Consider the following 141620-nt stretch of genomic DNA (forward strand, 5'->3'; position numbering starts at 1 on the left):
TGTTCCATGCCACCAACGTCATGTCCAGCATGTATGGGGGATAGTGGACTGACTGGTCGCAGAGAGGGGCAAGATTCACAGTTCAGTATCATGCTGGGATCACAGGTCATGACCACACACAGGCATTTTTTTATCTCCAGGCAGTGAGCAGTTGATTACTTACTTTGTTCATGCTTCTCTTGTTGTTATTATTGTTGTTGTTATTTCCCCCTTGCTTTGCTGTTGTTTATCCCAACCCAAGCATTTTGCCTTTTCTTCTCAATTCCCCTCCTGACCCCACCATAGGGAGGAGGGGTGAGCAAGTAGCTGCCATGGTTCTTTGTTTGCCGGCTGAGGCTAAACCATGACAGTCCTTTTTTGTGCCCAACATAGGGCACAAAGTGTTGGGATAATGACAGATCTGACCATAGCATGTTTTGTGTATATATGTGTGTATATATTTATAAAACCACATTTATTATATCAGTTAAATAGCCTCTGTTTTGTTTGTTCACATGATTGCATCATGTAAATCCTTACATGCAGTGTATATTCCTTGCAATGTTGCTTATCACCTCTAAGAAGTGGATCAAGATTATCGTATTGCTGCGCTGTGCAATATCAACTTACACGATAATATCACTAATCATGAGGTTAAACTGGTATCTGTATGAGGCATTGCTGTAATTTCCATACCTTGGGCACTGTCTCTTGGAACAGGTTGATAATCACACCTAATCTATGAGGAAGACAGCAGAGGTTGAGGGTCCTTTCCCTCACTCTTTCACTTCCCCTTTTTCCCTCAAGCAAGTTACAACAGCTTTTGTGAATTTTGAATATCTTTAGAGTGTTCAAGCCAGCATGCTCTTACTGCTATGTCTCTGAACATGTTTTTGGTCTTGTATGGGATTATAAAAAAATTTTTAAGACTACCACCCAGAGATCTTCCCCAGGACTGGATAATCATGGGTGGCATTGTATGTGGGAGAATAATAGGCAGGTATCTAGACAACTTCTCACTTCCAATGGCTTGGAACTTCTCTCTGAAACAACTTCAGGACTCTGATGAAAGTGATAGAATATTTCAAAGGAAAATGCTTACACATGTTACCACAATGCTTACACATATAATCACAACTTACTGCACTGTGCTGGGCCCTGGCCAGTATCTACTAAACACTGCTCAATGTTATGCAGCACCCTCAAGGGGAATGAGATAGAAAACAGATAGGCAGGAACTGCAGCTACTCCAGCCTTCACAACAAACAATGCAGCTACTCCAGCCCTGGCTACAGACACCGGGGCTACTCCAACCCCCGTGACAGGAACTGCAGCAGAACCAGAGAACCAACCCATGCCAGTATCAGTCACCCCTATATAAAAGAAGAAATACACAAAAAAATCTGATCCCTTAGTAAGGATGAAGACGAAGTAGGGAGGAAAAGGCAGACCCAGGGACAACCACACAATCCCTATCCCTGAGTGAGCTGCAGGATTTGCAAAACGATTTCAGCCACGATCCAGGTGAGCACATTGTTACCTGGCTGCTCTGATGTTGGGGCCCAGCAGCTTAGAAATAGTAGGGAGGGAAGCCAAGCATCTGGGATCCCTATCTGGGGATGGGGGCACTGACAAGGAAATTGGCAAAAAGACACAAGCCTCTGGAGGAAAGTTCTACCAGATTCTCTTTCAAGGACAATGTTACATGTCACCCAGGGAAGTTGACTGCCATGGATAGAGGCATCCAGTACCTGAGGGAATTACCCATGCTGGAGGTGATCTATAATGATCCAGAAAATGAGCAGTTGCCCACAGGTCCAGATGTGCCTAATGCACACAACCCATGTGGCAGAATTTTCTACAGGGGGCACCATCATTGTATATCAATTCATTGGCAGTAATGTTCTGGAAAGGTGGTGATGAACAATGAATGAACTAGCTGGCCAACTCCAGCAATATGATGGAAGTCTCTCTCCCTCCCTATGGACCTGCATTTCGGCTATGGAAAGACTGTCTGAAAAATCTGAAAATATGTTAGAAAAACTCTCCCAGGAAGTTCACCAAGCCAAAGAGAAGGATGTGGAGAAACTGTTCCAGGAGATCTGGCAACTCAAACAGGGTATATCCAACTCCCCACCTCTACTCTCTGCTATTAGGAGTAAGCATTCCTTAGCTCAAGAGAGTAGTTATGAAGCGTACAGGCCATGAAGTACTCTGTGGTTTTACCTGTGTGACCACAGAGAGGACATGAGGAAGTGAGGTGGGAAGCCCACTTCGATGCTACAGACACAAGTAATTGAGTTGCAAGGGAAAACAACCATAGAAAGGGATTCTTCTGGGAAAAATGCCACTCCAGATTCCAGTGGACAGTTCTCCAGTCAGAGAAGAAAGGTTGATCTTGCATCTGATAATCTTGAAGGGACTTCTACCTCATATTTACAAGAAGTGAGTAAAAAAATACTATGACCAGGATTAGCAAGGCCCTGCCTCCAACCAGGGAAAGGAGAGGAACAACTGCGCTTATTGAACTTTGTGGATTAGGTGGCCTGGAACATGGGAACCACAAGGGTATAAGGCTGTAATGAACATCAGTGCACAATGTACCCCAATATCATCAAGCTTTAATGGGGCAGAGACTAACAGTAGAACCCATCCATATTTCTGAATTGACAAGGGGACCCCAAGAGCTAACTGTATTGAATGAAAGCCAAAGTGAGCCTGACTGGAAACAAGTGGCAAAAGCACTCCATTGGGACTAGCTCAGAGGCCTTGGGCATCCTTGTCATAGACCACCAGGAGAGGGTATTTCAAGGATCCAAAAGCGTGCCAGTGGGCTTTTGATATAGCCGCCATGGACACTGGGGAAATTAAACAGCTGTCTACCTTGCCAGCTCTCTTAGAAGATCCTTCCATCACGAGACTACAGAGGGTCAAAGAACAACAGGTGCTGGTTGCTACCACAATGGTGCGCTAGCAGCAATATCACACCAAACAAGACACCCTGATTCACATGCATAAATTGATTCGTCAAGTGGAGAGCCAACAAGTGTTCTGCAAGACTCTCACTATCTAATAGTGGCACATGGCCATTGCACAGTCTAATGAAGAGCAAAGACTGACAGTAGACTATTGCAGGCTGAATGAAGTCACACCACTGCTGAGTGTTGCTGTGCCAGTCATGCTAGATCTTCAGTAAGAACTGGATTCAAAGGCATCCAAGTAGTATGCAACAACTGATATTGCTGATGCGTTTTTCTCAATCCCTTTGGCAGCGGAGTGCAGGCTAGAGTTTGCTTTTTCTTGGAGGGACACCCAGTACACCTGGAATCGACTGCCCCAGGGGTCAAAACGCAACCCTACTATTTGTCATGGGCTGATCCAGACTGCAGTGGAACAGGGTGAAGTTCTGGAATATCTGCAATACAGTAATGGCATTGTTGTATGAAGCAACACATCAAAAGGATTTTTTGAGAAAGAGGAGAAAATAATCCAAATCCTTTTGAAACCCAGTTGCCGTAAAACAAAGTAAGGTCAAAGGACCTGCACAGGAGATCCAGTTTTTAGGAATAAAATGGGAAGATAGGTGTCATCAGATCTCAGTGGATGTGATCAACAAAATAGGAGATATGTCTCTACTGAATAGCAAAAAGGAACCATGAAATATCTCAGGCATTTTGGGGCTTTGGAGGATGCTTATTCCAAATTACAGTCTAATTGTAAAACCTCTTTATCAAGTGGCCCAGGAGAAGAATGATTTTGAACTGGGCCCTGAGCAACAAAAAGTCTTTCAACAAATTAAACAGGAAATCATCCATGCAGTAGCCTTTGGGCCAGTCCAGACAGGTCAAGGAGTTAAAAATATGTTCTACGCTACAGCCAAGGAGAATGGCCCTAGCTGGAGTCTGGCAGAAGCATCAGGGGAGACTGGAGGTCAACCATTAGGGTTTTGGAATCAGGGATATAGAGGGTCTAGGCCTGCTATACTTCAACTGAATAGGAGATGCTGGCAACACATGAAGGAATTTAAGCATTCTGGAAGTGGTGGATGCTGAAGCACAGCTCCTCTTAGCACCCCAACTGCCAGTGCTGGGCTGAATATTCAAAGAGAGGGTCCCCTCTACACATCATACAGTTGATGCTGCATGGAGTAAGTGGATCACACTGATCACACAACAGGCTTGAATGGGAAACTCCAGTTGCCCGGGAATTTTGGAAGTGATTATGAACTGGACAGAAGAAAAAAAATTTGAAATGTCACTGAAGGAGGAGGTGACGCATGCTGAGGAAGCCCCAGTGCATTAAGCAAAGATCACCTAGTTAGTTAACTCTGGGGGATCTACCAATCTGGCTATGCCTGCCCAATCCAAACTTCCATATACTATAGAAGTGAATAAAGTCCCCATAGTGCACATGAAGAATATGTTAGGGAAAACAGTCTGTGTTAGTCCTGCCTTGGGCAAAGGCAAACACATTCCTGGGACTGCTTTTTCTCAAGGACCTGGGTGCATTTGGTGGGTGATGGGGCAATCTGATGTGTACCTCAAGAGAATTTGATTTTGGTTAAGAATAGCCAATAATATTAACTGTATAACATTAATCTCTATATAATATTGTATGCCAGTTCTTCTATGATTACTATGTGTATCAAAGGCATTACAGTAAGGATCACCAAGATCAATGAAAAATGAACTTTGATGAAACTGAGCAAACTGCAGTGGTAATGAAACCAGAACTGGTTTCAGCAGCTGGCATCTAGCAACTTTCCTGAGACGGACATCTTTAGCTCAGGTTATGGGCCATGTCAGATACATCAGCTGTGAACTCCAGATGCACCATGTGACAATCCAACACCGCACACCATCTATCCCACCCTAAAAGACTGCTATGACAGGTGAATTCAATGGTCATTTTGAAGGGATGGCCCATGGACTAAGGGAGTGATATCTCTGTATGTGTATGTAAATATATATAAACCAAAAGACGGGGAAAGTAGTGGTGCTCAATTGGAAATTGCAAGATCTGGGCATGATGTAGATTGTGTAGAATGATGGGTGGATAATATCCTGGCTCCATCTGGGAAGAGGCTCATTCATTTCCTGGGTTTGGCAGTGAAAGAATTAATTTTCACAAGAAGCTGGGAAGGGATACAGCCAGGACAGCTGATTAAACTAGCCAATGAGCTATTCCATGCCATCAACATCAAGTCTAGTGTATAGTGGAGGGGGTGGTTGGTCAGGTGGGGTGGTCTTGAGTATAGCTGGGTTTGCAGTTCAGCAGCGTGCCAGGATCACGTCTCAGGAGTGCATGCAGGCATTTTTTTTTCTCCAGGACGTAAGCAGTTGATTACTTCCTTCGTATGTTCTGTTATTGTTGTTAGTTTCCTCCTCCTTTGCTGTTCTATTAAACTGTCTTTATCCCAGCACACAAGTTTTACCTTTTCTTCCCAATTGCCCTCCCGATCCCACCAGATGGACAGGGGTGAGCGAGTGTCTGCTGTGGTTTGTTGTTTGCTGGCTGAGGCTAAACCACAACACTTCTTCTTGCCATGGGCAAGACAGATAATAGATATACAATCATGTTAATTAACCAGGAGTGACTTACAGTCTGATATATTACGTGCTTCGAATTCTGATCACAGATAAGGAAGGGAACAAATTCAGATATGTTCTTAAGTGGCCTGTACAATCAAATATGTCTCTATCTGGGCCCTAAAATAGGAGGATTTGTCTCCCTTTTAAAAATCAAGGTCCAAAGCACATAATATTGAAGGAGAGAAAATATTTCCCTCTAAAAGTCTTTTAGCAAAATAACGTGACACAATGATATACAGCAGGTAGGACAAGAGAACAAATCTGATAGAACAAAAATACTGAATAAAGATTATTTTTAAGGACACTGCCCCACAATATTTTTGGTCATGATGCAAAAGCATATGTTTGATTTGCACAATATGAGTCTTTCCAAAAATACTGCATTATTTGTAAAATGCTGTGTAGTAAAGCAGAGTCATCCATCAAAAAGCAGAACAAGCAGTTTTCTTATTTAGAGAGGGAAAGAGTTCACCAAATCTATGAGGTCAGATGAAATAAATAAGCAAAATTCTCTTTCTGAACTCCTTCTGTTTATGTGCCTGTTATGTACCCACATAGCTCAAAGTTTCCCGTACACAGAAAGAAGGATACATTAATCATGAGCAACAGAGGGCTTGGAGCTGCAGTGTGCCACTCTATGTGAAAAACCTCAAAAATATGCTGATGCCACATCTGCTTGGGCTGAAAATTATGTACCGTTCATAACATTGCAACTGAAAAGTAAAATTACTTGTAAGCTCTTGGAAAATTTGCTGCACATCTACTCCCAATTTCTTTCCATTTCTGCTGTACTAAAGCACTGTAACTTTGATCTCTGTCTTAAGCATACTCCTCCTGTACCTTTCACCAGGCCTACACAGCTCCTGTCTGCCTTTTCTCATGCAAGTTCACTTCAGTGAAATTACCAAGGTGAATAAGACAAGCAAAATTTTCCCATTACCTCATGGGGAATTCATCTGCTGAGGCTTTGCTCTCCAAAACGTACAACTTCTGTTTCTGGCCTCTTCCACATGGTTACACACCTAGGCACAATGATACTCTAACTTTTTGATGCGTTGCCTTCTTTTCATGAACACTCGCCAGATCATGATGCGTATTAGCTCCAAAGGCAAGCAATAAGCAATAAAGCCTGCTTGTTGTTATATTGGAGCAGGAAAAGCCTCGGCCACTTTCCCAAGCATTTACTTTCTGTCTGGTGTTCCTTGGATACTTTGGTGCCAGCCATACATCACAGCTTTAAGAGTTGAGGTGACAATTCAAAATATGAAAATCATTGCAGAGTAAATGAAGCAAATGATCATTTTTGACAAATACACATGAGTATGGCACTCAGAAATCTGGCTTGAATGTCTCTAAATAATTAAATTTATCTACCTCAGTAACTACATTTGAATTGCAAATTAATTCTCCAACTCAGCCCTGCCACATATGTGCGTACCTACTGGCTTCCTGAGCTCTCAGTGACTGCTCTCTCTAAGGTGTATGAGCACATTTGAGCAAATATGTTTCAGTTCAGAGAGCACCCAAGAGCAAGGATACCTGGTACTGCTTGATAGAAGCAAGTGAGCACCACTACACGGTGTTTTGTCAGTCGCTCTCCTTAAGCTTTCTTCCAGTGCCTTTAACTCGGTGCTGTGTTATGCAACGCACAACACAAGGAGCAGCCAAGCACAGAGCTCCCAAGGCAAGGCTGCAGATGGAAACCTAGCTCAGCTCCATCACATGTGTGTTGTGGTACTTTTGAACTACCTGGTCATACAGTATCCTCTCCACAACACTGTTATCATTCATCTTTTTACATAGACTAGAAGGAGCATAACTGCTCACCTGATATTCCTCTCTGCTATTCTGATATATGGGGAAAGGGCGTTCAGTGCTGTTAGAGTTAATTCCCTATATTGTTTCCACCTGTGTTCTGTGCTCCACCAATGCATCCTTTATTACAAGTTACTCAAATTCCATTGTAGGGACAGGATTATCCATCTCCCTACATAATCCTCAGAATATGAGCATTTTCACAAAAATGATGACTTTGTTCTTCCAAATGGACTTCCTTTGTCCACTTTACAAATTGAGCCTTGAGGCACAGAGATATTAATGTCAACAGGGCTAACTTGTTTGAAATGTTTAGAGTTTGACTTTTTTAGGGAACTTGGCATTTTATTGCACTATATTTCTCCAGAGCAAAGCAAAGCTCTCCTGGTCTCCATGGGAAATTCCAAGTGTTCTTCATTTCATTTCAACAAGTCAGACTGAAGGGCTCAGATAAAATCCAGAAACTGAAAAACACACAAGCATCACCTGTGGAAAAATGTCAGTAAAGTGATGTGATTTCAATCCCTGTGGAATTCTGCCAGCATCAGGAAGAAAATCAAGTTCTCCAAGGCACTATTTAACATCCCCTCTCAGAAGACTTCCCCTGGCTCCATCTTATTCACTGCTCACTTTCCCAGTTCCTGCAGCAAATAATGCAGAGGTCCTGGAGGCGACAGCCTCTTTTTTTCCCATAGTTGTGATACATACCCTGGCCCATATACCCTGAACTATTTACAAGGCTATGGAAAATGCTGTGTTTGAGCAAGTAATCCAAGACTGCACTTGTTACCATTCAGGATAGAGAAGTCAAGTTTGCACAGGCAACTTGAAAACTGATTTTTTCCTTGTCCCGTGTCTCCCTCTGGTGCTGTAAGCAACTTCATACAACAAGTCAGGAAGGGACTGTGAAGTTCTCAGTTTGCATGTTTGTGGCCACAAACTGGCCAATGAACCGGGAATAATCTCCTACTCAAGTGTCCCAAAAATGCCAACAGGGAAGGGCCACTCAGATTTCTTGTCTGAAGGAGCTATGAATTTTTACCTTTGCAACCTTTACCCTGACCTCTTCTATTACTCAGGCCAAGTTCAACCCTCCTGGCAGCTTGTGAGTCCTGGTGCCTCAAGCTTGGTCCCGCCTGAGCCCCCTCCACAGCTTGTAGGGCTCAATCCTCAGTCCTGGCTCCTGCTCCTGCCTTTTCATTTCTACCCACCCCTTGCTCCCGCATAATCACAGAACCATTTAGGTTGGAAAAGACCATTGAGTCCAACAGTAAACCTAACACTGCCAAGTCCACCACTAAACCACGTCCCTATATATCTTTTAAACACTCCCACGGTTGTTGACTTAAGCCACATCCCTCACCACCACAGAAACATACACACAGTGAGCATGCAGAGCTCGATGCATGCACAATGAAATAAGACAGCAGAAACCATTGCATTATGGTGTTATTTTCACAGGAAGAATATAGGACAAACTCTGACACCAGCCCAGTTGCTCACCCAGCTTTCCAGCCCTGCTCTAGACCTTTGCCTGTACTAAAATGTTAGGAGATTTTTTCACTTGTGCAACAGCAGTTCTCTCTTTCTTGCAAACAGCCAAATTGTTTCATAGAGTAGAAATTGTGCACGCATTTTGACAGTCAAAGTTTTAAATATAGACTCTTAAATTTTGGAGAAGTTATTAAATATAGAAAAATAATGTTATGAATCTTGCTCTATCCTAGACTGAGGCTTGATTACCTAGCTGCATTATATAAGGAAAGCTTCTACAAACAGAAAGAATATGCACATGGACGCGGGATAACCAGATGACCTCAGCTGACTAAACAGGAACTAAACTATTGCACTGCTTAGTGTCATTATCTCCGTTGGGTGGACAATTTTCTGCTAGTCAGAGCAAATTGACTCCATAGCTGCCCTTTTTTGTATTCAAAAGTAAACACCAAAGCTTTTTAGCAGCACTTCCAAATTATCCTTTTCACTAACAGGCAGCACCCTCTCCAAAATCCTTGCATCTCTCTCTACGATAGTAAATAACATGGACCTAATCCCAACTGAATCAGATTATTCTGTCCATTGGTATTGTCAAGGGACTTACAGACAGCTTCATTCAACATAAACAGCATCTGTTTTGCAAACATTATACCTGCTATTCACACCTAAAAGTGGTTATGGTTGACTGACAAATGTTATTGTTATTATGTTAGCCCAACTGTACACTTTATTTACATAATCTTTTTCCTATGTATGTATTTATTTATTTATAATTTTAAAATAATACATGAGAATAATATAATATAGTACATCGTGTTTGTATTTATTTGTGTATGTAATCGAACTATAATCTGTTAGCCCTAACAGATTATATATATAAACTACAGATGTATACAGATGTGTTGGGCAACCATAGGCTACCCTGTCATACTTACTGATACCACAAGCGCTACAGAGATTATGGATAGCCTCGGGGAGGCATGAGATACATGTAGGAGTGCTCCGTGTATTTTTAGAAGGAGTTTTGTCAAATCTGTCAAATCTATCAAATGAAGAAAGGATGTTATACCAAGTGACTCCATTACTGTGGCTGGATACAAAATGCTGGGTAGCCGTGCTGCCTGATCACAGCTCACAGTCCTACACTAACTGAGTGCAGCATCACACATTTAGATCACCATTTAACCCCAAGACTGAGGTCTGGGACCAGAAACCAGCTTAGCAATGCTCCCGACCCCCCTCACTGCTGTGACAACCAAACTAATCAGCATCCTCTTGGCTTAAGATGAGCTGATATTCTGGTTGGACCCTACACACCCGCAACTTCAGCTTGCCTCCAGCAGCACCAGGGGAGCTTTGGAAAATGGTTGAAGCTGGGCAGATGTTCATTCGCAAAATAACATGTAAGAAGTTGAAGGAGCTTCTGTCTCAAGAGGGAGCTCCCTCTCACTCAGCTGGGATGCCACAACCTTTGCTGAAACTGTTCAAACTTCTTAAATATCTTCAAGCTCTTTCAAATGCCAGTGCCTGTGCCCTAGATCCATTCACGGCTGGTGGTTAGCACCCCAGCACTACAAGTACAACATTTAAGAAGAGATTTCAAACTCCCCGTGTGTCACCAGCGGGGTCAGGTCCAGCAGGAGCTTGAAGGCTTCACTCATCCAGAAAAGACCCTCAGGCTTGGGTTGATAGTCTCAAGAGGAAACCAGATGTGGAGTCTGGAGTTTACTCCTGTATTGAGGGCAAAATTACAGTGTAGAGGGACTCCCCTGAATGATTAATGTAGCAGGCACAGAACTAACCAATAATAGAAATCAAGGTGCCTTGTCTCTGTTTGCAGTATGCAACAAATACCAGTCTCTTAAGGCAAGTCAGCCCTGGCTCTGCCACATTTTTGAGGATGGAGGGAGGAGGACTTTGTTGCAATTGTGGCAAAGCCCAAGACAATACATGGCAGCAGGAGAACCTTCCATGTACCATGTCTTTCAGTGCAGACAGCCTCTCTCAGCCCCAACAGTGGTGGGCAAGAGCAGGCATCAGGAGTTGCTGGTGCTCTCCCAAGATTTATGATTGCCTGCTCAGCTCAGGAAAACCGTCCCCACAGCCCTGTACTCACAGAAATCACACATTGACCCACATGAGACTGTCGTTCAGAATTACAGGATTTTTTAAATAGAATACATTCATCTTCTTTATGCTTTGATTTCTGAGTCTTTGGAGTCCCCCATCCAAGTTGGTCTCTTTGACTATGAAAGCTTCCTACTAACACGATATAATAACTTGGCTTTGAATAGGCAATCTACTAGGAAAATCCCAAAAGCTGCAACTCTCACAGTAAAGATCCCAGAGCTGGTGGCACCAGGAGGGCATCACAGGCAGATTCTCATCACGCTGTTCACCAAGGGCTACCGCCTTGCTGGCTGCCAGGCCTTTTGCTTTTCTTTCATTTCCACTCCACCATCTCTCATAAAAGTGACAAGTGTGAGACCATGGATCTCAACTAATGTCTATTAACGGCTTGGATGGAAGTTGACAGAATATGAAATGCTATTATTAAATTCACCAAAATTACTAAGGAGAGGCTGAAGTGCATATTTATATAAAATTATATTTTTATATATATAAATGTTTTTTAATCAAGAATCCAATGAAAAATTATTTGCTTTTATTGCCTTCTGAGATAGTTACTTTCTGATTAGGTACAGCATTGGCAATGTTTCCACTGTTTGTTACAAGTAGCACTAGAGTGTTTCCTATGTAAGTGATGCCTTTCTAGAAATAATTATCTTTTTGACATAATGTTATATATATGCTTCTTTGTTTAGGCATCCTGCGGACTAGTAAAATCAAAAGCTAGATGCCATGAGACAAGTTAACTATATCCTGTCAATAAAATGTAATGTTGCACACTTAATTTACAGAAAACGCTGATGCCATTAAATACTTGGGGCTGCCTGTGCTACTCAGCCCTGTGGAAGCACTGTTATTATTGCAGCCCTACTACCACATGGTGGTAGTCCATAAGCATAGGAGAGTTTACCTGAAAAAGAGCCATGAGCAATATAAGATAGTTCTACATCAAAAAGATACATCTGGCTTTGAATTTGTTTAGTCACTCTCCAATTCATTTTTCATCTACAGGATTCACTATATTCACTTATAAAACCAGGATGCTTTTACAAGCATTGGAAAAATGGAAGAGCTCTGTGGTTGTCGGTACTGCTTGGAAACTGGCATTCATGTTGGTAAAGTTCCTTCTGACAAGACTAAATGCTCCTCCAAGCAGTCACACAGTTGTTAATAGAAAAACTTGAGAAAAGGAAAAACGTGAAAAAGTAAAAACAAAAAACCAACACACTCTTAGCATCCTGTATTTTTCTTGCATATTTATAATTCATATAAGAGTCATTTTCTTCTTTGGTTAAGAAATCTTTGTACTCCAGCCTACTCTGAAATAAATGAGTGAGATTCATGTGCAACTAGCACAGTTAATTATGGAAGACCTGTTGCCATACCACAGTTAAGCTGCATTATGTTTTATCATGTTGTTTAACGTATGAAACACTCAGTGTCACTCTCAAATGTTTACCACATATCATTTTAAAACTTGAGATTATGAAGTGTTTCAAGAAAAACAGTAATTTAGGCTCTAAGTGCAAAGTAATTAAAAGTTAGTAAAAAAAATCCCGTGTTTTGAGTTTCGCAATTTTTTGAAGCCCTTCCATATTGCCAAGGACAAAACAAAAAAAGAGAAGTTATGCAAATAATGAGTATTTAGTGGCTCCTCAGTGACACTGAGCTTATTTTGCTCACTAATAGCAATCTTCAAAATTCAGACTTTCAGTAGTCAACCAACAGAAAACAAAATTTCTGACAATTTCTCCCATTCTTCAACATGAGAAACCATCTTAACCAGGTCAAGATATAATTATAATGGGACCCACTCATACAGGACCCACACAAAGGCTCTCTGCCTCCAAAGCCAAGGAGATGAAAATAGCTTCTACTGACCTTTTTCTTTTTTTAATGTCAAGAAATATTTTGAGGGCATTCACTGCTAATTTGTTGAAGACAAGATGCAAGTCCTGAACTGGCTAACAAGTGGTTTAATGGAAACCAAGTAATCTGTCTATTCACCAAAGTTTACAACTCCTGTGGAGTGCCCAGCTCGTTTCCTATATCCCTTTGATTTATAGCACCTCAACTCGTGCCTTGAAACAGCTGGTTCTTTGTACTCTCCTCCTGAAATAACTGAATAAAATGAGCCAATAAAAACAAACAAAAAAATTCCCATTTTTAAACAATAGTGACCTTTTCTCGAGAAAATAAGCATTTTGATAAAAGTTTATTGTTTTTCCAGGACTCCTGGTGACCAGGGAATAAAAGGTCAAGTTCCCAGTAAAGCATTTGTCATCTGAGAACTCTGGAAAGGACAGAGAGCTCAGGTCACTGAAGGCGAAGTCCCAGAGGTGACCACATCAACCCAGGTGCTGGCTGCCTCTGGCATTCCAGCTTTCTCCCTCCAGCCCCAGTGACCACCACTGCCATTCCCCCAGGGTACCTCCCTTCCTGCCACAACACAAAGCAAACCCACCAAAACACAACCCTGCCCGTATCACCCTGCCAGAAAGTTGAAGGAGCAGGAGAGGTTCTAACAAAGTGAAAGGCATTTTTGTACACAAAACTGTTTGGCTCTATGAGGAAAATTGGATGTTAGTCAATTTTTTTATTAGTCTTATTTTTTCTGCCTGACTAAATGACAGATTGGATGAACCCACTTGGAAAATTGAGGTAAGTAGCAAGGATACCGTACTCCTCTCAAAAATACTACTGGTCCCAGCACGGACCACACACACTCCCTCTCTGAAGGCCCAGTTGACACTCCCTCATCTTCCCAGTTCTGCTCTGTCCTCTTTACCCTTCCCCACATTGGGACCCCAGCATACACCATTCCTTTCCAATGTAAAGCTCTACTACACCTTGCACCAGAAATAGCAACAGCAGGAGGCTTCACAGCTCACCAGCCTGAGCCCTGCAGCTGGAAAACAAGGAAGAAATGCAAGGGCAAAGAATACAGCAGCTTTGATGGAGCAGGAGAACATGGCTGTCAAATTGCAGCAAAATACAGATTAAAAGTGGTTGAAGCTGTTTTGGCACAGAAACTCATCCACAGATATTTCTTCTGCAAAGTGATCTTTGGCCAATCTACTAGGAGCTTCTGATAAAGTTTATTTGTAGACTATGCTTTCATTTTTTTAATGCACAGTTATGAAGTGCTGAGGGCTAATGAGTTGCAGCAAAAGGAATTCAAATTGAAAGGGAAAATGCCTCCTAATATCTTGTGGAAAATCAGTTCCAGTTGTCTACTGCAGTAATCATCTGTTCAGCACCTCTGGATTATGCATGAGTTACAGATGGATACGCTTTGGCTGATAGAGGAGCACTTTCTACTGTTATACATCTGCCTTTTAGGCTTATTATGTGAAGCTTTCTGCTTACCAGGACATTGTACAAAATAACTGGAATTTGTTTATAGAACTTGCTGGCACCACTCAAATCTCAGTATAAAGAATAAGTACGCAAACCTACAGGTTGATTTCAAAATCACAGAAGTATACAAGATCTGAATGGAAAAAATATGTATATTTGCTGCATGTTGTCACAGCGTTCAGCTTGCTTGTTTTAAGGAAAATTGGAATCGGGTTTTAATTCAACACCGTTTCTGGAAAATTATGTATATCCTTCATAGCTTCATGTTTATAATGTCAATGGGTAAATCTAAATGAGCATTGGCACATTCTGTCACTAAATAAAATGTCATGAAAATCAAATGACACATTTAGAGTTTACAGGTTTTTGTACCAGGAGAGAGATAAACTGTTAAATGCAGTTAAGAAAAAAGCAAATCAATCAAAACTATGAAATGGAGGAATTTTTTTAGCTTTATTACCTTTAGAATTCCTACCTCTTCCATTTAATAGTCAGGAAAACAAGGACCTGTCACCCAGTATCTTCATAAATTACAGTCCGACCTGTAAATACAACCTGAGCACTTGATGTGACATTGAGGTGTTTCTGGTTTTTACTTATTATGGTTTCATGCATTCATGTGCTAATAACAGTTAAACTAGATGACTCTTCAAGCTACCCTCTACACTTTATCTGCCAGAGCTATAAAAGCCAGAGAAAATTGGTGCATTTATATTGCAAAAAGAGAAAGACTCCAAACATTGTAATGAAGTAGGATATCTCTTCTTGTGTATCATTGCAGCAGTAGTTGTTTACAACAAAAATATTTAGTCAGAGCTGGATTTTTATGAGAAATCCTCATGTGTTACTAATCTTCTGCTGACATCAGACCGATTCCCTTGGATCTTTCATTTGCTCCTGGTGAATCACCCTGCTCATAAAGGAAATTGCCTTGTCCTGATTTTGATTTCCACGTTGATTTTCAGTGTGACTTCAGGTAGAGTAAATGCAGCAGTTTACCCTTGAGAAAATTCAGCATAGTAATACTAGTACAGTCTTCATCCTAAATTAACACACACAACCACTGTACAATGAACAAATAAAATAAAAAAAGTGGGACGAATTAATTCTTAAACACTTCCACTCTAGAACAGCCTTTTTATCTTAGACTCCAAAACCAGAATCAGATGCAAAATCAAGCATAAACCAGACCATGTAACCACGGATAAAAAGTAGACAGAACATTTTGTCAAACTATCTACTTATCCCCTTGACCCTCTAGCCTTCGCTTCAGCCTCCCTAAAAGACCAATCAGTCCTCCTTCATAATACAAATGCACCAGCTTCTTTTTAACCCTCTCAGTAATGTGATATACATACCGAAAAACCCTCTGTAGAGTCTCACAGAGAACCTGTAGGAAAAAAAGCAGCTGACTAAAGTCACCTCTTCATATCTCCACATCCTTCACGAAAACGAGGTCATGAACATAAGTGGTTGGTTTGACTGAGAAGTGACAGATTTGGATTAGAAGTGTTATAACAAAAAGATTTAATGAAAACCTGTATAATACATAGAAAAAAAATCATCTTGCCCTATGGAGAGAAAGATAGTGAAAAATATGAATAGAAAAGCTGGGTTTAGCAAAAGTGTTTCACTGAATCATGTTTAGCTGAGATAAAAATGATCTACAAAATCTTGATATGTCCACTGATCAGGTTAGTGAAAGAGTTATCTTTGTTAAATAAATGGTTTTCTCCTTTGGATACTGTTGGTAAGCAGCAGTCTACAGGGAAGCAGCAAAAAGCAAGCACGTGCATTGCAAAGGAAATAAAACTCCATGTGTTACTATGATGTTTTATGATCACATAGGATGAGCCAATGAAAGGCCAGATTCTGCTTTGAAAGTACAAGCTGGCCTTCCAGTTACTGCAACAGCAATAGAAGAGGCAAATTTCAGCCATGACCTTGTCTTGTATTAAAATGCTAAGCACAATAACCCAGATTTACAAAGGCATTTTTTGAGCTAAAACTGCATATGGGCCCATTGACACAAACACAGGCATTTGCAGAAAATCCTCACAGGATGCCTGAAGTGGCTTTTTAAATTTTTAACCACAAACAAATGAGTTATGTTAGAAGGAGTACACAGAAAAAGAACTACTATCACCACCACCAGCACTGATAGTTTGAAAAAAAAGCCTAAACTAAACTTGACACTTCTAGGCACTAGAATTCCCTTCTCTCTGTCATTTGTACGGAGACACACAGTCTGACAAAGCACCCCCAAAACTAAAGCATAGATTTTAAAAAATAATATAATAAAACCATGCTATGCTGATTTTTTTAAAAAATCCATCATAGTATGGTCAAATTTATCATTATTTTCTCATTTTCCTAATTTAATCTAAAAAATGTACATCACGTCAAGCCCTTCTCTCAATAAGTTTTCTACACATGTAATGTACAGTAGGACTACTCCTGTTTAGACATTTTAAGATGTCTAATCAAGCCAAATCTGAGTTTTTCCAACATAATTATTCCAAACTACTCCCTACTTTTTCTGTATGCATATATTGAATTAAGTTGCTTTTTGCATTGGAATTGAGCAAAGCATTTAATTTTCTTAATCAACAGGTTTTTTACACTTTCCAAATATGCTTCCATTATTTGAGGGGAACAGTGTGAGCTATCCTTACAAACTCAGACTGGGTCTGGTGATTTCTCTGCACGGTGGGCTAACCAGTGTCTCTTTAGTCTAGAAAACAGCTCCTCTTTTGAAATAATGAGTTGTGTTCTTTGAATGATATATTCCATCACATTACACTGGGTTGGTTATCCGGACTTTTTTTTGCAGAAATATATTTCTTGAATGCTATTTTGTTCCAATATGGTAAAGCGTCAATTATCTAAGTATCTGCATCATCCTTCTGTTTATTTACTGTAGTCTACTGACCTTGAGAATCTGCATTTGACAACAAAGCCATCATCCAAGCCACTCATAGAAAAATAAACACTGTGGCAAGAGCAAGATCTTGAACTCATGCGTAAGAGGGGTTTTGCATTTCATGATTACTGTTCTTTGTTTTGAGGTGATGCCTGTAGTTCCCAACAACAACTGATCCCTCCTAGGTGTCAGGTGATGTGTAATGAAAACTGAAAAGGAAGCTGAGAATAATAACTTTTTGACTAGTATTTTTCCTCCCAGTTGACATTTATGCCCACACCCATGCTTTCTTTTCTGTTTCCAAGTTAAACATTTTAATTTTAACCAACCTCATGCTGAAATTCAGCTGAAAGCTATTTAAAATATTTAGGGTCCAATCTAACTCCTATTCAAGTAGGTGGAAGGAAAGATTGATTTCATTTCTCTAAGAGCTCGGTTCAGAATAGAAAATGTTCCTGTATTTCTGCTAAGACAAAGGCCAGAGCAATATGTCAAACTGCTACATGCAGTCCTGTCAGGTGCATTCCCCATGAGTGTCTTAATAATGCAGCATACTGACGATTCCAAAAGCCTTTTCCCAAGAAACCGTATCACATTAGTCCCACCCCAAGTTCCTCCTCACACTTTCCTGACCCTATTCAATTCCTCGGGTCCACATTTTTTTTCCATTTACTTTCCTTACACTTACTGCCCAATTTATACTAGTCTTGCAATGAATGACAAAAGTTGTTCCCCTTTGTCTTAAGAAGAACAAGGAAGGGTTTTTTTTCCAAAATAATTTTTGCATGCACAGAAATGACAGCCCTAGAGATGAACTGAGACATCTACTGTAACAACTGAGCAGCTGTTCTTAAATGAACTTGCTTGCTTTTATGGCTGGTGCTTTCTTTTTCCTTTCTCGCTCCTCTCTCACTGTCTCTGGGACCAACACCAACCATTTTCACTCCTGACATTGTACTGTAATTTAAGAAAGCTCTTGTTCTATAGTTTAAAAAACTATTTTTAAGACTGCAGCTAATAAGATGTATCTTCTTTGAGTTTTTTGTGCTACAGCTATTGAAGCAAGCAGGAGTCTCAAAATGTCTGTGAAAAGTGCTTATTAAAATAGTTATATCCAGAAAAGACTCGCTAAGAAGTCTTTTCACAGGCTTTGATGTAACCATGTTCTTCTTCCAAAATGTGCTGATCAGGCAGAAAAAAAATAACTTGAGACTAACCAACAACAAAAAAAGATTAAAAAATACAATATTAAAAAACATTACTCTGAAAGGGACTTTACACCCTAACAAAGAAAAAACTCCAAGGACTGCATAAAATTTACTAACATATTTATTGTTGGTATTGCTATAAAAAAGCACATATTTGATGAGATGAAGGATAGTAATGCAGACCTTTGAGAGAGAAATGGTGCAAGACCTGAGCCCTTTATTTTAAGCACAGACTTAAGGATTGCCCAGAACCAGACCCTAAGCCACTAGGGCAGGTCGGTTCTCACCACGCTGCAGCAGGGGTGCTTTACACAGAGTCTGCAAGAAAAGTGTTCTTCAGCAATGACCCTGTCACACATTGCGAGGTTTCAAATCATGTAGCCCTACATGTCAAGAATAATACAGAGCCAGAGTCCTGCACAGTAGGAGCAAGAAGCCCATGGCACAAGAGTTCCTTAGCTGTGGTCCCCCTGTATCACCAGAGCAGCTTCATCTGGCTCCTATCCCAAAAAAAAATCAGGATTCCAGAAAGGGAACCAAGAAATAGGAAGCAAGATCTTGAAGAAGTTCTGCTCACACAGCAAACCAAAGCATCTGGGGAGGTCAGAGACAGGAGATCAGGCAGGTCCAAATCTCCTGCTCTGTTATTCCTGCATGCACACTGAAGGAAATCCAGTGCTCACATTTACCTGCAGTACAGTGTCCCCTGGGGTCTCACTGCAGCGGAACAGCTTTGCTCTGCCGCTTGCACAGGTCTGCAAAGCCAGACTGCGCTGATCTGAAACAGTTAAGTACAATGAAGTGTAATTTTAAGTTCCATCTGCAACTTACACTGGACTGTTATTAATTACTCAGTAAAGGGGGAACATTATCCATATTATAAATGTTACATGAGTAAATGAGGAATATGAATGAGTGCGATCTATTCATCTCAACGAGTACATCTCTCCCAGAGAGTGTCACAAAGCCACAGGATGTCCTTAAGTTTCACATTTGCATTCCCACCTCTGAGTTAGATGAAAGACTTGCAAAAACGTATGTATCTAGATAACTCCTTAGTAACTCTGCCTCTCAGGGGAATTTTGTGCACAACTTATTCAGGAGAAAGGCAGCAATAGGTTGTACCGTGCACACTTACCAGTAATAATTGTTATTTAAGCAGCTATTTTCTTCTACAAAAAAAAAAGAAAAAAGAAAAACATTACAGGCACTTACTAACAATCCTCAGAATGAGGGAAAGCTACAGATCTTCCCAAGATGCAGACAGGGAGCTGTGGGGTAGCAACTGAAGCCATCTCCATAGCCCAAGGCTATGTCTACATTGCAATTAGAAGGCACATACAGAGACAAGCAGTTGGTGCTGAGGACCTAATACCCATGTTATTAAAAAAATGAGGTGGGGAAGGTGAAGGGGTTTACTTCAGATGAGCTCTAGTCTGGTCTGATGAACTGAATTGCCATTAGTGGTGGGAGCGCTTGTCTCATTTTCATCCAGGCGGAACTGAGTTCATGAGCTCCGAGATCACCCTGTAATGCAAACCAAATGACGTTAGTGCACACAACTGGAAGAGATGTTTCAAAATGCATGACTGATCTGAACAAAACCACTAATGCAAATACACACCTCTTCATCCATTCATCCCTCAATACCTTTGAAAACAGTGAAATAGGTAATGCACAAGGGCACAACTCAAGGAAGAGAGTGGTTGCACAGTCATTTCTCTTTTGCCCAAGATCTTACACCTTTCATGTTGATTCGATAATAAAGAGAATGAAAGTCTGAGGCAGAGGTATTCAACTAAACTACACTGCATTGCCTGGTTCTGAAGAAAGAAATTTCAAGCTTTTCTCCCTTACCTATTGAGTTATTCTAATACAGAAATTTTCTATCATTTTAAAGGGTTTTTTTAAAAGAAGTCTGTATTAATGAGATTCTTTTCATTTTATTTCTGTCTGAGAATTCAGCAGTTTTCTCAAGATAACCATTCCATCTCCAATTTCTTTAGCACACCTATTTCTGCACTGCACACAAGACTGAGCTGCTTTTTGGTAGGAAGATTCCTTCCAGCAGATGACGCAATGCTGAGCACCTCTTGCAGCAACACCAAAATGTTCTTCATGGACCTTCAGTGCCAAAGTTGCACATCGATTTTTCTGCACCAGAATTAATGCTCCTGAAGAATCCTCCCTGCAGCATGAACAGAGGAAGCCCTTTCCTGGGACGGGAGCCATAACAAGAATGGGCAGAATTGTAGCCTCTCTCTCTCTCTCTCTCTCTCTCTCTCGTGGTTACTTCCATCTCTTCGTTTTGCAATTATTTATTAAAAAAAAAAAAATTAAAAAGCAAAAACCTGACTAGTTCTGTTTTCCCAGGAGGGGAACAAGCAAAGCTCAAGCTGGTTACAGACCATGCCCACACTACAAGCACCCTCAGCCACTTCTGCTTCCCCTGGGTCCACCCGAAGGCATATGCAGCAAGTGGCTGGCTCTTCTCCTATGAACTGCAGTTTGTTTCCAAAGATGCTGTGGCCTCAACCTCAACTCCTCCTTCGATGTGAGCAATTCTTTCCTCCTGGAGTGGGGATAAGGCTCAATTCTGGTTTAAACATTAAAATGCCTATCTAACCAGTCTCCAGGGGACTGGGGACCATCACAAATTGCCCTGGCCACGTGACCAAATTTTTTACACCTAGATAGATTAGAAAGTTAGCTGGAGACCAAAGTGGCATTTTCATGTAGGAATCAAAAGGAAAGGACATGTTTGGCCCCACCACGAAAGCAAAGGAATTGCACTGCCCTGTGAGCAGGTCTTTCTGTGATGCTAATCTGAATTTTGCGAAGAAGTGGGAAACATCTCCACTGGCTTCACACGATCTCAACTCAGGGTCTTAGATCTAGGTTTACTATGCTTTATAAAAGAGAAAAATTGGTCTGTTTCTCCAGTTTCGTGGTATGCATGATAGCAACACAGCAGAAGTATAGTATGTGCCTTTAATTTAGTCTCTGTGAAGCTCTCATGTTACTGCTTAATGTAATCAATTACTGAGTAACCTAAACTGTGCCCACAAAATGAGCATAAATTGGCATCAAAGCTAGGACAATGCAAGCGGCATTGTTAATTTCTAACCATCTATCATAATCCCATATTCACAGGAATGTCTCTTGTGGTAAAATTTAGAAGCTCTTTACACAAATGACTGCTTTTCTTTGATGTGGAACAATAGAAAACATCTTTATAGCATTAAAATTATACAAAATATACTATGCATATATGTACAAAAGCAGAACAGAACAAAGTATTTATATAGATTCTGGGCTCAATTACTTTAGTGAATAAATACTATTGTTTTTCAGGTAAAGTCCGTATAAAAAAGTACACGATGTCCATACATAAATACACATTGTTTCAATACAGAAACACCCCTTAAGAATTATTTAGAACCGCAATTTGCATTAATTACAAAATTAGACACATCTACTCTTGCAGATGACAAACAGCAAAGGAGGACTGAACTGCATTATTCCAGAGCAAGATAAGACAAGCAGCCTGGGAGCCCTGCCCTCTGCTTAGCTTCCTCTTCTCTGGGGAAAGGAAGGAGCCAGTGACGTGTGGAAGATTACATGGCCACATTCACACGTTCCCTTGCTCCCTCTTCCTCTCATTCTCTCTGGTCTTTTCCTTCTCACACTGCCGCAGAGCTTTCCAAATGAAGAAGCTGTTTCCATGACACCAAACCCTTAATTTGAAGTCTACATATAAACAGCCTTGGATTGTGATCATAATGCACTATTTCATATTTATTTTATTCTTATTTGGTTCTGCTTTGGACAGAAAAAGTCAATCCTTATAAAAAATATTAAAATTACTTATTATAGCCTGCAAGCAGTTTCTCCTTTACTGTTTTACAAATACCTTGATTTTTATTTCTATTAAATTTCTTGTCATGTTTAATAAACCTGAGAAGCAGACTACTTGATTAATCAGACTGCTTTATGCTTGTGCTTTGGACTTGTAGCCAGACCCATCTCCCCAGTGGTTTTGTCTTCGGTGAGGTCTTAACTCAGCACATCCTTTCTCCTCACTGTTTACTTTTCTTCAAAAGCTATTCTTTGGTTACGCTCTTCTTTTCTCCAGAAAGGTGCTTTATTGTCTTCTGTCATGGCAAGCATGCAGTAAGAACCTACAAATATAAATATTCTCTTTTTTCCTTTATCTAAATATTTATTTATTGACCTAAAAGAGTAACAAAAGAACATTTTTCTTGCACATATAAAAGCTGTAAGAAAATGCAAGCCACATTAAGAAAGACATAATCTTGAACTAATGAACAGCACTACCATCAATGGAACATACCCCAAAAAGGCATTTTATTTCTTAATTCCTTAATTGTGTCTACTTAATCACACAGATTTCTTTGTTTCTTAAACAAAGACTTTAGTCAAAATATCCTCTGATTAACACGCTGTAATGGAATGGAAGTAGTATGGAAGTAGAAAGTAAAGATGGCAGAAGGATGAGGGTTTGGTGCGTCTATAGCATCCCTTCTCTCACTCAATTACTGCTACACGTGAACTGCAGTGGTAGAAGGGTTGTTTGTAGTAGTTAAGTATTATTCATATCGTTAGCTTTATTAACAAACCTGAGACACCTACAGCATATACACCCACACACGTGTGAGGGAAAGCATGCATTTGCTGAACACATTATTTCCCATTGCTCAGCAACTGCCTCACAGGATGCAATACCCTCAGCTCACTTCTCAAACACAGCAGCTCACGTCCCCGCTGGAGAGTATGAATTGCACTGTAGCTGCAATTCATGCGGCATTCCTAAGAGTGCAGGGGAAAATGAGAAGGTGGCATATTTCCACCTGGCCTTCATTGGTATGCTCACTATGGAGCAGCAACTTGTACCTTTGGGCCAGATATTTTGCTGTCCTGGAAGACAGGAAGCAACAAAGAACAAAAATGTTGGGAGCAGCATTTTAATATGGAGGCCTGGAGACTGTTCCCAAATTCAGCACACAACGAATAGCACTAAATAAATCAAGCAACTCCACGTATAAGTAAAATCAGCACTGTCTTTTTTCTTTTCCCAGATTATCATAGAATCATTTATGTGAGAAACGACCTTTAAGATCATTGAGTCCAACCATAAACCCAATACCCAGAAATTACTGTGCACAAAGAAAAGGAGCAAATTGCATGGCTTTATGGGACAAGACAGCCACTGACACACTTGTGAGCAGAATGATCTATGAGGGCACAGGATGCAGGGGGAATTCAGAACAGGATCAATTAATTGTTTTATTGACATCTTTTCCCTGACCATGGGGGCTTCCTTACAATACAGACTTTGCCCCCAAGATCACCCTGTTCAAAAGGCCAAGGGGGGCAGCAAGACTCCCTGTACTGATGACACCAGGCATCCCACCAGGTAAAAAGTGCTGTGTGTAATGTGGGCAGGTGGCTGTATCACCGCCAAGACACATTCACAAAGCCTCACAGGAAGCAACAGGATGAGTAAAGCCTGAATTCCCCTAAACAGCAGAAAACACTCAGGAGGTAGAAATGCAAAACATGAGCCACCAGCAATGCCTGGGGGATGGCATCCAGAGCTGAAAGGATAAGATTGCTAGGTGACCGCTGGGCTACCTTCACACCTGTGCTTCTCCCTTCTTCCATGTGCCTACTTCAGCCAGGCATGATCTCCCCTCCAGCCTAGCCCTGGCATTGATATGGTGAGCCTGGCACTCACCAGCAAGCGTCACTTCTAATTTCATAACCTCTTTCCTAACACAGCACCTGCTTCCCTCTCCAAATGAGGTCCCTTTGACCCTAGGAAAGAAAGCTCAGCAGGGTAGAGTTGTCTTGGGATGGCAGCAGTGCATCATCAGCCTCATCTCACCATTCCCTCACATGCAGCTCATTGTGTGAGGGGATGGTGAGATGGGACTGACAGTGGTCACCAGAAGCTGTTATGGAAAAGGATTAGTTGTGTACAATCTGCTGAGTCTTGACCAGGAGAGGCATCATCTCCAGGCTATTCATGCCAAGCTAAAGGCTGATGGAGCCACTGAGCCATTATACACCAGTTTCTAACCCCGGCGAGTTTTGGGACACAATTGCATGTATTTCTAGGCATTGCTACCTTATATATATTGACAACTGCAGGATTATTTAGCTACCACTTTGTGGGAAGGCTAAAGGAGAGGAAGTAGGTTGCAGTATTTAGGACACTCACATAAGACATAGAAGAGACAGGTTCAAGCCTGCTTCGCTAAAACTCAAGCAAGTTTTTTGGTCACTTGTCAGAGAGAGACAACACTGGGGCCACACATCACAGGGTTGGGGTGAAGAAAAATGCATGGCAGCACACATGAGCCTGAAGCTGCAGGTACTAGGTGATACAAAAACCCTGAGAGAGCAGAGGATTTGTAGTTTGCAGCATACTCATCCCTGTCTTACAAAAGGGCTACCTTACTATTGGGAAAACGTCAAGCGATAATAGCACCAACCCGAGCCCTGCTGAGGACTCTGGGCCTTAGAGCATGTGCTCAGGGCTTCTTCACCACTTGCAGAGAGCAGGACAGTCCCCAAAGGTAATTTAGGATGTGACAAGGAAAGGAGGCAATGACGCATTCGAAAGACAGCTGTAGGAAAGATATGGGGTGACTAAGGAATGGCAGAGTTACTTAGGGGATCACACAGACAGGACAACATCAGAGATAAGCAATTTGAACTGCAGAAAAGGTCTTTTCAATTATGGGGCAGAGTTTATACCATTAGGATGCTGCCATTCTGTGTGTTATTCTGAGGGCTATTCATGCATCTCTATCTTTTAGTTGAATTATATATTTTCCCTTTAATAAACTTGCTTATTATGTCTAACCATCACACTAAAGGAGTAATTTGGATTTAATTTATCTCTCTCTGTGTGCTTTCTGTAGCCATTGCTCCTTTTACTTTTCTCCTCTATCTGCCAGTCTTTTTAATTCTCTGTCTTTTGTGTGAGCCTTGTAGGGCAAGGATCATACCTACTTCTATTTTTGGAAACCACCTACAGGGAATAAATTATGGTAATTAAATCCAGCAGAATTAGATTGTAGTGACTGCCAGACATGAAATAGTCATTGTCAGATATCCTCAGAACAAGGTAATCTGGTTTTTGCCCCCAAGGAAGAAAGAAACAAGGAAGATGCATCAAGTCAGTATTATGAAAGTGCCACTATCTCCAGTCTCTGGAAAGGTATGTGGCAGATGCTGCCTACAGCCAGGGAATCGCAGGGAGAGCACCAGGCATTTGAGCTTTACCACAGAAAGGATATAATAACATTAGTGACTGCTGAATTTAGAATTGAATTCTACTAAAGTTCCCATTTGAAGCTACATCTATTGCTTTGCGCTCAAGACTTTGGGCATGGAGGGGCAAATAGTTTAAAAAAGCTTTGAATCCAATTTTGCACATTTCTGATATTTGAAACATTTCAGAATTATTAAGGCCCTACATTTGGCCTCAGTTCAAGGGGTTACTTGTCTAATACTATTTTTATGAAAAATCTGAAAAGAAGAAAATACTATTTCCCATATATTCCAGCTAAAGTCTGTCCACTTATGTAACGGAATAAATGGCTGAGTGTCCCAATATCAAAGTAAGTGTGTGGCATAGGCCTCCCAAAGGAAATAAAATAGATTCCCATGTGAAGGTGCTCAGTGCAGTAGTTTTAAGGTGGAGGATGCTGAAGTAGCCACATATTTGACTCAGACATTTCAGGCTGCATCAGCATGATTCTCCAGAGGTAAGGCAGTTTAAGAAGACAAGGTGCACACTGAATTGCCCTAGCTTGTTCTTGACTGCTTTAAGCACTTTCCCTCTACTGGTGCCTCTAAATGCTTGAAGATGTGAGGAAGAAAAAAAAAACCATCTTGAAAAAGTGCTTGTGGCATTTCCTTGCTGCTTCTTCGTGTATTAGACAGCTTCAAGAGCTGGCAGTCTGGCTTGTTTGCTTTCTGCTGGCTTTTTGTATCAAGAATTCAGGTTTTATTTCTTGTATGAGTGGCAGTCATTTGTAACCAGGGCCATAAAAGTCCTACCAACTCCCCTGGAGCCTGGCTTTCACAGACGCAGAGTGCACTGTTAATGTAGCACCCAGAGCAGGTCTGGGGACCTGCACGGATGAAAATTAGTTTATTCCTAATATGTTTTGCCTTTTTGTCTGACTGATGCAATTGAGATAATGTAGATTAACATATCTGTATTTGTTTTCCTGTCAAAAGTATCAGTATAAATTGCAGAGCTTCATAGACTTTTACCATGGTGGGTCTGTTTCTGTGGCTTCTCTTCCTAGATGGGTGCTCCTGAGTTGAGTAACTGGTACCCTTTTCTTTCTAGTGACAAACCACTCTGCCAGTGTAAAAGGAAACTGGAATACTCCAAATATTTTTCTCCAAGCCAAGAATCACTTTACACAGGTGACATGATTGATGAAGCATCAGGAAAGCTGAAGGAAAAAGACATTTAGGGTACATGCCAGATCTTCCTTTAGGCTGTTGCATTGTAAGCTTGCCTAGGGCAGTTTTTCTTCTTCCCCAGCAGCAGAGCTCTGGTGCTCTGAATGAACACAGGACAGAGTGGCAGCCACCTGGAGTTCTCCCAGCTGAAAGATGCTGTCAATATCTGCCTAAAACTTGAATGTTTCTATAAACATTGGAACAGAAGGGGAGAGGCATCCCTTTTTAACCAGCATTTACATTCTCTTCATTCACGTTGCAAATGTTTTCTTGCAATTAACCTGTTTGAGACTTCCATGATGGCTAAAATAAAAAGAGAGGATTTAAGGCAACACCTGACTGTTGAAATCAGAGGCCCAAGCCCCACAGTCTCCAAAAGGTCACTACATTCCGTTGTGAATCTGTGACTGATTGCAGATATTAACATCTCCTCAACCACACACAATAGCCTTAAGTGAGAAAGCATGTAAGGACATTAACCTTAGTGTTTACTCTCCTATATCACCTCCTTTAAAGGGCATATACTAAGAAGAAGGCAATAAAGAAGTTCAAAGAAGTTAGCCCTTTTTCCTATACTTGTTTCCAGAGACTGGCCCCAAGGAAGAGAGAAATTTCACATTGATGATTCATAACTCTCTGATGGTTGAGCCTTTGGTCATTTAGTCTTCTCCCTTTTTTAAGGAAGAGCTAGGTTTTGACACTTGTGTAAGATGGTGTGTTGTAGATGTTTCTTTCCAGATCTCTTGGCTGAAATAGCCCCTCAATATTTTCTTTCTTTATTCCAAAATGCTTTCAGAATAGCTTTGTGTACACCTGGAGAAGCAATGTGTACAGCCAAGCAGTTTGGATGGCTCTCCCCAGCAGCCCTCTCTTCTGCACTACTTAGTATGGGGAAGTCTCCATGACATCTACAAGATAACAATTACAAAGATTTTTTTCTTTGTTACTGTCAGGATTGGTGAGTAGTTTGGAGGAAGGCAATAAAGGCTGCAGATTCCAATAAAAATTCCCACATTTGATGACAACAATTTACTGTTCACAAATTTCAGGATCATTCAGTTTGTTCTGTCTTAATTCACTTTATGGCTCCACACCAGCCCAGCTAGAAAAGCCCATACTGGAAATGAACAATGTATATAAGCGACCAACACATTTAACTGTTATGTCATATTTGCACATGTTTGGAGATAAGGAGCTGCAAGAAGCATAACATATAACTGACAAGAAAACAGCACATTCCCCACATTTTGCACACAAATGCGCTCCCATCAGAAACAGGAATTCCTAAGATGTCATCATGTGAGGTACCTACAGTTCAGGCTCTGTAAGAAAAAGGTGGGAAAAACCTTTCTCCAAGAAGGTGATATGGTGCTACTCCCATATGGAGCTATTGAGTGGCAGCCACCTATATGGTGAGCAGCACCAACTACATTTTTACTCTATGAAACCATATGTCTTTTTAATTAAAAAAGGTTACCTGCTTGAGGCTATTTATATTTGTATCTCCCATGCAAATTTTAATTGCTGAACAGCAAACCTCTAGATAAAGAGAATTATAATAAAAATGTTGACAGACCTCTGACTACAATGTGGGATTATAGCAATCTGGGTAGAAGTTTCTGAACCCACAGAATTTCAGTCCTAGCCCAGCTCTTTGGACTGCTGTATTCCACCTTTCAAAGCAAACATTACAATTATCAAGAAACTGAAGGATAAATCTGGACAAGTTACGCGAATATTTTAATGAAAGGACATCTTCACGAAAGATCAAGAAGAGAATAGTGAGGTAACATCCATTAAAAAAGTGTGGAGACAGCGCTAATGTATTTTCCAGTTGTAGAAAAGGTAATTGGATAAAGTGAAGGGGAAACAAATTCAATGTGATAAATGTAATAGATATTTATTGCTACAAAGGATTAACTGAATTACATTCAAGCACAAGCTTGACGCTAGATATGATAATTTGATAAGTGGAAACTGCCTTTGCCTTTCATATTACATCAACTTCTTTCATTATGATACACCATAAAGGCAAAAAAGTCACATTATGGATTTGCTGGCTTGTGGGATAACCTTGAAATTGTGCCACTGAATTTCCACACCTTTTTTTAGACCTCCAGAGTAAGACCAAAATAGTGTTGGAAGTACGTGGAAGAAGAAAGTGAGGAAGAATGTGGATAAATACAGAATGTGACGTTTTGATTGAGCAGAGAAAGCCCCAGCAACCTCCACTCACTGGGAGTCAAGGCAAAAATGAAAGACCCTAAAGGAAGGAGCAAAAAGTGTACTCAGAAAGACAGCAAAGCTATCTTGTCACTGAGCATTCTTTATTGAATGAGAATGTGTTACTTTATCTCTCTATATGTATCATCTGCATGTAAATACGGGTGACACATTCATTTCACATCTATACTAGTTCCTTGTCACAGGTTGTAATGAAGCACATTGCATTTGCCATTGTAAATAATGACTCATGTGCTATCCATAGTAAACTAAACAGAGAGGGGTGGCACAATAACTACAAACACGGATCAAATGTGTGGGGTTTATAATTTCTGTCTCCTTGTAACTAGCCTCTTCTGCTCTCCTTCAAGCAAAAACCATGAGTAGCAGTCTTGTCAGAACAAGGAGTGTTATAAATAAAGAGTGTTATAAAGATTGAGAACATATATTTTATCTTCAAAACAGACAATGACATCTATACCATTGTAAAGTATTGGATTCTTTCTAGACTGCAAGTTGTGCAGAGGTGGGACCTGTGACTGTAAGACTGTTCCAAGCACAGGGGGGTTGCTACTACAATATTAATAACAAATTAGATGCATAGCCCGAAGGTTGGGACCTTTTGCTTAAAGTGAAAAAAAGCCACTGAACAAGTGTATGACACCATCAGACACACTCACTCCAATTTGTTCTAACTCAGTATTGACATTTTTCTCCATTATCCATCACATACATGAGTTTTTAATATAATTATTTCAGAACATCACTAAGCTCTTGTCTGCTCTTGGAAATATACCAAAATAGCTACAATTATTCTAAGATGGTTTATTTCAATATAAATCCCAAAGTGGGCATTCTTGTTCCAAAATAAGAGTTCCTATTTCCAATTTAATTTAATCTAGTTCTAAAGTATCCTCCTGGGAGCTTATTCTGGAATGGCTGTTTTGGTACATTTCCAAATGTAGGCAAGCCCAAAATCAAGGTTTGGAGACTGTAGTATGTGGAAAGGAAAACCCTGTTTCCACTTTAAAAAAAATCCAAATCAAATGAGCTTAAGAAATCCATTGATTTCAGAAATACAAGCCCTTATTCAAAAAGGATAGAATTTATATTTCAATAATAACAGTTGCTTAACGCTGCACATGTTGATATCAATTAATATTTCACATCACAAATCCACATCAAAGGAGCCACTCTCAAACTTTCAACACCCCCTCTTTCCATCTAAACATCTACCATCAAGGCAAAAGCAGAAGAGTTAAAAATAAGAGTCAGAAGCTAAACCAAGAAATAATTCTAATTCAAGCAGCCTTCTGATCCTGAGAAAAGAGAAATGTCAAAATCTCCACTAGCTCAGCAAAGGGCTTCACATCAGCTTTTAAGGGATTCAAATGCTGAACTGCTATACAGTATAAAAAATCTACAACAGACAAACTTAGTGGGGAAAAAAAAAAGGAGGGGCATATTTGTTGTCTTTGAAAACTATCTATACTTTTTACTGCACCAAAGCCTAAAGTTTCTTTAATTTCTAGAATACAAAAAGGAAATTGGAGAAGATCTTGGTCTTCTGTATTTTTCTGTATTTTCTGTATTTTTCTACAGAAAACTTTCGGCTAACTTAGTTTTTCATGCAACCCTCCTAAAGTCTGTGGAAAGCCAGAAGGTATTAACCTAAACAGTTGGTACCCTTCATCTAGCAATATATTGCATACTACAGGCATTTAAACAAGCAAACAAAACAAAACAAAAGAAAATCAACAGAGCTTCCAAATTAACTAAATATAGTCAGTTATCTGTTACATCTGTCCTACAGATGTTACTGACAGCCATGACCTTTTAGGTTCCTGAAAACTGGCAAGAACACACCTTTTCTGTGCATTTTCTACCCATCAGCCTGATAAGGGAATTCACAGCTTTCTTATTTTCTTTAGAGCCCTTTTTGCAGCCTGACCACGCTCAAAACTTGCACAGCAGCATTAACCAACACTGCCACCAACATCTCACAGAGCCACATCTATCTTGCATCCTATGGTCACCTTGGAAATCTGTTCTGGGTACCACTGACACGTGGATCCCCTGTACTCGTGCCTGTGCTCTTCTCCGGGACTTTATTAAGCTAATCCTAACCCAACAGCTCTGCAAAGGCCTGCAAAGGCAGCAGTGCAGTCCTTGTGAGCCAGCCTGCTTGGCAGCCTGGCTTCACCCTGGGTCGTGCACCATGGGCAGCCAAGATTCAAAGAAAGAGTATCCTGCTTTGAGTGGCATTGCCTTGGAAAGACAAACATGGGAGAGAGAAAGGAGTACAAAGAGTAGCTTTGAGTCCCTTTCCTGCCCTCCAAAATCCATCAATGATACCTGCAGCAGCAATGCTTCAGGTCTACAAAGGTAATATGCCATGGCTTTGGGTCTCCCTTTCCACAGGCAAGATTTGTCCCTTTTTCCCTCAGCTGCAAAGAAAAAGCAGAAGAGAGACTTCACCATGTCCAGACCTATACAGGACAGCTCTGTTTGAGATGGAGACCAAAGAGAGAGAAACAGCAACAAAAGGTGCAGTCTGCTCCATGAGTTCCATGTGACCCTCTCTGATCAATCTCTTCCTCGGGATGTCACCATCCCTCCTTGGGATAGCTTCCACCCAGAGTTACCACCACCACTCACGGTATGCTTAACATCTCCACCACTCTGAAGCTGTATGGGGCACGACGAGCTGCAAAGTGAGCAAACATCCCCATCTAGCGTCCCTGAGTACTAAAGAGCTATTCTGCTCTCTTCCATCTCTTTTATCCCTTTCCATTTGTCCTGATTCTTACTGAGAGGGAAGTCAGTGGATTATTCTTCTAATCAAATAAAAGACTAAGAGTTACCACAGCCCACCAGATGGGCATTGTGCAAGCTGCTGGCACGCAAACAGCTCGGCCAATGCGCTACTAATTACATTTCTGCAAGTCTGGTCCAAGTTTTCTCTTGGGCAACAGCTGCTTATTACTCCATCTCGCATGGTCGATCTCTATGACTTTTCTTTCTTGGCTCCATTTTGCTAATCTGACCACAAGGAATTGGCAGATTAGTTCTAGAGGATAAATCAAAGGGGGATTCGTGTGGCTCTTGTTCCCAGTTCTGCAAGCAGTGCTTCCAGTTCATAACTATCTCCTCAGTTCCTCTAGAATAGCTCTCTGGCTACTGTAGCATGTTATTTGAGGGTGAAATGCATTAGCCTCTGTTTGCTCCAAATTTAATTCATCTATTTAAATAATTTAATACAACATCCATCAGTATGAGAGCTGGGCAAATTGAATCCAAAGGATTTGAAGACACATAGATTAAATAAACTACCTTCAAATCCTGGCTCTCAAATTATCACTGTCCCTGGATTAATTCTACCTTAATTAGACGAAATAATCTTCTCAAAATGATTAAATTAGCAAAATAAAGATGAAATAAACATAAGGCAAAAGCAAACAGAATATAAACAGCCAGAAAGCATAAGCCATAATTCAGAGCCTTAAATCATACAGTGAAACTCGTTCAATTTAGGTCCTCATTAGAGTTCTATAAAATCATGAGTGGCATGAAGGAGATGAATAAGGAATTTTGTTTCTCAAAATATAAGAACTAGGGGGGCAGCACATGAAATCTTCAGTCAGGGCTTTAAAATAAAAAGCGAGGACTTTCTGACAAGGGGAATCGTTAAATTGCCAAACTCATTGCCACAAAATGCTGCAGATGCTGAAAGAGTAAGTAGGATTTTACAAAGTAACAGAGAAGTCCACAAAGAGTTACGAAACTCGAAGATCAGAAAATCTTTAAGCCATAAACTGCTGAGGGGCGGGAGAGTATATTGGGGAAATATCACTCAATACTTTCCCTGCCGTTACACCCTTTCCTCAATTATCAGCTACTGTCAGAAACAGGATACTGACCTCAATGGACCTTTGGTCTGGCATAATCGGGCTATTCTTATAATCTGACAAGTCGTGACTTGGATATACTTTGAAATGTTGACATTGGCTTCAGAGTCTTATACCAGGAGGTGACTAAAGAGCATCCAAGTTAAACTCAGTTAATGGAGTTTAGGATAACAAATAGTCTCCCAGGCTTATCTAACTTGCAAGGGTTGCTCATGTTACAGCTCCAGTTAATTGTCAAATCCATTAAGCATCTCTATTGTAGATGCTAAGGCAGACACAACAATGGTTTGTGATGACCGCTAGTCAACAGAAAAGACAATGCTACTCTAGAAAAGGTGCCAGGCAAGCAGCTTCATCACCAACAAGGAGTTTTAGGACCACAAAAAAAGTAATATATTCAAAAAAAGACCCTATAATTCGGGGACAGGATCCAAATCTTTTAAAACTTCTGTCCCATCCAGGGAGCAAGAAACCACAGTCAATACTTCTTTGAAGTTTCTGTATAGTCCTTCAGAAGAAAGCATAGAAGAGCACGTTGTTCTTGCCCCATCCAGGTTGCAATGAGCAGCAACACTTAGAGATCGGGGTAAAAAAGATGTTTGTCCAAGCCAGTCCTCAGAAATGAGAGGCAGAGCAGATCATCTCTTCAGAAGACAGTGTAGCCTCAGTACTAAAATGGAAGAGAGATGAGGAAACATTCCAATTTTTATACCCTTGCAGTAAGAGGTGCAGACCTGTATCCAACACTTAACCACTACCTGGCAGATTGATCTTCCCCTCTTTGACCCCTAGGTCAAAATTTCAGAGCAGTAAAACATCAAGGCAGCTCAGTTTCAAGCCAGCTAGCCTAGACAGCACAAGCAACTGAGTTACTGGGACTCTGGGGACTTTAGCAGTCTGTGCTGAGTTCCTTCTTACCACGTACACTACCAGCTGCACCTGAGCTTGCTGAAGCACTACAACCAGCTCCAGTGTGGACACTTCCCATGACTAAGTTGCAACCAGTTAACCTAATTTGATCAAGGAGAAAAAGATGTTCAATTCAGAGATGCCTCTGAGAGGAAGCAATCCATGGAGTGCTCCCTCAAACTACAAAACAGCCTGAAAACAAATACGGTAGTTAATAATCGATATTTAGGTTGATATAGATCAGACATTAGGAAGAAATTTTTTATGATGAAGGTGGTGATGCACTAGAACAGGTTGTCCAGAAAAGTCATGGAAACCCCATCCCTGGAGATGTTTGAGGCCAGGTTGGATGAGACTTTGAGCAACTTGATCTAGTGGAAGGTGTCCCTGCCATGGCAGGGGAGTAGGAACTGAATGATTTTTGAGTCCCCTTCAACACAAACCATTCTGTGATTCTATTAATACTGTCATAACCCAGGCCTCCCATCAAAGCTGCATCATCACATCAGCTGCATTTTTCAGAAAATCTGATGTTTTGGCTTTAGCTGGTAGACTACTTTGCATATATTAGGGAGAAAAAACCTAGATGGATGCAGCCTGCAGGCCTGATTCAGCTCTCATTGATTTCAACAGTAAGACCCTTGATTCCCCACCAGGACAGGAGTGTAGCCTTCAGAGTTGCCTGGAAACATACAACCCAACAAGACCATTTAGATATCAAAGCTTTTCTTAGAGGCCAGGTGAGGACAGGCCCAGGCCTTCACAAAGCACATGGAGAAAGAACAATTACCAGGAGCACCAGAGCTCGCTCGCTACCTTTTTTATTGACATCAAGAGCCCTCAAAAGCCAGGCAGGTGGGTGTTCCCAAAGGTGGCATCAGGGTGTACAGGCTGATGACTAGTATGGGGTAAGCACCTCATTACTCTGACACATTCTATCGTGGCATCAAAACAGGCTCCTTTCCTAGCTTTTCCGTATTCTTCTTTCCTCTATGCAAGTTTTCTATGCAAGGTCTATGCCCATCTTCTGCCATCATCTTGCCATAGCACTAATGCCAAATACTTTAGCCTGAATTCGGCAAAACATGATGTCTACCCTACTGTCAGTTTAAAGCCAGCTCTCTCTTTGCATCTTCCTTTGGGTAATAATTTGTAGCCATAATCACACATTTCCTACACCAGAATAAACACCACTCTGACTGATACTGACATCTACTCTTGAAACAGCCTTCAAAGCCTTTATAGAAGGCTTCTCTCTACCAGTCACCACCTGACCTATATTCAAACAGCCTTAAAATGACAAAGCCTGGATCCTTGCCAGCTCAAATAATTCAGATCCAAATGACTTTAAATCTCTCTTTTTTTTCCTCCTGTATTTTCCATCCAGGGTGTTAAGACCACAGAAGAAAATTGTGTCTCCTTGCATTTTTCTGTAATTTCCAATGCAACCCACCAAATGATACAAGAGAAATAGTTAATCATATAGGCTTGAGATATGCATAACCTGTACTGTAAAGGTGCTAATAGATATATTTGAATTCAAAAGAGATCTGAGAGGCAGAAAATAATACCTTATTAGTATGCTACACGTGTGTGCAAAGCAGCAGCCTGCTCTCTAAAATGTGTGAATAAATAGTAGAATCAAATCTTCAGCCTCTCTTGTAAGAACTCATTAAAATCGGTAATTTTTATCACTTTTCTCACTATAATTATTAAATCCATTGTTTTCCATATTACAACAGTTTGGACCATTGCAAAAATACTACACATAGTAAATCTGCTTTTTTATATGTTCATATCTATCTCTGGTCATAATCGTTCATATCTATCTCTGGGTCCAGCCTCAGGTATCAGTATCCCAGAGTTTCCACAAAACCAGCATTTAGCGAAATATGTTGACCCTGGATCAGCATAGGAATTGTGTCCTCAAAATGAGCTGTTAGTTCATCTTCTGAAATTGGACTGAAAGAATGCAGCACAGGTTCATATTCAACTTGGTTACCTTTATTTCCAAGAACAGACATTTTCCTCAAATGAGCCTAATTTATGTGAAGTCCTGTTTCTGTCTTCGATATTCTTCTTGTTTATGCATCCTTTTCTCCTGTTCTCATTGCTCATTGTATGAGCAACAGCCTTCATAGGACATATCCAACTGCATGAGTGCCCATTTTAGGGGTTCAGGGACAGAAGATCTCCTTAGAAGTATTGGAGAAAAAGATCAGTGGAACATATGAATTACAGTAAAGCAGGATAATAAGTAAAAAGAATAGACAAAACAAGCTAATCCAAGTTTTGTTATGGCTACTTAGTGTGCTTTTGTTGTTCGACTCAGTACATCCATCCCATTTACATCTCAGCTACAGGATATGGAAATGATTCTGCAAGACTCAACTTTGAAAAAAGTGATGTTTCTTTTTAAATTTTGGTGCCTGAGGGGAAGAATAAATACTAGGCTATTTGAACTTAATGAGAGTGTTTTCATTGACACAGGGAGGCATAGTATTTCAACCTGTTCTCTTTTTAATCTGAATTTCACCATGAAAAATGGATAAAGGGGTTGTGCCACCCACTGTCACACCATGCTCTAGGGACCATGACTGAATTTAAAAAAGCATTAGGCAAGCGCTACCTCAAGATATTCACAACCTCCATTCAATTCTCTAATGTAAAAACTGGTACAAAGAAACACGCCATAGAGATCATATCCCCACAAGCAAGAGTTTACTCTTGCAGTAACTCTTCATGGACTCAGACAGCAAACCCGTGCAAGGTGAAGGTTGCTCCTATGGGCTTCTACATTCATTGTACTTTTGTCCTAAATAAGTAATACAAAATGAAGGAAATCCTTTTTGGTATATTCTACTCTCTTGGCCAAATCCAAGCCCATTTGGATTGTTCATCATCCGATCTCCCAGGATCTTTAACAACATGATTCTGAATAAGCAATTTCTGCTGACCAGGACAGCTGGATTATGTTTTCCTGAGCAAGGCATGTACGCCACGAGGCTGCTGTGCAGCTCTAGGACTTACAGGAGGACATAACTGGCGACTGCCACCTCAGCCACTTTGAGCACAGAGGGCAGATGCATCACTAAGACCACAGTCCAACGTTGGCTTTGCAGTCCCAATCTTTCAACCTGATGTTGTCTTCAACAGCAAGGAGTTTGCATCCACGTTGCATCCAGCACACTAGCTGCCTTGGGAATACCAAAGCAAAAACCAGAAAGGAAAAATATCTGTAACAAACACTTCCACTTTGGCAATTACAAAAGCTGTAGAGAATGCAGAGCTTTATGAAATGGAACTTTCAGTCTATCCTTATTTCCAGGGAACAAGGTGATAATACAGCAAAGCATACAGCACGCTTTATGTGAAAGGTAGAGTCTCACACTAGATAGATAATACAAAGCACATGTACCTAGTCAGTTCTCCAGGGATCAAAACATCCATTCCTTTCTCCACATCCTTTTCATAAGGATGAATCATGCCCATAGCAATTGCATTTTCATTAGTTAATATTGAATCTGTCTTTCCTGAAATAAAAAAACCACAAATATATTTTTTTAAATTATGATGAGAAAAATCACTGAACTTCTGCAGGACATTTAGACCTCGCCTAGTCACGACTAAATCTCTAAAGTTAATATTTGTATAGTGCTTGGCTCATCACTTTCTGAATTATTCACACAATAAAAAATTCTGTTCTTTCTATACCGGATCCTCTGCATCACCTTTGGAAAGCATTCCGCTAAGTATGCCTGTATATTCAAAACATAATTGCATAAAGCCTGTCGTGCAAAACGTAAACCTCTCAGAACTTGTTGTGGTACATATGAGTTTTTGAAGTTGATTTGCATAAAACCCCAGTATAAATGCAAAGCGCTGAAGATTTGATTACCATTTTTGCATTGGTATATTTTTCAGGAAAATGCAATATTTTCTGTTAGTATTCTTCAGCTGAATCTTTATTGACAGTATTGTTATTTTGCTGATAGCGTGTAAGGTTTATCACCTGTCCACAAAAGTTTCAGTTTGGGGTTTGTGATTTTTAATGTTAAAGCTAGAGATTGCCAATGACATAGAAATTACTTGACACTTCGGTGTCCTTCTTCTGTCCCTGGGTTTACAGCACAGGCAACTTGACTGTAGAGTTTTAGATCTCCTAAAAAAAAAAGATATCTCTAGTGAGTTAAAACTATTGTTGCTGGGGGAGCTCAGTGGGTAACAAACACACTAGATGCTGCTAAACATTCAGTTAAGAGCATGCATTGGGCATAACTGGAATTGGAAATAATTAGATGAACATTTTAGTTCTGAACTGTGCCTGTTTCTCTAATCCTCTCTGTTGCAACTGTATTTGCTGCTTAGCGATATCAGTTTTAATACCCAGTTCCTAATTAGTGTTATCAAACACCTCTCCCTCGATTCCATTATGCAGAACTGGATGAAACGTTAGGTCAAGTGTAACCCCCAGGTGAGCTTATATTACAGTTTGCCTCCTGGTTTCTATATGCACTCTTGATTTTCCACCTCAGGCAATGGCCGATTCCTAGTAAGTACTGAAATTGTTCAGCCGGGTCCCCAGGGCACCCCAAAACACAGCAGACATCATACAACAACTGTCACCACCCTGACATGAGGAGGTATTTAGCTATGACAGCACAGATGATAAAAGTGAGTAGTCAGATTATTGGCCAATAGATGCCATCTAGGTTAGCTGGAAGGGGAAATAAAGTTAGGTTAAAAAAAAAAAAAAAAAGGATAAAGCACAAATCATCCTTCAGTTAGTGTTTTCCCATTCTTTCCCTCCTCTTTCCTGACAAACACTTTGAAATAAAAAAAAATAGTTCTCATTTATGCTTCAACTTAGATAAGCAGAAACTGGTAGTTCATGTCTACAGCAAATTATGAGCATGAAATATGTGACAACTTTACATATTTACGAGTCTTGGAGGAGGCATTGAGATCATCAGGAGTCTTAACCACATGGTTTTTAATATGTGTTTCTAACTCTCACAGTTATGATGAAAAGGATTTTACTGCTGGCTGAGTGCTAATGGATTTGGAGGTGGTAGCTGCAGTCCACAGGCAGCCTGAAATGGTAAGCTAATGTGCATTTAATTTTGCTCATTTGGTTTTATCAAAGCCTGGTTTTGTTATAACACCATAGTGTCAGCACTAACGATCTGGGGGTTGAATGCTGCAAGGGAAAGGAGTGCGAGCAGTCAGTGAAACACGCTCAGAAGTGGAAATTTAGAGAAGCAGATGGAAAACAGAAGAGAAACAAGCAGGGTAAAGAAACAGAAAAAAAAAGTTAGAGAAACAACAGCAATAAAAGGCAGTGGCAGAATAGCCCCAAAAGGGAGTGTCTTGAATAAATATCCACACATCTTGCTGTAAAAAAATTGCTGGGTAAAGACTGCTGCTGGGGAGCTTTCTGAAAACAGCTCATTAATATCAGTGAACTGAAGATCCCAGCATTCTCAATTTAGATATCAACCCTCAAATAAGGATTTGGGTACCAGATCCTCTCCTGGAACAAGAGCAATCCCAAAGCCATTAATTTCATCCTGGGAATGCTTAGGAGCTGCATGGCCATTATATTTTAAAACAAAAGAGGAGGAAATACTTTTCAGGGAGGAAATTTAATATTAGCTGTTTTAATATTTTATTGTGGGCTTCCATCTCTAAGTTTTGCAAGTAATAATTGGCTGGCAGAATGTCAGTGTAGGAGCTAAGGGATGACAACCCTGAGCATGTACAGAAAAGCAGGACCATCTAAGGCAGGCAGGAGAGTTGGTACCAGCAGGAAGCGAGTCCAAGGAAGCAAAAGGCTAAAAAGGTGAAAGGAATGAAGACTAGAGGACCTGAGCAGCGGTATCTCTTCTGCAAACCAGTAACACAAACCTCTTCTTCAGCTCCAGTTGTGCGTCTCAGGTACATTCCAGCCTATAATGATCTGAAACCCAGACCTAATTCCCAAGGAGTGGAAGGATCCAGCAGAACACAAGCAGGAAAAGGTGCCTCCCCATCTACTACAAAGTGAAGGAAAAACAAGAGTACATACCATGTCCGAAGCTGAATACACATACCAGCATCCAAGTTTACACTAGTTTGACTGACTGGCACCCACACAGAGCAGCAGCCTGGCAGGTAGACCGTGAACCAGTGACAGCCTGAACAGCTCTTGGCCTTAGCAAATAGACCAAACACAAAAAAAAAATCACAACAGTTCATTTTCATCCTTATAAATTTTATTACTAATGATTTCACAATCAGTTTGAAAGGGCCTTCCATAGCTCAGCCTGGCAGAGCCTGGAGCAGTACCAGCTCTGTGCAGACTGTAGATATATTCCCCTAATTTTAAGACTAACTATGTAATATCATTTTGTCACCACCAGCAACAAGGACTTTCCCAAGAGGCAACCTTGGATAACCTAGCGGGGACTTATAAAATCACTTGAAAATATCCCCTGTATTTACCGCTGGCCAGAACTTCACCATATTTCTTGTAGGAAAGCAACCTGAAGAAAGAGAAAAATCCACCATCTCTGAGTGACTCTCAACAAACATCAGCTTAAACCTTAATGTCAAATGTACAAGTTTTTACCTGGAGTGTAGATTGGGAACCTGCTGGTAAATGAATTTTTGACAGGAATCTCAGGACATTAGAATCACACAGAACACTACAAGGTTTTTTATAGTTAAATAAAAGAGTCTAAATACAGAGATTTAATTATTTGTTCATACATCTACTTATTATGGGACATTTTTGCAACCTACATGCATACCAAAGTACCACAGCAGTTCATATCAGGTATGAGCAGAGTCCACAAGACAGAGTTGCTGCCTGCCATCACGCTACAGTTGCTTTTCAGGTGGGTAAATAACCCTGCCTACACCTGCATGCTGCTAGGGCAAAGCTGTCACCTGTGCCAAATCAGCCTGTTTGGCTTGGGTACCGTGATGGTGTTTTGCAGTTGAAGTCGCAGACAAATCCAGAAGGATTAGTGGCTGGAGAGTAGGAGCTGAACTGAGAAACTTGCTCTTCCTGCCAAGTAAATGTTGCAAACGACTCCTGGGGAATGGAAATGGAGGGTGCTGCGCAAAAGAAATGCATATCACTGTTACCTAAAATGAGGCCCTGAAATGACTGTACCAATTAAGTTAAATCAACTTCATAGCCTATATCTCACTATTGCAGAATCACCCATAGACAGTGTTATTTAAAGTAAGAGCATTTTCTCTCAGTTTAGATGAAGTCAGTTCACAGCAAATTAAAAAAAAAAAAATTATGTAAGCCACTGCCGAGGTGCAATGAGCACCTTGACAGCACACCATGAGCTGATTTCTTGCAAGCCTTGAAAAAAGCAACTTCTCAGCAAGATACATAAAGTTACAAGTAAGGGGTTTGTTTCTTGTGAGAAGACTTATTGTTACCATTATTATTTCTAAAATTAATTTCTAAAAACATTGTAAGATTTTACTTTGGTTTGGCTGGCTTTTTGCTCAAGTGCTGCAAAGAAGTTTGTCCAAATACTGAAAAGTTTTCTGCTGAGAACTTACATACTCTGAAGCTTGGAAGATTAAATGGCCATTGAAGAACTACCAGTTCCCAAGCCTGTTTTTTTAATTAACTTATGAATTCATGTGAGTAATCATTAGATAGCATTTTAAAAACTTATAGGATAAATTATTATTATTGGTATTGGTATTGGTATTGGTATTAGTACAACTATTACAGGAGAAAGAAAATCTTGAACAGTGAAGCCAGAGAAGGGTGTTTATAGGTGAGGACCATCCATCAGAAGCAAAAATGTTCTGAATTAGCATTAAATTGTTCATTCAGACTGACACAGATTTACTGCAAAAAGTGAAAACATATTCATATTTGAGTTAAATTGCCTAGTGGAACTATCTAGTAGAGTTTTCTTTCTTGATAGTGGGGTTTGATTGTCACCTCACCTAAGGTAAGCCCCACCACCAGAATGTTTGCCGGTATAATCATCTCTTAAGTGTATATGGGGAAGGAGGGAGTGAGGAGGAGAGACAGGGGGAAAACAAGGGAGAGGAGAAATGAGATCATATGATATTTTTAGACTTGACAGCATGGATGTATTTCTGCTGAGAAATCGCTTTAGCTAAACTTGTTTGTTTTAATCATATACCTGGTATAAATTACAGTGTCAGATGTGACTTCTCGCTGTTAGAAATCTGAAAAGACTCCAGCTATATTACACAACCGTTAGCAGTGAAATTACTAGTGCTCAGCTAGAAGTTATATGAGATGTAGTGAATGACTTTGCGCATATCCTCAGTCCAGTTAAGTACAAAGTGCAGTGGGTTGGATTATTTGAACTCAGACAGTTTGAGACAGCACTGCTATTGAGGTAAAAATCACCACCCCTACACTCTGAACGGCTTCAATAAATAACTTTCAGTCTGAGAGCAAAGTAAGTAGTCACAGCTTCTGTGCTGAAAACTGTTTGAACAACTTCAACTTAGGATTTTGCATTTGTCTGATGAAAGCAAAAGAGGACTGGGCAGTAAAGCTATTCCACTACACCACGTGTCTTCTAGAGCAAGCCAAGGACATTATCTGAGAAGATACAACCTAGGGCTCCACTTGCAGCATTTTTTCAGGATTTATGGTTACTTCTCCATCCCTCTTATGAACAGGCAGAAATATCACCCACCCAAACCACAGATCAGCAAAGCTTCAGTCCTGCCCCTCCGGCCCTCCTAGTCCTCAGCTCCCTGGCTGCGGGACTTCTTTGAAGCTACCCTGGTACAACTTCTGTTAGCAGCTCCAGCCTCTTAAACTATCCCCTGAGGAGTTTGCCTCACCTAGAGAAGCCGATAATGTTCTTATTTCAGTTGAGTATTCATTAGATTTCTATAAGTATTTCACTGAGTGGGCAGGAAAGAGCGGAAGAAAGGATGTGTGTTGAGAAGACACAATGTTCTTCTCTGTCAATGTGGAAAGACTGGCACATCATAACACTCAGGAATGATAAATGCATCTCTAGTACTTTCACTAGATACTTGAGCAATAGCTTTAGCATACTGATGTATTTGAAAAGTAACCACCAGTCAAGAAATCCGGCTTGTGTAGGTCAGGATGAGGGCAACAGAGAAGATTTCTAAAACTACTTGATAAAAAAATTGATTGAAAACAGAGAGTTGATAACCAGGTTACTATTTCTGATTTTTGCTACAGGAAAAACAAAATCTCAAATAAAAAATAATATCTTTTCATCAAAAACACAGGCAAAGAAGAACTAGTAACAGTGATTTAAGTGACTCGCATTGCCTCTGCTGTAGGTCAAGCTCTGTGGTTTGACTGCGTGTCCTGTCATGCCTCAGGACATCACCCTCCCTTATTCATGTGAAAATCATTGCTTCTGGGAAACCTAGCTCACAGGGCAGAGTGGGTGCACAAGGAAAATAAACAACAACTTTCCTAAAGATTTGGCATAGCACTTCCAAAACCACAGGCATAGGTTTTGGCTGAACCACCTCTGTTTTCAAAGAACAGAAGTACTTATTTGTGCCAAAATACAATCAAAGCCTGAGTGATTATTTTATTACATCACTGAAAATGTTAGCTCCTCAAATTTTGTGAATTACCCTCCTTGAACCATAGGAAACAATGACGCACTAATCTTCCTTCTTACATTAAAAAGGAGAAAATGTGGTGCTATACAACTTGACTGATTCTGCTAGTTCAAATCTAATAATAGCATTCTTCATAATTGATTTAGCCTTTCTCAATTCCACCTAAATTAGCTTTCTGCTTTAATTAAATCGCAACATATTTTATGCCAGGAGAAAATTGGTCATTTTGAACTGCTGATATAATTAGGAAATATCATCGCAATGCACAAGAGGATCCTGAGGTCTATAGTTATAAATAAGCTTAAGAGTTAATTTTATGCTTCTATTTTCCCTATAATATTTACAGCATATTTGCATTGCTGATATTTTACACAGCTGGTTTACAGTGTTTTGCAGACAGTGCTGCAATTCTCAGCATGCAATGATAATAATTAAATATTTATGGTTGTGTATAACTTCAATTCTCTCTGCAGTCCTCAGAGTTCCTCTTAGAAGTGAGCGTTTGTCAGCTTGGAGCCCATGCTAGCACAATCTCTTGCTACAGCAAGGACTTTCTTTAGTCCCAGCTCATCCATAATTTCAGTGCATTTCATCCCATCTTCACAGAAAAAGGTTATCAAAGTCAAAAATGTTGCCCTACTTTTCAAGCCTGAAAATGACACAGCCTGAGAGCTAAAATTTTCCTTTGATTTCCATGCATTTCATGCACACCTCGGAGAAGGAGGTTTGACTCCATGTGGGACAGTTGTAATTCATGCCTTTGATCACGCCAAGACTTTATACTTCTCTTCACAATAGGTGACACCAAACATGCGAGGAATAGACATAACTGCACTCCATGTAATTTGGGTCTGGCTAGAGGCTACAATGAGGGACCGAAGGAGCAAGTTTTCAGGGATGGGTGTTCTTCTTCCATCCTGAGCCACAACAGGACAGGGCCACAAGAGTAACCAACCTCTTAGCAGAGCCAAAGCCGCAGTTGACACATGCAACAGTTAAGACACACTTTTGCCTACTGCTGTCTTCCTCCCTCTTGGGTCTGGGTTTCGTTCTTAAAACTGGTTCTGACAATGTTCCTGAACTTTAAGATCCTTTTTGAGCTAGTAGGCATAAAAGCCACTAAGGAATTTAGATGACATAGGATAAGAAAATGGAGATGGTAGCTTCAAAGAGAGACATCATCTAGACCACTTTAGCTCCAGCCCCCAGGAGTCACAGGTACCATGGAGGACTACTGCTTCCTTCCAGTCACCGCAAGCCACAAAGCACTCTGGCAAGCTACATTGAACTCCAGGTGCATGGCAAAGAAAACCAAAATCAATAAAGGATCATGTGCCTCGAAGCAGTCAGAAAGATCAGGATCATCACGAGCATGAACGACACTGGCAGATGGGCTCTCTGACCTTGCCCTGACAGTGGCAGCCCATCCCACATATTTATTCTAGGAATTCAAAAACTAAATAAGAAACAAAAACTAAATAAGAAACAAAAATCAAGTAAGTGTTGTTAACCTCTGTTAAAAATGTCTAGACTTTTTATTGCTTTCTCCGTTCCTTTATCCGACCATCTGTGCTGCTTTAAAAACAGGAACTTGAGTTGCTGTTATCTCCACTGTACCTGACTGAATGGACCTCAGTACATTTGCAGGCCCCTACCACCAACAAAAGTTTTGTCCTCTGCTACGAAAGTGATGTTATTTTATGAAGTTATTTCAATGATAATGTAACACTCTTACATTAGGCTTAATTTCTTTTCACTGAGGCCTCAAAAGAGGGAGCTTGTTTATGGTATTTGGAAGTACTTTTATATCCATGTTGCCTGAATCTTTCTGAAAAGAATTCTTGCAAGACAGAGAATAACATATATTATCTTGCCTGTATTCACTCATGAGCCTATTTGCATGTATTTCTTTCTTGCTTTTTCTCCTTGTAGGATTTGTTGTTTTCTTCTCAACATAATCTGTTAGGGAACTGGTAAATCATTTTCATCAGTACATGTTGCCATTTTTAACTTCGAATGTAACCACCAGAAAAAAAAAGTCAAGAAAGTAAAATATCCCTGTACTATATCTACTCTTATATATTGTTCCTAAATCTACTTTTGTCTGGCAGAAGGTGGGAAGCGACCACAATGATTTATCTTAAAATGGCAAAAGATTAACAAATTATAGAACAAGTTTTATATCTCCAAATGCCTATTCACTCAAAATGCCCCGTGTATCTCTGTATGAGCAAAATCACATGCCTTCTCATCTGGACATCAGGCTGTTCCCTGAGTGCCCGTTCTGAAAGAACATCCAGTCTGTAACTTGGACACTCTTTAAACAGAAGGGAGGAAATCCTGTTTGCAACTGCGTGCACAGACATAGAGAATTATCCCTTAAGCATAACTGCATATGGCAATTTCAGTTTTTAAACATATGTGTTTTTGTATGTAATACATGCGTGTTTATGTTTCATATAAACATAATAATACAAAGTTATTATCAGTGACTCACAACTAGAGTAGTGCTGCCTATTCTGGTGTTAAACAATTTAATAAATCTCCCAAAGGATGTTGTCATTGCAGTGGAATTGGACAAGTGATGTGAACAATAGCTATTGACAGCTGGCTCTTTATGTGGAGATGTATTGACAATATAGCCGTGGTATCCGTGGCAGACCTCTACCTACAACTGCACCAGCTCTTTACATGAAAACATAGGGAAAGCTTTCAAATCATGAGAAGGCTCACAGCACTAAAGCATCTGAAAATTTTTTATGAAAATATTAAATATTTTATTGAAGTGTATGTGGTAACTGAACTCATTCAAAAGGTGCTTGATATAGTCATGTATGCATGGTTGCATTCTACTACATCTCTCTGGAGATCTTTGTCAGTCCAAAATTAACTTAAATAAACATTGCAAAATGGAAACAACTAATTAAAGGCAAAGGCGAAAAGTAGTAACTTATTAGGTCTTCAGATCTACCACTATAACCACAAAGAAGTAGCAGAATTCAGTCACCGGTCTCATATTTTAAATCAGTTAGATGTCACCCAGGACAGACTGGTGTAATAGCTTAAGACAAAAGAAGATGAAGAAAACAATCAATTCTTAATACATTCCTGCTATACATATACACAAAATACAAGAAAAAGATCACATTAGCAAGAACATATGGAGGAGACCTAGTGCTCTTCCTGAAAAATTGTCTAAATTTCTCCCTGTAAATCTTTTTCGGGAGCACATTTGGTTTTAAGGCCAATGTTTCTCACATATTGATAATGTGGGGACATTGATTTTCTTCATTAAGTCAGAGCTATAATCCATAAGACTGATAACAAAAGAATTCATGGTACTTTGCCCAATTTTCAACTGATTGCTCCAAGCAAAGCTGCAGTAAGCAAAAAATTAACTGACTCATTCGAAATCAGACCAAACTGCTTTTCTATCAAAAACCAAAGTGTTCTTATTTAGGAACATGCTGGCAAATTTAACTAAGAAACTCATTGGTCTATGATCTACTCAGCTATTATTTCATATATTATTATTTACTTGAACTAAATCAAGTCAATCAATTTAAGCACTGCCAATAATCAGGTCTGTACTTATTGACCTCTATTCGGCCTGTACCTTAAAAATTCTAATTTAGTGTGAGAGTCACAACGTTGTTTAAAAACTTGAGCAAGTCTGCCTTGTACTTTTCACAAGAAGGACAACTTTGCTGTAATCATTTAGCATTATTAGGAACTATTCAGGTTTAAAAACTGGGACTGATTTATTTGTACAGGTGATTCTACAACAAGGAGTAAAGTTTCAATAATAAATAAAGACAGAAGGCCCACTGTAAGCTGGAATAGATGTTCTAAGGATTTCAGCCTGTGGTGACACTGTTGATCTGGGTCAGGTCAGTGCCAGTGCAGACCATGCACTTCATTGTGGGGGATGACCACCAGAACAATCGCTCCTCTGCAGCATGGCTTATAGCATTTAACATCTGATCTTCTCTGTCTTGCAGCTCCAATGGCTCCTCCAGTCAAGCTAAGACCAGCATTTCTCATGTAGCTGGAGAACTTCCCTCCACAGGCAGGAGAGGTCTCTGTGTTAGCCCTCGACACACAAGAGGCTTATGTGCTCCTCTCAATTTAGGGCTTATTCTGCAGCAGGTCCAGAGAGACTTTTGGCTTGAGGATACCAAACCTACCCACAGGCTTGGGCAGACTTGCAGTGAGAAAGACCCTGCTCCACAAATCCTTAGCATCTGGGAGAGTATACAGGGAAATACATCTGATGTGTACTTTCTCTGATCTTTCTCTCTCGCTGAAGTATCTTCTTCTGGACAAAAGTCATGATACCTGTTTAGGTCATCCCTGGTCTCACACAGTATGCCTTTGCTTACATTAGACAGGAATACTGGCTATAATTTGATATTCGGATCCCTTTTTTCCTTTTTTTTTCATACTCCAAGCAGTGCAAATAACTCACTATTTTTAAGAAGTCAATAGACTGTCATGTCCCTGCAAGAAAATGAATGACATTTAGACTTTCTGCTACACAAGTTTTAATATCACATTGATTTTATGCTGGAGAATTATGTTGAGGCAAGCAGTACCACTAAAGTCTCATGCATCAAAGCAAGACAGACTTTCATCTGAAATGTCCTGAAAAACAGAGCAAAGCTGTATTTCTAAACTCTTCAAGTACTCTTGGATTGCTCAACTTTCTGGGAAGCATCACCCAATATCACCCAGGGAAGTGCAGCACAGGGTAAGGCTATGCTTCCATCTATGTGGCCTCCTTTTTGCTATACACTTCTATAGGAATGATAAAAATTACCTCAGGGATGAAAGTACAGGTTAAAAACTGGGGCCAAGATGCTCTCAGAACAAGAGCATTAATAGCAGAGCAGCAGCTAGTAAAATTTACGAACAATGCCATCAGAAAAAAAAAGCAGTGCAGAGGCTCTTTAGCTAGAAAATTTACTGGGGAAATAAGATTTTCAGACCTCAGGCACATCTGAACATCAACGGCCCTAGCCGAAACAGTGACCCCAGAATGCCATGGAGAACTACAGCTTCCATCCCAGAACACAACCAACCACAGGTGTCACTCATCCTGGAAAAAGGATGCCTGAAAAAATTCTGCCCGCTGAAGACTAAATCTAAACCCTACATTCGCAAACTACAAAAGGAACTGGACTGTACCCCAGCTTGTAGTAAACACATGCTTAAATCCCTGCGAAGGCAAGAGCTGGTAACCCATTAGGAAGGGACAGACCGACACAGGGCCTGGCTTCATTGCTTCTGAGAGTATGGCTTTGAAACTTGGATTTGAACTAAGATTCTGTTAGGTGTCAATGTGATTGAAAAGGAAAAAAAAAAAAAAACAAGAACCAAATTGACTTCTTATTACAATTTCTAATTAGACTGGAAATAGATAGACAGCTTATTAAGTTGTAAAGCTCAAATTCTGTCCTTTAGCATTCTCACAGTCATTGTCCAGCTACTTTCCCTAGCTGACTAGTCTACAGATAAATAGCACCACCTGATTAATTTCTGAATTTTAGGATTAATTTTATCTTTTCTCAACAATGTTCTGTCATTCGACTGCACTTTTTGACCTTGTTTATTAAGGAGAGACTGCCTTGAGTTTTAAATTATGACAGCTTTCTTTCCTGGGACTATGTGCTGATAAACAATGACATGCAGCTTCTACAACCTTCTGTTTTAGATACTAACCAAAGCAATAACAATTTTATCTGAAGAGCATGAATACATTCGATGTAACCAACAAAGACAAAACAAAATGTTATTAACTTAAATATTCTACAAAGTCAACACAGTAGGAGTGGGTTGACTGAAAAACACATCAGTCAACAAAGCAACAATCATTTCAAATCACTCAGGGAAAAATATGTTTATCTGTGTCTGCTATTAAGAGTGGAAATTATTTTAACCAAGTATCAGAGGGGAACAAATGACCTTTTGCCAGAGGCGCCCTAGCGAAATTATAATTATTTTCTGACTTCTAGCATGATGGCAAAACCCAGAATAACACATAGCATGTGAGTGCAGAGTCCCATCAAAGGGAGATCAAGGAGAGGATCTTGTATACAACCAACGTTAGCCCCTTTCAGACCTATATGTAACTAGTATGATTTGGACTAAAAAAAAAAAGCAGAGCAGGAGGAATGTGCTAACTCAAACCCACAATAAGGTGTACTGCTGCATTATGAATGAATTGCAAGTGGCAGGTCAGTTTTACTAAACAAGAAGGGAGTCACAAGCATTACATCTCAGGAAAGCATGGGTTATTATTGCCAGATCAATACATGATAAATAACAGTGTGTGCCACGCAGACAGTGTATCTTAAATCAGCCCTGCCAAACTATGCCTGTTGAAGCAGAGCTGAAAATGACATTGAAATTCTTCATGCAGCTTGTACTTCAGAGTGAATCCATTCAACCCAAGGAGACATAAAGCAGGAGCAGACACTCTCAGAGAAACTGCTCTTATCTAGCAGCAGCATTCCTGCTTCACCAGGGCTGAGGGCATTTTTAATGCATCTAACCAGCAGTGCCACTCAAGCATCCCTTCCCACAGATCTGAGTCTTAATTTGACGAGTACGTGGAGCATAACATCCAGAAGCAAATCACAACAGCTTTATACTCTGTGCCCAGCTCATCTCTCCGGAAAACTCCTCATTTGCTTACAGTGAATAGTTTCCAGATTTTTCTGATGAATGAGTCACTACTCATCCACCCATGTTTCTTACAGCAGAAAAAAGGCCTTGTGCAATTTCCATCATGCTGAGGGGATACCAACGCAGCTGTGAAAATGGCTATTGCCAGCAGCTTGCTGCAAGAATGGATCCATGCACCAGGATCTTCCAGATAACAGCATCTGCAGAGCACCACACAGAAACTCTCGCCTCAAACAGAGAGGCAGGGCTTGCACCCCAGGACCCACCACATCAGGTTTTTTTGGTGCTAAGGCTCACCCATTGCAACTGGGTGGCCTCACAGAGCCAGAGCTGCAGGAGGCCTGGCCCTGGCACTATGGCTCTCGTTGCTGTGCACAGAACACTTTCAGAAAAGATCTCCAAAAAATGTAATACGACTACTAATAGTTATCTAATTCATTGGGAAAGACAACTTTTAAGTGTTTATCCTGAATTTTTCAAGGAACCATCTCAATACCTTTCCTTCGACCCTCTGAGTTTAGGCAGGTAGCATATCACCCCCTGCCCGACTACAGCTTTCCCTCCTGCATTCCCTCCCCATTTGTTTTCTCTATTAGAAACGTATTTCTGAGTAGGCTCCTTTTAAAATTAAGTTTTCATGTCAGTTCATTAAAGTATCTTGATCTAAACTTGTTCTGCTGAAAAAGAAGCAAATAGCATTGAGCATATTTGCAATTTCTTGCACAAAGTATAATCTAAACTGAAATACACTTCTAAGGATTTCAAAGCCGCTGCAGCTCCTTGTCATATTATACTGACAGTAGCCCTATCGGCTAATTACAGATTTTACCCTCTTCAAAAATGTGTGCCTTTTTTTTTTTCTCTTGGTTTTCTCAGACACGAAGTTCTGATTTTTTTAACACCTGATTTTTTTCTGGAAGACATCTTTTCCAGATAGACTTCCTGGAAACAGCAGCAATAATTTCTAACCTATTACAGGCAAATCAGCAGTATTAAATGATCTTTAGAGCACTTCTGTGGATGGTGCAAAATGTATATAAGCTGCTACAGCCAGTTATTGACAAAATTATCTACCTTCTGGTGCCATTACACAGAACAGCTAATATGCATAATTACAGTAATTACGTGGAGTACAGCATAAACAAAAACAAAATTATATGCTGCATCACACTGGCACTCTTTCAGCCAAATTCATTTTCACATTTACAGTATTGCAAATATGGACAACATTATTAAAGCAGAATTTGAACATAATTATGACTAATGACTCCACATTAAATTGGTGTTTTCCATCTTTAGTAAGTCGTAAGTAGCTGCTGTGATGCCATTTTGATGATACACTAAACCATTTAAAGTCTAACAACCTGTAAGACTATCTCTTCTTTTCTTTCAACAACATTGCTAGGAGTTAAATATTACAGCATCTGTAATCGCCTGCTGCCTTCAAGCTAACAGTCTCTGCTTTACATAGCACAAGGACCTGGTAGGAATTACCATACAAAAAAGCTTGACTTTGGGATCAGACAAGTCCAAATCACATCTTCCGGTAATTCTGAAAAGAAATATAATTTCTGGTTTAGAATTTAAAACATATTTTATAATTTCCCCCACAAGAGGAAGAAGTCTAGAGAAAATATTTTAACACTATCATTTCATTTCAATTATTTTTAAGCAAAATGAAAACTTGGAGTCCAAGCTCTGTGGTTTCCCACACCGCAGAAACAACCTGCATGAGCACAGCTGTTTCCAGAATGCACATCCCTCTGTACCCTCAGATAAACTTTCAAGCTACAGTTATTTAAAGTTATAGAGAAGGAAACCCCTGCTGGGACAAAAGACTGCTCTGACTTTGGGGCTGCCACTTCAGCCAGTGGTTTTCTGGGAGACATACTGCACTTTTTCCTCCTCACAGCCTCAGCAGCTGGGCAACACTGTGAGGCAAGAACAAGAGGGAGCCAAGGTTTGCCCATATTTTAGGAGCAGTAATGAAGGTACTTCGAAAGACTCATCAGGGACTACTGATAAGACACTACTGTGGCTAAAAGAATATAGAGTCCATCTAGACAAGCAGTAAGTGATGATAGCTCTGGCACATGGTTGCAAGTGGTGAGTTATTCCCATCACAATAGTGATGAACACTAGTGCAGAACACCTGCACTAGGAAACTCAGTAACTGGAAGAGGAAGAATAAAGGATGGCCCAATTTCAAGCCTCCAAGGGAAGAAGTTTGATGCCAGCAGCAGTTATGGAAGTCTTTTTCACCTAGGTATCTGAGCACCAACTCTTTCACAAGTGGTTTCATCTATTCAGGATTTTGATATGTAGGAGCTGGAAGGGGTAGAAAGAATGATGATTGCAAGCAAGGTGCTAAGGAAAGAAAAACTCTGAATATTTTGTTAAAGGACTAGATTAGAGAAACATTTTTTTCAACATTGACACGTTAATGACTTCTTCCTTCAGCTTGGAGTGGGTACTCTGACAGACATTAAACTTAAGACTGACAGGAAATGTAAAGCAAGGGAGGGTCAGCAAAGACTGCATATGAGAGAGGAAACCCATGAAGATCTGCCACGGGTCAGCAGTTCATTGGGTGCAGGATGATATTCATACTTGCCCAGACTGATCAAGGATGGGAGAAGAGACCTTGACATCAGCAGCCAGACATCTTCAGCCACTGACCTGCCCTGAAGGTCTGAAGAACCACATAAGCAGAAAAGCATTCTTTCTTTCCAGACGTTCCTTCACTTGACTTTGGATCTCATTTCAAAGTTAAAATGCTAAAATTTCTTAAGAAAATATGGATCTTGGTGTCTGCATCTGTGCCTGTTTGTCATTTGTTTGAGCATCTCTTCCTTAACCTTTTGTAAGGCCTGGCCAATTTTGATCTAATAAGACAGGCAAGAAGTCTTAAAGTCATTAAGTTCCTACACTTTCAGGAAAATAAGGTGTGGGTAGGGGGAGAAAGACCTCATTAATGCTGCCTGGGAGGGAAAGGCTGTCGAATAAACTCCCACCTCTTTAGAAACCAGATTGCATGCAAGAGAGGGAAAGCAAGCGGCTATGAATATCCCAAGTATGGGAAAAGCTACACTGAGCACCCACACGTTGGAAGGCTGCAGAGGACCCAGACACAAAGTCCAAAGCCACAGGAATCCAGACTTTCCTTTTTCATATGTTTTGATATTCGGTCTTATCATTGGGGATAATTCAATCTTTTTTAGCTTTAGGACCTGAAATGAGAAAGGGACCAGATATTGTGTTTGGGGCCTAAGTGTGCACTTCTGTGAGTTCATGTAAGCTTCATGCAGGAAGGAAAATCTCCTCAAATAACACAGGAAATCGCTCCCGTGTTTTTAACTGTCCTGAGAATGGGGAATCACCATCTGTAATTGCTGATAGTTGATGAAGCCCTGCTTGTTGTGTGGACTGTACAGGGAGGGCAACAGAGGGAAGGGAAGGGAAGGGGAAGGGAAGGGAAGGGAAGGGAAGGGAAGGGAAGGGAAGGGAAGGGAAGGGAAGGGAAGGGAAGGGAAGGGAAGGGAAGGGAAGGGAAGGGAAGGGAAGGGAAGGGAAGGGAAGGGAAGGGAAGGGAAGGGAAGGGAAGGGAAGGGAAGGGAAGGGAAGGGAAGGGAAGGGAAGGGAAGGGAAGGGAAGGGAAGGGAAGGGAAGGGAAGGGAAGGGAAGGGTTTGGTTATCACAAAACAACTTAAAACTAAGTTTTATGATTGGAGTTGTGGTTGTGGTTCACATATTAGATAAACATTCCACTTCTGGCGTGGATCAGCTGTTATCCAGTTGATCAGATCAGCTTTGACTCTGCAATAAAATTATCTATTTAGTTAAATTTAGACTCAAATAACAGCCACTTTCTTATGAACTTCTTCACCATTAATATGGGTTTAATTTTTTTTTTTTTTTAGTATATATTAGCATGTTGCATTCTGTGTGGTCTCTGCATCTCCACCAGATGCAGGGACTCAGGTCTTCACTTTTCTTGGCAGAACAATCTCCTACAATTCCCCTAAAGTTCAAGCCTCAATTCTCACACTCCTACAGCACTCTGACTACGTAAAGGTCTTCAAGTTTTCTCTTAGAAGCTGTGGCAACCACTTGGAGATAATGACCAAACATAGCTTTTAAAAAAGCCTACTGTTTTAATCTTACACTTGTCTTAAGATAATCTTAATTGCTACAGAAACAAAACAGAAAAAGATAAAAAGATTTTAAGTAGGGCAGCTGGCATTTAAATTTAATTTCTTTAATCACAAGATTTTTAAAAATATGTCCATTTTGAAAGAAAAATTTCCACTGCAAATACTTGGAAAATAAAATTCATTACATAGAATGTTTTCAGCTTTTGTCTTAGAGTCATGCTTTTAATTTCCATCTTGGATTTATTTTATGAGAGTGTTCTGTCCATTTTACTTTATCCCATGATGTTGCTAGAATGAATTGATTTTATGCCTAGATACAACCACCTTCGTAATAGGTCCATTTATCCTTTTGGCCACACTGCCAGCACCCCAGAACACAGTGCCAGAACTGCTGAGTCAGCACATCCAAGCCAACACACCACCTATCAGCTCTGAAAAAAAATATGCAGCGATGCCAGTACAGCACTGCACCCAAGCAAGGTGAAGTGAGACATGGTGCTCACACTACTGTAACAAATCCCCGTCTGTGGCAAATGTGACAATCACTGACTCAGGCGTTTCTGCACTTACAGATCAGTACACGCAGATATTTGCTTTGGGGGGAAACAACAACAAAACCAAAAACAACCCCCAAAAAAACACACCGAAGTTGTCTGTGATGAGATTAGATGGAAACCAGAAGCTGAGTATGCCCAGGACAAAGGGTGATCACACAGGTGATGCACTACCAAGAGACAGTCATTGGATTTTACATTGGCTAAAAATGAATATTCCCTAATAAGCACTGATTAACAGATGCTGGAAAAGGTTAGCTGTGTCCCTTGTGACATCTGGAGTACAAGTTGTATGAGGAGGGGTTGAGGGAACTGGCGCTGTTTAATCTGGAAAAAAATGATGCTCAAGGGAGACATTATTGCTCTCCACAACTTCCTGAAAGGAAGTTGTACTGAGGTGGGTGTCAATCTCTTTTCTCATGTAACTAGTGACAGGACAAGAGGAAATGGCTTCATGTTGCACTAGGGAAGATTTAGGCTGGATGTTAGGAAAAATTTTGACAGTAGAAGAGTTGTCAAGCACTGGAACATGCTGCCTACGGGAGTGATTGAGTCACCATCCCCGGAGGCATTTAAAAGACAGGTAGATGTGGTGCTCAGGGACATGGTTTAGTGATGGACTTGGCAATGTTAGGTTTACAGTTGGACTCAGTGATCTTAAATATTTTCCAATCTAAATAATTCTATAATTCTATGATTAAGAAGATATGGAGAGTTGGCATTAGTATTCACAAAACTCTGCCACAAATGAAGATCACTCTGAATGCAAGACACTTATGGCCAAAGGCAAATTTTTCGTGGTTGGTTGATAAATCTGAAATCATGGCCAGTCCCCAGGAGGAGCGGTGTCTGAAAGCTGCATGGAGCTTTCTTTGTTTCAGGTAAAGGGCAAAGAGCTAAGGATCTCCAGGAGCCCAGTTTGGTTCAATAAAGAGAATCCGTCTTCAGAGTCATCTAAACAACACCCGGGCTCTGTTCCCACTAGAAGGTCCTATCCACTGATTAAAAATGTATTCTGGGTTCACAAAATCATAGATTGGTCGAAGGTGGAAGGCAGATCATCTAGTCTAATCCTGTGCTCAGAGTAGGGTCAGCAATAGACAGTTGCTCAGGGCTGTGTCCAGTCAGGTTTTGAGTATCTCCAATGATGGAGACTCTACAACCTCTCCGGAAAGCCTGTACCAGTGCTGGATCACTCTCACAGTAAAAAATAATAAAAATAAAAGTCATTATTATGCTTAAATGGAATTTCCTGTATTCCAGTTTGTGCCTCTCATCCTGTCACTGGGCATCAAAGGGAAGAGTTTGGATCCATTTTGCTTATGTCCACATCAGGTTTTTGGACACATTGATGAGGTCCACCTTGAGTCTTGTCTTCTCAAGGCTGAGCATTCCAAGCTCTCTCAGCCTCTCTCCGTGTGTCAGGTGCTCCATCCTCTTAATCATCTTCACAGCCTTTCGTTTAACTCTCAACTGTGTTTCTGTTGAACTGTGGAGCCCACAGCTGGACTAAGAAATCCAGGTGTGGTCTCACTAGTTCTGAGCAGAGAGGAAGGATCATCTTCCTCAAATCACTAGCACTACTTTGTCTAATGCAGCCCATGATATCATTGGCCTTCTTTGCCACATGGGCACTTTGCTGGCTCATGTTCAACTTGGCATTCACAAGCACCCCTAGGTCCTTTACTGCTAGACCTTCTCTCCAGTCAACACGTACTGGTGCCCGAGGTTATTACTCCCCAGGGGCAGGACTTGGCCTTTCTCATTGCTGAATTTCATGAGATTCCTGTCAGCTCATTTCTCCAGTCTGTTGAAGTCCCTCTAAATGGCAGCACAACCATCTGGAACATCAACCACTGTTCCCAATTTTATGTCTGCAAACTGCCTACACTTGGATACGGATGTCCCTTCTTGAAGCAGTTCCAATTTTATTAGTCAGTCACCTGAAGGTACTGAAGAAGTCTCCTCTGGGTGGGATATCAGTATTTACCTGTCTTTTAGCAGAAAGTTATGAGTTTTGCCTAGGGGCACTTTTTCCTATAAAGTTCAACATTAAAAGCACCAATACTACTATAAAACCTATACCAACTGATTTAATAAAATATGCCATTTCTCCCTAAAATGTCACATTTCTTATTGGACCAAAATTGTTGCTGCAAGTACTACTGCTATTGCTACTATAAAATTTCAATCTTGTTATTTGGGGTTTAAGAGTAGGTTTTATGGATTTTTTACCAGTAGTTAAAAAACCCTGCCACTTAACTCTATGTACTTGAATAGGTTGCCTCATGTATTCTGTTCTTAATCACATCTATTACCTGAAGATTTAAGACTTCATTTGAGCGATCCATGTAGAGTAAGGAGGTACACACCACTGGAGAAGCATATTGCTGAGCTGTCTACTTCTTCCATTAATAAAAGTACCAAGGGAAAAATCTCCATCCACACAGCTATACTAGTTCTCAACAGGCAGTGATGTCTCTTTAGCAGCTGAAAAGCATTTCTTATTTAACAATTCCAGATAATTAAATAATCAGGGAAGCATATGTCTATGGAGAATCAGAGAAGTACATGTCTATGGAGATTGTTTAGTCCCAGGCACAAGTGTGAGAATGGGTTTTTTTACCCTCTAATTAGTATTGAAGCTAATTTCCTCCTTAACTCTTTATCTTAATGTTGATTTGCATTTCTCAGAAGCATTCGTTTTGATTCTAAGAAAAGCTGCATTTCAAATACTTGCACCTTTGCTGATGTTCAGATTAGATCTTCTCGCAGAGCAAAGTGTTCCCCAGGATGGCTCTGCTTAGCAGGACACAGAGTTTGGTATCTGAGTAAACCAATCCAGACCATTTCAGGGTCACTTTCAGCAAAGGAAAGCCTGCCTGTTAAGACCAGATAAGAGTGAGGTCATTGATTTATTTTTTTCCTCATTATCTGGCAAGGTTTCAGTTGAAGCCTAAACTCATTATCTCTGTGGAAATACAAACATAAGTTGGTCCCTTGAAGCAAGTTAATTTAGTTTGAAAACAGTTAGGGAGTTACCTTCTGAATTCAATTAGCTAATAACTCCTGATGGGTAAAGGTCACAGAAGATAAAGGCAGTGTGCTGGTTTAAGTTAAATGCAATTCCAGGTAGTATCAGAGCAGTGCTTTTCCCCTTCCTACTGAATCATGGCTGCATCTTCTTCTGGCCACCGTCTCCAAAATCTCCATTAATAAGAGAGACAAATTCATGCCAGAAGAGAACACCTTCAAGGATGACAGCTGTAGCAAGTACCTTTAAGCCACAGTTACTTCAAAGTCTTCTCTTTGTACAGGAAGGAAATTGGCAGGGGAAGAACCTGACCCTTCCAACCACACTGAAAAAAGCCCCTCTACTCACCTATGTTAAGTGGAATAACTTGTACATTAAAATCCAAATCCCTCTGCAGTAAGGTTGCAGCCGAATGTGAGATCCATTTTCTATTCCTAGATGTAGAGACGTTTCTCACAAGGACCCATGACAGAAGAGAGTCTGTTTCTGCAGAAGATATGACACTTCTGGATCAGTCATGGGCCACTAGCAGCAGAGGCTGCCTCAGGATGGGCTGGGAAAACATTCCCAGTTTAGCAGCCAAGTTAGAAAATAACACTACAATAGAAATACTGACAGCCTCAATCACAGTATAATAACTGTTGGTATCATTCTCATGAAGAGGAAGTGAACTGTGCAAAGCCAGCGCGTTGTTATTGTTCTCTCAAGGAAACACCGAACTCTGAACTACCCTGAGCAATCACAAGCTGCAAACAGCTCCTTCTTAGAGAAACGATTTTTCATGTTACAATGTAAAAGCGAATTTCTTGCCGGTATTACCTCAGGTCATTAGCCAGATCGTAATTCTTGTATTTTTCGAAACTGATTTCCACCTTAATTTGATTTTGAGTACCTGATTAAATTTACCCTCCCTGAAGAAACAGACATTCAATTTAACTCCCTCCAGCTCGACTTTATTCTCATATCAAAATACAGTTCTCATGATTGTTGTACTTTTAGCTACAGAGTAATTTTGTCACTATTTTTAAGTGGCATTGTCTACCCAATGACAGTGTATTGGCTTGTTCCTACACGTTCATGTTATACACAAGCCCAGAAAGAAGTTAAAACAATAAATCGTACAATACAAAAGGTGGAGCGGTATCTCCTCAGAGAACTACAAAACATTGAATTACAAGATAAGGAAAGCCATGTATCACGTTGCTCAACACACTTTACCCAAGTGACTCTCTTCATCCCGCTAAGATCCACTATGGGATAACGCGCAAGGTACAACACTGGTATTCATTTTACTTCCCAGAAGGAACAGAATTCAATAGCCAAAGGCACAGGTGTCTCTTTGCCTTATTGCAGTAGTCCTCAGGGTTCTCCTTAGGTGGTTGGATCAATGTGACCTATATTTTCTCTTCTGAGACTCCAAGCAGACATCCAGGCTAGGTCTAAATTCCTTAAGTAGAAATCAAGCCTAGGGATCCTGTGGTATTTTATGAGCCCTTTCCCCAGACTGATTCCTCACAAAAACATTATGCAGAAGAATTATATCAGATCAGATTAAAAGACCGTTTAGTGCAGTACTCCACCGCTGAGAGGAGCCAGCAGCAGATACCAAGGGAAACAGTTTTTAAAAAGGGGTAACTGTGCAGGCATTTTCTTCACTCTCCCCTCTCCACATCCAGCAGCCTGCCACACAGGCAGTTCCTCAGGCAAGAGTGTCATTTTGCTGCCTAATAGCCCCTGACAGGATTTTTTTCTCATTAATTCATCTGATCAGTTTTGAGCCTGTCTAACCTCTTGACACCCAGCCGATACTGTGGTTCCAGTTTAATCACATACCACAAGGACCAAGCTCCTTGCTGTTGTTTGCTTAAGCCACTACCCAGTAATTCCACCTGATGTCCCTTGTTCTTGTTCTAGGAGAATTGCAAATAATCATTTGCTACTTATTTTCTCCATGCCACTCATGATTTTAAACACCAGTATCACATGATTTTCTGTTTCTTTGTTCCCGTCTAAAGAGTCTATTTAATCAATCTCAATTCAGAAGCTGTTCTCTATTTCTGAAAACACTTGTCAAGTTTCTCTGTCTCTTTTAGGGCTCTGCTATACCTTTTTTTAGACAGGGAGACCAGAATGGCATGCAGTAATCAAGAGGTGAATGCACAACAAAATGATTATTTTGTTTTCGGTGTCTTCCCTAGCAATTTCTGACAATCTATTTGCTTTTTTGAGCATTGCTCTGCCATCAGCCCACATTTCTTTGAATTATTGACAGCCACTGTAAGCTGTCTTCCTTGAGTGATAAGAGGTAGTTTAAAGCCTACCTTCAGCATCGTACAGTCAGGATTATTTTTTCCCATGTGCATTATTTTGTGCTTATTGGCACCAAATGCAGGTTACCATTTTACTGCAATGTCACTTGGTATAGTGAGACTCCTCCACATTTTTAAAAGTGTATTTTCATTTTTCCTATCTTGAATAAAGCAGTTAAAGAAACACCCAGCACGTTACTATTTAGCACATTTTCCAGACCGCTTATGAATATGCCAGACATCACAGATGTTAGTCCAGATCCCTGTGGGATTCCATTTGCTGTTTCTCACTGAAATATCTGATTGTCTATTCCTACCCCTCAGATCAGTTCCAGGGGGATCTTCCCTTTCATCCTGCTGCAGTTTTGTTTCATTAGGATCTTCCGACCAAGGGGCTTGTCAAAAGCTTTTGGAAAATCTGAACACATTGTACCAACCAAATCAAGCTAATCCACATGCGTGTTGGTGCTTGAGATGAACAGCAGTGGATTTCTCTCAGACAAGAGTTCTCTTGACAAAAGCCACACATGTATTTCCAAAATCCTTTTTGAAGACTGGTGTCAAATTGCCATTTTTCCTTTCTCTGGTCCTTTAGTTCAGTGGGGAGGGAGGTCCTTTAGATCTGAAGGGAGGTTGTGAGGGTGTGTGGGTGTTACTGCTCCACCACTGAAAGTTGTCAGAATCTGAGTACACCGCAGCTGCAATGACTAAAATTCCCTCCACCCCTAATAGTGCAAACGAGGCCATGCTTGACCTTCTGAATGACACCAAACATGGCTTGTTCTCCCAGGAATTCCCTATTTAGTGGCTTCGACAAGCCACTCATGCTGCTTACAGTGGCAGTCTCCCTCCTCTTAACGATTCTTTCTCTACTAGCACTCCTTTTTTTATTGAGCTGCTTGGAATTATGGGTTGCTTCCAGTCCTTTAATGCCCTAAATACCCTTTCCTCTCACCAGCCTTTCCTGCATCCAGGCTGCATTTCTCTTGCAAACTCAGGCTCCCTTCTGGAGCTCACCTGCAGAGTCGAGGATCTGCTTCCATAGGAAGGAGGCCTCTACCTCTCTCCCTCAACTTCAACCACTCCTGACAAACAGTACGTGATAGAGCTGTCTGTTAAGAAGGGTTAACAAAACCTTCATTTTTTTTTTACCATTCATATGGGTTGCCCAGTGATGAAAATTTAAACCCGCATAACCGTAATGACTCTTCCCCTTGCGGTTCTAGGTTAATAATCTTAGTGTTCTGGCTACTTATCTAAAGCCTGAGACATTAATTAAATTGATGCCAGTGACAGAGTTCCTCGAATAATATCCAACTGCTAGCCAACAGATCTGGTCGTTATTCCAAATTGTTGTGGTTACTCCAAATTAAAGTTTAACTATGCAAACATACTTGGTTCTTTCTAAATTTACTTATTTTTATGCTAACAGCCTTATTCCTATCTTATTCTTATCCTTTTTCAGATTGTTCATGCAATGCTTCAAAAAACATAAACATGCAAGTTTCAGTAGCAACTTAGCTTTTCAGAATACATCACAAATTCTTAGAGCTTTACACATACAATCACTAAAAAATCCTCCAGGATCTTAGGCACTGCTTTGCATGTATGAGGTGCTATCTGTAAAAGAATTCAATCATAAAATTCATTACAAAATGTGAGAAATGGCCCAGAAACTTCAGTCTAGTGTATGCAGAAGTTTATGAGGTGGTGTAAAGGAAAAATTGTTTCCAGAGGGCATCAGACAGATAAGACAGCAAAGATAAAGAATTCCAGACAAGAAATCAGAAAAAAACCACACAGTGACACCCAAAAACATGCCATTATAATTCAAGGTACTAATGCTTTATTTGGCAGGTAGATCTGTATCTATTCATGTGAAGCAAGACTGGGGATTAAAAATGTCTTTGTCTCTTAAAACAGATGTTATGAAGTATGTTGGTATTAATGGAGTATTCTCCACTGAAGATTTAAAACCTTCAGTTGAAGAAAAATAATTGATTTTAGCTTTCTCACAGGCACAGTTATGTGTCTATGTGTGTACATGTACATAAAGGCAGCCACTTGAGCTCATGGAGCATTGTGTAAACTCACAGTATTGTGAAATTATTGTGAATATTCACAGCATTGTGAATACTCACAGTATTTTTTAAACTGAAAGGTGAAACAGGTAAGGCGGCACTACTTTCCTGTTGTGAAACAGAATGTTTCTTTTCAGAGTAACTGTCTCTTGGGCAGGATCACTTATGTCGCTGGGGCTACGGTAAACACCACTAGGCACTAACTGGTATCATTGCTGCAAAATTTAGAGTACAGAAAGATCTTCCTCCATAAGCCAGGGGGACACATACATAATAAATGTTTCAGTACTTAACACTGATAAAGAAAGAAAAATCCAGCTGCATTAGATCCCAAACCCAAGCGCATTAGGACAATCAGAGCAGAGCTTGAATGAACAGTTCAAGCAGAATGGACAGAAGCAGAAGCAATTGAATGAGCAGTTTCCAACTGCTTAAAACCTAACAAACATCACAATGTGTCCAGCTCTACATGCTTCACTAATGTTTCAATTTTTTCCACTAACATTCATTTCATACAATACTTTAGTAACATTTGTGTCTCTTGACACACCTTGATTTCCAGACTCAGTTCAGTGTCCTTAAGTCTTTATTCCATGCTAATTCCCCCAGGCACTTGAGTCAACCTTTCAGAGACAACATTTCTGCAAACCCAGGACTGGCCCAGCTGTTTTGAGGTATTTGACCAGGGCAACAGGGTTCACTGGGCAGAGTGGAAGCAGAGAAAGGCCAGAATCCTCCCAGTGATGCCTGCAATCTCTTTTCTCCCACCAGCCTCCGAACTCCATCTCCCAGCACCAGTTGCCTGCTGGGGAAGGGAGGGTCGAAGGAGCTGCTGGCCTGTCCCTCAGCCAGCCCAGAGCAGGACAGGCCTGCAGGCACAGCAGAGGCCAAGCGGCAGCACAGACACCCATACACTCTGCCCCTACAGCCACGTTGCGCAAGAGCCAGTCTTGCCCAATCTGACCCATCGCAAAAGGAAGAGACTCCTGCAGGCTCTCCTGTCTTCAGCTGCCAAAGGCTGGGCACAGTTCTTCAGGATCACCGCAATACTTACTTATTTTCCCTTTATCTCTCCTTCAAAAGTCTCACAATTACATGAAAACTCATCTTTCATTTAAAACAAACAATAATTCAGGGCCTCAATGGAAGCCCACATACGTGAACCCTACATGTATATGAGCAACCAGACAGGTCCAAGGATCACGAAGCCTGTTACTATTACTACTTTCCATCTCCCAGCCTTTTAGATTCTGGACTGGACAACACTACACAGAAGCTCAAGGCATGGAGTTCGTTATTTCCTTTATTCCAGGCTTGGAGCTTTTATGTGCCACTGGGGGTGGGGGAAGGGGGCAGGTTTTTTCCACTGACTTCCTCTGCTGAGAAGCACATCACTGCTGCCCATGCTCTCCAGTTGTAGGAGCACTGCCATCAGCAACAGCAGAGTTCACACCAGAGACTTTCAAACTAAAGGCAAAATCTTTCAGCTTCTGAAAAACAACCTGGCCCTGTGGCTACAGGCAGGGCAGACTCACATTTTGTTTGGGTGGGTGCAGAAGGATTTAGCACATTTACTGACCAGGCTATATGTTCTGTCATTTGGAGCCTTCTGCTTGCTCTTTATTTGTAATTTTTCCAAAAGAAAAAAAACACTTGATGAGGAAGGACACACCCTGGGTTGTGGTGACAGTTTTTTCCCTCCTTCCCATAGTAACAATCCTGCAGCTGGTCTTTTGCCTTTATCAGAAGCACACAGGAGCACCGAGATGGGAGCATGAATGCACCGAAGCATGAAGCTGTGGGGGATTACAGTGACCCACCAACCTTTAACAAATAATTTGATAAATATCAACCACAGTTGCCCACGGTGACCTGTTCAAACATGCCCGGGTGCCAGGCACAGAGAGTGGGTGATTCACAAGGCACACTGTAGCTGCCTGGGGAGGAACAGAGCACGAAGCCCATGGCGCAGCCAAGCCAGTTCAGTATCGATGCCAACTTGCCACAGCTGTTTCTGGCTGTCTCCGTGGCTTTCCAGTAAGTAAAATGACCTTAGGGGTAGTAAAAATGAAATCACCAAAGACATAATGTCAGGCATATTTAATGAGGCATTTTAGAAATGAATTATTCTTGGCTAAACAGTAAGAGGCTCCAGTCTGTTGGTAATGTGGCTACAGACTCACCAGGACAAAAAACATCACATCAGCACTCTGTGAAACGGCAGCAACTGTTGCAAACGACCTTAAAGTCTGCTCTCCTACACGATGACCACAAGATATGGAATGTGACTTTTCTTTTGTGGCTGCTTTTTTTTAGGGTTGGTTGTTTAATTTCCATTAAAAATAATATCTGGCAGTAATTTTATCTCGGATATCAACACCCAGGTCTAGGAGAGGAACTCTGCCCCACAAACTGTCCAGTGTTTTCAGCTTTCTTAAATGGGAACTTCAGCTCACTCAGACAGCTTTTCATAACAACTATTTCAAAGCGTAGGCCTGAGGAATAATTCCATGTAACAGCCAGCTGTGCAGCAGGTCAAGACCTTATTTCAATTATCACAACAATACTTATCATCTTCAAAATCTTGGGAAGTTCTAAAATCTTCCTAAAAATAGGGGGAATTATTTAGCAGCACCTCCTACCCAGTGAACGGCAGAGCTGACATGAATTTTGACAAGATGGAACTCCAGACAGGTTCAGACATACCTGTCCCCACGTCCAGGCACAGGCTTTGCTGCCTCAAACCACACAGGGATCAGCCCTCAGCATTAACAGAGACTACACACGTGCAGAACCGCTATGTTATTTTCAGATTACTCAATGGCATGAACCAACCCATGCCCATTTTTTATCACTTTAGACTCCAAAATGAAGAAAACAGGCATAGTATTTCATCTTTTACTCTTGCATTGTGATTTCCGTGCGTAAATTGCATATCATGCTTTTTTTTAGACTTCCAGAGCAGCAGGCACAAGAAAATTAGCTGCACTCAACTGTAGCAAGTATTAGTATCTTCTAAACCTTTTCCTCCTTATTTGGCTTCTGTAATGGTGAATGAGACTGGAGGGTACAAAGATATAAAGGTTTTGCACATAGGTAGGAAACTTTAAGTGTATTATCTTGAATAACTATAGTATCTTTAAATCCCTGCTCTTTCTCTTAAGTGTTTATAAATTTGCAGAGCTTCCTGAACTTCTAAGATGCCTTTCTCAAGAAAAAGTAAGCACACAATAATAAATAAAACTCCTAGCTATAAAGGATGGGCTTTTTTTCCCCTGTAATTACAGGAGAGCAACTATCCTCGAATTCAAGTTTAGATGTTGTAGACCAGACACAGGCTCTTGCACAGAGGCATGGCTTCCCAAGGCCCCTTGGAAATCTGGTGATCCAAGGCAGAGAAGGTGCTTTGACTTAAAACAGCTGTTATGTTACTATTGACCAAAATTAATGTACAGTTCACAATGAATACAGTTTATATGCTAAATTAGACTACAGGAGCTAACTGAAGGGCATTCGAGATATATGCCTACAGCCTGGGGGATACAAATATTAGCTTTATTTCACTTCCAATCACTAAAAAAGTTTTGCTTTGCAAGGAAACGTCTAGGTCTTTGCACTAGACCAAGCAGACAAGCTAAAATGGTTAAATCTCTAAAATGTAGGCAAAACTGAATTGGAACGGATGAGGATGTCATCATAAAAAAAAATGGTAAAGCCTTCATTTATTTACAGCAATTCTTAACAGACCACAGAGATTTCTGAAGCAGCAAAGAAGAATGAGGGCCTGTGCTCTTCATTCAGCTTAGTTTAAGTAGAGATGATAGTTTTCTGGACTGCTATTTAAACTGCCAGAAAAATGTGCATAGCTAGCAAAAAAAAAAGAAAGCACAAACAAAAATACAATGCTGATTCTGTACTCCATAGTGACCAGGTTAAAACTTATCTTCTCTTACAAATTTCTACCTCTTTCATCACAAGTTTTATGGTTGTTTTTTTCTTATTTTGCCCTCTTTTTTTAAGAGACTACACCAGTATATCCATCATCTTCCCTCTCAGAGGTACAACTGAGAAAATGTCTTACTGAAAAATTATACTAGGTTGATTAACTTTATTGTTGTAACAAATTCACAGGAACTGGGTTGTTTATGGGTACTGAACACAGATTTCATCTTGCATTTCCTACACCTGTGGACTTGGTAGTTTAGGAGGAAAAAAAAAATCTCCTCTGGTAGTAGAACCTCAGATTTTAGGAAATTTCAGGCACGTGGAGAACACATAACTTAAATTTTTTTCAATCGCTATAACAGCATTTTACTGCCACCTAGTGGGTAATATAAAAGGAAATAACATTAAAACACATGAATATTTCTGGCCAAAAGCCGTTTTTCTTTCACAATACCAAATGGAAGAGAAAGGCAAATTTAGATATGGAACAGTGTTAGAAAATAGTTAATACAAAACGTTTTTCAAAAGAAGAAGGGAGAGGAGCTGGCAAGCAGACATAAGGACAGGAGCTGGGAATCTCTTGAGATATTATCCCGGTATCACGGGAATGCAGCCTCCTCTCCCCCACAGATCCTGATGTGATCACCCATTGTTCAGGAAGTAAGGTCTGCTTTTTCAATGACAGGGGAATATCTCATTTTCCTCTGCTTAGCCCAAATGCAAGGCAGCTAGCACACCCATAAATCTTAAGCAATGCTTTAGTGACTACCCATAAAAGAGTCAAGCCCAGGTGTCATCAACATCTGGCTCTATCCTGGTCTGAGAAGTTATGAATTTGGCTTCCTGCAGGGTCTTTTTCCGCCCATAAGGCTGCAGTGGCAGGCACCAGCAAGGGCAGGACACAGCTTTTCTTAGCTGAGGTAACAAATTTTCCACCTTTTCCCAAAGGCTGACGAAGCTAGAGACTTAGACCAGAGTGCACGAGCTTCAGTTCCAATGCAGAAGGCAGAACCAAGTGTGGGACCCCAAGGGCAGAAGCCTGCAAACCCCTGCGAATGCCACTGACGGAGATCGCTACTCTAGACACAGTGGGGTTAGTGCTCTGTGGGCAAGGGCCTCTCTTGGCCAGCAAGACCAGACAAAGCTTTCTAGGTCATTTTGGCTAGCAAGCTCTCACCTGGGAAAGACTCAAGGCACATCAGCGGTATGCTGCCAAGGGCAGGGCCAGACATTCTGCACTGGTTTTCAGGTGCAATATCTCAACTATCCTTTACAGTCCACTGACTTGTAGATGACAACATATATCTAAAACGTGTTGTCCAGTGTTGGCTTTCTTTGTCTTCACTTCTCAGTATGACCAGCCAAAAATTGTGCTAATGCGTAGAGACATTTTGAGTGCTTTCTTTGAAAGTCTTCTTGTCAACGGAAGAAAAGATAGGATAGAGCATAAACACAGTTGTAACCCAGCCCCTAGGTGACAGTGAAAGGGAAACTGACAGGGCCCTGCAAGGACTACATTATTTATTGGGTCGAGAAGATGGCTTCACAATATTTATTTAGATTCTGTCAGCATCTGCTGAGGCAGAAGAAAGCCTGGAACTGGTAGTGCTTTAGGAAGCAGACTCCTTCATCATCCAGCAACCAGCAGCATTGATCACCCTTTTTTTGCCATGCTTAGTCAAACATATTAATAACATGCTCGCTTCTGTTCCTATCACACAGGCCCTTCAGGGTTTCTAACACTGATGTCACAAGAAGCAGAGCCAGTTGAAGGAGAAAAGGAAAGAAATGAAGCAGAACTTTTCTATGGCAGGTATGTTTGTAGAGGAAAAGCATAAATCCATCTTGAACAGCAGCATATTCCCCAAAGGTAGTTTACAGGAATTATATTGGAATATATATTATGCCTCTATGCTACTAAGTGGCAGATTTTAAGAAGTTTCTGTTTATATTTAACCAATCATACTTCTTCAGCTGTATTAGCAACACTTAGAAGCCAGGATGAACTTCTCATCAAAGTAAACCGCACCACCAGCACTTCTCAGCCCGGCAGATCCTTTATTTAGGGACTCTTTGTAGTCAGTGCAACACACAGCTGATCCCACCAGTCCAGACTCATCAAGAGCCAAGAAGGAGACTTCTCTAATTGGTAATTTCACTTATGGTAATTTTGATTCAATACCACTTACAAAACGGATGTTTTCTACCCTCCTTTCTCCAGCAAAGTTCTCTACACTAAAGGTTTTCTGTCATGCATGACCAGCAATGCAATATATTTGTTAAAATGTCCCTGTAAGCCATGAGGAGTATAAACCTAACTGCTAGTTTCACTAGAGCAATATAAAACATCTGCTCCATCTGTTCCAGGAAATGGTGATAGGCATCTTGTTACAATATACTATGCTAATTCTTCCAAGATATTTTTATATTAGGTCATTTAAATGTTAGTAAGGTATTTTATTACTACAAGCAAGAACAGACGGAACCTCCATAACCATTTCTAAACTGCTTAAGTAGCCTAAATTTCTCCCTGTTTTTTAACTCTAATGCCATTTTGGCAATGGCACTCTGCCATAATTAAGGTCGTTGGCAAAACTGAACCATCCTTGTGGATGTGAATATGGTATGACATGCAGGAACACAGCCTGTAATGTATTGGAGAAAATGAAGGTTTTAAGAGCATTTCCTTTGCAGGAGGTAGAGTCACAGAATCATAGAATGCTTTGGGTTAGAAGGTACCTTCGCAGGTCATCTAGTCCAAACCCCTGAAGGAGCAGGGACGTCTTTAACTCAATCAGGTTGCTCAGAGACCCAACCTGACCTTGAATGTTTCTGCTGCAGAAGAGGGAGAGTCAGACTCCAAAGGAGTGAGCTGCATGATTAACACGCAAATACTGGGGCAGTCTGAGTCTCCTGGCCAGGTTGCTGAGGCTCGCAGGAGGGAAGCCTGGGTCCACCATCTCATTGAAGAAATTATCCCGCTTCTGGGGACAGGGATCACTCACCAGCCTGCACTGGGCCATGTGACATGCTCTGTCATCCCCATCATGCCCATCCCAAGCACCTCACATTGTTAGTAAGGTCATTGCGGCAAATGCTGCTCTGGATTACATCCAGCTCAGCTTCATAAAATTATAAAATGTTTCAGGTTGGAAGGAAGATTTACAGGCCATCTCGTCCAACTCCCCTGAAGGAGCAGGGACATCTTTGACTAGACTAGGCTGCTCAGAACCCCGTCCAACTTGACCTTTAATATTTCCAGGGATAGGGCCTCCACTGCCTCCGTGGGCGACATGTTCCAGTGTTTCACTACCCTTACAGTAAAAAAATTCTTCCTTACATCCGGTCTAAATCTATCCTCTTTTAGTTTAAAAACATTACTCCTCTTCCTGTGGCAACAACCCTGCTAAAATGTCCCTCCCCATCTTTCTTGTAGCCCCCTTTAAGTACTGGAAGGCTGCTACACAGTCTCCCTGCAGCCTTCTCTTCTCCAGGCTGAACAACCCCAACTCTCTCAGCCTGTCCTCATAGCAGAGGTGCTCCACCACTCAGATCATTTTGTGGCCCTCTTCTGGACCCTCTCTAACAGGTTTATGTCTTTCCTCTGCTGAGGGCTCCAGAGCTGGATGCAGTACTCCAGATGGGGTCTTACCAGAGCAGAGTAGAGGGGCAGAATCACCTCCCTTGACCTGCTGGCCATGCTTCTTTTGATGCAGCCCAGCACACGGTTAGCCTTCCAAGTTGCAAGTGCACTTTGCCGACTCATGTCCAGCTTTTCATCCATCAGTACCACCCAGTCCTTCTCTTCAGGGTTGTTTTCAACTACATTATCCCCCAGCCTGTATTTGTACTTGGGATTGCCCCAACCCAGGTGTGGGACTTTGCACTTAGTCTTGTTGAACCTCACAATGTTCACATGGGCCCACTTCTCCAGCTTGTCTGAGTTCCTCTGGATGGCATCCCAGCCTTCTGGCGTGCCTGGTGTCTGACACCACCAATAAGGTAAGGTAAACCATATCAGCTTCAGAAGAGCTGCACAAACAGAGGAAAGCAGCACAATGATGAATGTAGCACAGTGTTTGTCTTCTTATGTGTTAACAGCGTACCTTAATTTCATGAATTTAGACACAAAAATCAGTATTCAGTTCAAGTGTTTCATCGCTGGACAAAGAAAGAAGGCTGCCCTTGTTCTCTGTTTGGACACTGAAGAGTGATATATATTTGGATTTTATTTTGGCCTTCTTTTACAAAACTTCTCCTAGGAGAAGCCTTGATAGTACAGCAGCAGCCAGAAAGTCTTCCTTGTTGCTCTTTTGAACTCTGTTCCAATTCTATATATATTTAATCACATATGAACTTCAAATTATTGCTATTTATGTAATATTATATTCCGCAGATAAAACTTTTATCCTTCAGCATTTTCTTCACTCTCAAGAGGCCTGATTCTTTTATATTTTAACCTTTCAATTGAGGGGAGTTAACATTATGCAAAGTACCTACCTCTCAGCCTCTTATTTTCTTCCACTTAACTGTATGACTACGTTTCAAATTACAGCCACTTCCTACGATTCAATAACTAGCAAAAAGAGAAGAATGGGGACAACCAAAATAACTTGGTCTGCGAACTCACAGAGGACATGAATGTTACCATTCTTACAAGCAGCCCAGTTTATGAAAGACTGATATTAAGGCAGTACTTTTAGAGCTGGATCATGTCAGACAGTAACCTACCAACACATTTTAGCAAGATTAAATATAAGGCATGCCTGAAATTGAAATCAGCAGGAGTACAAAGGTTGTTGAAGTGCTTTTTTCCACCAGGTCCAGAGTGCTTAGCACAAGCAAATGGAGTTTGTTCATCCCCCCTTTAATGACATGCCCTTGACAGAGGACAAAAGTCAAAAAACATCACTGAAAAGATCAGATTTTATTCTGCTTCCAGCACTTTAGGAGGTATAAGCAGGTGTTGGCCACCATCAACTCACTGCAAAAAAAAAAAAAGGAGGACAAGGGGATCTCATTGCCATCAAGTTCATTTCCCCTGTAGGTTGATATTCAACACAAATTTTTATAATTTCACACATGCTGATCAAACCTGATTACCTGTGTAGGTATTTTGCTTCCATGCAGAGGTCTGTTCCAGAGCCTTCCCCTTCTGACCCTCAGTAATCTTCAGTTCCTTCAGGTGGGCAAATACAACCTGAGTAAGATCATCACTGTAACAGTAACAGCATGAATGGCATTTTACAAGCATGAGCCCTAACTTGCAGAACCTAGACTGGAACCTAAAGGCAAACATGACAAGAGATGGGAAAGGGAAAGGATCTTCTTCTGGAGAGGAGTCAGAGCAAGGTCTTGTTTATCCCACTTCTGCAAATTTAATTCTGTGATATATCTTTTTAAAGGGTGGATTCTGCTTTAGGAAGGACAAAAGAATAGTAGAATTTCTTCAAGACATGTTATATAGGCGCCTTTAATCCCACCTTTCTTTTACAGAGCCTATATTCTTTGAAAAAAATGTTTCAGCATTTTATTTTTGCTCTGTTCTTTACATGCCTGTTCTGTATCATTTTTTAAAGACGGAAATTGTACTGTCCATTCTGGTGTGGGTACTGCACCATCCTGAAGGTACATTTATCACAAATCAGATGCAGAGACAGAATGCAACACAGATGTTCCTCTGTCAAGAGCCTGACTTCATCAGTCTGAGGGAACTGGTTTTCCCACAGGTGGCATCTGCAGTGCCCCAAGTACAAAAGGCCAACAATGTCCCCACTTTCAATACGGGATAGCTCCAGCTCTCTCTCATCTTAATTTTTAAGTATCCTGGTTACAGCTTAACTGATTCACTTGAGAGACAACCTGAACTGTCCCAGTCAAACTGACAAGCCAAGAATAGTCTAGTTTGACAAGACATCGTGCTGCAGAACCTTACCTACCACTTCTCACAACCTACTACTGTATTCAAAATCTTCCTTGCTGTTGAACATGCTGCTGAATAACCTTCTAGCTCTGCTTATATGTGACGAATACCTAACCATTTTGAGATACGAACCACAATCTACTCAGCATGGAGAAAAATGGCCTCTTGCAAGGCAAAATTGAGACCAAGACATCTGGAATTAAAAGCCACTTAGTAGCCTCAGTTCAGTTTTAACCACACTCTTAACACAGCCACCGTGGGCATTACATGGAGGTCATTCACAAACTGCTGTCCAGCTGGCAGCAATTCAACATTTCAGAGCTATAGAATCATAGAATTGTTTGGGTTGGAAAGGACCTTAAAATACATCTAGTTCCAGCACTCCTGCTATGGGCAGAAACACCTTCCACTAGATCAGGTTGCTCAAAGCCCCATCCAACCTGGCCTTGAACATCTCAAAGGAATAGATATCCACCACTTCCCTGGACAACCTGTTCCAGTCTTTCACTACCATCGCAGTAATAAATTTCTTCCTAATATCTAATCTAAATCTCCATTCTTTCAGGTCAAAACCATTACCTCTCATCCTATCACTGTATTCCCCGATAGAGTCCCTCCTCAGCTTTCCTGTAGGCCCCCTTTAAGTATTAGAAAGATATCAGGTCTCCCGGGAGCCTTCTCCAGGCTGAACAAGCTCAACTCTCTCAGCCTGTCCTCGTAGGTGAGGTGCTCCAGCCCTCTGAGCATCTTTGTGGCCTTGCTCTGGATTCAATCCAACAGATCCATGTCCTTCCTGTGCTGAGGACTCTAGAGGTGGATGCAGTACTCCAGGTGGGGTCTCAACAGAGCAGAGGGGCAGAATCACCTCTCTCGACCTGCTGGCCACACTTCTTTTAATGCAGCTCAGGATACATTTGGCTTTCTGGGCTGCAAGTCCACATTGCCTGCTCATGCTGGGCATTTCATCCGTCAGCACCCCCAAGTCCTTCTCTTCAGGGCTGCTCTCAATCTATTTTCCATCCAGCCTGTATCTGTGCTTGGGATTGCCCTGACCCAGGAGCAGGACCTTGCACTTGGCCTTGTTGAATTTTAGTAGGTTGTCACAGGCCCACCTCTCAAGTATGTCAAAGTCGCTCTAGATGGCATCCACTCCCTCCGGCAGATCAACCACCACCGCACAGCTTGGAGATCTAAACAACTACACTTTTTCACTTTTTGTGTGTTCATTACTGCAGAAGATACAAGCTCTGGTTGGCATAGGCCAGCATGACCACAAGCGATGAAGTGCCCACAGAACCCACGCTGTGACTGACCAGAGAGATACGAGAGATATGAGGCGGGAAATCTCACACATTGGCAAAGGGTTTCTTTCTGAAGTTGTTTTCCAAGAGGGGCTGAAAGAATATCTCCTGAGCTGAAAGAGCAACAAAGATATCCAATGTCTTGTTTATCTAACAGGTTTCTGTTATAAGCTGACATCCCATCAGGGCACCCTGATATCTGCAGACACTTGTTAAGGGAGGAAGGCACTGAGATGTGAGAAAGTAATAAACTCAGTAGTTAATCGGTTCAAGGTTGAGAATCTCTTTCTCCTCACAGAAAAGGTGTGTCAGAGAGGAAGAATTTGTGATGATATAGGGCTAATTTTAAGGTCATCTTTATCCTAATTAATGCTCTGAAAGAGCAAAATAAGCAGTTTTTCAGAATTGTGTAACTTAATGAATATGTATTCGGTAGATATAACAATTGTATTAACTAGGTGGGATTGTAAACACTCAGTTTGCATTAAAAAAACCATTTGTGATTTTTATTGGGTGTGTTAGTGTTTCATGGAAAATCCTTCCACCCAACACCCTGTGTAGAATAAAGTCAATGTCTCCTCTCAAAAGAAAATATGATGTTTCACTGTGATACCAAAAATACTGGCATATAAAATTCTCTAAGACTACTTTTGGAGTTTTAGGAAGCAAGCATCCTTTATCAGGTCTGGGCAACATGCGGGAGAGATCTCCATCAATTGTGTGCAGCGAGACAAAAGCTGGGGACAGAAGATATTTCCCACTTACATGTATATGCGTAAATTCTCCCAGAAATCTTATGCGTATTCTGTTACTTTCCAAGGTCTAAATTTAATGTTATTATGAAACTTTGCAACAGTCAAAACTCTCCGTAATTTGGAGCTGGCTTCACCTCTCTACTTGACCTTGCATTTGAGAGAAGAAATACTGCAAACAGAGGTGATTACAGAAGGAGAGACATATATTCAGCACAGATAATACTTCACACAAGATGTTATCATCCCTGAAGAATGAACAGTGTCTGGAAAAACCCCGTATTAAACAAAACATGCTGTCAGAGGGGCATTCTGTCTAACTTTCAAAGAATGCAACGACTTAGATGAAGCTTAATTCTACTTTTTTTTTGTAATAGTAACTACTTTTTGTATCAACTGTGTGCAACTGCTGTTGATATTCACCAAGTTATTTGTTAAGGGTTGGTGGCTCGGTTCCCATTCCAGCTGAGGGATGCTCCCCTTGCAGTTCGAGGCAACAAATCCTGTCCTCGGGTACGCGGACAGGTAAGTATGAATCCAAATATGGATTTTATGAGGGACCGGCTGTGCAGCCGGGAGCATCAGCAAGAGGAACATCAGCCAGGGCAGAACCAGCCAGGGCAAAACTAGCGAGGGCAGAATCAGCCAGGGGAGCATCATCACCCAGGGGAGCATCATCAGCCAGGGGAGAATAAGCCAGGGGACCATCATCAGCCAGGGCAGAATCAGCCAGGGCAGAATCAGCCAGGGGAGCATCATCAGCCAGGGCAGAATAAGCCAGGGGACCATCATCAGCCAGGGCAGAATAAGCCAGGGGAGCATCATCAGCCAGGGCAGAATCAGCCAGGGCAGAATCAGCCAGGGGAGCATCATCACCCACGGCGGCAGCACCGAGAGGAGCGGCCGTTGCAGGCTCCGCCCCGGGGCCGCCCCTGCAGCGCCGCGCCGCGGGGACGTGCAGCGGCTCGGCTGGCCATGGAGGCGGGGTGGAGATGGCTGAGGGCCTGGAGGGCCACGCTGCTGCTCCTGGTGGTGCTGGCGGTGGCGGTGGGAGACGAGGCGGCGGAGGAGCCGCGGGCGGCGCGGCAGCGCGGGGACGAGCAGTGCCATTACTACGCGGGAGGACAGGTCTACCCCGGCGAGGCGGCTCGCGTCCCCGTCTCCGACCACTCGCTGCATCTCAGCCAGGCCAAGAGTGGGTGCCGGGCGGGGCGGGGGCTGCAGGGGCAGCGCGGAGAGGAGGGGAGAAACCGCGGGTCGGGGGATGCTGTACGAGCGCCCCGGGGAGAGGGATGCGGGGGTCAGCGGTGGGAGAAGAGGAGGAGAGAAGAGGAGAAGAGGTGAGAGAAAAGGGGGAAGGGGAGAGAGGGAGAGAGGAGAGAAGGGAAGAGGAGGAGAAGAGGTGAGAGAGAAGGGGGAAGGGGAGAGAGGAGGAGAGGGAGAGAAGGGGAGAGAAGGGAAGAAGAGGAGAAAAGGGGAGAGAGGAGAAAGGGGGAGAGAGAGGAAAGCGAAGGAGAGGATGGGAGAGGGGAGGGGAAGGGAGGGGAGAGAAGGGAGGCCCGGTTCGGGGGGTGCCGCATGGACGCCCCCCGGTGCTGGAGGGGCGGATGTGCCCGCCGTGCATCCCGGAGTGGCTCCGGCGGAGCGGAGAGAGGAGGAAAGGAAGGGGAAAGGCCAGGTGGGAGGATGGCGTTCAGGCGCGCCGGGTGGCGCAGCAGCAGCAGTGCTGGAGGGGGGGATCGGGCGGAGCCGGGAGGGATGGGTGCCCTCCCTGCCTGTCTTCCCGGGGTCCCTCCTTCCCTCCCCCACCTCCCGGGGTCCCTCCTTGCCCCTTCCCGGGTCCCGCTCTTCCCCTGGGGTGAGGGTAGTGTTCCCGAGCCGGCCGAGCTGCCCACATAGAGGGTGTCTGGCAAGAGGATGGAGACTCCCTTTTTACTAGGAGTCATATGGAAAAGACAAGGGGTAATGGGTTCAGCTTGCTCCTGGGGAGATTCGGATTGGATTCCAGAAGAAAAGTTTTCACCGTGAGAACGATTAAACATTGGGATGATCTCCCCAGGGAAGTGGGGGATTCCTTGGCACTGGGCGCTTTTAAGGCTCAGCTTGAGAGGGTGCTGGGCCATCTCGTTTAAACTATATACTGATACAAGAAGCAGTTACTATAACCAAAAGCGGAATATTTTTTATTTAAGCTGGAGTTAAGCTTCATCTAAGTCATTGTATTCTTTGAAAGTTAGACACAATGCCCCTCTGACAGCATGTTTTGTTTAAAACGGTGTTTTTCCAGACACTGTTCACTCTTTGGGGATGATAACATCTTGTGTGAAGTATTATCTGTGCTGAACAGATGTCTCTCCTTCTGTAATCACCTCTGTTTGCAGTATTTCTTCTCTCAAATGCAAGGTCAAGTAGAGAGGCGAAGCCAGCTCCAAATTACGGAGAGTTTTGACTGTTGCAAAGTTTCATAATAACATTACTATTAGACCTTGGAAAGTAATAGAATATGCATAAGATTTCTGAGAGAATTTATGCATATGCATGTAAGTTTGAAATATCTTCTGTCCCCAGCTTTTGTCTCGCTGCACACAATTGATGGAGATCACTCCCGTGTGTTGCCCAGGCCTGATAAAGGATGCGTGCTTTCTAAAACTCCAAAATGAATCTTAGAGAGTTTTATTTGCCAGCATTTTCATTATCAATATTGCCTAAAAATGTTGGACCAGATGATCCTTTAGGCCCCTTCCAAGCTGGCATTTTATGATTCTCTGTGTCACAAGGCAGCTCCAGGCCCTGCACTCCCACTCCCCTGCAGACTCTGCAGCTCCCAGATGCATTCCCACCCACAAAGCAGATTCTGGCCGTGGCAGCATCCTCCAGCCTCCAAGTGCGAACTTGGGATGGAAGGAGAGGAGGGTTACCTTCCCTTCCAGACCTCCATTGCTATGGTGGCAATGAGTTTAACGTTTGACAGACATTTGGCAAGGTCTGTGATTCCAGAAATAGCAAGCAAGTTAAGGGAGAGGCTTTGAACAAAGTGCAGAAGTATATTAAAGTGCACCCTGGCCACCAAGAGGGCCAACCATGTCCTAGGATGCATCAAGCACATCATTGCTAGCTGGTCAAGGGAGGTGATTTTCCCACTCTGCTCCACCTTGGTGTGGCCCCACCTCGAGTGCTGTGTGCAGTTTTGGGTGCCACAGTGTAAAAAGGATGTCAAGCTACTGGAGAGTGGCTAAAGTCACTTGGTCTGTGCAGGGTGGGGAAGACAAGACAGAGGGGAGACTTCATCAAGGTTTACAACTTCCTCACAAAAGGGGGTGCAGGCGCTGATCTCTTCTTTCTGGTGACCAATGATAGGACCCAAGGGAATGGCAGGAGGATGTGCCAGAGGACGGTTAGGTAGGCTGTCAGGAAAGGGATCTTCACCCAGAGAGTGGTGGAGCACTGCAACAGGATCCCCAGGGGGGCAGTCATGGCACCAAGCCTGGCAGTATTCAAGAAGCACTTGGACAGTGCCCTCAGACACATGGTGTGTCTGTTGGGGTTGTCCGATGCACGGACTTGATGGTCCTTCTGTGTCCCTTCCAACTTGGGACATTCTTATTCTATGATTCTAAATGCCGTGTGCTCGCAGTGTGACTGGAGATGCTGGACAGTCACCTCTCCCAATGCTGACCCCTTTGTAACAGCTGGGTTTGGCGCTTGCTTTTGTGCCTGCCTTCTCTTGTCATTTAAATACTTCATGGCAGACATGGGTGCTAACATCTTTAATGGTGTTGCAGGGAGATGTTAGGGGCACCTGTCGAAGTGGTCAGCCACTTGCTGAAAGTCACATTTCCGTCAGATGGAGGAAGGAGAGAAGTTGCATGAAAACTATCTTTGCTGTGAGATTTTGTAACTTTAAGTCCTTTTCCTTTACCAAGCCAGGGCATAACTGCGGTTATAAACATTTGCAAACAGATGCTATGAGGAAAATGGAAAAAAATGGTTGAAATATGTGTAACCAGTTTTGTTTCCCTCCCTTTGTAATGCAATTTATTGCAGCATTTTAGACAACTATTTTTAAACCAAAAATATCACCTTTATTTAAAAACGAGTCAATATACAACATATTTAATTTCTTTTCCTTCTCCCTAATGATCTGAAGGTCAGTTGAAGAGAATGTTTTGCTGCAAAGAGATTAGGTTAGGTTAGACTAGATTAGACTAGATTAGATTAGATCAGATTAGATTAGATTAGATGTGTCACTGTTTTGTAAAGGGTGACATTTGAAACATTGTGGACAGCTCAAATTAACTTGAAGATTAATCCTTGCTCTCACTTGAAAATGGTCCCATAGGTAGAAAGAAAAAAACAAAATCAGAAGTCAGGAGCTTGAAATCTGGTCAGAAAGGATTCCGCGGAAGACTTGAGAGGAAGAAGAGCACTTCTTCAAAAAACATAAACTGAAATTGTCAGTTGTACCTACTGACCCTCTATACTTGCATTGCTACGTCCCTTGTGGCTTGTATCAAGTGAAACCAAAGCAGACTGGCTTCCTACTCAGGGGCTGTCTCATGGGTTTGGGGTATGTTTTGCAGTCCTTCTTGTATGTCCTCACTAACTATATTCTGCTGTGGGTTGTCCTAAGAAAAGGAGAGACCAACAATGCCTTCATCCTCCAGCTAATAATTAGAATTCCATATATTTGTCTCAGCAGAGCTGGGACTGTATGTCAATGTCCTTGACATCAGAATTGTATTCAGATCACCTTGTTATCTTCAGCACACCCTATTTTTTGTCTCGGAATTCACATTACTATGAAAATAGAATTATTTTAAATATTTTTAAATTCAAGGTTAATCCCTTTTGATAGGAATAGTAAATACATTTCATGCGTTTTAATTTTATTTTTTTTTAAGCACAACTGTCTTCAAGTTACAATTTGCTTAGGCCTTGTAATTTAATAAATTTGCACTGCGGTTTTAGTCATTTGTTTCTAAACATGTTGTAGTGTGTATTTTTCGTGGACTTGGAATTCTGAGTTTTTCATGACTAAAAAGTAACAATATGAGTTTGAACTATCTGATGCATCTGATTCACAACAGCTCTTCATAACAAAATACTTTCTCCTTCAGTCTAACGTGTGTTCTGCCAGGATCTGGTAGTGCATATGTGGTTTGTTCAGTATACCCAGATAAGGTTTGTGTGGCCTTGACTATCAGTGATACCACGTGCTCATGGGTAAGCACAAGTTGGTCAAACTATTTACTTTCCACGTGTACTGAAACCTGCATTTCTTTGCCCATCACAGCTCTGCCAGCTGTGAACTTTTTAAAGTGGTAAGAAAGTTTCATTTTGTAACTGTGTGCAGTAGGTTGTTTTTCAAGCAAAAGCAAGAGGAGTTGTCTTTGCACACAAGCTAGCTAATGAGCAGCTTTGTTTGAACACTTGCTTTGTATTCTGACTTTTAATTGAACGCCCTTTGTATTTCAGTCTCCAAGCCAGCACCTTACTGGGAAGGAACAGCAGTCATTAACGGAGAGTTTAAAGAGCTGAAATTAACCGATTATGAAGGAAAATACCTTGTCTTCTTCTTCTATCCTCTTGATTTGTAAGTAAGGGGAGACCTTATCACTATCTACAACTACCTGAAAGGAGGTTGTAGAGAGGTGGGTTCTGGTCTCTTCTCCCAAAGGACAGGTGATAGGACAAGGGGGAACGGCCTCAAGCTCCACCAGGGGGGGTTCAGATTGGACATTAGGAAAAAAAAAAATTCACCAAAAAGGTCATCAGGCACTGGAACAGGCTGCCCAGGGAGGTGGTTGAGTCACCATCTCTAGAGGTATTTAAAAGATGGGTAGATGAAGTACTTAAGGATATGGTTTAGTGGCAGATAGGTATGGTTGGACTCAGTGATCTCAGAGGTCTTTTCCAACCAGGTGATTCTATGATTCTAAGACCACTGTACACATACGAGGACTGAGTGCAGCTACAGTAGGCTTATAATTCATTGATTTTCCTCTTCTTTTGAGGTCTCGGGTGTTTTTTGGTGAGGGTTTGAGGGAAATGAAAGGAGTAACAGAAGAAAATATATTGTTTTCATCAGGTACTGGTAAAATTGTAACAGTCTTTGTCCTACCTAGTAGTAAGTGTGTCAACTAATTTGTGTCTCCACATAGAAATAGCTTTCAGTCTGTAGTACCCTATCAGGCTACCTTTACCTTCTGTATTATGCTGTAAATCACTACTGCAAACAGAAGACAGCATCCTATCTATATTTTCTAGAGAGTATGTAGCGTATTGAAGAGGTGGACTTTTCCATCTAAGCCCATCCCATAACGTCCTAAGAACACTTAACATTACCCTCCTTTGTTTGGAATGCAGTTAACTTCCCTCGTGGGTTGAAAACATCTCTGCTTTCTACCAGGCAATTTCCACAAAATGAAGAAAAGAGGACAGAGGTGCTTAACTACCTTAATAATGTAAAAGAAATAATGTGGCTCTTGGGCCTTAGTTTCCAGGGCCTAGAAATTGTGATCTTTACCACTTTATTTCCTTTGTGATAGAAAAAGTTGAAGTAAAAATAGTTAAAATTTGCAAATGCACACAGTAACAAGAAATTATATTATGTTTCTCTGGGGAAAAAAAAGTCGTATTGTGCTTACATTCAGCCACTTAATATTCATGAAGTCTTAAAATTAAGTAACTGTAAAAACACTTGTATCCAGATTGTAATCTAACTGTAGGCTTATAATCTTCAGTAATAATCCAAGCTAGAGTCTGAGGACTGAAGATTTGTCAGGCAGCATTTTGGTTCAGTACTTGAAGAAGCAATAAAAAATAAGTAAAAGCTGAAATTATTTTATGATAAATCCACAATTTTAAGTTAAACAGAGAACTCACTGAATGTTTTATGAAATTTTGACTTTCTCTTCTAGTACATTCGTATGTCCAACTGAGATAATCGCCTTCAGTGACAGAATTGAAGAATTCAGAGCAATAAATACCGAAGTAGTAGCATGTTCTGTGGACTCAAAGTTCACTCACTTAGCATGGTATGTATCTTACCCTTGTCTTTCACTAAAAATTATTCATGGGTCCTTCTTAACTGAAGAACTGCATCCGCAGATTTTTAACCTCTGTAGATATATCATAACCTGTAAAATCCTGATGCTGTTGATAGAAATGTTTAAAATATTTTCAATGGCAAAAATTTTTAACCCTAATTAGGAATTGGTTGGATGGTCACATTCAGAGAGTAGTAGACAACGGCTCAATGGAGATCTGTGACAAGTGGTGTCCCTCAAGCATCCATACTGGGACTGGTGCTGTTTAATATCTTCATCAACAATATAGATAGTGAGATCAAGTGCACCTTCAGCAAGTTTGCAAGTATCTCTAATGCATCATACTGCCCCAATTAAGCAATTAAGACCGATAAGAAAGAGGTCGTTACTAATTGATGTAGCCAAAAGCTGCAAAGAATCTACTGAACATTCTGCTCAAGCCATAAATAGTTTTCATCATCTCCCTTGTGTGCAGAACAGAAAAAAAAATGTCACTTGGACTAAATTCTTCTGTCTGTGCTGTTCTGGTTTGTGACTTAACTCTGTGTAGGGAATATAAATCTTTATGAGAAATACATATGTATTTTATTTTTCAAAGGATTAATACTCCTCGAAAACAAGGAGGACTTGGACCTATGAAGATTCCACTTCTTTCAGATTTGACACACCAAATTGCAAAGGATTATGGAGTATATCTGGAAGATCAAGGGCATACACTGAGGTATTTCACTTGGTTACAGTTCTTCTCTGTTTTTTGCTAGGGTAGTACTTAATTACTTTATATCTAAAGAAACATTTGAAATTTTTCTTTGGGAGCAGTTTTTACTTGGGGATTCCTGCTGATAGACAAAATAAATATTGAAGAATACAAAACAATAGCCATAATGAGTCAGAACAGAGGCAGAGGCTAATATCCTGTCTAACAGCAGTCATCAGTAGGACAGGGAAAGCATGCAGAATTCCCCAGAACTGCAGTTACTCAGGAAGCTCCCAAGTGCAAGTGGGGTCAAGACTAAGGGTAACTATTGGCCTCAAGAGAGAAATCTTTCATGAACTTGATTATTTTCTTGAGGGATCCCTGTAACATCATAGTATCTGCAACGTCCTCTGGCAGGGCCCGTCAAAGCTTAGTTTTATGTTCTGCAGAGAACTATAATTTTTTGGTTTTAACTTACCCTTAGCTCATGTCACCTGATACCTCAGGTACAGAATAGTAGGTTAGTAGCATTCTAAGGTGGTGGGTATTGTACGGTGTTCGCAGAGATCAAATTCCTCCCATCCAGCAGACGTAACATCGTGCATAAACACAGCATTGTAATCAGTTCTGTTTCCTAACACACACACAAAAACAAATGTTTTCACAGAGGCCTTTTCATTATTGATGATAAGAGGATCCTTCGACAGATCACAATGAATGACCTTCCTGTTGGGAGATCGGTGGATGAAACACTTCGTTTAGTACAAGCATTCCAGTACACAGACAAACATGGAGAAGGTGCTCTTTTAAATACTTTCATGTTGAAGATTGTTTCGCTTAGACTAGAAGTTGTATTTGTAGCTTTTTGGAAGAAAAATAGTAACATTCGAGACTGGCCTCATGCAGTGAATGAAGTAATTTGATTGCTCTGCTACAAGATCCTCTGGTCCTGGTACCTCCATAGGTTGTTTCTAGTGTAGTAATACACATTTTGTTTCACATTTGTGAGGATGCAGAGCATAAAGTATTCCTTAGTCTGAATTAAGGCATTATGTACCATCTGTCACAAGCAGAGATCTTTATACGAAATGCAAGGCCATGAAGAATCAGGCCAAATATTTCAGTATGCTTTGGAATACTAAAATAAGTGAGATGTAGGCTATTCTGTGTCATTCACTGAGGAGCTGTGGCAAGTAATTTGGAGTGCTTCCTGTTAAGACACATGGTGATACTGTGAAAGTTAGGCTGCCATTATTTGTGTTTCCTTCACAAGTGCTATGTGAACATCTTCCCGTGACAAAGATGATTTCACTGGCTTCGGACCGCTATTTTATCTGAAGAATTCCTATCCCTCCAGTTCAAGCATAGGGTGAACTTTTCACATTTCTTTAATTAATGTGTTTAAATACACAACATTCATTTATTTAAAGATTGGTTTAAATATTAATATACATGTTCAGCAGCTTAACTTCCGTTTCAACTGAGTTTCACCTGGCTTTTGAAAGTACCTTTTTCTGAAGATACAAATCATGCTTATGCTTTGCTGTACAGATTTAAAAATACAAAAGCTGATACTTAGGCGATGCATGTTTAACTAAGGAAAGTTTGACCTCTCTTTTTTAGTTACAAAGCTGTCTTACAGAATATTGATCTGCAGTGTGTTTCTAAAGAGTACCACATTTTTTCCAGCTGTACATGGAATCTCACAAGCATTTGCATGAATGCTAAGGGCACTCTCCTTAGATGCCTTATGGATTCTTTGCACAAAACAGGGGGGAAAAAAAGTTCTTCACAATTCCTAATTGCATTTGTGGTGTTTTGTGTGATGGTGTGCCTTAATGCAGTGTAATATGGCATTGGGCTAAAGCCTCAGGTGAAGAGCTCTGAACAGATAAGAGCTTCCCTCCACAATGTGCAGCCGTACAGGTGGTCACAGGGCTCCCAGCCACGCTGCATGTTAACTGCCTGCTGTAATCCCTTTACTCCTGAGCAAGGCTTCAAATCAAATCACTCAGTCTTTTGTGGAATCTTTCATCTGAACTCTTTGCTAAAAAAATTTCCCTGGCATTGGTTCTAAAGATAGATTTCTGTGTAGTCACCTGAATTTTATCACGAAACTTCTGTTTCTCCCAGAATAGGTGTTTATTCTCAGATACTGCTTTGCCAGTACTTAGCCTAGAAGGGCACAAGAATTAAAGTAAGGCATCCATCCAAAGATGGGTAGTTTCCAGTTAGGAGAAGAGGTAGGCTGTATCAGGTATATATTATACCATCCTATGTATAAAGAAAACCATGTATTTAATAGCTGCAGATATTTACATATGACACTTGTGTGCTTTTTTACTTAACATTCAGTAAAAGAATATTAAATGCACAAAAGTGTGTATAAAAATACTTATACTAAATTGTCTTTTTTTCCCCTCCAGTTTGCCCCGCTGGTTGGAAACCTGGCAGTGAAACAGTAAGTCTCTATTTATATTTAGAAGCGTGTACTACTTAAAAAACCTCAGTTATCATTCCCACTGAAGCCAAAACCAAAATCTTTGCAACTTGCAATGAGATGATATGAGTAAACTCACTTTATTCTAGTTAACAGCTTTTGAATTACTACCGATTTCATTAGGAGCTCATTTCCCTCACACTGGACGTATACCAGTGGTTTCATGTTCTCTGTGTATGAACAAAACTTTCTTCAGCAGCAATAAGCTCGCAATCAATAACTTTTTTCCTGTTAACACCAAATTAGAGGAATCTGGAAACTCTTGAATCTGTCCTGTCTTCTCAGTTATCTGTCCATATAAGTTCCTGGCTCTGTCAAGTCTTCCTAGGCACTACCGGAAAAAAGAAAGACACAAGTCCCCAGGCTGCTGTAGCATCTTGCAGAGCTGGTGTGCCACTGTCAGAATTCCAGCAGAGAGCACTGCTTTGCTGTGCAATAGCTCCTCCTTTGTCACTCCTCCCTACATGTGACTAAAAGCAGAAGAGGTTAGGGTTCAGATAAACACCCATTGAACTTGTTTGTGTTCTCTGGGCTTGGATCAAGCCTCAGAAGAATAATGAAACTTTCAGTAGAGGTCTGAGCTGCCTAGTTCAGATGAGATCACTGTCATTTATTTGAGCATGTGGCTTCCTTCTGAACCATCTGATGATGACAGAGCACTGTTGTTTAAGGACTGTCTCAACAAAAAGCAGGTCCCAGCGGCCTCTAAGCAGTGTAGTGAGCATTGTAATTGAGAGTAAAAACAGTGGAATGCTTAACTGTGTTTCTTTGCTGGATGTGAAAACTTCCCAGGGTGACTTTAGGCTAGGATTCACCTCTTTCAAGCTAGTAGAAGAGTACTTTAATAGGGGAAGCTAGATATTAAGACTGTAAAACAAGAGAGGGCTGGCAGGCCTAACGCTTACTTTGGCACTGAAAAGTTCTGCCCTTTATAATTATGGATTGCCTAAATAATAGGACATTACCATATTTTCTGAAAAACGAATAATATATAACGCTAAGATTAACAGGTCCAATACCACCCTATTAAAGACCTAAAAAAATAAGTAGACGTTCTCTTTCTCCTCTGTGCAAATGATGCAGTTAATTTAAATAGCACAGTAGTCCAACAAGACTTTCTCAAATATGTAGCCATGCCTTCTCAATGTGTTTGATTTAATTAGATCAAACCAGAGGAAGCCATGAGAGTGTGGTGGCCAAGGGAAGAACTGTAAGTAAATTCTAAGACTTTTGATTGCAGAAATTAATTAATTAAAATATCTTGCTTTTGGGGCAAGCAACATAAATATGTGTGCTCCCAGCTATCAAAATTCTTCCTTTGGTGGGCTGCACTCTCTTCCCCATTTAGTTAAATCTTCCTGCTATTGCTGTTAGGTCTGTTTATCTCTAAACAGTAACCTAGTATCAAGTCAACTGATACTCTTCAACATTGCTTATGGGCTGGTGTTAACATGGTTTTTTGAACTATTTTGCCGGTCTGGTTTTATAGGTTGTTGCATTCGTGTGGTTTGGGTTTCAGGCTAACATTTTCCTTTTCTTTCTTACACAGATAATTCCAGATCCAGCTGGAAAACTGAAGTATTTCGATAAACTAAACTGAGGCTTGCTTCTGTTGAATTATATAGGACACATTCAACTTGATTTTTTCCAATAAAATTTCGTTAATTTTGTTACTTTCATGAGTTTGACTACTATGTGACTGCAGTAGACCATGAAAGGTCTTGTTGCTTACATGGGAGTCTAACCTCTGGGAAGCACAGGTACCTCACTAGTTATCAGAGATATTCTTAAGAAATGCATGTTTTCCCTGTGAGTCTTATTTAGATCCTTGGTTTTGCCAAAATTTACTTCTCTTAGCATCTCAGGCTTAGATTCATGACTTTTGCTATTGGTAGATTACTTTATTTCTGCAAAAATATCGTCTGCTTGGTCACATTCTAGGAGCTACAGCTACTAAAGAGCCACCTTGTTATGGTACATTAGTCTGTAGCGGCTAACCCAAAAGTCAGAAATAAGTTACACCTGCTGAATTAAATTTCCAGCCTGCCCAAAACAATTTTAAACTACTAAGAACATGTCCTACACTACATAAATCAGTACAACTGCACTGAAAAAAAAACCATACAGCTAAACCACTCCATGTGATTCAAGAGCTGAACCAGTAATATTTTTCCCTGCTTGTATTTGTAGTGTGTGTGCTGATAAGATCAGTTCCAATTCACACAGTCTGTATTTTTTCCCTGGCCCTTCCCTGTTGGCAGATGTATGTAGTGGTTCATGTTCTGTGCTGATCCACTTATTAACCATGGCTTTTTAAGGGAGCAATTGTCGTCTTTCCCAAGATTAGTATCAGAAACTTATGACTCATGTAGATGAATTAACTCCTTCAAAGGAAAAAATAACATCTCTGTGTAAGATATACTTCATAATTGTGTGCACTGGAGATTCCTTTCATAAGACTGTCCTCTTCTGCTCCTTCCCACCTCTCCGTCTCTTTTTTTTTTTTTAATATAGAGTTCTAGAGTTTGCACAACTGGAAAAATGGCACCTGAAATCAGGATCAACCCTTCACCAGGGTCATCCTTGGAAAGGCCACACAGGCTTCCTCCCTGCTCCAATGCAGCACTACACTATTACTCTTGGTTAGATCCTACCCTCATGAGAACTTGTTTCTCCTTCCCCCACCATAACATACAATTCCTTTCCCATATACATAGACACTGGTTCTGTAGAACAAGACCAGCAGGTGCATTTTCACTGTAATGCTACTTGATTTTGTAGACTTAAGTTAGTATTGAGCAGCATTAGTCACCGCAGACAGAGCACAGAGGTGGCTGCTTGCTTTTTTGCTTCAGCTCTTTTTTCTCATATTAACAGGCTGTATATCAGCAGCTTGAATTTTACTCAGGATTTGGTTTGCAGCTTTTATCAACCCTGAAACGCCAAAACCATCAAGACAAAGCACAACTCCAGGCAAGTTCAAATAACTCCAAGCAATTGCAGTGTGACAAATGCAGATCCAGCTATTACATGGATATCCATATGCAGCCCAAGACACCAAACAAACCTAACGCTCGTGCCCTCTTCTTCAGCAGCTTTATTTGCTTTTCCAGCCAGGCCACTCTCCTTCACACCCAACGCTCTCCCAGCAGCAAACACCTCTGTGGCACTACGCCAGCGAAAGAGACATAAAAGACAGAGACGAGTTATATCACCTGCGCACCAAATACCCTCCATCCAGCCCACGTTTCCTTGTAGAGCCACGCAAGTAGCAAGTCACAGCAACAAAACCACAGGTTGTATTACTGTCACACACACAGCAAGAGCATCAAACAAAAGCAGATGTCAAAAGCTGTACAAACTCTGAGCAGGAAAAAGAATAGGTCCAAGAGTGCTTGCTGACTGAAGAAAAACCAAGGCCATCTTCACACACTGAGCATTGCAGATTTAGGTCCACAGCAGTGTAGCTGTGCCAAATTTGAAGGCGTCAGCCCTCTAAATGCATGTGGTAAGAAATGAGCTAAGGATTTTTTTATTTTTTTTTTTTAAAGCAGCTCAATAGGAATAAAATGTCTTAAGAGAAATAGTCCAGGCAGCCAGCCCTCTCTCTCCTGCAGCACAGAACCCTAGTGTTAGCCTATTTGTATTGCCTGCAAGAAAAAAACTCTCACTTTTAGAAGCATTTAATGCTGGAGATGACCCCGTTGTGGGCTCCCCACCAGCTTGGGGGACTGGTCCTTGCTGCAAGACCACACCTGAATTTTCTGCTCAACAGTTACCAGATAAAGTAAAGCAATACTGTGAGCAGCAATCAGAGCCTGGACCACAGTCCCTTCTGATTGCTCTAAGCACCAGTTCTAAGTCATCCTCCCCTCCTCCAGAAATCTCTCACTTCTGCTACGTAACAGAAGATAAAAGAATATGAGCTGCCTCTGCCCAGAAGTGCCACCAGCCTCCTGGATAGGAGCCCTCTAGGGATGAGGATTCTCTGCTGTCAGGACAAGTGCACCAGTCTGTTTGCTATGCAGGTATCATTACCCAACTACACCTTCCACAAAAGGAATCCCCAGTTTCTCTTTCATCAAAGCTGAATATTTACGCTTTTTATTTCCTTGTTAGCTAGTGTCTTCCCTGTGAAGAAATAATCGCTCCCACACCTAGTTAAAAACATGTTCAGATGAGGACCAGCAATAAAACAAGTTTGTCGTCAGATGAAGACTGGACTGAAGGTGCAGTAAAACCAATTAAGCATACAGGAAGTTTAGAGCAGGTTTCTGAACTAAAACCCTCGCCGATGCTACACCAGCTCCAGCAAGCTTCTTCCCTGAATGTTTTACACCACAATGCAGCTGCAAATGAACCGTATGACTTTGAAGAAGGGCTACCAGAAGCTGTCACAGTCAGTTTAAATAAGTAATTTTAATACTTTTTTTCTTTTAAACACAAAAATAAAGACATTCAAAACAAAGTGCTTTTCCAGACACTGAGTTCAGCCAGTCCCACAAAAATCTCCTTTCATATCACCATTATAAGACACATTAGGGGAAAACAATCCAGCTCCCCCAGACTTCCTCCTCCTCATGGTATTCCAAGGCATGATAGGCACAAAAACATTTACTTTCCACTACAGAGCTGCAGCAAATTACACAGGTTCACTATAAATAGGATTTTATAACAACACCTTTAGGCTTGCGTGGGAACGGTTCGTCACTTGCAGCAGTGACGGGCTGGTCATTAAGTTGTAACATAAACTCAACTTTAATGACTATTTTAAAGTATTTTAATTCTGAATATGAGATCTGAAAACAACTTCACCTCACAACAGTATACAGTGACATGCATAGATACTACACTTGAACAAAGACACATTTAGCCTATTATCAAAGAGGGTCACAACTTGGAATTAACTTCTCGGAGTAAAAAACACATAAGCACACATCATATGTCTTTCTGTTTATGGCTATATATATGTTTTACATATATGTATATATACACACATACATTCTGCATGGCTGTACGTACATTTCTACAACTACTGTGATTGTGGTACATGATTAAGTTATCATGAACTTTGAAAGCACACTAGTTCTTCTAAGCATCTTCATTCATCAGATTCATTTTCTTCATTATGTCCAAAGGTTTTGATGTCACACTTTGCTCTCTACTCTATTTCCTCTTTTTTCCTTCTCCACTCTGGGCAGAATTTAGAAATTATGTTAAACTCATATTTAAATATAACTGAAAAGTAGAGGAAGAACTCGGTACTCTCTTAACTTACAAATGTTACACAAAAGTGACCCAGGTAGATTGACTTGGTCAATGCTAAAAAACCTGCAGATAGCTTGGACTATTATACAGTCCCAAAGCAGATCTCTCCGCTTCCTGCCTTCCTACTTATTTTTTTAACAGCCACTATTAATCCATGCAGCAAGCGGAAAAGCAGCTAGGATAGAATTTCAGTTCTTCAATTGTGCAGTCAGTCAACTATTTTTAGCTTCCAACATGTTTTAAAAAGGAGAGAAACAGAAAATACAACATATATATACAGCATCATGGCCATTAAAGAAGAAAAGATTGTAACATCATGGAATTGAATCAGCACTGGAATGTGGCTGAAGAGAGAAACTCTGTGCAAGGAACCAAGAGCTTACTATCACTGCAATACATTAATCTGATCCAAATCAGGCAATGCCCCTGTGACTCCACTGGAAAGCCATCTTAACTTAGAAATACAGGCAGCCAAACCCTAAAAAGGAAAGGCTTGATATGTATAACATGCTGGTTATTACAATACTCACTCTCCTCACATGCATAGCAAACAACTTTTAGGAGCCACGAAGTTCATGCTGTCCTGGCAACAAAGGAAGTTGGTCCTAAGTGTGAATTTCTCAAGCTTTCTTACTCAGAAATAAAATTCCAACATGTTGTTTTATATTATCAATCTATTTCATGCATCTGTGCCGATCCACATTATTTCTACTTGCTGCTTCCTGATTTTAAACCTAGCAGAGATGCCAGAGTCAGTTATTGTGTACTATATAAGACATGATATTTCATCCATTTAATCTACCAATGAGCCCAACTAATCCTCTTTGGGTTTTTTCGATGAGAAAGGCTATGAGTCTTGATCTGAAGGTATAAGAGGTCCAGTTTTGTGCTTGTGACTATTTGTCCTCAGTGCTAAAGCTGATGCCTCTCATCCACTCACCTTCCTGATTTTGGGATGTAGGGCTTTATTTGCCAGATATTGGAGATAATTAAAACTTTCTCCACTACATCAGAAGCAGTTCAGTATCAAGCATTTTCTTGCTGTTACTTATATATCATAGTTATGTCCACCGCGGTATCCCCTCTGTAGTGAGGAATTATTCTGTCCTTCACAGGTACACTTGGCAACTTTTAAAGCTCTGCAATAGTCATATTGCATTACTGTCTACCAAGGAACCAGATAAATAATCTGGCTGAGGAGGCTGCCTTATAGCTGTACAGCTCCTCGGTTGGATAAAAATCCTCCCACCATTCAGCAGCTGACTTGGGAGCTGCTCAAAACACGTTCTCTGGATCCCTAACTCCAGCATCAAACATAGTCATTACCATTTTAGTGGCATTTTACCTTTCCTGCCCTAAGTCTCTAATAAACCAAAATGTTCTGCTCCACAATGCCCTTTCCCAGTCCTACACAATCTCACCAATCAGATCTCTACTCACAAGCCATCGGAAATAATTTATTAAAGAACTCATTTACAGTTACATTAAAAAAAAAAAATTAGAAAAGGCAAGGACTGACTGTACACAAACAGAATGCCAGAAGAGGCCATCTGGCCACCTCATTTCCTCGCAAAAATTGGTTTCTTTCCAAGGGAACAAGAAACCATCCAAAACAGAAGCTGCAACAACCTTGTAAGATCTCAGCTGATGGGAAACACCTGCTTTAGATCGTACCCACACACCAGGAACTTCTATAAGCTTGTGCTGCTGCTCAGATGCATTTGTCCTTGTTAAAGAAATAAGAAACTCTAAATCTGATTTCAACAAGAATGTAGGTCAAATGGCTTCACCTGTGTGTATCTACTTATTGCACACATTTTTTCTGATAGAACTGCTATCCCTTATCAGGGAAAGACAACAGAGAGCTACAAAGGGAAAGAAGGGAGATGGTGACAAGGCAGCAAAGACTGTAATGAGATCTCTCAAAGCAGACAAAGAGAAGCTATCTAGAGCTTAAGATTGTATTTTTTTCTGCCTTTTTCCTAGCATCGGCATGTAAAAGTAGCTTTCAACAAATCCTAGTAGCAGAGTATAAAAAATCCAAGAATATGCAAATACATAAATAGCACTAAAAAGGTACTCTTTGTTGTGGGGTTTGTTTTTGTTCTTTTTTTCAGTATTGCAAGCACCTGTCTTGTCAGCTGTCTCTTTCCAAGACAGCGTGCTGCTATGCTGATGACGCTGCATCTAGTGTCTGTCAGATTTCTTTCATGATTGCAGCAAAGTGTCGCTTCCCATCTAAGTACAACATGGACTCTACATGAGGTGGAGAAAAGAAAGAACCACGTTAGAAACTTAATGTCAATACTGGGCAAGTACACAGAATGGTAAGATTAAAAAGCAATCCACTTATCAAAACACAAAACAAGTGTGCCATGAAACCCCGTTAAGCTGTTCAAATGCCAAGAGTTAATCTATTAAAATGACCAATGTTCCAACAGAAAGAAAGTAATCTTTCCTATAGAGCTGTGATGACAACGCATTAATTAGATACTTGCCTCCATATGTTTTGGGGACAACCTGTGGGACTTCGTTTTCCGATTTAAATGTAAAATGGAAGATATTGGTTGTCTGGTGCTCCCTGGTATCTGGATCATAAACCTCACTGTGTACTCGAACCTGGATGTAGTTTTTTTCTGTGTAACAGACCTACACAGTTAAGACAAGAGTTGTATTTTGCAATTTATCACCGGTATTGAAAAACTGTAACAGACTTCATTCCTTTAACAAGAAAAGTCACACACTCTCATAATACATTGTTCAGTATCAGGGATTAACAGTCACTACAGCAAAGGTAAGTTTTTCTCATTTTCGAAAAGAAATCAACTCCTACCTGTCCAGAAAGCAGTAATAAAGATCCAACCTCGACTGGCCTCTGAAACATGATATCGTCAACAGAGACAATAAAAGGTCTGCAACCCCTAAACAAGAAAAAGAAAAAATACTTCTCAGGAATAACCAGGGTGTTTGGAGAAATTTAAAACATTTTGTCATCAGCATTGTAATGAAGGGTAATTAGATAACAGATCTCTCTTTAAGATAGGCCACAGGAAGTGCTGAAGAACCATGTCACCACCCAAGACAAAAATAACTGCAAGAAACTTCTCGTGCATAAAAATACACACTTTTAAAGATAGATTATTGCACCATTGTTGTATCTTATGACTTACACTTGCTAGGCAATCTTCATGCCATCCTTGCTTAGGGCTCAGTTTTCCAAGAACTGACATATAACCCTTCCCTTTCTACCAGGCTATGCACGCTCCATTTAACTTTAGATGGCTCTTTGCTGGGTGATGACCTCACCTCAGTCACTTTCTAAGCACAAGCAGTTACTAAAAGTAGTTCAGAAACGATTCCTCCTGTGTACAGAATGAAAAGATGTAATATTTATTTGATAGAATGTCTACTTTATGTGGTTAGAAAGAAAATATATCTTCAAAAATCAATCTCAATAGCTTGGTGTGGTAAAAGAAAACAGAAAAAGAACCTATTTTCTGTTTTGACATGTAAAGCTTAAAAACAATCCTCCAAGGAGTAAGACACAAATCTCTTTGTAAGTACAACATATGCTCTAAGTAAAACAGTGCTGTGCACCAATTGTGCAAGATTCTACTAGACACCTAGGTCTTTCCTACTCAGACAGTCATTAGCTTGGTTAGCTTGGCTTCCCAATCTATTCATATATGCACAGTGCTCTGGATGATACAACTATTGCAGATCTACAACTCACCCACAGCTGCAAGCAGTTGCCCATCCCAATTCAAACGCCTTTCTCATGAGAAATCCTCCGAAGATCCTATTGAAGATGTTCCGTTCCTGTCCGTAGAAACAAAAAAATCCAACTGTTATTATTACACATTTTTTTTTCAAAGCACTGTGTTGAAGTCTGCACTTCACACCATCTAACAGAACTCCCAGTATCTGAATGTACATAAAGGACCATTGAAATACACACGCAAAAGTCCGAATCTGCTAAGGCAACTTTACTTAATAGGAACTCATTGGATTCATTTGACAACATAAGATAAGAACTCAAAATTGTGTCAGCAACCAGAAGCCCAACTTAAACGCTTTGCAAAGGAACTTCTTTACACAAAATGAATAGTCTGTCAAGAAAACAACATAATTAAAAATCTTGTACTTTGCAGCAGCAATCCATACAGATAATAGAAAAACGGCAAAGGAAACTAAGATCAAAATACATTGTAAGGACTGCAGAACCAAACCAAACCAAACCAACCGATTGGCTACTTTTACAAGACAATTAATAAGTGACTGTTTCTGTAATTCATTAATATGTTTTGAAATACCTGAGGATGGCAAATCTGTAGGCCCTTCAGCTTTGCATCTTCCATCCACACTGAACTGGGTGGTAATTTACGACTTCGGAAACTTACTGTCCTTTGGAAGAGACGATAATCTTTATAGCCCACATTAGCAGAATTCAGCAAGTCAAAAATGCACAAATAGCAAATGCAGACACACACTTGGAAAAAAACCCAAAACAACACACACACAAAAATAGAACTGCTATCACTAAAAACTGTTCCAGCTGACTTTGGAATCTTATCTAATGTGATATTTTGATTTGTTACTGCAACAAACCTACACTCCTGATCTTTTAAAAACTTCTGATAATGTTCAAGCTTATGTGAATGAACAAACTCAAAAAAGGTACATGAAAGAAAAGATAAATCACAAAGCACACACTTTGCCAGTAAACCCTTACTTTGTTTTTTAAGTCATATAATATAGATATTTCTAATATATAATACATATTATTATATGTATATCATAAAATATAATAAAATGTAATGTAATAAAAACATAATATAATAAAAGCAAACAAAAGCTAACAGAGCAATTCAACATCAAACATGCAGATGGTTAGTGGTTTTCAAATCCAGACAGAAGATGTACAAAACACATCTGGTAATTTTAAGGAAAGGCACATCTCACTTTGGTAAACAGCTTTCAAAACAATTAGATAATGTTAGTAAGTTAAAGAAATTATAAATTATCCAAGATTATTCATAACAGCTCAGAAGCTCTTTGTACTAACACTTTCACTTTAACCACAACTAACATTCCTGAACAACAGAAGACTTTTAAGAGACGTAGATGCCATATTACATTTTGTACCTCTTTTCAAATAAAAAGCTGCAGAGTTTAAATCACAAAAAAATGGGAAAACAAAATGTGTGCATTTACTCCAGACTGTCTAATTAGCACCCACTCTAAAGGCATGTTACTTTCCCCTCTCATAAGACTTCAGTTTTCCTCTATCCGTCCCCTTCTTGCCTTGTGTCCAACGTATTAAGGAATATGTCATGAATAATGTTTCTTTCTTCTGCAGTGGGAGCCATTTTCAGTAAGGAGGCAGTGCTGAAATCAATCCTCTTCAGCTTGTTCACTAAACATAAAAAAAACCCAAACAAACAAACAAACATATTAGAGTTCAAATTAAAAAAAAAAAAAAAAATTTGGCTTGGCTCTGGAGATTTTTAACCTGGAATCAGCTGTCTCTTTCCTTTTTCCTTTCCCCACCCCCCGTAAGTTAAAACCTGTAACTTCCCAGTCCCATAGATTCAAAGAGAAATTTGGCTCTCAAAATTGACTGCTTCAAAGGAAAAATAAGGCTGTCCACTGTCACTGCACCCAATGTGACAGACCTTTTATACACATACTATGACACCCATTCACTCACTCCTTCTGCAGAAAACTTAACTACTCCCCTCAAAGTACAGAACAACGTATCAAACAACAAACTCTACAGAACAAACAATCTCCTTCAAGTTCTGCCAATGGTACAAGAAGGAAAATTTGTGATAGAACTCATAGGCCACAACAACTGAAATTTTAGCTTAGAAGTTCTTCTATTCCGTTTATTCAGTTTTTCTAATTCTCTGCTTTAAAATTCCAATTTGAAACAAAAGAAGATGGAGCTACACACTCCTTCCCCTGCTCTTCCCCTTTCTTTTTCCAAGTTTCTTTCCAAAAGGAACACGGGCACCTGGATAGGTAAGGAGCTGTGATGCACCCAGCATACTCACCATGGGAGCAATCAATCAGCCAGAACATTAGGAAAGCCTGTGCTGTCCTCAAATCTGAAGTGAAGCAAGCATCCTAGAAACAGAGAAGTCTAGGAGCAGTGCAGAGCACATCAGGAGTACTCTTGTCTGTCAAAGCGTTGCCAAGAACATGACAGCAGGCTTTAAAACTCTTACGCTACTGACACACGAGACAGAATAAAAATCTAATTTTAAACAAATGAGGAGTATTTCCAAGCAGCAGAACTTCTGAAGCCTACTTCCTTCCAGCTACTTAGTTGAACCTGAGGCAGACATGGATACTACCAGGAATTATGACATACATTCCCCTTGCTTGAAGATTTCTTCTTCCTCAGGGGTCTCAGGAACGAGTGGATTAACAAACGCTGGCCTACAGAGAGGAATTTTTTTTACATTACAAACATTTTAAGAATTTTCTCTGTGAGCACATTATAACAGTCCTCCATGTCCACTTACATATACGTTACAAGATGAAATGGCATACACTTCAGGTTATGTGGCAGCTGCCAAGAGACCATTATATTAGCTTTAACTCTGAAAAGGCAGTTAAGTGATCCAACCACTCTCTAGTATATACTATACCAATAGTATAGTATTATATATAAGAGTAAGTAAGAGAAAGAGTCTATGCTTCTTAAAGGGCTAAAACTGTAGCAATAGATTATAACGAAGATTATTCAAGCAGAAAGCTGCTTAGAACTCAGCAAATGAAGATGTGATGATCTGGGACAGTCTAAAAGAGATATACAAAACTTGAACGCTTTCATTCCTCCTGGAACAGAAGGAGCTAAGTGCCGTAGCTAGCAAATGTTCTTACAATCTACACGTTCCCATGACAGCCTTATCAACAGCAAAAAGCTGTTTACTACATGTACTACTTATCAAAGAAGATGATATGCGCCTGCCTTGAGTACAAATTTGTATGTTTATTTTACTGCACAAATAAGTTTACTCTAACCTCATCATATAACAATTACTTCTTTTCATAAAGCAAAGCAAAAGCTGATTTTCAAGAGGCATTCTTCCCCATAATTTCCAATTATTTTTCCAATTACTATTTTTCCTGAACAGTTCACCTCTACCCCAAGCCTTTACTTGGGCTGGTGAAAAAAGGCATGCAGACAGGAACTCTTCACTTGGAACAAACTGCTCTTTCCTAGCTTGCCAAAGCTCTGGGGATTTTGGAGACATACCAGCTCCTTCTCTACCAGAGCTCATTTTCCCTCTCCTCAGCTCAGGACATAACCACATAAGCTCTCCTGTCCAAGCCTCAGGCTGCCGAGACACACATTTTCTATGGTCTAAAAGCCACAAAACCATGTTTCTGTGGCACTATAACCAACTTAATTTACTCTGTACCTGTCCGAAACATTTTTACCTCACATAGAATAAATATGCTGCTTATATGGACTGAATGCTTCCAAAACACAGATGGCTTGTGGCTAGCTGGCTTGAGGAACTGCCTCTGAAGTTTTTATGTATCTGTACAAATCCATGTAGCCTTGTCCCTAGTCAGTCTGCTAGTACATAATTATATCAGATTCCATGTAATACTTGCACAAATTAAGTCCTTAAACTGGGAACCATAAATATAATGCCAAATGCCGGGTCCTGCACTAGGGGCATAACAACCCTATGCAGTGCTACAGATTAAGTCTGGCTAGAAAGCTGCCTGGAGAAGGATCTGAGGGTGTTGGTTGACAGCCGACTGAACATGAGCCAGCAGTGTGCCCAGGTGGCCAAGAAGGCCAATGGCATCTTGGCCTGTATCAGAAACGGTGTGGCCAGCAGGTCCAGGGAGGTTATTCTCCCTCTGTACTCGGCACTGGTGAGACTGCACCTTGAGTACTGTGTTCAGTTCTGGGCCCCTCACCACAAGAAGGATGTTGAGGCTCTGGAGCGTGTCCAGAGAAGAGCAACGAAGCAGGTGAGGGGACTGGAGAACAAGTCTTATGAGGAGCGGCTGAGAGAGCTGGGGTTGTTTAGCCTGGAGAAGAGGAGGCTGAGGGGAGACCTTATTGCTCTCTACAACTACCTGAAAGGAGGTTGTGGAGAGGAGAGAGCTGGCCTCTTCTCCCAAGTGACTGAGGACAGGACAAGGGGGAATGGCCTCGAGCTCCACCAGGGGAGGTTCAGGCTGAAGATCAGGAAAAAATTCTCCTTTCACGGAAAGCGTCACGGAAAGGTTTCCTTTTCACGGAAAGGGTCATTGGGCACTGGAACAGGCTGCCCACGAAGGTGATTGAGTCACCTTCTCTGGAGGTGTTTAAGAGACAGGTGGATGAGGTGCTGAGGGGCATGGTTTAGGGAGTGTTAGGAATGGTTGGACTCACTGACTCAGTGGGTCCCTTCCAACCTAGTGATTCTACGATTAGTGTGTATACATATATATATATATATATATATATACACACACACACACATACTTAAATGCATAGTATGTTAATGGATTCTAAAAATGTCTCATAAACCTGAAGGAAATCAACCTAATAAGTACCTTTAATCTTATCAGGACTAAATTACGTCGAGCAAAACCTCTTCATTAAATATATCACTCTTCATTAAATACAGGCAAATATTTAAACTAGTTAGAAGCAGAATTTTTTTATACCTTTTCACTGCTGAAAGTGAACAGCCTGTTAGTTTAATGACTAAGGAGTTACAGAGAGAACGAAATCAGAACAACAAGAAAGTTAATTTAGTATTAGTTCTGTGAGAATACTGATCAGTTCCATGTTAGTTACTTATCCAAGTTTTAGGCCGAGTTATTCCGATAACACCTGTCTATTAAGGAATTAAAGACACTGTCTACACGTGTCTATTAAGGAATTAATGTCATTATTCACTCAAAGGCTATTTAACCATTAAGACTCAACCTTCTCACTTTTTTAGGGCAAGCAAGCAAGCAATTAATTCTAACAACTACTGCAGGTGGGTTTCTAGCTAACTCATTCACTTCTACATTCATCAGGCCAGTCATTCAAACACAGAGAATATGTGTTCAAGAAAAGGGTCAGATCCCAAGACAAACAGCAATCTCTGGTATCATCCACCTGATGAAAGGAATGCTCTGAAGCTTGCCCTGGGGAAGTAACACTCATTGGTGGAAAACATCAACTATGTGATTTATTTATCACCTACACTATATGGTTTCTACATATAGCAAGCTGCCACATTCGCTATTTTTACCACAGCATAAGTCTGAAGATTATTTTCCTGTCTGACAAATTACCGTTTATTTTCCGGATCCCGAGCCACCATGACAAAGGTTGCATCTAACACAGGGCTGTAATCACCATCATGTAACTAAGAGAGACAGGAAACAATAATATTTCCAAACCTTAAAACTGTAAATGTGTTCAGCAAGCTCTTCAGTTGACATCAAATATGTGATCACACTGTCAACAGTTTTATTTTTGCTTTCTGTTACTACTTCAAGATATCTCACGACTGGTCAAAGAAGGCAATGACACAAATTAAAACTCTAGTTTCAGGAATTCTGCAAGTGAACAGTAAGCAGGGAATGCTTATTAACTGCTTGTTTGCACCACAGGGAGGAAATCAACACAGGCTTTTTAAAAGGACCGCTTACCCTTTACTCTGAGAAATACCAAAACAACAATTTGCTGTCAAAACCAAATTGCTGCTAATGGCAGCACCAGCAGGAGTTCCGACAGCGAAGGTGTAACATTATCTTCTACACTAGAGACTTTACTTAAGGAGACAAACAGTCTCCTTAAGAATCAAAAAATATTTACCTATCTGAATCACAGTCACTAATACCATTTCAGTGTTTATAGCATATCTTTATTACTCTAAATAATTGAAGTACTGAATTAATATTTCAGTTAACTAATCAACCGACAGTAAATATTCAATAGAAAAGGTAATGATTTTTTAATTGAATTATTAATATTCCTTCCACTTCATGCACAGTGTAGCCTGGTTAGATAGTCAGACTCTTTTAATTTATTTTCTTTTATTTAGTATTTAATAACTTAGCAAAAGAATTATACTACGAAGTAGATAAGATGCACAAAAGAGAGATAGAATTTAATACTAAATCTGAATACCAACATTGAAAATGATAAATCTATAAAACGCATAGATATAAGGAAAACAAAGCTTTTCAAAAGCAGAGAGAAACTTCGTTAAGGCAGAGCATATCCACCGGTGGGAGTGCTGTCTTCCAGTTTTATTACAAAATGCTGGTTAAGAAAAATGCATGTCTTGACAGATTAGAAACAGAGGATCTTCACCTGGACTACTCGAAGTCATCTTGGTCTTGAAACATTAAGGCAGTTTCAAGCCCTTCATAAACAGTTATTCCAGAAAATATAATTCAGAATGCTAATACCATCATCCAGAATTCACCTTAAAGCACCTCATGACTGTCCTAAGATGGAAATAAGTCACAGGAACTAACCTGCAGCATGTGCATCTTCACTTCCATTGAGGTCCTTCCAACCCAAGAAACGTTGCCTGTGAATTTGATGTCACAGTCCGGATGTATAATCTTCTTGCACAAAACTACAGACAAACATCAGAGGTAACTGAAGACATCTAATACTAAAAAGAATGGATTCTCTTCAGTTCTGTAAGCAGCAACACACAAAGACAACTCAGAAAAGACAGGTGTTGCAAGTTGTTCCTGCCTTACCAGACTTCTAAAGCCAGAACAGGAAAAGTAAATGGGCATACAAGTGGCAGACAAATGGCAGATCCACAGCCGCGTTCACGACAAAACGTGACACAAGCAAGGTCGGGCTCCACCAGAACAAACACACTTTTCAATAATCACAGAATGGTTTGGGTCGGAAGGGACCTTAAAGCCCATCTAGTTCCAAATCCCCTGCCATAGGCAGGGACACCTCCCACCAGACCAGGCTGCTCAAAGCCCCATCCAACCTGGCCTTGAACACTTCCAGGGAGGGGGTATCCACAGCTTCCCTGGGCAACCTGTGCCAGTCCGTCATCACTCTCACCATGAAGAGTTTCTTCCTAATGTCTAATCTAAATCTTCCCCCTTACAATTTAAAGCTATTCCCCCTCTTCCCATCATTCCATGCCCTTGTAAAAAGTCCCTCCCCAGTTTTCCTGTAGCCCCCTTCAGGTACTGGAAAGCTGCTATAACATCTTCTCGCAGCCTTCTCTTCTCCAGGCTGAACAACCCCAATTCTCTCAGTTTGTCCTCATAGCAGAGGCGCTTCAACCCTCTGATCATCCTTGTAGCCCTCCTCTGGACCCGTTCCAACAGTTCCATATCTTTCTTATGTTGGGGATTCCAGAACTGGGCACAGTACTCTAGGTGGGCTCTCACAAGCTAAGAAACTCACAAACCAAAATAAAGCCAAACACAGACATGCAGGAATCATGAAAGTCATATTTTGAAAGGAAGGGATATATAAAATGCTGAAAAGCATCTACAAACCCCTCTTCCCTTCTCCCTTCACCAAAGCCAAAAACAAGACAAAGTGAACCAAAGAGGAGAGGGAAAAACTTATCTTCAGTAACAACCATGGGAAGGCAGTAGCTGCTGAAAGAGTAAGACAAACAGATGAAATAATTTCTACTGATGAAATCACCACTTACCGATTTTATCCACCAGAGCTGTAACTATTGATAAGGGAGACCTTGGCTGCATTTCTTGCTTGGTGTGAGTGTAACAAATAAGAACTGCGGAGAGACCAAAAACAGGAGTCAGCTCTCAGCGTTCCTAGGCTTAAACAAAACCTTTAATGAAGCAGCTAAAAGCCATCTTTGCTAAGTATGAGAATTACAGGCAAAATTAAAGTATCATATTTTAGTAGTGCACACAACTTCCACATTTTCATGTATGTAACTCACAGGATGACTATAAAGCAGTGATTCAGCAGCTGTTTCAGCTACAGGTATCATTTACTTCCTACAAAAGAGAAGTTTAGCTGAGCACTTAAAACCAACCCATCACTCCTCTTATTTTCAATCTCATTTAATCTGTTCCCCTTACCCCTGCAGCCCATCTCAGGTCCTTCCTACCTCCTGTTTTGATTTCATGCAGGTTATCCAAGAATACAAGCTATCTGGGGACTTATTTTCAAATACTGGTTCCTTTAATGATTTGCAGACTAGACAAACTGTGCCTTGCAGGTATAAAAGCATAGTCAGAGGTACTTATCACACTGTAATTACTACCAGCCAAACCACTATTTAAACTAATTAGCTCTGCTCACAAGAGCACATCCAACTAAACAGACTCCTTGGAGTAATACAAGGATGCAAACAGGTTTTTTTTTGCAAGTACTCAGATAATTTTCACTTAATAAAGATTTCCATAATCAAAAGTTTGTACTTAATGAGATAAGAGAAAGGAATATCTCTGTCCTTCCAGGTAATCCAAGACATTTTTTCCCTCTAAAAGTACTAAAGTCACAATTCTGAAATCCATTATGTTATCAACTTATGCCATCAATACGACTAGTAAATCTGAATGGGATTTATGACAATCCTATTGCCAACAACAAACTAGAAGTCAATCAGACCTTTAAGTAGTACATATGCTGAGATCGTAGAATAGACGAGGGGCAGCATGAAACAGTACGTTTTCCTGTGAAAACTGCTGACCACCATCCTGAATGTTGTGTAATTGGGACAGAATCTTGATTAACCCAAACAATACATCCCCAGTTTGAAGCCCAGTATGACTACAAACAAGGCAAAGACATTATGTGTTGCAACAGGAAAAAAAAAAAAAAAAAGACTTTCACAGATTTCCAGGGAATATAAGCAACGCACAGAATGAAAAACAAGCTCATATCATCTACCAACAGAAGGTAGCCAACACTATCAAGTGCACTTTTCTAATTCAGGATAGGTACTGATGCCAGTATCTTCCACATCCCAGAAAGAAATATCAATCAACAGTAGTCAAACTCACTGCATCTGCATTACTTGTGCATTTCTTTTAACAGCATAGATACATACCTCCTAAACTGTCAAGATCTTCAAGTATCCTTCCAAACCTGTAAGATATGGGAGGTTGACAATTAATTACCTACATCCATAGTAAATGAAAGTTAATACTTCCTTATATGTGTAACACTGTTGTTTTAGTACCTTACACTGTTGTGTACATTCAGATACTTTTCCCTTATTTCAGGTTGACTTCCTAGAGGCAGAATAACCTCCAAGTAGCTATCTTTCATCCGCCTAGGAGGGAGATCTTCCTGTCGTTTTGCCAATAAAGTATGAAGAGCTTTTCTTTCTTGCATTGCTTGCACGTGATCCCTGGTAAGAAAAAAAAAATACTCTGGTATGGAACATGACAACAGAACTGCAATACTAGATAAAAGATGTCACACTGAAGATTATCAAAATGAAAACAAAAAAGCAGTAGAAGTTGTAAGACACAATAAGTGCACCTTGAAAAGAAAGCGAAATGCAAATAATCAGATATGCTAAGCAAGACTACTGAAGAAAAGTTTTTGCATATGTGTAGCACACACATATTTTGCACTAAGGAGATTAACACAATTTATCTAACTCTGAATGCCACCAAAATTGTTCCCCTTAAAAAGAACAAATCACAGATAATTTAATCTATTTCCCTCTCTCTTCCTACCTAGTTCTGTTATGACTACACAGGAAAGTTATGGAAAGAAATAAAACAGAAAAGGGAGCTTTTTCAGAGTTGTTCTTCTAGCACCACCAAGTCAGAGGGGTTGCAGCTCTCACAAGACAGTAAAGGCCAACTTCTTGCCATTTTTTTTTTCTGATCTACAACATTGGTTCCTTGCACAAGTACCTCCAAGACAGAGCATCCTAGCCCAACATTCACTCTCACCTGTTCCTCCTAGTTTTCTCCCCTTAAAAGTACAACCTCACTGAACAAAGGAAGTATTTAATAACATCCTTGAACTCAATAAAATAGCATCAAAAACCCGAAGTTTAAAGATGCAACAGTTCCAGCATAAAGCCAAAGAGCATGCAAAACTATAAATCCATTTAATAGAGCATGAGAAGGCATAAAACATTAAGTAAACAAACTTAATTTTAAACTTGTGGATTTGTGCCATCCATCCAGTAATGCATGCCTCACTGTCAATACCTGAGTGCCACTGTTTAACAAAACCAATTTGAAAAATAAAATAAACTGAAAGAAAATAACAGAAAGAACATTTTCACCAGAATCAAAATTTGTTTAAAGTTTTGACTTTGGATGGGTTCTGGGTATTAATAATTTTAGACAAAGACTTTTCTGTCTTGAGCTTTAATTTCAGGAGAGGAGAGGTGCAAAGCAGTCATACTTCAACACATTTATATTCCCTCTCTTCTGTTTAATAATTTTGGAGGAAATATAAATAATCCACAATCAAAGAGAGTAAAGTCTAGAAGAAAATTAGGAGGGGGTTCTTTGTTTGTTTGTTTTAAATATGAAATACAGTTTACTTCATCTGGGCAACATGACAATTTCAGAGTTCAGAGAAAATAAAAAGCTAACAACCTCCTCTAGAGGGCTAATGTTTGAAGTCACACCACTGCACAGAAATAGAATAGATTAGATGAGTAAGGAAAGATGTAATGTCCCAGATGATGCCCCTTTATGCTTTTTAACAGATTTGTTTCCAAGGTCTTTCAGTGAAAGGTTTAAGAGAAATTAATCAGACAGTAAATCAGAAATGCATCTACATACACACAGACACCAAACAATAAAAAAACAACTATGTTCTGGTTTCACCAGTCCCATCCTGGCTCCTCTGAGGTCAACAGCAGTGCTCTTCTTGACTTCAGCTTCAGGATGTACTTTTCAGTGTAGGGAAATATTGCTTTCAAGGCAGTAACATTGTTCAACAGATAAATACTGTTATACACTGCAACACCAGCAACACAGTAACAATACTTCATCTGAGTATTAAATAATACCTGACCTAAACATTCTGAGAAATGACCTTATTTCTGAAATGGCCACAACTCTAGCTAATTAGCACTGAAAAGATTGTTTTAATTACAATTGAAGTACAAAATCAGAATAAATATATATATATATAAGCAAGACACGTTTTTCTAGTACTAAATGCCAATAGCCTTCACAAGAGAGAAACCATGAACTAAAGTTTCCTTTTAACAGAATTAATGGCCAAAGGCATTCCTCCAACTTGCATCTCCCCCAGCAGTCCAGATTTAAGCATCTCAGTCCTTCCCTAATTTCCATTTCGGGATTTCTATGAAGCTTTTCACTTAGGTTTATCCTCTTCAGTTATTCTGTGGACAAACTCGATTTAAGCACTAGCTGTTCAGTCTCTACGCGTATCAACTCTTTGTCGCTCCATTTTAAAAGTGGGATCTCAAAGGCCAACCCTATCCTGGGCTGCATCAAAAGAAGCATTGTAGAAGGAGGTAATTCCATCCCTCTGCTCTGCTCTGGTGAGACACCACTAGGAGTACTGTGTCCAGCTCTAGCGCCCTCAGCACAAAAAATATACAGAGCTGTTGCAGTGGGTCCAGAGGAGGGCCACAAAACCAATCAGAGGGCTGGAACATCCCTCCTAAGAGGAAAGGGCTGAGAGATTTGGGGCTGTTCAGCCTGGAGAAGAGAAGGCTCCAGCGAGACCCTTCAGTACTCAAAAGGGGCTTGTAAAAAGATGAGGACAGACTTTTTAGCTGGGCCTGTTGTGACAGGACATGGGGTAATGGTTTTAAACTAAAAGAGAGCAGATTCAGACTAGATATAAGGGAGACATTTTTTACAATGAGGGTGGTAAAAACCAAATTTGGAGTTCCCAGAGAAGCAGTAGATGCCTCATCCCTGGAAACATTCAAGATCAGACTGAATAGGGCTCTGAGCAACCTAATCTTGTTGAAGATGTCCCTTGCCCATGGCAGGGGGCTGGACTACGTGACCTTAAACGTCACTTCCAACTCAAACCATTCTATAATTCTATGACCCTCCAAACCTCCCTGTATTAAACCTATTGTTCTCAAGCACTCCCAGCTAAGAACTCGACGGCTTTTCTTCTTCACATGGTAGCTGACACATACAGCACACTCCAAACCATTTCTGCTGTATTTCATACAGCACAAAAGACATGCCTGTCTAAGAAAAGCACTACTGTGGCTTATCCTGGCTTCAGTCTGCTCTCTTTACAGGGCAGGGACAGTGGGGGAAAAGAAATTAATATAAGATCAGGCTTGTCCAGCACCATTTCAAATCTTAATCCTTGGGTGGCATTTCCATGTGGCACACTCCATCCCCAGCCATTCTGGGTTGCAGGAAAAGCTTGTTTTAAAAAGTCCACTTCTACAGTCCTTTTCAGATGACCTACCAAAAATTTCAAGCCCACCCATGCTTAGGTAGTAGTTATTACTAAGCAAAAATCAGCTCCACAGATTCACCCATTTTCTTTAGCACGCCTATAATCCCATTTAGACAAATCTTGACAGCAGGCCTGGACAAATCAGACACTTCAGCCAGGCAAGCCTTTCCAAGTCTCCACCAGTATACCAAGCGTGAAACAAGAGCTCAGCAAACACAGCCATAAGAAAATCAACAATCAATACAACAATTATGGGACCACCAAACAGCAATGCATAATATCCCCAGAGTGCTATACTTATTCAGAATTGTTAACAGTAGAAGATTACAGTTAATTCTCGCTTATTCAATGCGGTGGAGGGGGAGGAAGGTAATCTGTATGTAGCCAAAATATTAATGATTTAAACTGTATATAAAATAAACTAAAATTAAGTTACAGCGGAGAAAATAAATGCCTGAGAAGCTCCTAAGGAGACAGATCTTAAACTGACAATTTTCCATTGAAATTGGTGCTGCCAGGCCATTTGTAATGCAGCCTGCTTCATGAAAAACCAGCTCAGTTGCCTCTGAATCCAATGAAGAACAAATCTATCACATGGGTAACCTACAAACAGATATCTCAAAAGGTAACAGCAACATAACATTTCCAGTGAGACTCTACAGCTCTTAAATGTCCACCAGACCCAAAGGTAATGGGAGAATCTTGTAAGCATCAAGGTCACTTATTTTGTTTCTTTGGTGCTAAGGATCTTCTTCCAGAGAAATCTCAAGAGTTAGTGATCCACAAAGTTAACAACTCAGAAACCTTGTTTGCATTACTTTTTTTAGCTGGATCTTTTTTTCTCTTGGTCAGTAAGCTAACACAGTTAATTTCCACCTCCACAATGCTGAGTTCTCTCTGGGTTTCACAAATGAAATAAAACACATTTAATGTGCACTGTACCTCCAGTTGGTAGATGCTCCCACTATATCCCTCAATCTACTCCGCACTGAAAAAAAAAAAGAAAAAACTCAGCAAATCAAGCTTAGCTCTGCAAGAGATAAACATGAGGTGGCTGGTGCTAAAAGGCACAATTCTCATCCTAGTACAGGAAAATTAAGCAAATCCATGCAAATAGCAGCCCAGAAACAAAACTTTGGCCAAATTCACTGATATTGTTAGTACGCATATCACAATAATGGGTTGAGTAACATGATTCCGCAGCTCATTGTGTACAGCCAACAAGGGATGCATCTTGAATGTTTGTTAATGCAATCTAACACCTGCATTGCTAATTAACAACTGAAAGAGGCAGCAGCTCAGGATCAATTTTGATGTGAAAATATTGCAGCCTAAACACAAACAAACTGTGGAGATAACACAGATCAGAAAGTCATAGAAGAACATAAAAAGGAACGGTACAGCTGGAAGACAGGGAACGAGGAGACTACTTTTTAATTAGTACCACTCATGAAAGGCAGGTAATGTCAAAAGACTGGCTGTTGCCTGCAGGGTTTGATAGCCTAAATTTTTAGCAGTCTCAAAGAACAGTGTTAAGACACTTGAAGGCAGGCCTATAAAACTGCTTGCGGCACTGTTTACACTATCAAGAGTTAATGCTAGCTCTGCACAAGGTTTTTCCTAAATTTCAAGAATAATCTGCATAAGCAGTTTCTCTACTCTTTCCTTGGATTAGGCTATTAAATGTGCTAATGTGTCATTAAATGTACCAAAGTACTCCATCACTGTGAGGCAGATGAACGTATGCTATTTGGACTGTCTGAAAACAAACAGCAACAAATCACATTCTCAGAACAGAAGAAAGTTATAAGTTGTGCAGTAGGGATCCTTTGCTTATGTACAAAGACTTTTATAAAAGACTGTTCAAAATAGTAAAGGATACATTAAGGAAGGGCTAACAAGAAAAAAATCCAGAATTTCACGACAAAACAAAAAGGGAGCTGCCGGCAACTCAGGAGCTGATCCTTTATACTTTTAGGTTATTGAGACATCATGAGGCTCGGCACTTTTCAAGCTAAATGCCCAGTCATTCACTGTGATCAGCAAGCTGTCCTGCGAACCCTGGAGTGAGCAGAGCCTGATTTCCGAGGTATTTAAACCATAACCCTCCCTGAGCCAGATCCACCCAGCTCTGCACACCTCCTCCCCATACTGTCACTTCAGTTTCTGCTGCTTTCCTGCCCTAGTTATAAAATCATAGAATGGTTTGTGTTGGAAGGGACCTTAAAGATCATCCAGTCCCACCTTCCCTGCCATGGGCGGGGACACCTCCCACTAGATCAGGTTGCCCAAAGCCTCATTCACCCCAGCATTGGACACCTCCAGGGACGGGACATCTACGACCTCTGGACAATCTGTTCCAGTGCCTCACCACCTTCACAGTAAAAAATGTCTTATTAATATCCAATCTAAATCTCCCCTCTTTCAACCTCCACCACCACAGCACCCCTAACATTCCTTTTTCTTGTTCCGTCCCTTGCAATACCCTCAGCTCCTGCCCCTACACTCCCAGCCTGCTGCTGTTTTGCCTGCCATCTAGACAAGCGCCAGCATGAGCTGCAGTTAGCCCAGAGGCAAGGAAAGGGTTGACTGACAGCCAGGCAGCACATAGATCCCAGTCACTCGCCAACTGCGAGCAAACACCATGGTCCATGGCTGACCCCAACACTAGCTCTGGCACCCTAATGAACCTCTGATTCAGAAGCCTATTTTCACAAAGCTTGTGGAAACAGGATTCTCTTTGAGATTTGTGTTCATCTATTTCAGCTGACATCAAGCAACAAAACGTTTTAGAAGAAGAGGGGGACAAGAAGATAGGCAGACAAAGAAAAAACAGATTGCTTAAGCTTCATTTCTTTAGGAAATTAGACTAAAAACTTGGTTTGAAATTAGAAGTTTCACGAATTCTAAAACCAAAAAATTTTCAATTAAAAAAACTGACTGAAAATCTTAAGAGTTGGTTTCTTCTGGAAGCGGAGAAGGCCTGATTCTTTATTTTCCTTATTTTCTTAAGAAGCAGCAGGCTTGTTTACAGAATAGGTACTACTTTCCTGTTACTCATACTCTACCTGTGAAGCTGCCATAGCATGCATTCGATCAATACAGTACCAGCAACAACACCGTTACAGCTTCTAGAATACAAAAACTCATTTCTCCAACAGCGGGCAGACTGCTGCGATAGACAGGGAAATAAATAGCCCTTTCTCTTTGTTTAAATTAAGTTCATCTTCCTTTTTAGCTCTAAAGAAGTAGAAAGCTCTGCAAAAAATCTCAGGTACAAATGTGCAAACATATATATATATATATGCGCACGCACACACACACACACATATATATATATACACACTCTTAGCCCCATTTAATACTTCTAATTTCAATTTTAGGCACAGAAGTAAACATTTGCCAGGCTGAGCACACATAATTTTTATTTTAACGATAAAAAGGACAAAGTGTAAAAGTGCTTCTAAAATATTGCCAAGTTAAATCTATTACATTTTACAGGCTCATAAGTACATAGTTTTCCCCCCCTCCCTGCCTCCAGGAAGACTATATTGCCCTTCTAGATATTAGCTATCTTACAACAGAAATTTAAATAAGTAATTAAGCATAAAAATCCATGAACTCTTTCTCTTTTCTTACTTGGCAAACGTCTTCAACGTGTAGAACAATTACAGCAAAAGGGATTTATACATCGTTATCATGTCATGTATTTCACAGTATCTCTTAAACTGTGATTAGTGGATCATTAATATGAGCAGTAGGGCTGAAGTTTATTTGCGCTATGCTGTAACAAAGGACACGAGGGCAGCTGGACAAGATCACTGCATTCAGCTCTGCCAGTGAGACCCGCGCCCTCTTGCACTGGTGCCTCCCCAGGTCGTATCCCAGTTCAGGGAGACTATCATGATGTATTTTACCACCAGTTTTGGTACAGATCTTGGTCTGGATTTTAGTGAAAGATGCAGATTCAAATGCCTAAAATGAAACTAAGTACTGCAGGAGTTGCTGCGCCAGAGATTTTGTATCCCACAAGCCTCTTAGAAACGTAGTATCCAGCACATCACCAGAAACACAACCGCTGACAGAGGTCTAGTACCACCAATACCGCCACAAATAAGATCAGAGGCATTCACTGAAAGCAAAGAGGCTTTAAGCAAGTTGACAGAGAGCAATAATAACATTTTGGTTTTTGTGAAGGCTAAAGTATGGGAAAAAAGTAGCTGAGTGAGTTTAGCGTTATAGAAAATATTAAGATATGTACAGATTACCACAACACACCATTATTCACATGAATGGGTGAATGTCCTGTGGAATGGAAAACACAGGTTAGACCAACAATTAAAAGAAACAATGCAAATTACATCTAGTAAAGAGCTACCTGATTATATTACCTGCTTGAGTTCTATTTATGCCCACATTCCTTAGTTTTAGTAAATAACTGCAGGCAACCTATCCTTGCCTGATTTAGGGTCATTATCTTTGTGTTTACAAATGAGTTTGCCTTTTCCTTCAAAGCCAGTTCCCAGTTCCTTGGTCTATTGGCTCCATGCACTATCTGCTTGTAATGTAATTCCAACCAGTTTTTCAAACAAAATGCTACCACATACTGTTGACAAACACTATTAACTTTGGAAAGAATTTCAGGAACATTCTTCAGGAAACAGGATGAGAATTATCTCAGAAGGAACTTCCAAAACTTCCAAAGTCCTCCTTCATGTAGTCTTTGGGAGAACCACGGAAGAAGTGAGGGTATTCACAACTGGGACCCAAAGTAGGGAGGAAGCATGTGAAAAGCTACTAAAAACAAGTACCTGATGTTTTGTGAAAGCATGGATACCAAATTAAAGGAAACTCATTAATTCATCAGCAAAAGTTTGTGTAACGCTATTTAAATGTTACAATTTTGGAACAGAATCTCAAATATTTACAGTTATTACAGTCCAAAAAAATACTAGTATTCCTTAGAAACAAATCAGAGGCAAGGCCACAGTGGCCTCACTGCTTCACTATTTTTACTGGCCTATTAGGTGTTACCATTATCAAATATCCAAAACAAAAGAGCAGGGTAATATTTGGAAGCATGCAATATTCTATATCCTTGCTTCTCTACTTTAATCTCCCAAATTACTCTTTATTAACAATAATGAAAATAAGTTCTCTAACAACAAATAACATTCATTTTCCCTTTTACTGGATAACCTGTGTTTTCTGTTTAGAAAAGAAAGAGGAGAAGATCTCAGAAACAAGCAGAACTCCATGAAGGAATTATTCGTATCTGGCTCCAGCCTTTTTCCTCCTTCCCTTTTCTCAGCACATGGGATTAGAATGCAAGAAAACCTTTCTAAAAGCCTTTGAAACACAAACATTATGGTTTATTACTACTGGAGTGCTAAAACAATCTTAACACAAACCTCTATTGACAAGAGCATTTTCACAGGGCAACGCTGCTGATAGGATTAAAAGATTTCTCTAACTCTGTGAAATTCACAGCACTGATACACTAAACCTTCAGTACGATATTATTTCCACCCAGTTCTCAGTTTCTTGGCCATTGTCTCTAGTTGCCACAGTACCTGTCTGTACTAAGTTGGCTTTCTATCTAAAGCCAACCTGAAAAACAGCTGGCCCTCCAGAAGAGAATCACACACTCTTCCAAGACTAAAGACGAAGAGCCTCTAAATCTGTTACTTAGATGATGATTCATATTCGTTGCTATTTATATCTAAACATACAGTGATTTTCTGCTACTTCCTAAAGACATTATAAGCTAATACATGAAGAGCCACAACCTGAAAGAACAAACTCCTTAGAAATATTGCTAAATCTTCTGGAGTATAGCCAATTACTTTACCTTCGAACATGTCAGGAAGCAATGGGGAGCCACTGGTCCCAGAAGTGAGCGTCCTAGCCAGCAGAGAAGGTAGCTTCCTCATGGTGTACAACCTATAGGCAGAGCAAAAGAATTTAGCATCTTTAAAACCAATGCCATGAAAATAATTTAGAATTTATTTTTTGAATGGTGCTGATTACTTCAGAAACCCCACTCCCTTTTTTTTAAGCTGGATTTTCAGAGCCAGATACAACCAGTACAACAGTCCAAGCCAGCTGATATTCCAACTGATACCAGTCCTTATATGAAAACAAGAAGGAAGAATGATTAGCTAGCAGTAATTGTTCTCTTCATTGACTGTTCAAATGCCCTGAGACAACCAGCTTAGACCAAATACCAGCTTCCACGCTGTAGACATCCTAACACAGATGGGTTCTGTGCGCAACTAGGAAATCATGCATGACCCCAATCACACACTTCTCCTGCACTTGGCTGGTATGTGGAATATCCCAACAAGGATATCACAAGGCCTCTTACACAGTTCCATGTAGCTAAGCCTGTTCTTCTCCTCTGTGGCTTACTATGGCTGCAACTCGTAACAAGTTTAAAGTGCAGGGTATAATCCTATTAGCTGTTCAGCAAGAAGCTTGTTTCAGCAAGAAGGGACAGCCATGAAATCCTTCAGAGTATGTAATCTGCCCAGCATTTCAGCAAGTGTTCAACCAGGTATCAGCCAACGTGACTCCTGCAGGCAAGAAAAACTGTGCTAACACAAAAATACACAAAGGGTCAGCAGGAGTAAAACCCTTTGAGACAGCTCATGGCATTAGCCTCACAAGGCACATGAGGTGCCCGTCACCCAGTTTTCTTCAGCTGAGGCAGGTGTTTTACCTCAAAAAAAAAGAGGCAAGTCTCCAGGCATCAGTAGAGAAGTAGGGCCATGTACACACCTCTATATATATCTCCCTCGTAGATATATTTACACATATGTCACGTACACACAAACATCCTTGGCTTGCACATACACCAGAATTAGTTAAGAGACTAAAAGGGGACACACAAACAAAAACCCCTCAGATGCCAGCAGAGTTTCTCTTCTTACCAGAGATCACAGGATCATAAAACGTTTTGGGTTGGAAGGGACCTTAAAGATCATCCAGCTCCAACTCCCCTGCCAGGGGCAGAGACACCTCCCGCTAGGTCAGGCTGCTCAAAGCCTCAACCAGCCTGGTCTTGAACACCTCCAGGGACGGAGCACCCTGTCAACCTGTTCCAGTGCCTCACCACGCTCACAGGAAAAAAATTCTTCCTAAGATATAACCTAGATCTCCCCTCTTTCAGCTTAAAACTGTTACCCCTCGTCCTATCACTGTATTCCCTGGTAAGGAGCCCCTCCCCAGATTCCCTGTAGCCCTCTTTAAGTACTGCAAGCCTGTTATAAGGTCTCTTTAGAGCCTCCTCTTCTCCAGGCTGAACAACCCCAAAGCTCTCTCAGCTTGTCCTCGTAGCAGAGGTGCTCCGGCCCTTGAATCATCTTCGTGGCTTTCCCTGGACTTGCTCCAACAGCTCCACACCCTTCCTGTGCTGAGAACTCTAGAACTGGACACGATACTCCAGATGAGGTCTCCCAAGAGAGGAACAGAGGGGCAGAATCCCCTCCCTCGCCCTGCCGGCCGCGCTCCTTTCGATGCACCCCGGGATCCGGGTGGGCTCTGGGCTGCGAGCGCAGATGACGTGCACGCACACGGAAACCTCCCCACAGCCGCGGCAGCTCCCGCGCCCCACGGCACATCCCGCGGGACCTCACCCCGGCCGGGAAGGGCGATGGGCGGAGGAGCCACTACACCCCGCCGCCCCCAGCCCCAGCCGAGGGCAGCGCAGCCTCCCCTCGGCTCCCCGCCTCGCGGCACGGGGCACTCCGGGGTCCCTTGTCCGCCACCGGGCTGCCGCGTCGCCTTCCCTCCCTCCGGGCACAGCCTTACCGGGCTGCCAGCATGGTGCCCTCGCCCCGCCCCGAGCACGTGGGGCGCGCCCCGCCCCGCCCGAGCCATGGCGGCGCTGGGCGGGAAAGAGCGAGAAGATTGTCCAGCCGAGCTGTGCCTGCCCGCGGCTGAACCATAGCCCTAAGCACTTCGTCTACCCGTGGTTTAGGCACCTCCAGGGACGGGGACTCAACCACCTCCCTGGGCAGCCTCTGAAAGTGTCTGAGAACCCTTTGGGTGGAGAAATTCCTCCTAATATCCAACCTAAAACTCCCTTGGCGCAGCTTGAGGCCATTCCCCCTTGTCCTGTCCCCTGTCACTTGGGAGAAGAGGCCAGCTCCCTCCTCTCCACAACCTCCTTTCAGGCAGTTGTAGGCAGTGATAAGGTCTCCCTTCAGCCTCCTCAAGGCTAAACAACCCCAGTTCCCTCAGCCACTCCTTGCAAGACTTATTCTGCAGCCCCTTCACCACCTTCGCTGCTTTTCTCTGGATGCAGCTCCAGGACCTCAACATCCTGTGAGAAACACTCATTCACTGATAAAATATTGAAATGGGCAAAGTCTTCAAAACAAAGGAAATAATATTTTTATTTTACAGTCCAGGGCTGAATTGGATGCCCTTCTAAGAAAGGCATCACATCTTACAAAAGCAGTGGGTATATATACCAGTTCTAGACAAAGAACCATATAAGTCTTCAAAGAATGCTCATTATTTTTTTGGATTATCCAACCATGTCCAGAGGCTCCCTTCAGGTTATCTCCTACAACAGCTGCATCTTACAAGGCAACTAAGCATATTGACACATTCTCCAGCCCTAAGACAGACTATCTCTTAGCCTACAATAGCCACATCTTACAAGGCAGATTTGTATGACTAGATAATTAAACATACAAACCAGCTGCAGCAAAACTTATCGATTAATTTTCACAGTCCTCGTACTTGAGGGGCCCAAAACTGAACATAGTATTCAAGGTGTGGCCTCACCAGTGCAGAGTACAGGATCACAATCACTTCCCTGGTCCTGCTGGCCAAGCATTGCTGATACGAGCCAGGATGCTATGGTTCTTGGCCACCTGGGCACACTGCTGGCTCATGTTGAGTCGGCTGTCAACCAACACTCCCAGGTCCTTCTCTGCCAGGCAGCTTTCCAGCCACTCTTCCCCAAGCCCATAGCGCTGCACGGGGTTGTTTTGTCCCAAGCGTAGGACTTGGCACTAGGCCTTGTTGAACCTCAGCCCATTGGTCTCAGCACATTGATCAGTCAGAATCAATGGGAGCCCAGGTAGGACCACTGGGAGCTGGATGGATCCACTTGGCGCCACGGCAGAAGCACTGAGGGCTGGGGCACAAGCACTGGGAGCTGGGGCAGAAGGGCTGGGGGCAGTGGCAGAAGCACTGGGAGCTGGGCAGAAGCTCTGGAGCCGGGGCAGATATGGTGGGGCCAGGGCAGAAGCGCTGGGAGCTGGGCAGATGCACTGGGAGCTGGGCAGACGCGCTGGAGCCAGGGCAGATGCGCTGGGAGCCGGGGAGATGCTTTGGGAGCCGGGGAGATGCACCAGGGCAGAAGCGCTTGGAGAAGGGGCAGAAGCACCGGAGCGGGGGGAGGTGCGCTGGAGCCAGGGCAGATGCGCTGGGAGCCGGGGAGATGTGCTGGGAGCTGGGGCAGAAGCGCAGGGTGCTGGGGAGAAGCACTCGGGGCAGCGGTTCCTGCCCTGGCCGGTCACTTGGTGGCACTGTGAGGGAAGGCAATCGAGAGCCGTGGTATTGTCTAGGAAGAAAACGCTCTGCGTTGCCCACAAGCGAATAATTAACACATTTAACTCATTTAGAACGACTTCAGCTTGGAGGAGGGGAAACCTCATCGCAGTCTGCAGCATCCTCACATGGGGAAGAAGAGGAGCGGGTGCTGATCTCTCTCTTCTGGTGACCAATGATAGGACCTGAGGCAATGGCAGGAGGAGGAGCCATCCTATGCCTCTGAGAAACAGGATCCATGTCTCTTTAATATGAGACTTGTGATAGATGGCAGTTTTCCTGTTGAAAGACTGAGACTGAAGTTGCACACCTTGCACACTGTGCTAAATCCACCCGGAACCAACCCTTGCTACTAGCCCAGTTTTTCTCTCCTGGATGTGATGTGAGCGCTTCCCTCCTGCTTCATGACCACATAACCAGGCACGAGCAAGGGGCCTGGTGGGTGAGCCTCCCTTGTGGAGAAAGCAGAGAGCAGGCAGGGTGGCAATCACACCACTATAGCTAAAAGGCTCCTCTCAGCTGGCCTACACCCTCACACATCTTACTTACACGTCCCATCCCCAACTACAGACCTTGGTTATGCCGGCCCATACTGTCACACGCCTCTTGCTACCTGACCACACACAGACCAGGTCTGTGTGTGTACAGAGGAAAAGGTCGAGAGTTCTTTTGGGAAGCTTCTCATTCACCTGGTCATGGGAAAAAAATCTGGAACGCTGGTATGGGTGCGTGCAGAAGTTTCAAAAACCAAGATACCATGAGAAGGATGAGTTCTGGATGGAGCAAAAGACTGTACCAAAAGACAAAAAGATGTGTAAGAAAAATGCCTGCTCATCTTGGGAACTTCCATTAGTTTTAAGGAAAAATTTATTAGATTCCTTGTATTTCTCTTTGGAGCCTGAGATATTGCACCCTCAGAACACTGATTTAAATATATTGCAAGATCAGAGCCAAACCATAAAAGTTACAAAACTGAGGCCTGGTTTATTTTTTCCCAACATTTCTTACAGCAATTTTTATACTCCAAATTATTTGTATGCATGATGTAGATGATTTGTGGATGCAGGCAGAAAACTAGACATGTCTAAAACCCAAATTCATCAAACTGCATAATTAACAAACGAGAGATGAGATCTATCAGCTTACAGAGGCAGGGTTCTAATAGCCTAAATTGTGTCTTCAAAGATAATAATGCAAAAAGGTGGTCCTTTTATTTCAAGCATATTGAAATTCATGTAGTTTTATTATATGAAACTTAATTTTGTGTTGGTCCTGAATTCTGAGCACTGCTACTGCAGTATTTATTTACTATTCTATACTATTCTGATAGAAATTAATATTTTTTTTCTATGCATAGCCTAATGTTGATAAATTGTAATTGTAAGTTGCTTGAAAAAAAATATCTGGAAGCACCTGTGTACTCATAAATATCAATGCAAGATCTGAGTATGAAAAAGAAATCATTCAGTTGAAAAAGCTAAGAATCTTGAATGTTGCCCAAAGACTGGTCTGGAAAAATAGCAGTTCAAAACTGAATAGGAATTGCATTTCCTGTATTTTGCTCCAAGATGGTATAATTTAGATATACAATTTGGGGATATAATTTGGATTGCAATACTTGAAAGCACTTAGTACTGTAATCAAAAATTATTAACTCACTGCATTTTAATGTGGAAGTGGCAGTTCTTTTCTACCAAGAGAGAAGATTTGAAGCATGAGAGAGTCATTCATATAGGAATTCAAGGAATCTTCCTAGCAAAGGAGGAAATGAAAATTTAAAATACCAGAAGTAAAGGAGAGTTTCATTAGTTGAACAGTAAAGAAAGCAAGCTAGTGCCCACTTTCAGCCTTTCCCTCCAGCCTCCAAGATGAGAGGATACTCAGAAATTTAGATGCAAATAAAAATATGTTAACAGTACAAGTGTCCAGCTGAAGTCCCATAACTCTGAATAAATTGTTTGCATCACCACAAAAGGATCTTGAGGTACTAGCATGGCCATTTCCTGTAGCTTGAGACTAGACAAGACCTCCGTCCCCGGAGAGGATGTGGGGAAAGCTTGCCTCAGTAAGATATGTACCACTCTGCGTGCTTTTATAAATACTAGTTCCTGTTGCATGCTAAAAAAGAAAACGGTGCTTGCTGTTTCGCACCAAATTTTCTGTCTCCCCACTTACAAGTAAGATTTAGGGAGGAGATAAAATGAGAAGCCATACAATCTTTTTAGGTAACTCTAACTATTCTACCCCTCAAAGATGGAAGCACCAGCCGTCCTGGCGGAAATGCAGGTGGATTCACAGCAGGTTCTCCATGGAGGCAGCTGCTGGCTGGTAAGAGGAGAGTGAGCTAATTCAGACAACAGTGTATATTTCATTAAAACAGGTTATTTCAGCATCAGTTTACCATAGACACCTTTGCTAGCCACTTTCCAGCACGCCTATTTGCATAATTTGAGAGAAACTTGATCCTTAACCAGGGCACTTACCGGTACTCATTCCCCTGGGGAGAAGTGCAAATAAGCAGGCTGACCACTCCAGGATAAAATCTGAGCCCTACACAAGTCATTAGAGATTGCGCCACTAACCTCAGCTGTGTCAAGATGAAACTAAACCTGCTGAAAGACAAGCAGACCTGAGACAGAAGGAAGAAACTGTAGAATACAACGCCCATCAGTCTCATTCATTCACAAATTTGAGTTCTTTCAGAACCTCTTCATAAAATATTGTTACCATTCTTTTTGATCTTATTCTGAAAAAAATGACCTCTAGTAAGATGTAACTAAATAACTGCAGGACAGTCTCAGAGATCTTGATCTCTTAATTATTTTTAGGCTTTTTATTATCCCTTTTCCTTTTTTTTTTTTTTCAATTCTCTGCATATCACTTCATGAAACTACTTTTGATACTTGACGAAATTTTTAATATTTTTTTCTTCTGCCTTTTGAATTTGAAAGCTAACTCCAATTAACTGTATTCACCGGGGTTACACCAGTACATTTCTGAGCAAGTTAAAGCAGGACTTTCAAAAACAGCCAAGGGGGAAAATGCGTTTTCTCTGCTGCAAGTTCAGCTTCTAAAATCATATGACTTTTCTGACTTGAGAATGAAAGAAACCAGGCACCTTCTGCTCTTACACAACAGTAGGTTTCCTGACAGCCTGACTTCCTCATTGTGAAATGCAAAACAACAGAAGTTAACACAACACAGACACTGTTAAGTCCTTCATAGAGACAGTGTTCCCCATTTCTGATCCCAGTCAGATAATTTCTAGGGATAAAAACAATGTGTATTCTTTAAATGTGTGTAGTTAGGCTAAGTCTATTCTTTACCAGTTTAATCAGTTTCCGTCTCACTAACAAAAAGCCCTGTCCTGAAGGATTCCCAAATCCATAACTGCTGAAACAAACCTTGTCTACCACCAGCCATCGGCTGTGGTTTTGTGTTTTGGAAATACTTCTGGGTTTTGGGCATATTCATCTTTGCTCCAATAGAGGAGCAAACAGAGCCAGTTAGGGTGTTTGTGTAAATCCTAAATTATTCTTGCAGGACTCCAGGCTATTTCCACTGTGTGCCACAGGATTTTCTTGGCTAACACCGGTCACCAGAACACATGCTTCTTTACACAGTTCTCTTGTAGTATCATGTTCCATGCTGGCCCCTCTGTCTAAATGAAGATGAACCTCATAGGTTGTTGTATACACTGAAAAATATAGTGTGAGTGTTGTGTGTTTGGAAATTCAGGTTTTAAGGACTGTTACTCTGCAGCAGTAGCATGATTTAGTTTCTTCCGATACCTCAAATCACCCTTAAAACAAGTCAGATTAAGCTAAATGTAAAATAATAGAACCATAGGATGGTTTGGGCTCAAAGGGACCTTAAAAATCAACCAGTTACAACCCTCCTGCCATGGTCAGGGACACCTTCCACTGGATCAGGTTGCCCAAAGCCTCATTCAGGCTGGTCTTGAACAACTCCAGGGATGAGGCATCTATGACTTCTCTGGGCAACCTGTTCCCATGCCTCACCACCCTCAAAGGAAAAAAATTCTTCCTAAGATCTAACATAGATCTCCCCTCTTTCAGCTTAAAAACATTACCCTTCATCCTATCGCTGCACTCCCTGATAAAGAGCTCTCCCCAGCTTTCCTCTAGCCCCCCTTTAAGTACTGGAAGGCTGCTATAAGGTCTCCCGGAGTCTTCTCCACTCCAGGCTGAACAAGCCCAGAATGGACAGGATAGTTATGAAGTTTATAGAAGAGAGTGAAAAGAAAACCATGCGTGTGCCTGACAAACAACTACACTTCTCATCTGAGTAGTATACATGGTAGGTGTATAGACATGCACGGTCATCCGGACTGGGGCCCAGCTCTTGGTCTGCAGCGCACATCTACATCTGTAGGTGACGGAAGAGCCGAGCAGGGGATGATGCCTGCATCCTTCCATGTTCTAAAGATATTCTGAGGTGTTTATTCCAATTTAATTTCTTCATCACACTCACCTGTCCCCTCAGGGACATCAGGAAAGAGTCTGAGCCTCCCTTGCAGTGTTTTGAAAACACTCCTGTCCTTTGTTCCTACCCCTGGTAAACCGGGTCTGTTACGGTGCCTGTGTCCGGCTAGAACACTTCACGAGCCCAAAGTGCAACTTGAATCGTTTTCCATCAGGACACTCCAGTCCAGGGGCGTACCTTGGGTCAGGATACTCCTGTCCAGGGACATACCTTGGTCCTGGACACTCCCCACCACGCAGGGTTTGATAACCCATCACTGCTTGTTATTTCAAGCAAGTACCAAGAAGCACAGAATGCCCTGAGCTGGAAGGGACCCACGAGGCGCATGGAGCCCAGCACCTGTCCCTGCACAGGACAATCCTGACATTCACACCGTGGGAATGTTCAAGCACTTCTGGAATATTGTCAGGCTTGGCACCATCCCTGCTCCCTCAGGGAGCTGTTCCAGGGCTCCATCGCCCTCTGGGTGAAGAGCCCTTTCCCAGTATACAACCTAACCCTTCCCTGCACATCCTCCTGCCGTCCCAAGGCTTTTTTCCCTTTCTTTTTTCCCCACGCAGCAGTGAAACCTCCGTGCCGAGGTGCAGGCGCGGGGGGAGCCCCGATCAGCCGCGCTCGCTGGGGCACCGACGGAATGCCGGGGGGGGCGGGAGCCCGGGCGATGCCCTCAGTCCTCCGGGGCGGCAGGACGGGCTCCGCGGATGGGATGCGGGATCCTCTCTGCCCCGGACCCGCTGCTCCCCCCCCCGCCCCTCCCCCGACTGAAGACGCAGGGTGGGACCCGCTCTCCCTGCAGCGCCGCTCCGCCCCGCCAGGGAGCGCCACCGCGCGGAGCTGGGGGGAGAGTAGGGGAGCAGAGGGCGAGTCACGCACCACCCCGCAGCGGCTGTTGCTGGCAGGCTGAGGGAAGATTGCCAGGGAGGGGAGCGCCCATTGGCTGAGGGCGGGCAGCACGAAAGCTCTCATTGGCTGAGGGCGGGCTGTACGGACATTCCCATTGGCTGAGGGCGGACGGCACGCGCGCTCCCATTGGCTGCCGCGAGGGGAGGGGCGGGGCGCGTGCGCCTATAAATAGGGCGGACGCAGCGCCGCGCCCGGAGCCGAAGCGGCAGAGGAGAAGGAAGAGGAGAAGAGGATCGTGCCTGCCCAGCGCCGCCGGGACATGCTCGCAGCCTGACTGACCGCAGGTGGCCGCCGCGCCCGGGACACGAATGAAGAAACAGCTGCTCCTCCTGTTCACGCACCGGGGACTCGTCAGCCGAGGGGGTCGCAGGGGGAAGCGCCGCCGAAAATGGCCTCGTTCAGCATCCGCGCCGCTCGTCCCGAGGATTGTCCCGACCTCCTGCGACTGATCAAGGTGCGGGGGGGAAGGGCTGCCTCCCCCACCCCCCGGGCCGGGGGGTCTCGCCAGGCACCGCTTTCCCCGTGGTGGGTGGTTGGGGGGGGGGGGGTGGCGGGAGCTCTGCCCTTCTCTCGGAGCGACAGCAAGCTCTTGCGCAAAGCTGCGGGGCGGAGCCGCGGGGAGAGCCCCGCTGACTTGTCCTTCCCTTCCAGGAACTGGCCAAGTACGAGGAGATGGAGGATCAAGTGGTGCTAACTGAGAAAGGTATAAAAGAAAGGCGCCTGCCCCGCCCCGTTGGAAGCGCGGTGACCGGATCCGGGGCTCAGGTGCCGGTTTACTTTGCTTTTTTTTAGAGCTGCTCGAGGATGGTTTTGGCGAGCATCCTTTCTACCACTGTCTGGTCGCAGAAGTGCCTAAAGAACAGTGGTCTGCTGAAGGTGAGACTTCCCGATGTTTGTTTCTGGATGCTAAATAGACGAGAGACATCGTATACTTAAATATTACCGAATATACCTAAGGTCCCACCAGTGAATTGGTGTAGGAGGAACAGGTTAACCGTTAAATGCAGTAATCTGTAGTGATGCCCTGCTGAAGTAGTTGTTAATCCTGGAGGTGTGGGAAGATCAGGTGTAACGTAATGTGCTTGACTCCAATTAATTAAATGGCTTTTCTTGTTTGACCCTGACTTACCTTTATGTAATCCTGTTGAATCACATTTTTTTCTTTAATTTGTCCCCAATCTTCAGGTTACAGTCTCTAGCTTCGCCATGTACATGGCCCTTCCGTGTACATGGATGGGCGGGGAGGTAACTAAAAGATCCGTTACACAATAAAGTAGATGATCATAATATGAGGTAAGGTCTACAGGGACAAGTGCTATTCCGAAACACTTACCAAAGACACAGTAGAACAGAAGTCTTGATTGCACACTTCTCTTGCACTATGTGCAGAGTGTTATGGCAGATGTAGTTAAATTACTCAAGTTTCAGTTTGGAGTGGGCAGCTGCTGGGAGAGTTGCTTTCTCTCCCCTGTTGAGCCACAGAATTGCAATTGAAGCTATAGCTTTACTTGCCTTTGCTTTATGGCTCTGAAGGTAAAGGAAACAGTGTGACACTCTCAGTGGGAGCATAAGCTGAGGTGCTGGAAATGCTGCTGTAAAGGTGGCCTGTGAGCATGTCTTCTCGCACAGTGTAGTTACTGAGGAGTATATGCTGAAATATCAGTGTTCTTTAGACTGTTTTTGTTGCTAAGGAAGCAGAGTTGAGGTGATAATTTAGACTGTGAACTGTTTTGTATAAGTTCTTGTATTCCAGAATGGAAATGCTGATAAATCTGTAGGATATGTATTTTTTTTGTAGAAAAAAACTTGTGTTCAGCACATACTGTGACTCTGCTTTTGAGGATTTCAGGGTATGGCAAGGGGCAATCTTCATTCTATTAGGTTGATACAAGTTTGTTAGAGCTGGTATTTTCAGTTGTGTGCTTATTTGTAAACTTAATTCTAACCTAATAGTAAATGTCTGCATGTCACAGAGAATCTGTATGTTTAAACATGCATGTAAGACTTTATTTTTGCCTTTTAAATTCAGACTAGCTAAAGTTACAATCATTGTTTCAGGACACAGTGTTGTGGGCTTTGCCATGTATTATTTCACTTATGATCCATGGATTGGAAAACTGCTGTATCTTGAAGATTTTTATGTGATGGCTGAGTATAGAGGTATGCATTACAGAATTGGATGAGTTGCTTCCTGTAGAGCTGCTTTCAAATGAAAACTTAGTTTCTTACTCTGTGTGTGTTTTGGATTTTTTTTTTTAGGACTTGGCATTGGATCAGAAATTCTGAAGAACTTGAGTCAGGTATGTTGAAGTATAAACAAACAACTGAGGACACATGGCAAGGCAGTGTTCTTGCTCTTCTGCTTACTGCATTGAGAGCTTCTCCTTCAGCACTCCTCTAAAGAATTAAAGGAGGTGGCAGGAGTGTTAGATGGCTTAAAACCTTGTCTAGAGTCTGTTAGACAGTGACAAGTGTTGAAGTGACTGGCAGAACGAAGTTGATGTCTGGTGACACACAGTAGTCTCACCAGTTCTTACTAGATTTGTCCGGGGCCGTTGTTTGAAACCAGTGTTGTTGCATGCTTTTGCAGGTTGCTGTGAGGTGCCGCTGCAGCAGCATGCACTTCCTCGTTGCAGAGTGGAACGAACCCTCCATCAGGTTCTATAAGAGAAGAGGCGCCTCTGATCTGTCCACTGAGGAGGGGTGGAGGCTCTTCAAAATTGACAAAGAGTATCTCTTGAAGATGGCAACAGAAGAGTGAGAGATTATTCCAGCAAATAAATTCTTTCTGCGAATGTGCTCTCTGAATAAACTACTTCTTGCTTTCTGTGTACAGTTTGTAGTGGAATAAAGTAGTGTGGATGCTAATAATGAAAATGCTATGCAGATGTGGTCATAGAATAATCGGTACTGTGATCTGGAGTCGAGGCATCTGTGAAGCTGCGTATGTGCTTATGTGCATCCTTTACCAGTGTGGGCTTGTAATCTTTGTATATGGAAACTTCATTCTTGTAAGTGTCATTCAAATGTGTACAATGTACACACTGGTAGGGTTTGTTTTAATTATTGCCTTTTATAAAAATAAATAGTGTTTTCACTTCATGGCTCTAGTTTTGACTTTAATTCTCACATACAGTTTTCCATTAGATAGTGTGCAGGCTAAAACATTCACCCAAACAATTTCATGAACAAAAAGCATGATTTGCCCCAGTCCATGGATGAAAAGGTGTTTGTTCCTGCAGGACCCAGTGCTGAGGTTCTGTCTACCTGTGCTGAAGCTCAGTTATTTGGAGGGGTCCAAGCTCTCCCTTTGCTCCCTCGGTAGTGGAGAGCATCCTGTATAGGGAACATTCTGTGCAATGAACTAAATGGGAGTCAAGAGTTGGTTCATTTGGGTCGTTCAATTAGGCTTCTGGTCTTGGCCTTCTAGAAAGTGACTACAGAAAAATGGGGAGTTTGTGGTGTTGCTTCCTTGAGCTCTTCCACTTAACAGCAGAGCACCTCAGGAGGGCATTGCCTTGAAGGGGAAGATCCATCTAGCTGTTATTTCAAAGTGTAAATCACAAAAATAGGTTTGATTGGTCAGGAGTAAGAGAAAATACTTAAACAAACTACACCATGCTCCCTCTGAGGTGAGCCTTAAAACATTAAAATTGAGTGTTTCTGGTAATCTGGGCTTTGTACATGATTTCAGGTTGGGTGGAGTTTTTCATGTGCTTCAGTGCTGCATAGTTGGTGCCAGTGTTGAACTGCCTGACCTTAAGTGCTGTGTTAAGCAGTGGAAAACTCCGATCCTGTGTGTTTAAACCTTTGTGCACCAGTCAGTGGAAAACAGTGTTGCTCATCAACTTTTTAATCAGCTGAGAAATTTATCAGCTTTGTAGTACTGTGTCTGCCTTTCTCCTAAGTTGCTGGCGAAAGTGCATGCATGCACTTTCATGGTTGGACTGGATGACCCAGTGGGTCCCTTCCAACCTAGTGATTCTATGCAAGTTTTATGCTGCTCTGCTCTTTCTCTGTAGTAACCCCACAATAAAAGGCTGCTTTTGGCCAACACTTCTTTCCCTTCAAAGGAAGGGAAAAGACTTAACCTGCCTTGTAGCATTCACTGGCTTAAATAAAACAAGGTTTTAAACTTATTTTGATGGCTGTATAAACCATGCGTCATCATCTGGAAGATGTCTTCTCATCATAGAGAGTAGTGGGCAGTGATTGCTTCAACCCTGGGTAGTCCTAACCTGAATTCAAGAACAAAGTGTCCCTCTCTGCTTAGCGCCAGCAACAGGTTGTGCGGGGCATTTAGCATGAAACTATTCTTGTTTTCTGTTTTGGTTTTGTTTTTAACTGAGGCGTAGGCGATAGTGTACCAGCTCTGCCCCAGTGTGAGATACGGCTGTCAGCTCTTGCCTCAGGAATGAGAAAACCAACAAGAAACACAGGACTTCTTGGAAGAGAGCTGATGGTAACATATGTCCAAGCGGTTGTCTGGACAAACACGGGCCTGACTGAGCCCAGAATCTGTTGCATAAATTACCCTGGTTTAGGAGATCAGGTTCTGCATAAGAAACAGTCATTCCCAGATGCTACCTATGTCTGTGTAGCACCTCAGCTGTGAGAACATTTGTACCACCTGCAGGAGCCTGAGGCTCAAATCCCTCTGCTGCCCAAGGGGAATAGAAATCTATATTTCTCACTTGACAGCAGATAACTGCTAGACTACGAGCTGCTCTCTGTGCTCTTGCTGAGCCTGTGAACTTCTCCAGTTCAGTAGGCCAAAGGAGTTAAGAGTAAGCCCACCCGATGAACCAGCCTGGTAACTCGAGCTGGAGACAGCATGGGAAGGACAAGACGGTCTCCAGCAGCTCTCGTTGAGTGTCAGGCTGTTGTGTCTTCCCATGGTTGAAGCTGCAGTAACACAGTAACCTGCTTGTGCATCTCAGTGCTAGTGGGATCTGTTTTGAAGTTATTTCAAGCTAGTTCTTTTGGCTCCGTGTATCAGTCCAGAAGGTGATTAATAGTAGAGCAGTTTACAACAGCTTTTATTCTCAAATTAACAGTTCATTAGATATCTAGGACACACCTGCTTCAATTTCAGGCCCCAGACTTCTAGAGCACAATAAGGCTATCAAAGCTGCATGACTGAATGGAACAAGCTAACTAATTAGGCATTATAATCAGGAAATTAAGCAGCATAGTCAAATTATCAATCAATTTAAAGTGTTTATCCTATCTTGTTCATCATCTTCTGCCAGTGCAGTTAAGTATTGCATTTTCTAAACAAATTCTGTCATTGAAATAGCTGAAATAGCTTCTCAGGGAGTCACAGAAAACAAGTGAGGCAGCACTAAATGAGAAGACCTTTTCTAGCCAACTGTGATCATTTTCAACATTCACACATGAAAGTAAAGACAATAGATATCCTTTCAGATGTGACTTTCACTGAGGTAGGAATAAGAGGTAGGAGTTTTAAAACCAGCAGAAATATTCTCTCAGTTACAGTAAGTTTCCAACAAAGTCATGTGCTAATGCCATGGCTCAAGAAAAGACAGACTTCAAACTTCCTCAATAACTTTTTCACAGGCTACTGGGGGACCAAAATGACTCTGTAACTACAATTGAGGTGTACAGCTGAGTGTTTTCTACAGGTTTAGATATGGGAGAAACCTCACTTGGCTTGACTTTCTTAGTTTCCAGGATCATGATTCCAGCAAGCTGCAGTGCGAGCATATGACTGGAGCAAAGCGATACCAGTAGGCTTTGAGCTGGTCACTGGTATCACACCAGTGGGAATCCATCACAACACAGACACAGCAATGGCGTGGGGCCTGCAGGTATGTCAGCCTCCTGCATTACCCTGTTGTCTTGCTGCAGTGCACCTGCCTCTGGGGAAGAGTTAGAATGTAGGTGTTATGACCGTGCTGATAACATCTCCAGGGAGTTGAGGCACAAAGATCCTCCTAGCTTTTGCTCTCAAGCTCATGACCTGGGAAGTCCTCTTCTCACCAAGACAGCAGAAGCCTTCACAACTCAATTTCCATGTTCCCATTGAGGAATAATGGAAAGGTGGCCTCAAGCAAACTTTCAGCTGGAGGATGCAGCAGAGGTCTGTGCCCGGCTGCAAGGAGGAGCGCTGGGCTCACCACTGCCTCTCTGCTTGACATTTTCCTGCTCACAGGCTCCTACACAATGATTCGAACCGTAGCCATAGCAACAGCATGGAAGGAGGCTTTTTTGTCTACATAATTTGAGTTAAAATGTAATATATGCAAGAGAAACAACCCTCCTCCCTTTTTTTTTTAAAGAGCCTTTGCTCCCAAAGTAGTTTAAAAAGCCAATGCAAACTTCTCCCCCAAAGAGCATATAGATGTTTCAATACATTCCTGCACACAGTGTTTTGTCTTGGGAGATATGCCATCCTGGAGCCAGGTCAGCTGAGCATGGAGTGATGCAGCTGCAGGGAAAACACAAGCTACGTATGGAACAGGGACTCAGAGAAAGCATTGCATAACTGGCAGCCACACAGCATTACCTCACGTTGGCGGCTAGCCCAGAGATATGCTTCATGCCTCCCTTTCTTGGAGTTGACGAGAAGGTTTATTTCCTTCAGTTTGCACAAGTTCCCTCCTCACAGCTCCCCTGGGCGCTCCTTCCACATGCCCTGGGGGAGCAGAAGCTGAGGCGAAGGAGTGCACAGGCAGACACGCACGCACACGGGGGCAGTGCCCATGAAACCTGCAGTGTGCAGCTGTTTGCCTTGCTTTAAATAATTCACCTCACGTAACAGACTCAGCTTTGCCCACTTGTTTTGCTTTGCCTGGGCAGGATTACCTAAATGCTTTTTTTTTTTTTTTTCCCCCAGAACTCAGGTTTCTGAGAAGCGGTCCCAATTTAAATAATGGCATTAGCTGCTGTCGGAAACAAAACAACACACAAATACCATGTCTGCCACTGATGTTTAACCTCACAGCAAACTGAAAGCAGGCTGTAACTTCTCCATCCAAGCATGACTCCCTCCCAAGGTTCTTCTTTCTCCGTTCAAGACCCTGTTAACATGTTTTACTGTTGAGCGGGGTTTTGGTAAGTGCAACATCGATGGAGGGCTTTAGAGCCCATCAGGAACTCAGACCAGTCTCTGCAGAGAGATCATGGAGGAGAGGCTGAAGGTGATGATGTGGGCTTTCAGGTACCAGCATAGCCCTGCCAGGTGCACTTCCCTTGTTCCTTGAGCCTCACCCTGACGCACTCCAGCTTTTCTTTGCTATCAGAAATGGTCGCTGTGGTTGGTAACAGAGTAAAGCACTGGTACACACCTCTACCAAAAATGGGGAGGCAGGTGGGGATCCATTTTTCAAACCAGTTTTGGTTTCATTTCACAGATATACTGAAAGCTAAAGCAAGAGATAAAAGGCCCCTGGGGATAATTAGCTTAAAAGAATGAAAAACAAACACCAGCTACAGAAACTTCTCTAAGTTAAATAGTTTGGTTTATTTATGTTTGGACCTTTGCATATTTCCATTGTTCACACAGCAGGTGTGAGGTGGTTGTGTTCACTCAAAGGGAAAATGCATCTCCATTTTCTTGACATCCATCTCCTTTCTCCATCAAAACAAGTTTAAAAGACAATGCTTTGCGAAGACAAAAGACAGGTATCTGTCCCCAGTGAAAGTTTGCTGTACAGCATGATGAGCTGACTTCACGTCTTCCAAATCACTTCCCAGGAGCCGACTGTGTGGAGAGGGGACTTAAAACCCTGAAATTCCTACTAGAAACCTTCCTCCACCTGAAGAAAAAAGGAGCGAGACAGTAGTTTTCCACATGAAAACACATTAGTGTTTCCAAGTTACCTGGATATTGCAATGGTGTTTTCAAAACAGTCTTTTAAGTGCAATGTGAGATTTTTCAAACCTGATTGCTATAATTAGACACCCAGATACCACTGAAAAGGTACCTTTGAGCAGCCTTCCTCTAATTGCTCTCATGATGAGCAAACTCCAGTCTGGGCTCCTCACAATCTCTCTGAACTTTCACATTTGACCCCTTTGTGTAACCAACATAGAAATTCCACTGCACAGAGGAGGAAACAAAAGTAGTTTTGCTCTACAGTCTGGTGCCTTTTGCAGTCATAGAATTAGAGAATCATAGCATGGTTTGAGATGGAAGGGACCTTAAAGATGATCTAGTTCCAGAACTCCTGCCATGGGCAGGGACACGTCTCACCGGATCAGGCTGGCCAAGGCCCCATCCAACCTGGCCTTGAACACCTTCAGGGATGGGGCAGCCACAGCTTCTCTGAGCAGCCTGTGCCGGTACCTCACCACCCTCATCGTGAAGAACTGCAATCAGTTCACATGGTAGAATTCTATTTTTTTCCCGGTCAATTTCATACCATGGGCTTGCACAGACATACAAGAACATTTCCCACCACACAGTCTATATAAATTTTAGCTAGAGTTGTAGACACCTGGGTCTTTTTTTGCTTCTTGATTATTTTTTCAGAGTTAATAATGAGGGAAGGATGAAAATCTGTGTTCACCACTCCTACCTAGAGGTACTTGCCTCTATACAGAGCTGTAGCTTTGCCATTGGGGCAGAAAACATAAAGAAAAAAAAGGCAGGAGGAAAGATCTGCAGCAGTGAAGGGGTGCCGGGTCTGACCACGTCGCATCACAGGGAGCCATATGCCCCACAGAGGCAGTGGCATCAAGAGAAGTGGTTTAGGCTGCATTCTTTCCAGGTAAATGTAGTCAGAAGAAACTAGAAGACTCTTACTTTGCAAAATCAGAAGTCTCAGAGCTAAATTCCTGGGCTACATTAATAATTTCTGGATTATTTTTCCCTCCCATCAATCTTATTAGGATTAGCAAGCATTGTATTTAGTGATGCAGAAGCAGGAATTGTTTGCTGCTGAAGAGCAACAGAACAAGGCAGCCACAAGCACTGGCATCAAAGAACGAGCACTACAGTAATCCAGTTTTTTTTCAAAAAACTAGCTGAAAATTCAAGAGATACCATCAGTGAGTGTGTGCTGTTCCCGAGCCAGGTAAGGAAGCACACCCATTTCATGTAACTACATATCTCTGAAACTGTAAATAAGGCTGATAAAACAAAGTCCACTGCATTACAAAGTACAGCTGGTCCAAATGGCAGTGATGTGAGGACAAGGTTAAAGAATCCCAGAGCAAAAAAAAAAACCAAACCCTTTTCATAAGCAAATACTTGAGATTTATAGGCATCAGTTGTCTACCATCTCAGCACAAGGAAGTAATAAAACAATCCTGTGTTTTCATGCTGAGTTTGCTCTCACCAAGATTTGACTGACGTTTGATTACAGAAGTCCTGCAGGGAGTCATGCCCAGGGGAAACTTTGCATGTGTGAGGAAGCTGTGCAATCACTAGAACCTCAGAGATCCTTTTCTTGCCATTTGGCCTTGGCATCAGCAAGCTGTTATTTTCTGCTGTTAAAAGCCAAAGCACTTTTCACCCCTGCAGTTCAATGTACTCAGACATCCCTGCTTCACTTCCAGGGAGGACCAGTTTTGCCTCTACACACCCAAAGCCCTGTGCCTCTCCAGCACAGCCGAGGCAGCTGGGGCCTCCCCTGCACACGCTTATGCCTGCTTTATCAGCTAGGGTATTGTCCGGAACAAGCACAGGATGGCAAAGGCCAAAGATCTTTTTAACACAGGTCTACAAGCAAGAAAGGTTTGGAAGGTGTAGAAGAGGACGTCACATTATCTCCTGTTCTTTCTTACAGAAGCTATTGAGCCTTTGGGATCTTTTCATTTAAAATAGAAACAGCATCAGATGCTCCTGTTACACTAAAGAACATAAACCCAGTGTAAATCTGCCAGGAGCCCCTTGCAACAGAAGGGTCAGAGACACAAGTACGCCCCTCAGATGCCTGGGCTGCCCCGTGCACTTCACAGCCCCAGCATTATGGGGACAGTGGCTCTTGCAGCTGGCCCTTCTGTTCATGATCTTTCCTAAGTTCAGACATCATGGTCTTACTTTACGCAGCTCCAAACAGCACCCATGTCCCCCCAAACCCTGCATGGGTGCTGCAACTGGATAGAGGGGCACAAAGGTGGTTCTGAGGAGCTGGAAGCCCTCAACTTCTTGGTGCCTCAGCACTTGCCCTGTGCGGAAAGTCCTACTGAGCATTCCATGAGAGAGACAGTTGCCTAAGGAAATGATCACAGTCATCTGCAGGTTTCGAAGTCTCACAGGGTTGTCCCTGGCGCTACTGCAGCCAGTAAAACCTGCCTGGCTGCAGCACAGGGAACATCTTCTGCGTGATGTGCCACGTGAGTGCCAGTCAAAGCCAAAACAATTTCTATTTCCAGTGAGGCTGAGCCCCAGCAACCTCATGACATGGTAAACCATATTTGGGAAGAGCCCAGATACATCCTAGCCAGCTTCTCTGCAGTGGGGCTGAGCTGTGGCAACCAAGATTTGGCCTCTGCCAGGATGCCAAAGCCACAGTCACGGCTGTGGGCTCCCCGACCTTATTACTCTCTACAGCTACCTGAAAGGAGGTCGTGGAGAGCAGGGAGTTGGCCTCTTCTCCCAAGTGACAGGGGACAGGACAAGGGGGAATGGCCTGAAGCTCTGCCAGGGGAGGTTCAGGCTGGACATCAGAAAAAAATTCTTCACAGAAAGGGTCACTGGGCACTGGCAGAGGCTGCCCAGGGAGGTGGTTGAGTTGCCTTCCCTGCAGGTGTTTAAGGAAAGGGTGGATGAAGTGCTGAGAGGCATGGTTTAGGGAGTGTTGGGAATGGTTGGACTTGATGATCCAGTGGGTCCTTTCCAACCTGGTGATTCTATGATTCTATGGTAGGAGCAGTGGCAGAGGAGAAGCAAGCTGAGATACATGCAGGAAGATGTGGGGAGCAAACATGAATTTGTCTCTCCTCAGGCATTTGGGCACCTAACTGGCCAGCACGGAGGCCCCGGCGTGCTGAGGGCAGGGGAGGGCTGGCAGTGGGTACACTCCACCGCTGGTGCCTCCTCAGCAGCTGTTTCACATCATGGAACAGAGGAAGTTCACATTTCTCCTCCTTCAGACAAGGAGGTGTCTCATCTGAAGAGATTTTTGGGCTTGGAATGTCATACGTGAATGGCATGTCATGGGGCCACAGACACACTTGGGTACCTGCTTCACAGGCTGCTCCCTGAGACACTGTCAGGCGTATTCCGAGTTTTATAAGTGAAGAAGTATAGACCCTGCAGTGAAATAGACGGGATTGCCCCAAACTAGCTTTCTGCAACACAGCAGGCACATAACAGAAGCAATTTTTCCAGGGAGCCTTTTTTACCAAAACCCTACCCACCCAGCCAATGCCTCAGCCAGGCAGCTGCTGGAGGTGGGTTCCCGCAGCCACATTTTGGGAGAGCACTGGGGCGTTGCCAGGGCCAGGAGGGTACGGCCAGGAGAATGTTCAGGGCTGCCCTTCAATCAGCCCTCACTGCAATGCCTGGCAATGACCCCCATGGACATCCAGCACAGCTGCCACCACCGACTAAATTCCCCTTTCTTCAATGTAGTTTACTAAATCACAGAGCCTCATAGTTGCTTGTGACTTGTGTAACATCTGGTGAGCACGTGAGTGAGTTCCTCTTCTTTTGCTCCATTAAAGCTATAGTGAAAAGACTTTTGCCACAGAAATACAGTAGAATTTTACTTAATTCCCAGCAAACGCAGTACCTGAGTGATAACGTGCATAAACAGTGCATAAGCTGCACCTGGTCATGATGCATTTTTGTCTTATTTCCATCAAAGCAGGAACAGTAAACTTCTAAGGACCATACTGTGAGCAAGCCTACAGAAAGTGCATTAAAGACACTAAATGCTGTGTTTATGTATAAAGCAATTTAAAAGTAGTTTATTCTTGAGACAAGTAACTGTACTATTACAGCATTAAGCAAGAAGCTTCTACAGCCACAGGTAACAAGTGCATACTATAACCTCTGGTTCTGGAATTACTGCCCACTGGAACCCGGTGCTATGTTTTGTGTGTTCTTTGCCTGGCTGAGAAAGACACACTCAACCCAGCAGCCTCAATGCATTCCTGTCCGCATCCCAGTGGAGTAAGGAGCTGGTCCTGGCAGTAAGGACCAACAGCCCCCGAGCACCCTGGCTGGTACTTTCTGGCTGCCTCTCCGGAGGTGTTACAGGGCTTTTCAGGATCTGAGGATCCACAGTGGGGCTGACTAATGTCCAAGCCACTCTTTGGTGCAATCCTGTTTGTTTTCAAGCAGCCTCTCTCAAGTCTCCTCTCTTTTCCTGGAGGGAAGTGGGTGACTGGGAGCCATTTGGGCTTTTTTTTCTTGCCTTCCATTTTGGAAGACCCTGGACCGCCTGTATCGCCCTGATGTATGGAGTGCAAGGTGTCAGCATCACCTCAGGACCACCATCCTGAGGCTGTCACCTTGCAAGAGGTGGCAGCACAGCCTGACGCCGTGGGTTTGCCAGCATTGCCTGCAATACCAGCTTCCTGCAAAGTGAGCCCTAAAAATACTGGTAGGGCATCCAAAACCTGCCCATTTGTTTTCAGTCAGAGGATCTGCGACACACTCCGTTTTATCTGTCCTTTCCTGCCCTTTGACAACCCTTCACGTCAGTGACTCATCTGAGCACGAACAATGCCGAACCAACTCACTGCTCAGCAGGAACTCTTTCCCTCTGCTGCAGCTGAGAAAAGGTTATGAGAGGCAGCTGTAACCTTCAAGCATACACCAGGAAAAACATCTGGCGCACTTTTCAGCAAAGCATTTAACAACATTTATGAATCCAAAACCACTACTAGACTCGGATTATCATCTGATCTGTTACCTTTGCTTTTGTTTCCTTTAAGATAATCGATGTCTCAAGCTTGCTAATCTATAAAGAGAATTAGGGCACTGTAATTGCACAGACATGCTTGGAGAGGCTGAGAGAGTTTCTTCTTTGTTGTAGGCACAATTTTGCTTCTCTCTTCCTTAATTTTTTTTCTTTAGGACAAATTAAATACATCAGATGAATAAATCAATGGCTAAATCTCCATCCAAGGAGAAGCAAGCAGCTCTTCTGTACACTTTACTAGTTGTTCTGTATGATTTTTTTAAAGGTCTCATATTAATTTCTTTATCCTGAAGTCAAAATGTTTAAATGTCAAAATGTTTACAGAATATATTACCAGAAAAGTCAGCATGAAATATGTCTTTGAGTGTTCCCTTTCAACAGTTAAAACAACCTAATCCTCATGCTTGTTATGAACATACTGTTGAAGAATTGCTGTTTCTACTACAAAATAAACCCCATCCAAGAAGGGGAGAAAAAAAAACTCTCCTGGATTTATTAGCAGGCAGGGTTTCTCCTCTGCACACAAATTAGCCCTCAGCTTCCATTATGCCCTACCACAAAACAAATAACATAAAGATGCCTTGCAATTACAAGGGTACATTAAGAAAAAGTGCTTATAACAAGATTTATGGGGCTACTGCAGCACCTTGAGTGAAATCAGGGCTGGGAGGTCCATGTCGCTGGATGCCTGCTCATCACCAGCCCTATGCATCCTGAAGAAATAAGACGTTTTCCTCCTAAATGGCTGGCAATCACTCATAAAAGTATCCCTTAGGCTTTAACCTTGGGATGAGCGTGCCCGCCCTCCCCCCCACCCTCCCCAAGTTGTACTGCTGAGCTGGGAATAGAAAATGGGAGAAAGGAGAGGTAGGAAAGCAGTCCTTACTAGTAAGGATAGAATCATAGAATGTTTTGGGTTGGAAGGGACCTTGAAGATCACCCAGTTTCAATCCCCTGCCATGGGCAGGGACACCTCCCACTAGACGAAGTCACTCAAAGCCTCACCCAACCTGGCCTTGAATACCTCCAAGGAGGGGTCATCCTTTTCAGATGGTTTTGGCTGCAGGATGCCAAAAGTGCTGCAAAGGGCTTTTGGGACAGCCACCCAGATCTGCAGGGTGTCCCACAAGGGAGGAGAGGCTGCTGCTGCACCAGCATGGGAAGACAACCTGCATGCACCCATGTCTGCGCTGGGGACTGCGACATGCCATGGTCCTGTGCAGCGTACGTTCAAGAACAATGGCTCAGGGAGCACCAGGTGTTCTCCAGATGTGCCAGCACAAAGCCAAGACCCTATACTGGGTCAGACGAGGCCATGGGGCCAGCACAGCTGCCACCACTAAAAATTAACCTGGGTCAACATCTTGATATTTAAAATAAATTATTATTTATTTTTTTTTAAAAGTGAACTCATTGTTCTCCGGCTGTCAAAATAATAACTGACAAGGTTTTAAGGAAACAGTGTCTCAAAATCATCAATAAAAGCTGCTAGTGGTAGCCATACATGAGAAGAAGCTAGAGGAATCCATAAATGAGAAACCTTAAAACAAGAGTGATGAGGTGTCAGAATTCCTCAAGAAAATTACAGAGGCAAGAGAAAAACGTTGGCAAAAAACCTCAGCAGGGCCCCCAAGCCAAGGAGGCGCACCAGGCAAAGCTGGGAAAGTCCACTGGAAAGACTTCACAAATACAGCAAGAGGAGAAAGTCAAGAGAAAACAAGTTGATGCAGAGAATTAAGTCAACATTCAAACATTGAAACATTACAGGATCTTCTGCCTAGGGACCCTAGGGTGGAGCTCCCACAGACATGGGCAGAACGGGTCCCTCGTTTCCACTTGGCAGGGTCAGTGTTCCAGGAGCATCCCTCTGGGACTGGTAGGTGAGCGAGGTGGGTCACACAATGCTCTCAGCACTTGCACAGGCAGAGCAGTTTTTCAGCTGTGCGGGATGAAGGAAAAACTCACACAAATAAAACTGTTCTCATGCCTTTCACTCCACAAGGAAAATACAAACACAGGGGAAATACCACAGGATTACCAATTAAAATTACCATTTCACAGCTACTTAATGGCTATGCTTTTATTTATGGCAGTTTACTTACAATTGATAGCTGTGAGTTTATTCACGGTAGTTAACGCTGTAGCCTTCCAGGACAAAAACCAGGCTCCAAGCCCAGCATGTTCTTAGCTCAGAGACTTGTGACCTGAGGTGTGCAACAGGTTCTGCACATCTGTGTTACACCTTAGCTTAACCCACCAGCAGCCTAAAAGCACCTGGGGTTTTTTTTCCTCCCATAATTCTATTACTTTCTGGTGTGAGTCACTGGCTAGCCCAGGGCTGAGGGTGTTTTTAAGCCACTACTCCTCTAACTTTCCTCAAACAAGAGTCTCTTTAGTAAACTAACATCATCTACAAATAGGAAAACAGCAGAAAAACAATAATGCTAAAAAGCAACCAGTAAATACCCGGCACTATTCCCATCGAATTTAAAAGGAAAGGGAGCAACTTTGGGTCTGGAAAATTTTTCCTCTGAAAATATTAGATACTAAATACGAGGAAGAAATACCAGATATTAGGAAGAAATTTTTTACGCTGACGGTGGTGAAACATTGGCACAGGTTTCCCAGAGAGATAGTAGATGCCCCATCCCTGGAAACATTCAGGGTCAGGTTGGATGGGGCTCTGAGCAATCTGGTCAAGTTGAAAACATCCCTGCTCACTGCAGGGGGGTTGAACTAGATGACCTTTATATTCCCTTCCAACCCAAACCATTCTGTGATTCTATGAGATATCTGACTTTTTAAAGAGTTTGAGTAGAGTTGTGGTAGTAAAAGGGGATGTGCTCACATTTACATTGAGTTACTTCTTTTTTTTTCTGCAAGCTAGGACTTTTTCCCCTTTACTGTTTTCTTTTTGGCCAAAACATGATTGCTGATTTTAGCATCTGTGTGTTTTGCTTTCTTGTACAAGGATAGATCGTACTGATCTTACCCCATCAAGGCAAAAGTGCAGCCAAAGGTTATTTGGCCCCAGGGATGTGTCCTTGTACAGTTGGATGCTGTGCAAAAGCTTCTAAATGGCAGAGGACTCCAATATTATGTATTAATTGGCTTGCTCTCGCTCTCTCTTTTGGCAGAGTCGAGCACATGCACATTTCCTTCTTCCATCAGCCGGTAACAGCTCATCTTTTTTTATTGTCACATGAACCTGGAAGTAAACGCAGAAGAAATAAACACCACAGACTGTGCCTCTTCCAGCAAACCACAGACAGGAAAATAAGCCCTTTGCTTCTCAGCAGCTGAGTTTTCTCCATCATCTTCATTCAGTTTAGTGTACAAAGGGTTGCGCCAAGCCCCAAGCCTGCCCAGACTTGCTGGCGAGGCTGCTGCGTAAGCACCGTGCGTGGCACCGAACCAGGGGCCGAAGCTGACTCACTTGCAGCTCTTAATGCCATTCCTCGTCTCTGGCAGGATATGAAAAATGCGTCAAGCCTGGCACACAATAGTAAACATATTCCTTTGGGCTGGCTTTGGGGCTTTCACCAGCCCGTTTCAGTCCAGGTAGCTTGTAAACAATGCTTTTAAGATAGCTTTTAAGATAGAAGATCAACTAACCCACAGGCCAGCTCTCCAGTAAAGGCAAAGATGATTTCAGCACCCTGCATTGAATAACAAACCTCTTTTTTTTCTGTACAACACCAAAGTATCGCTGTGCTTTGAACGTGCCTTGAACTGAGGTTACCTTTATGACTCATGGCATGAATGAGCACTAAGTGGGCGCATACAAGAGCGCTGTACGAATCAGGAAACGGCTCTTTCAGGTCTCCTTACAAAAGGAAGTGAGTCTGAAGCTTGCTAAATTTACAGAGAGGACATCAGTGAGCTTAATCTAGGGCAGAGGATGGGGGGAAGGGAAGAATCCCTTCTCTTTCACTGTAGGTTGATAAACTAACTCTGCCTGTGTCTGTATACGGTTTTTAACAACAAAGAAAAAGAAAGTAAAAGGTCTGAAACTGTAGTGGTGAGGGCCGCCTCCACAGCTGCTTATAAGCCTTAGCTGGTGCGAGTGTACAGCCACAAAGACTCTTCTGGCTTCACGCTTCAGCACTCCCCCCATCACTAGAAAAATGAGAGTGCTTTTCTACGCCCCTCTGGTAAAGCCGTGAGTTGGCACAGAAGGAGCATCACTGCACACGTCTGCTCAGGGTGTCCTTCCTTCCTCTCCTGCCTCGTCAGACAGTGGGCTTGCAGGATGCCTCAGCACTCTCAGCCAAGTGCTGGATGTGGCTCGCTTTCAGTTCAAAGAAACAGGTTACTTCTTCAAAGCCATGGGTGCTGCGCCCTGGAGTTGAGTGAAGGTGCTTCAGGTTAAGCCTCTCAAGAGATTCTGATGCAGTGGAACACCATATTTTGAATTATTTCAGTACAGGAGGCAGTATGGTTCTGTGAACTTCACACCATAATGGACACCATAATGGCCAAAGAAGGAATAAATGAGGTTCTCCTCTTGTGGTTAATCCAGACACATGGTTGCTGCTCTAACTGTTATCTTAAAATGCATACTGAGCAAGCCCCTGAAGCAAGACAAGGTGTTCACAGTGTTCACACAAGGCCTCCGGTGCTTGCCGGAGACAGTGGTGTCAGGGCTGCAAGCTGCCTTCCTTGGGTAGAAGGACTGAAGAACCCAAGTGGTACAGGGCAGCAGAACAGCCTTCCTGACACAGCATCTGCCTTTACTGCCAAAAAGTGTGTACCAAGTGACCCATCTTGTTACTTCATGTCACTGTCTGTTAGTTTAGTATTGCTGACCAAGATCTGGATGCCGAGACCATACATGAATTACATCCTTTAGCTTTAGTCTCTATCAAATTAAATTCTTCAGTCTTGTGCCAGTTTATATTCACATTATAAACAAAAAGAGAAGTTCCCTGACTAAGCTGTCGCACTGCCCCCACTGCTCTTTTGATGGTGGGTACGAAGACTTTGGGATCATAAGCCCAAGCACAGCTCAGGCTGCTGCATGGCTATTCCCAGGCACACAGTAGCGAGTCATTCAGGATCTTCCCCTCCAGAAGATCCAGCAAAGTTTACCAATAACAAGATCATGACTCAATAACTGGCTCCCTGGTGATGGAGCATTACATCCAGCTTACCTGCCACACCTGGATGTGGCCCACATGACCACCTGGCTTTGTGTGTTAGCTGGTAGATTTAGTCCTTTAAATGCACCCAAAAGTAAGGCTAGGAGAAGTCAAGAGAGCCTGACAGCACAGTCTGGTGCAGGCATTGTAACTCCATTTCCCATGCAGAAAGGTATTTTTAGAGGAAGAAGATTGGTAACCAGCTTTCAACACCAATGCAATGGCCACCAATAACACCAGCCTGAGAACATGGTGAAGAAAGCACCATTCTGGTGGAGACCATGAGTTCCAAGGCAAGATAAAAGTCCAGATAGACACCGGTCTTCAACCAGACATGGCCAGTAATAAACCTCACTGGCATGGAAAGGAAGAAAATAACACATTTGCATCAATGCACCAGCATTGCTTCCAGACAGGCCTTGAGAAAGCTGTCAGCTCCAGTCACATTAAGAACCATACACAGTTAAAAAATACCAGATTAAAGAGGACAGGGGGTTGTTACATAATTAGAAACTTTTTTTTTTCCTCCTTCGTAGTTAAGATATTGTTATCAAAAGTTTTCCTTGTAAACAAGATGCTTTTGTTTCTATCAAAACCACCCCACAGAGGGGTGACCTAGCCAGCTGCTGGGCCATCCAGGTGCAATAGCTGACCCTGCTTTGAGATGTTCCATCCAGGAAGGTCCATCGGGAAGTTACGCAGGGCTCCCCAGCACGCCTGAAGAGCCAAAAAGCTCTTTGTCAATAGCAGTTTACATTACGATAAAACTGGCTTTACAAGGAACTTGGGATTTATAAGAAGGTACAGAAATAACCTTTACAAAACAAGAAAAGAAAAAAAGAAACACATGCAGCAGGGGCTCATGATCTGTTCCGAAGTAAACATGAGATTCTTCTTCCAGGGCTAATAAACAGAGCAGAAGAAGACCCCTTCAACTTCAAGAGCATTCTTTTCTCTAGCTCTAAAATACGATTCCTTCCCTATCAATCTTGCCTGTTCCAGCTCTGCAGTTCCAGCTCTCTTCAAAGGTGACAAATGCAACTAAGAATGCTTCAGAAAGTTTCAGTTACAACCCCTGCTAGTAAGTCTGCGTCTGGGGCCTCCTACAGTCAGAGCACAAACCCGGACACTGGTGGCAAAATACTGCAATTTTTTCGAAGCTGCAAGATTGTGCATATTTGCCTGGACTAACAGGAATATTCCAGGTTGGTGATGCTCCTTCTAGCAAATGGAGAGGCTACGCTGTCCACTTCTATTCAGACAACTAACACACTACCTACAGGAATTGTCATCCCAGCATCGAGGGCTGCATAGGCAAACCCAAGGATCTCCTGTTCTACAATTTCCACAGGCTGCAGAGATTAAAGATGGTGTTTTTCAGAGAGAGCACTGCAACCTGGCCCCAACACATCTGCTAATGGACACTATGGCTGAGGATGCTGAAGTGAGAACACCGTTTCCTCATTTGCAGAGACTCCAGTTACCAAGCTGAAAGACTTCAAGTAGAAGTATGAGCAAACTGTTGACATGAAATTTGGGTGGGGAATATACTGTTTTTAGCCTAATGTTGTAATACCCACAGGCAAAGTCTGGCAAAAGGCAACACACGCATGCACAAATTAGTTCCACGGATCTGTGTGTGTGGGCATACGTATGTATGTTTATGAACAGGGGTCACTGCCCTCCTGTTCTTCACTAGGAAAGTCTGTGCCAAGTCTGTTGGATATTTTACGACGTCTTGCACTCCTACCAGCATGAAACTTTTAAAAATTTATTTCTTGTACTTGTGAAAAACATAGGACATAAGGAAAAGATTTCAGCTAGGGCTCTCTTGCTTACATTTTGGAGCCATCTCCTTGTCACGTGTATATGCAGGTGCGCGAAGACAGCCATTTCCTGCGAGATAAAAGCATTCTGGTTTTATGGCTATCATTTGGGACGTTTTTAAGCAGCAGTGTAAATGTACCATATGAAAATGTGATCAAGTAAAAAGCATTTAAGTCAAGTGATACTTATTTAAACCAGCATTTTTTAAACACACACACACATATGTATGTAAACAAACAAAGACGAATCCTTATTGTGTTCGAATAAGGATTAGTTAATGAAACAGAGTGGACAGAAAGTTTCACTTTGTTCTCACAGGCAGTAAAAAGAACTGCCAACAACTGCATCAAAAAGAATGAGGAAACCACATCTTAGTGGAGTCTAGGGGTGAAAATACCTGAATTATCAAGTAATTACATTCCTCAATACTAACACATCATGTGCCACATATTACTGAAAAAAAAAATACTGGCATCTAAATTTGAATTCCTAACGCAATGGTAGTAGTTTTATCTAGGATATGGGAATGTGTAAGTGAAGGC

General features: G+C 41.9%; 3 protein-coding genes and 1 long non-coding RNA gene across 11 annotated transcripts; 2 read left to right on the forward strand and 2 right to left on the reverse strand.

Annotated features, from left to right (window-relative positions):
• Positions 1–18635: 18635 nt before the first annotated feature.
• Positions 18636–58606, reverse strand: LOC128853688 (uncharacterized). Of its 2 annotated transcripts, XR_008452360.1 has the most exons (7): positions 58450–58606; positions 39962–40089; positions 38144–38216; positions 37473–37587; positions 37085–37251; positions 36057–36249; positions 18636–20030 (listed from the first exon to the last, which is right to left on the reverse strand). It is a non-coding gene; the product is annotated as an uncharacterized LOC128853688 (long non-coding RNA). The 2 variants fall into 2 exon arrangements; XR_008452359.1 differs by lacking the exon at positions 58450–58606 and having other exon boundaries at positions 39962–41322.
• Positions 58607–75336: 16730 nt separating this feature from the next.
• PRDX4 (peroxiredoxin 4) lies at positions 75337–86331 on the forward strand. Of its 2 annotated transcripts, XM_054061348.1 has the most exons (8): positions 75337–75607; positions 79888–80005; positions 81333–81449; positions 82060–82182; positions 82826–82956; positions 84585–84619; positions 85822–85868; positions 86208–86331. In XM_054061348.1, exons 1-8 carry the CDS (start codon positions 75388–75390, stop codon positions 86209–86211), a joined length of 795 nt encoding a protein of 264 aa, XP_053917323.1. In that variant the 5' UTR covers positions 75337–75387; the 3' UTR covers positions 86212–86331. The 2 variants fall into 2 exon arrangements, with proteins under 2 accessions (XP_053917323.1, XP_053917312.1); XM_054061337.1 differs by lacking the exon at positions 85822–85868.
• Positions 86332–87537: 1206 nt separating this feature from the next.
• On the reverse strand, positions 87538–114146 carry ACOT9 (acyl-CoA thioesterase 9). Of its 6 annotated transcripts, none has more exons than XM_054061280.1 (16): positions 114105–114146; positions 112144–112235; positions 110571–110597; positions 107235–107280; positions 103096–103266; positions 102964–103001; positions 101593–101676; positions 100427–100530; positions 99233–99306; positions 96303–96370; positions 95231–95342; positions 94240–94330; positions 93660–93745; positions 92760–92847; positions 92425–92575; positions 87538–92182 (listed from the first exon to the last, which is right to left on the reverse strand). In XM_054061280.1, exons 1-16 carry the CDS (start codon positions 114116–114118, stop codon positions 92124–92126), a joined length of 1305 nt encoding a protein of 434 aa, XP_053917255.1. In that variant the 5' UTR covers positions 114119–114146; the 3' UTR covers positions 87538–92123. The 6 variants fall into 6 exon arrangements, with proteins under 6 accessions (XP_053917255.1, XP_053917298.1, XP_053917265.1 ...); XM_054061323.1 differs by lacking the exon at positions 114105–114146 and adding an exon at positions 113930–114073; XM_054061290.1 differs by lacking the exon at positions 114105–114146 and adding an exon at positions 113225–113875.
• A 7303-nt stretch (positions 114147–121449) lies between these two features.
• SAT1 (spermidine/spermine N1-acetyltransferase 1) lies at positions 121450–124370 on the forward strand. The gene is made up of 6 exons (XM_054056579.1): positions 121450–121722; positions 121920–121971; positions 122061–122144; positions 123327–123428; positions 123528–123568; positions 123859–124370. The coding sequence occupies exons 1-6, from the start codon at positions 121657–121659 to the stop codon at positions 124027–124029; spliced, it is 516 nt and encodes a 171-aa protein (XP_053912554.1). The 5' UTR covers positions 121450–121656; the 3' UTR covers positions 124030–124370.
• The last annotated feature ends 17250 nt before the right edge of the window (positions 124371–141620 follow it).

The sequence above is a fragment of the Cuculus canorus genome, chromosome 1 (genome assembly GCF_017976375.1).
Source record: "Cuculus canorus isolate bCucCan1 chromosome 1, bCucCan1.pri, whole genome shotgun sequence".
Classification (NCBI taxonomy): domain Eukaryota; kingdom Metazoa; phylum Chordata; class Aves; order Cuculiformes; family Cuculidae; genus Cuculus; species Cuculus canorus.

Coding starts and splice junctions, on each gene's coding strand:
- PRDX4 (XM_054061348.1), top strand. CDS start 75,388: ATGGAGGCGGGGTGGAGATGGCTGAGGGCCTGGAGGGCCACGCTGCTG. Junction 81,450..82,059: donor AAGTTCACTCACTTAGCATG/GTATGTATCTTA, acceptor TATTTTTCAAAG/GATTAATACTCCTCGAAAAC. Junction 82,957..84,584: donor CACAGACAAACATGGAGAAG/GTGCTCTTTTAA, acceptor TTTCCCCTCCAG/TTTGCCCCGCTGGTTGGAAA.
- ACOT9 (XM_054061280.1), bottom strand. Junction 93,746..94,239: donor TACAGATTTGCCATCCTCAG/GTATTTCAAAAC, acceptor TTCTACGGACAG/GAACGGAACATCTTCAATAG. Junction 92,183..92,424: donor TGTCCCCAAAACATATGGAG/GCAAGTATCTAA, acceptor CACCTCATGTAG/AGTCCATGTTGTACTTAGAT.
- SAT1 (XM_054056579.1), top strand. CDS start 121,657: ATGGCCTCGTTCAGCATCCGCGCCGCTCGTCCCGAGGATTGTCCCGAC. Junction 121,723..121,919: donor ACCTCCTGCGACTGATCAAG/GTGCGGGGGGGA, acceptor CTTCCCTTCCAG/GAACTGGCCAAGTACGAGGA. Junction 122,145..123,326: donor AGAACAGTGGTCTGCTGAAG/GTGAGACTTCCC, acceptor TCATTGTTTCAG/GACACAGTGTTGTGGGCTTT.